Genomic DNA, 144179 nt, shown 5'->3' on the forward strand with positions numbered 1-144179 from the left:
TTAGAAAATGATTGGTCTGAAACTGTAGAGATCAGGGTCTCTGGGCTTTTCCCATGAACTGCTAATATCTTGGGACAATCAGCTCCCCTTTTCTCCTCTGTTCAAAAGCACAGGGTTAAACGAGGTGATCTCAGAAACGTCTCAAGCTCTTGGTACCATGACTACTTTAGTCTATATTAATTTCGTGTTAATGAAACCAGCCTGTAAGGGAATTTGTGTAAACTATTTTCAGCGGGACCACCCACCGAATACTCTGTGCTGTAGTGCTGTTACCCGCAACAACATTCTAGGTGCCATTCTGAATTAAAGCAGAGCCCTTCATCTGACGTTTAACATTTTCAAAGAATGGTTTATAAACCTGCGGGGAAAATTAGCTGCGGGATTTGTGGAAAAGCCTAACGGTGGGACCCCCCCAACCCCTTTGTTGTTTGCTTAATCCGAAGGCTGAATGGAGCCTAGTCAGAGAATCCAGCCAGAGTCGGCAGGTGGGAACACGTCTAAACCAAACACAGTGAAGATGACGGACAGTATTTGGTGCCACCTCTCCTGAGGGAGAGCACCAGTATCTCTTTCTCTTTGGCGTGTGACTGTGTTCAAAAGGGCAAGTTAAACAGCAGGAAAGGGGTGGAAATCTAAACGAGAAAAAGAAAAAATTAAAATAAAAAGAACGAAAGGTTGGACAGGTAACACTGGTCTCTCGGACAGGTCTCACTCAATTTCTCAATAAGGAATAAAAATCTTTATTTAATAAACCCAGAGCCTAGTCTAAAGCAGACATCAGCAGACTTTCTTGTCTAAAGGCCATACCGTAAGGTAAGCTGTCCAGCCCTCTCTGTCTTAGCTGTTCCACGGTCCTCACGGCATCAAAATGGCCACAGATAAACGATACTCCACGAACAACTGAAGGGTGACTAGATGCCAATAAAACTCTGCCTATAAACACAGACACTCGCCTACCTTTGTTGGAAAGCATGTTTTCTGTTCCTATTGCGTCCGTTTTTCGTTGGAGATGAGACAAGAAAGATAAGAGCCAGTGGGGAGAGTGGAGTGGGAAAGGAGGGAGGTGTGGGGGAGAGAGAGAGAGAGAACTATTTGCACCGGGTTCCCCAGTTAGTTCTTGATTTGACAGTAAAGAAGGCTGAGGGGCCAATTGCTGGGCAGAAGGTAGAGAGTGGACTTCCGGGTCCCAGGAGGGAAAGGAGACGCAGGGGAGAAAGCAGTGTCTTCCTGCCATGCTATGGAGGAAGAAGAATGTAGCAACCATGTGCGGTCTCCAAGGGAGCTGCTACAGGCGGGTGGCCAAAGATGTTTAGCAGGGGCGAGGCGGGAGTAACCACTCAAGTTTAGGGCAAGTGCAGAGAGGGAAATAGTACATCGATAAGGGCGAGCTGTTCCAGGCTGGAGACAGTTTGACTATCAGCCTTTCATCTCTCTCTATTTTTTTTTTTTAAGACAATTAAAAAAAATTAAGGTAAGGGAAACAGACTGAAGGAGGAAGAGGAAAATTAAGGATGGATAGGGAAAGGTGAGGCAGAGACAGAGGCTCTAGGGAAGGTAGGCGGGGCCAAGTAACAACCAAGAGCCTCAAGTATCGATAAGACCGGAAGACACAGGAGAAGTTCCACTTCTCCTAGAACCTAGCCTTGCAGTCCTTCGGTTTTGCGGAAAACTTTGTAGTCAAACAAGTTAGCTAAGATGAGACCTGCAGGGACACAGAAGGCGTTTCCAGTGCCCCTCCCCCATTTATGCTTTGTTCTTTAATGACAATGGCAGAAACCTAACCACCAGGCAGAGCCTTCATCTGGCAGTCAAACCTTTGCGCCTTTCAGCGAATTCTCACAAAGGATCTCCAGACCGACAGCCCCAAGCTCCTACGTTCTTAGGACAAAGTACCTCTGTTCATTTCTTTAAACGCCTGAACCTGAGATGTGGGTGTTGCTGAAGGAGAAAGGTTCAGAACCCTTGGAGAGAATTACAGCGCATCGCCTTAGCTAACCCAGGACCTCGTTCTCCTTTCCCAACTCTATGTCTTACCCTACAGTCTTAGCTGTCCTTCGGAGATAATCCAGCGGCCTCCTTTCAGTACATACCTGGCTTTCAGTAACACTCACATTGGGAAAGTTGTTGGGTTTTAACTCGGATCCTTTCTGCTAGAGTCAAAACCTGTTTCCTCAGTGGAGATTCAGAGCAGCAGGTACCCACTCTCTTGGTGGTAACTCTTCTTAAGGATTCACAGCCGTGTATAGAACGTTCGCACCCCCCTCACCTAAGGCTCACAGCTTCCTTTTTTTCCCTTTGTTTTTGTTTGTTTGTTTGTTTGTTTGTTTTTTGATGTCTCCCAATAATATTCTCCCTTACATATGTCAACAACCAACTGCCCAGTACCCGGGCATCTGACACACCTCACAGACACCCCCGCACTCCGGAAAGACCCGGCCCTATTTAATAACCCCAGAGGAATGGGCAATGGGGCTAAATGCCTTGTGCCTGAATTATGAACTATCGAAGACGTTGTTAGTTTGAAGTTTGGGGTGGAACAAAAGATAAGACAGTGCTTGGATCTAAATAGGAAGGTTTGAGAATGGCCAGTGTTTGCCCAGCGCCTTACAGCCCCATTACAGTTCTCTGAAAAGACCAAAGGGAGTCGTCTTAGAAATTTGACAAATCGCACCCCATGTCGGACTCTCGGTGAAATTTGTAACTGTCTTTTCCCTGTCACACTTCTCAAACTCTTTCTTCTTGAAAGCATTTTTTTATTTCTCTCTCTCTCTTTTAAAATCTGGAACAATACAAAGGGTCTTCAGCTGACTTTTAGGAGAAAACAACACATGTTCACGAACATCTGCGTCTTTCCTGAGCTATTTTTTCCTCCTTCGCTCTCATTATTGTCAAGAGAAAAGAAGTTTAGTGGAATGTTTCTCCATAGGGGCACAAGGCTGTAATACGCCCTGTTGATTACATATAAAAGACACAAAATATTAGTTTATTAAAAGCAGCTTCAACCACTGCTGTACAAAGCAGTCCTCCGATGGGACAGATTTATGGAGTAACAGCTGAAAGGTATGTAGATCACAAGACCCATGACAAATGCACTTTATTACACGGATCAGAGATTCCATATGTACTCCAAGTTACTGTACAATGACACACAACACCCGACTAAGACCACTTCAAGATTTTGCTGATATTGAAAACTATAAAGGCACGCCACGAGGGCGAGAAAGTGTTTCATAAGATAGCGTGATGCCAAGTCAATCCGATGCTTCAGGAAAGCAAGAACACATAAGCCTGGTATATTAGAAAGCAGTGCCATTCTTTACGTTAAAATTCGAAAGCCTTTTACCCCATCCATTGTTCAAAGCAGATGTTTATAGCATTTTTCCATACGTTAATTTACAGCTTAGTTGAATGAATAGCAGATTTAACATTTACAAAATTAAGGAGCTTTCAGATTTTTGTGATTTCTCACTAAAAAAGACACCAAAGCCCATAATCACAGAGGTCCAAAATACTGGAGAGAGAAACTAAGTATGAAGTGTTTTAAGGGTTACTTTCTACATAGTATTTCTGGGCTCGAAGGTAACCGCTTTCAATCTGGATGTCCAGTGTTCTGATCCTTTGGCCCCGGAGCCTCCGCTGACCCTGCAAGCCCCTGGCATCCTCCATGGAGGCTCCTCTGCAGACAGAATCAGCCTGTCTGAGGTTCTCCATCCTCAATGTGCGCCGTCTCCTGGGGAAAGCATTTGTGCTTAAACTCACACTCGCTTCACTTCCAGCATCTCCTCAAACTGCTCGTTTGCAATGAGGGGCCGAAACAGTCTTAACTTCTCAACGTTGTTTGACCGAGTCAATAACCAATGTGAAGTGGTTAGCAGCATAAGTATTCCTCCAATGTTTTTGTTTCTGTTTTTACTGTAACCACATTTGACTGAGTCTTATTTGACATCACATTGCATTTTCCTCTGTTTTAAAATAGGAGCACACACACACACACAAAAAAAAAAAAAAAAAAAATGTTGGCGATCAACTGCATACAGAACGAGTGTGTGTGTGTCTATGTGCTGTGCACGCATTCTGTGTGTACAGGTGTGCATGCTTCTGGGCATGAGCAGAGTCCAGAGGAGGACACTGGGTGTCTCAACACTACTGGGATTATCACACATAAGACCAGGCCTGGATTTTTAAGTGGGCACAAGGGATTTGAACTCAGGTCCTCATGATTCGTAGCAAACATCCTTACTTGCTAACTCTCCAGAAGAATGTAAATTTTACAGTTCCTCTTATGAAGAGACCCAAACCTGACCTGACCTTTCTGAGACTGATAAGGGCCTGGGAATGCAGGGTGGCTTTTGATGTCAAGTAATCATCTCCCGCCATCCTCAAACACATTCCTCTAAACAGTGGTATGTGTCTGCTGCAATGAAGATTTTTATATGCTGGAAAATACGGGGCAGGGAGATGCTTGTGCCTGGCACAAGTTTGAATTGCTTTTCGAACTGCCCTTCCTGTATAAGTATACTATTAGTCAACAGTTCGCTATCCGAATTACAGCTGTAGAATGACTCTATTTGGCAATCCCTCGAGGTCTTTGGAGTCCCCTTCTGCGCTTGCCTGTGCCTAGTGGGTTCCTCTAACCACATCCTCCTCCACCCTCTCCCCCCACTTTCTCCTTCAGGACATTTCAATCAGTTCAATCAAATCATTTACAAATATTTCCCCGACTCCTAAAACTCACATCCCAGGTACATGGCCATAAAATCTGAAAGCCTTCACTTTCTTCAAAAGCAATATACATCACTGCATTTTACATTCCAGGCATGGTAGCCTATGCCTATAATTCTGGGGCTCGGGAGGCCGAGGCATTACTGTATTATCGAAAGTTCGAGGCCAGCTGGCTCTATGAGTATCGAGCTAGCCAGGATCCTGTCTCAAAAACAAACCAATAAGGGAAAGTCTCCTTGGGTTCTATCTGAGAGGTTCGGCTGACAGTCACAGGGCTTCCACTTAGCTGTCTGGTCACTAATAACCCGGGCCTATACCTGCATTTGGACCAGTTGGCACAGTTCTAATGAAGCATTGCTTCAAGAAACCTAGTCTGGTTTCCAGCCAGAGGTTTGAGAAGGCTTCTGTAAGTCATTTTGTTACTAAGTGAGTTCTTTACCTGACCCTGAGGCTGCTTCAACCCAGTCCTATCACGGACTAAACCAAGTAACAAAAAGTCTACCCCAAGAACACCTTTGTCTTTGAGAAATCTTGTGGGTTCTTGAAAGGCAGCATCACTGTGAAAATGCATGCTTTGAAACAGCTGTCCTGGTTTTGGCTACAGGACTCCTGGGCCTCAGTTTCCCCAACTGTAGATAATATTAGCAGCATAATCACAGATTTATGGATCAATTAGATAAGTTAATAATTTTAAATTTATATTCTTATTGGCCTTATGTATAGTTAATATTTTTTTAAAGTGAACGAAATCAGTTCCATTCTGCTTCTAAAGTGACCTAGTGTGGTTCCAAGTGACTTCCTGCTTGGCTTGAGCGCCCCCTGGTGGTTTTACAGTAATTCTCTGGGAAGCTTTCAAAACAAATTTGGAGTTGTTTACCTAAAAGATTAAAGCGCTTCCTCGTGGTGTATTGGCCTTTAAAAGCAGCAAAGGGCTTATCACACTTCCGCACCAATTCCAAAATTCTACTCTGGATCTTCTGCCAAGCCCCGAGATGGAAAGACACGTCGTGCCCGCAGCCCTGTCCAGGACCTCAGGGCGGAGACCAGCTCACAGCACTCACTGTTCAGAAGCTGTGAGGTGTGACGCACGAGAACGTGACTCAAAACATTTCCCATGGGGATTCTCGTAAACTGGGGCAGGGCAGCGGGGCGGGGAGGTCAGAGGTCTGGCATTTTCCTCAACTGCTCTTTCACATCCCTTCAGGTCTCTGTTCATGTGCATAGACTAGCTGAGCAGGTCACATTCTTTCTCATTAGTCACCTGGTCACTAATGACCTTCACCAATGTATGTGGGTGCTGGGAATCCAAACCTGAGTCTTCGTCATTGCTTAGTGAGCACTTACCAATGATGCCACCTCCCAGTCTAACTTTTAAGTTAAAACTGGAGTGACCAAATGTCAAAAGAAACTGTAAGTGAACAACCTGACATCACAGAGAGGCACTGATTACTGGTATCAAACTGAGGTTGTGAGCTAGAGGAAAAATGATATATCGTGATCCCTAGAAGCAATCTCAATTTCAGAAACCCAGCAATGCTGCTACAACTTAAAGGAAAGCCAAGGGCATAGCATTAGTACAAGGCAGTGCCCAGGACAAAGGACTGTCTGCAGCATCTTATTTAATGCACACCTAGTTGTCTAGTTTCTCCTCAGTGACAACTACAGCCAAAAGCAGACCTCCAACACCATCCACCCTCCAACTCCTCTTCCTCTGTCGGATGCTGGGGTCCAACTCAGAGCCTGCACACACTGGGACTAGTGTTCCATCACCGAGCTACCTGACCTGCTTTCTCTTGCCGCCTTCGGGAAAATGTGTTCTTAAGATATTCACTAAGTTTTCAATGAGCTACTGAGTAAATTGAGGCAGGACAATTGCACTCATTCTAAGCACCTCCTAGTGTGGTTTTGTGCTTCCTTCTACAGCATTTGGCCACATGCATGCCGGGCAGTGTACCTGGCAGCTTATGGGCTCAAGGCCAAGTAACCTGACTCTGATACATTTTTCTTTCCCATGAGGCTAGCTTTTCTGAGCAGATACAGTGCGCAACATTCTGCAAAGCCTCTGGCTTTATTCAGCACAATAAAGTGGTGGATCTGACTAAAATTTCAGATAGAAAGCTAAATTTAAATAATTGAAATTAGCAAAGTATACAGAAGCAGATTCAACCAACACTCCTCTCATATGTAGAGTCAAGGTAGTCAGGTTAATTCCAGGTCTCTTCATGAAACAATACTAACACCAAGTTAGCTAATACCCAATGTTTACATGTGGGCCATTTCCCAAATGGATATTTTCATACGTATTTTATCCAAGCACCCAGGGAAACAGATTCTGGATAATGTACTTTGGGAAATGCTATGCTTTATCATTCTTTTAAGCTACACAATATTGAAAGTGAAGATGACTTTTTAAATTACACACTAATCTGTACACATAATAGTCTACCTGAACTAAAAAGACTGGTCTTCTCAGTAACTACCTTAAAGATACATAAAAGAAAATGTCAAACTCCAAGATCTCCACACAAAATATCATTTATTATGAATTACAAAAAAATAAGCACTTCAAGTAAGAACTACTTGTAGGATCCACTGATGTCCTTTGATAGACTTTTACTTTATTAGTGGGTGGGGAGCTTGTACGTATGAATGCAGGTGCCAGCCAAGGCCACAAGAGGGCGCATCCCTGGGAGCTCCCCTTGATATCCTATTTGTGACTATGACAGCATCATAGCTTTCTGGCTAAACTGTGTTGGTACAAGCACGTTTAACCCGAGGCACCAAGTATAACGGCCACTTTGTAAGATAAGAATTACAGCCACACTGCTGCTCACGAGATTGGGAATGTCTAATCCATCAGCGTCAAATTACAACTTCAGCATAACGTTCTTCCATCACCAAAGATCTTTATTCAAGTTCCCCACACAAATGAGTCATTTGGTTTGAATTACAGAGTTAAGTCCAGACTAAACTATGCAAACAATTAGCTTCTGGTTTCTTGTTTGTTGCTTGTTTTTTCAGTACAGGGTTTCTGTTTGGAGTTACTGTAGACCAGGCTGGCCTCTGAGTGCTGGAATTAAAGGGGCACACCAGCACGCCAGGCTCCCTTTCCAGTCCTTAAGGGTCTACCAGGCCAGGCCCTTCGCGGCCTTTGCTTTGCTTTTCCCCCGTTTCTTTTCTCTCTTGGCCTTTAGTCTTTTTCTTTGCCTCTGGTTCATCCACACTGGGTACTGACCATGCTGGTCTAGAAGAGTCTTTCTGTTTCTCTTAATTTCAGTTTCCATTTTCATGTCATCTAAATTAGAAACAAGAATAAAATGAGAAGCCATTGATATACACATGTGACAACCCTGTGAAAGCGCGAGCACAGGAGCCAGAACCTTGTGGAGCCTGGAATCAAAACAAGGAGAGCACTTTTTATAGTCCTTCACTCCTTACAGCAAAATCAGAAATAAGCAACACATGCTGCTACATGCCCATAAGCCCACTCGTGAGGGCGCCCGTGGAGGAAGACTGGCGTGCCGTCAGGACCCTAGAGCTGACTTCCAGCTGGTGGTGAGCCACCTGACACAGGAACTGGAAAATGAACTCTGCAAGAGCTCCAAGTGTTAAGCCATCACTTCAACCCTGAAAATGAACATCTTAAGCAAGTAAGTAAGTGGTCTGGTTTACATGTTAAAAGAAGCGCCAAGAGGGAAGTAGAAAGGCGGGGATCAAGGGGTGGGCAACAATTTCGGGCCATGCAGTTTGGGTCTAACAAATACTGCTTCGGTGTAGACACAGGGGACAAAGAAAGAAAGGGGATAGCCGAATTTTTTAGCCCAGGAAACTGTGTAGGCAGCGACAACGGGACATGAAGAGGAAGGTCCTTGAGTGGAGGAGAGAACTTTGCTGAACTGACTAAAACACTGCAGGTGAGGGCTCCACTGCACGCTCCAGGTAGTGAGAGACGTCTTCCCTAAGGTGCTGAGGAAAAGGATTCTAAAAGGATCCTAAAGAAAGCCAGAAGTACTCCATTATTCCACACGCCCCCTTATTATCAGCGATGACGCACCGGTATGTGAGAAAGGGGCTAGACAAGAGTGAAGAAAGACAAGGGGGAAAGCAAAGGGGCAGAACTCAGGAGAAAACCAACAGTGCAGAACTATCTGACCAAGTTCCAGAAGCACTGGCTGTCAAACAGCTTGGCACAGAGTCTCTAACGAAAACGTGAACACACCAGGTGTTCTAGGTGTACACAGTGAGTGTGGCTGAAGAGGAGGTGTTTATTGTAGAAATGAGGGAAGGAACAGCTGGAGAAAGTAGAAGACTAAACATGGCCAGGAGACTGAATCAGGCCATGAGAGAGAGAGAGAGAGAGAGAGAGAGAGAGAGAGAGAGAGAGAGAGAGAGAGAGAGAGAGAGGACTTGACCTTAGGGGCAAGTAGAAATGGGTAGAAGACAACTTAAAAAAAAAAAAGACCCTATGAGAAAAGCTGACTGATTATTATTTTTTTAATCATGTAAATAAAGCACCCAAGCTCACCCTTTTCATCATCTGCGTCACACTGCATTTTTGAGTCGCACTGCATTTTCTCCTGGCAATGTTTGGGCACCACCACGGTTGCTATTTCTTCAACGTTTTTCATGATAGCATCGTCCACTCTGAGAATACTTCTGAGCCTGTTGAGCTCCCTCGGCGCATTCTTCTTTCTCTTCTCAGCGCGCATCTTCCTTTTCCACTTACTCCGCAAGCTTTTGGCCATCCTTTGCCTGGCAGGAAACAGATGCACAAACAAACAAAAAAAAAAAAAAATGTTTACTATTTACGCCTTTGACCACCAAGGAAATGGTCAAGCAGCTCTCTCTCGAGTGGAAGAACATCTGTGCGACGCCTTTATGCTTAGCTAGCTTATGTGAGGATCAACGCGGAGCGTGCAACGTACGGAAATGTCAGGCCTCTAAGTCAGTGACAAATCATAATTCAAACCATTCTCAAAGCCGCTTAGTAGATACAGAAAACTACGAGAATTGCCTTAAAATTACCTACTACCCTCTTGCTTTCCTCCCGCCTTTCAGTCCTATACCCTTCACCAAATATTTAGTGTAAACTTTAACAGCTTAAAACATAGCTCTCTGCCTTCTAAAGGCTTCTTTAATGACTTTCCCCCTCGTATATTTAAGGATCAACGCTCATCCCGCCACTCGCAGGCCTCCAACTCTTACTCTAGACCCACAATCAAGCCAGGTACGGCCGCATAATGTCCGCACAACGCCCACTTTAGTACCGTCACATTCACCGTTCTGTCTGGAAATCGCTCTCCTCGAGGTCTGCTCTCTTCCTCAGACTCCTCGGTGAGCTCCTTTCTACTAAGCACTGCTTCAAAACGAAGCTACTGTCACCCTCAGCGGACTGCAGGGCTAAGCAGGTTTTACTCGCCGCTGGATCTCCTGGGGGCCACCGCTTTGCATACAGTTCAGGTTATGTGAATCATGGGGTGGCTAGGTGAGTATTCTCTAAACGTCAGCAGTCCAGTTGTCTAAAACGACTCAAACTCCGAACGGAGGGTTGTGGTAACCCAGCCTGGGGGTCGAAATCCCCCGAGCGACAGTACCGGGGGAGCCTGGCGCCGCCACGAACATCCCGGAACGCGCCCTCCCGAACCCCGCACAGCGAGGATGCGGCCAGGATTCGCCGAAGAGGCAGCTTCCCAGAGAGTCCTCCAGATCTTACTCCAAAGCCCATGCAACTTACCTGAGGAACACGACCAAACACCACGCGTAGGATACCAACCGGAAGCCCCGACACTCTCGGCTTCCGTCCCGGGCCGGCGCACAGCATGCCGGGATTCCTGAGAGGTGTGGCCTTTGGGAGGCGGGGCCGACCAACTCTGGGTCATCCCGATGCTTTGGTGGTTCACTATAGAAGACTTTGTGTTTGGAGAAAGCAGAGGGACTTCCTGTCGGGAGTGACAAATTATAAATCAAGCTATCTCAAAGTCTTGGATGGGCCAAGCCTGGCCGGGGGCTCTGCCTGTGACAGCCTCACCGATAGAAGATACCCAAGAGATTACTCAGCTCTGATCATCCTGGAGCCCTTTCTGAGTTTTTTTAAATTGCGGCCTAGAAATTTTCCCATGTCGGCTGAGGATCCTAGGTGGTACGCGGATGTCAGAATATATCAAATTGTACAACTTAAATATGTCAAATCTACTGCATGCAAATTATATTTCAATGCGTCACCCAACGCAGAAAATAATCTTTTCTTATCCCAGAGAGTTTAAAGGGTAAAATAAGCTATTTCAACCAATGTTCATCTGTCCAAACTATTACCCACGACAAAGCTAACCTAGGGTGACCGAAGTTACCAAAATTGTTTGATTTTGCATGTGCTTCTGATATTGCACAAGCTATGGGGGATCTGCAGGGCTTTTTAACATTCGTGAAAGATATGAGTGACCAGTCTTAGAGCCTAGATAGTACCTTATTCATTGATCCTCAACAGGTGATTAGGCAACAGATGTTAACTATCCAGTCTTATCTGGAAGCAGTGTTTTCTGCAGATCACCACATATGTGTGCCTGGTACCAGCGGAGGCCAGAAGAGGCCATCTTATCCTTTGAACTGGATTTACGGTTGATTGTGAGACACCATGGGGATGCTGGGAACCTGTTTTAGTTAGGGTTTCCATTACTGTTGAGACACCATGACCAAAGCAACTCTTATAAATGACAACGTTTAACTGGGGCTGGTTTACAGCGTCAGAGGTTCCGTACAGTATCACCATGGCAGGAAGCATGGCAGCGTGCAGGCGGATGTGATGCTGGAGAAGCCCAGACCTGAATGAAGGCAGCCAGGAGGAGGCTGGCTTCTGCACTGGGGGGAGCTTTGGGCACTGGACCTCAAAGCCCACATACACAGTGACACACTTCCTCCAACAACGCTACACCTCCCAGTATTGCCACTACCCATGAGCCAAGCATATTCAAACCACCACAGAACTGAAACTAGGTCTTCTGCAAGAGCAACAGGTGCTTTTAACCACTGAACTATGCCCCAGACCCCAGAAGTTATCTTTAATGACGACGTATGAAATTCCTGTTTGATTGCTAGGAGAGTTGTGTCTTCTTGAAGAAACCATGTAAAAGGTACAGCAAGTTCTGAAGTTTTTACCACAGGCAAAACGCACGTGGCATTAAGACCAAAAAAGGAAGCAAGCATGCACTGGGTTTGAAAAAGCAACCTTACAGATGCTCTAAATTGGCAGCTTCTTGTTTCATATACCAAAAGGCTGTAGCTTTTAAACAGAAATTTGAAAAAACAAATCAACCTATTATGGTATTTAAGATATAGTCCACAATTTGGCAATGACAAAACTCTTACAGAAGCTAACCATATGAAATTGTTGCCATTAAATATAAACACCATTCATTTTTATCAAATATATTTATACCAATGGTTTTCCAAATGGCTCAATGATTCTGAGGGGCACTGGCTACTCTTTTAGAGAACTCCAGTGCAGGCTCTGCGTTATATGCCTATGACTGCAGCTTTAGGCGGTACAACAACCCCTTCTGGCCTCTGCAGACACCAGTCATATATACTACACACACACACACACACACACACACACACACATGTGCATGCACAGCACTGGTAAAAAAAATTAATAAATAAGTCAGGCGGGCGATACATGCCTGTATACCCAGAACACAGGAAGCCGACACAGTAAAGTCCTGAGTTAGAGGATCCTGCCTCAGTTTATGAAAAAGGAAAAGACATTTTAATAACTCTTGCCTGAGTCTTTAAGTCAAGGATTTGGAAATGAGAAAAAAAAAAAAACAGAATAGTAAGATCCTAAAGAGTACAACAACACAGAATGCCAACAAAGATCACAAATACTTTTAATATTTAAGTATAATTCAAACTCTTTTTCATAATAAAACTGTCTCAGAATACTGTTCAGTTACTTTTTATTAACTGCTTCCAGAAACTTGAGCAGATGCAGGAAGAGATTGATGACATCTAAGTAGAGACTGATGGCAGCTAACACGTACTCTTCGGGAGAGAGTCTGTGCATCAGCGAGTATGTGTCATAGATGATGAATCCGCAGAAGAGGAGAGCGCCTAGAGAGGCGAAGACCAGTTCCACCGTCTCACTATAAAAGAACACCTGCAGGCAAGGGCGTGAGGAATAGGTCTATACTGAGGAGTCACGTTAGACCTACTTCAGTGACTCTCAGTAACAATCTCCTGCCAATGGCATGTGTGGATAAGCAGTTATCTTCCCAGAGAGTTCACTACTTCACTCTGAATAGTAACATTCTCAACATGAACTGTTTTAAAATGATACCTTTTTAAGAATTAAACTTTTTATGATATTTCCTCATTTCTTGGAGGCGAGGACTACACACACCACAGCAGCATGCATGAATGTAGACATCAGAAGAGGCCTTGTGCTCTGTGGGTCTCAGAGCCGACTTCAGGCACCTCTATTCTCATCAACCCCATCATTTTCCGAGTTAAGTGAGGTACTCGGAGGTTGGCAATTTGTCTTATTCTCTTATTTGTGCATTCATCTTTTTCTCAATTGGTGATAATGATTAATGATTTTCACTGAAATTATTCTATAATCCTACATATAAGTGCTCTAGATAATTACAACTAAGTGTCCTCTATAAATAACACTCAGGGACTTCTAGGCAACTTATGCTGGCACAGGCAGAATTATATTTGAGTTAACTGTTCTAAAACAACTCACCTTCAAGAATCCTGCCAAGCACAAAATCCATAAACAAGCAAACAGCCTGGGCAAAAACAAAAGTTAACAGGTTACAATATTCCTCATTAAAACACTTATTAAAAATTAAAACATTAAAAAAAGTTTATGTATATGAGTGTTTTGTCTGCATGTATATATACCATGTGCCTGCTGATAACTGAAGAGGTCAAAAGTGGACCCCTTTTGGAAATGGAACTGGGGATGATTAAGAGCCATCATGTGGATGCTGGGAACAGAACTCAGGTCCTCTGCAAGAGTAGCAAATGTTTTTAACCAGTGAGCCATCTCTCCAGCCCCCAAAACAGTTTCTAAGCCCATTCTTCATATTATTTTATGAATAAATAACTCCAGACTTTTCCCAAAGAATAACTAAAATATAAGGATTCATAAGTATTTGATTAGAGCAACAGAAATGAAATTAGAACCAAGGCTGAATCATCAGTAAACCCAACCCTGCTCCTAATGCACACAGCCTTAGCTCTCTAAAACACTGATCCTTTGGGGGACACCGAGGATGGCAGACACATTCACTTTCCTTTCACTATATAAAAGAAGTAACTAAAAGCCGCAGCCCCTCTCAGTGACCTCTCCTGGAGAGAAGGGTCTAGTCCCAGCATCAGAAGACAGCTTTGGATTATAACCTCCATGTTAGACACAGACACCAGTAAAACAGCATTTCCTCACTACTTGTAATTGTGTGTGTGTGTGTGTGTGTGTGTGTCCCAAGTCTTACTCACCCTGCTCCAAATTTGCTGAAATCTCTCTTTGATTGTAGCGTATAGGCAGTCAAGCCAAGAAAGACTGTAGTGGTCAGTATAAATGCTTGCAGAACCAGATACACATCATAGAAAGTAACTGCAAAAATAAACCTATTAAAACGTGCATAAACAGCCAAGACAAACAGCCTTGCCTAGGTCAACAGAAAACGCTCTTACATTTTAGTTTTGTTAATGTTTTTGATGTCTGTTTTAATTATACATACATCCATAACAGGTTTCGCCGTACCATTCCCACACATGTTCACACATATTCAATCATTCACCCCACTTCTCTCTGGTCATCCCCTCTTGTTCTCCTCTATTCCACATACCAATGTAAACAATTACAATTCTTCACCCAGCCTTGAATATACTGATACTGCAAAACCACACACATAGTAAAATTTAAACACTCCAAAATAGTTACTTACACAAAATATGTAGGTCACATTATCTTATAGTTAACCCAACTGTTAGAGATGGCCAGGACTGGCTCCATTAGGACTTTATTAGGGTCTTCTTAAGGTCCCTGTGGTTAGCAGGACAGTAACCCGAATCTTCTGGCTATGTGCTCCTAGACTGCTCAATCAGTTGAGCAGCCCAACCCAAGGCAACTGAGCAAGAAGCACATGCAGGATGTTTGAGATGGCCTGCCCTTTCCCCACAGTGCAGAGGACCAAATGGGTAAAAGCAGCAGAACAGGAAGAGATAAATGTATCTCTCATAAGGAGCGACTTGCTGGTACTCAGTTAATTCGGATCTCTGTGACACCCACAGTAGCCCACCTGGGAACACTCTGAGTTTTTATTTTGGTTCACTGAATTTTTCATGTGAGACATTATTAGGGGACATCAAAAAATTGCTAGCAGACACTTGGGCAGGAAACACATGGAGTACAGAAATAGAAATGAACACGCATCCTAGGTGCCGTCTGGGGAAATGGGGATGGAGCAGCTCTGAGGGGGTGAAGTGTGACAGAAGAGACCTTGAAGTAGGGGAGACCAACTCCAGTATGGAGTTTTTGTCAACAGGAAATCATAAATGAAAAGCTGCTCTCTATTCTGTGTCCCCATTTCCTCTCAGCCTGGCTGAACAGCGCAAAGTATAAATATTTGACTTGTGCTTATCGACAATCTCCATAAATGTCATGTTTTTAATATAACATCCCACAAGGTTAAAGTTTAACCCCAAACACCTTGTGACTTAAAAGATTTTATCCACAGTAAAACAACGGTGTAAAGGGACTTACCAACAGTTGCCACGGCCAGGGCTTCCAACAGTGTCTAAGAAAAGAAACCCCCATTGAGGGATGCATGAGAAATGCACTCTCTCCCACACACACATGCTCACGTCTAGCAGTCCAGCACGGTCCCATGGGAATGCTCTCATATTAGCTTCAGAGGAACCTGTGACATGCGTGGGACGGGACAGCTTAATTCCAGGGTAATGAAAATGAGGCCTCAATGCATTGTGAATATTTACATCCTCATGGTGGCTCTTTAGGCTGTAGCCAAATTTTTATACTAGGAGGAAGGCTAACAGTAGAAGGAACATAGAAACGTATATTTTCTCTGGTTGTGTAGGTGTGTGTAACATGACAAGCAACCCCACCCTGCATTAGGTACCCACAGGATACAGGGGGCTGTAAATACTAACACAGACGAGAACAGTGTCACACTGAAACTACTGTGTCACTGTGAAATGGGACTTTTGAAAAAACAAGTATAGACACGTGTGTGCACACCCTGACAGAGCTGGCTAAAGTCCTTTCCTTTCTTACTTTGCTGCAGTGGGACAAAAGAAAAAAACATAAACAAAACCCAACAGTGAAAAAAAAAAGTGTCAGGAGTTCCTGAACTCTGAAAGGAAGGAAGTGTGCCTTACTCACTTCCTTATTTGTTGAACAGCTTTAGCTAGGCACATGATAAACAGGTCACAGAATATCAAGTGGCATCTTGATCATGAAACCTCTGGCTGAGGTTTGTCTTGTCAGAGCTCTTTGCCGGGCAAAGGAGGGATCTATCCTGTGCTACACAGTCTTTCTGAAAAGAGGTTGCAACAGATTTGAAGATCGTGACTTTTTTTAAAAGATTTTTATCTTACATGTACAAGTGTTTGCCTATATGTATCCTGTATGTAGTTATGTTTGTGTGTGCACCATGTGCATATGGAGACCAGAAGAGAATGTCAGATCCCCTAGACCCGAACTAGAGTTCAGTTGTGAGCCAACATGTGGTACTGGGAGCTGGACCCTGGTCCACTGCAGGAGTAGTCAGTGCTCTTAACCTCTGAGTATCACTCCAGAGCTGCTTTAAATTTACTGTTACCATATGTTCAGAGGACATGTGCATGTGAAGGGTCTTCATGCCAGGGCATCCCAGTGGGGGCCAGAGGAAAGAACTCTGTGGGGGTGGTTCATTCCTACTTTTATGTGGGTTCTAAAGACTGTACTCAGGTCATCCGAGTCGTAAACATCTTTCTGACTACGTCATCTTGCTGGCCCATGTGGCCTTGGGTTTTGTTTGTCTCCTCCTCGTCTCCCACAGCACAGATGAGGCAGAGCTGGGATCTGACCAAGGACTGGATATACATATTTGTTAACATCCACGCTGTGACCTGCATGGCCAGATACTTTTTTTCAGGATCTGAAGGAGTGAAGCAGGGTCAGCAGAGCTACAGCAGAAGAAAGAACTGTGTGGGCTGATGACAAGCCATCAGGCTGGAGTACAATGGGAATCGGGACAAGGGTAGGCATGGGACAGAGAGGTGGCACACAGAACACAGAGAACAGCCTACCTCTCAGCTACCCGACAGCATAACCTCCAGAACCTTCCTCCAGTTCTTAAGAGTTAGGAGGTGTGAGCTGCCCTTATACCCTGAAAATGAACTCGTGTTCGAGACAGCTTGGGCTGGGGCTCATATGCTTACACAAATTAAGATTTAGATGAATACATTTTACATGAATAATCTTGGAAGTCATGAGCATCACTTCAATAGGAACCGTTTGCAGAATCACAAACTCCTTTATCTGAAGCATTTGCCACACAACACTGGCTGGCCTCTTTACTCTGATCTGACAGCACATACTAGAAAACTGTCAGGAGACAGTGTTGTAAAAAACATGTCAAGAGAGGAGACAAGATAACGTAAAAAAAAACTACACAGCTTTACCAACCTTACTCAAATTAAGATGAAGTTTTTTTTTTAATAGAAGTCAATTGGAATTTTAATTTTAACAACTGTCTCAGGAAGTAAGTAGAACCTAATGTTAGGTTCTCCCATCTTTACATTTATAACAAGTTGAAAAGAAAAACATGGCCCCTTAAGAGAACCGAGAGAAGACATGACAATAAAATAGAAAAATTTACCATGAGCTGGTATTCTCTAAGTTAAAGGTACAATACAATCTCCTGCTCCAACTTCCAGAGAACTGGAGGCACACGGTGTCACACAGATGACAGATCTTACAGTTTTCATTTTATGTGTGTACACAAAGGCCAAATGTCACATAGGCAGAGGGTTGAGAGGCCAGGCATCCGATTCCAGGTTGCTGTCTTGGCCACTAAATCCTAATAACAGAAGAACCACTAAAGCAGACAATAATTATGAGTGTAATTAATTTCCTAAGGTATTCTGACTAAAACTCCAGGGCTGGGACGACGCCTCTGTGGGTAAAGCGTCTGCTGTGCAGCGTGAGGACCTGAGTTCGGATCCCCAGAGCTCAAGTACAAAGCTTTGTGTGGTGAGGGACTTTTGTAACCCGAGAGCTGGAGGTCAGAGACTGGCAGATACTGTAGCTTAGCACTCAAGTCTAGCTGAGATGGTACATTCAGATCTGCTAAGACCTTGTCTCAAAATCAAGGTGGACAAGCAAAGAGGAAGACACTTAGGGCCAGCCTCTGACCCTACATGCTAATGCACAGACAAGCACATGTACACACAACTCTGGTTTGGAAGCCCAGGCTAAATGCCAACGGCATAGACAAGCATCAGAGTACTCACAAATGCAAAAAGCAGATAGAGGTTCAGAGGATGTGTGTGTCTGTGCAGAGTCAACGCAAAGATCAAGCCCAGAGATCCGAGAGCAAATACCACAATTAAGGCAGGGCTGAAAGACAAAATGTTGAAAAGCATTTCAAGCTTAAAAACAGCTGGGATGATGGTATACAACTTAGTAAAATCTATGTATTCTCTGTGTTCTTAGAACTACAAGAAAAAAATCTAGATCCATACCAAATTAAAAAAAAAAAAAAAGTATTTGCTAACTGGAAAAGTTGCATGGTATGGAATTCAAAGGTGCTATAAAATAGTGGGAGGGGCTGTGGGAGGGGCTGTAAGAGGGTGGGAGGAGCTATCCATCCATCTTTCCTTTACTGATGTCCTTCACAGTGAAGTAATATTTGTAATTAGCATAGTATCTTGTTAAGTAAAATACAATAGGCAAATATATTAAATAAGAAGTGAATTTTACACATGGCTACTCTCTTAGGTTATTTACCACAGGACTGTAATTTAAATAATTTTAAATAAGTTTATCCAGAAGAGCCAAGCAATAGTTTAAGATCTCCTTTGGTAGGAAGAGGAGAGACAAGCTACTTCTTAGAAAATAGTCATTCTTCAGTTTTTTTCTTTCAAATAAAGAATCCATCTTATTTTTAGCCACTTAAATACTTATGCTGAGAGGGAAATCTTTACTAAGTGATAGATCAGGTGAGGCTCCTCTAGAAACTTCTCAGTAAAATCACTCTGTCAACGAAACAAGATTAACATGAGCACACATTTTCCACATAACTTTATTTTGCAAGTATAGTCTTGGGCTTTGGGGATAAGATGGTAACAAGATGGACGGTACAATTAAATACAATAAAATAATTATGATGGATACAGCAAAAATACTTTTCCTTTAATTTTTTTGAAGTTTATTTTGTTTGTATGTTGTGAGGGGTGGGCGTGGGTGTTTGGGTGTCAGTGCACATGTGTGATGGTCAGGAGACAACCTGTGGGAGTCGGTTTTCTCTTTCTACCTCATGGCTTCTGCAGCTCATTACTCCTGGCATAGTCTTCCCAGGCGGAGCTGCCTCAGCTGCCCGCAGTACAAACTCTTAATTAATTATAGATGGTTTAACCCTACAAAACTATACACTATAATGAGGTAGAATAACGTGCTGTGAAGTATTCTCCTTCGTCAAAAATGAGTCAGGTCACAGGGTTAGATGATGGACTTTTGTGGTGGAGAAAACGCACCATCAGATGAGATTCTGGAAACGGTCGACTGTCTCCTCTTACCTTTCATGGACAAATGTACGCAAAGCCTCGAAGTACAGGAACAGGGCAGAGGTCACCGTAGTTAGGAGAACTTGCAGAGAGAGGATGCTGTAGACTTTTCTGAGAAAGGCTAGAAGAGAGGGAAATTGTCACATGACCATTTTTCAAATAATCTGTCCCTCAGACAAGACCAAATTTCTTTGAAAAAATAAGGGGTTTTTCTTTTGTCTGTGTTTTGTGGACGAGAGGGGCATGAGTCATGGTTTGAGTGTGGAGAAAAAAGGACACCGGTGTCGGAGCCTGCTTCCACCATGTGAGCTCCAAGGATCCAACTCAGACTGTTAGGTTTGGCAGCAAGCACTTTTACCTGATGAACTGTCATGGGCAGTTTTTCTTTAACTATAATCTAAATGATAAAACTTGTAACTAAACCTAGAGAGAGAGATAATTACAAAATTTAAAGGGCTACCTAACCCTCCAACAGCCATAAAGCTTAAATAAATTAGTGAATCAGATAGTTCAAATATTTCCAACATAATAAATAGAAACTGTCACATGCCTATATGTACATAAAGCGTTAAACAAGGGAAAGAAAAGGCAGCAGGCTTACAAAATGGTTCCACTTTGGATACGAAAAACAGAAATTAGATATAGCTAGATACAACGGAAATGCTTCTTTATGATGAAACTTCTTTAAAACATGCAGTTCTGGGCTGAAGAGATGGCTCAGTGGATAAGAGCACTGACTGCTCTTCCAGAGGTCCTGAGTTCAAATCCCAGCAACCATGTGGTGGCTCACAACCATCTGTAATGGGATCAATGCCCTCTTCTGGTGTGTCTGAAGACAGCAACAATGTACTCACATACATGAAATAAATAAATCTTAAAAAAAAAAATGAAGTTCTTTGCCATTCCATAAGTGAAGGAGCTGCCACCACGTACGTCTGTGCACCACATGCATGCAACGCCAGAGGCCAGCAAAGGGCATCGGAGCCACTGGGTCTGCACTTACAGAAGGTTATAAGCAGCTGGGCGAACGCTGAGCATTGAACTCAGGTCCTCTGGAAGGACCAGTGTTAACTGCTGAGACATCTCTCCAGCTCCTAACTAGAGTCTTAAGGCCATAACTATGTCTCTTTTGCCCATATCTGTTTCTTCCCTCTGTTTATTAAAGCACATTTACTTAAGGTGTGTATTGCCTGCTTTCCCATTCAAATGACCACTCTTGACGGCTGAGGACTGACAGACATGTCAACTGTATATCCAAACATCTGGTATAGAGCCCACCTCTAAATACAGGAATACGTTCATGTTCTCCCACACAGCTAAAGAAATGCAATCAAAGCCAAGATCACATTCTCTGTCATTCTTTTTTTTACACAAGGTCTCTTTATACTTCAGGCTAGCTTCTAACTCCTGATCTTCCAGCCTCAGCTTCCAAACTGTTGAGATTGTAAGTGCGTAGGACTTAAAATACGTTTTTAACCTACCCCAAGACTGTACAAACTATGGCCGTCTAGCCCATAACTCAGCTATGTGAGGAGGCTTTCTTGGGACTCAGTTACACTCATTCCTTGAGACAGCCTGTACAATTGCTTAGGAACAGCTGGACACCGACTATATATCTCACAGAGCTGAAAATACTTATTTGGCCACTCCCAGATCTCTCAGATTGCCAGTTCAAAAATCTTCATAAAAGGATGGGTGAGGGTACGAAAACGGTGTCTTCCTGTATTGTTTGCTGAACAGTCGATAGGTGATGTCAATCGAATTTAAAACGCATCCCACCTTTATATCTATATGAATGAAGAAAGGTAACCCTCAAGAGATGGTGGTTAAATAAATCACGGTATATATACACTATGTGAGACCACCACATTTTTACAAGGTTGATAAGTCTATAAGTATAACTATTTTCAAATGTAAGATACAGTAAGTGAGCATATAAAAGTATGATACAGGCCTAAATGTAACATGAGTGTGAACTATGAGGGTATTCATGAGTGTACAAAATAGCAGTATCTTAATTTTTCCAAATTACATATGGCATGCTGATAAAACAGACAATTTTAACACACTGACATGTATGTTACAGTGTTATAGACTACTCACTGCTAAGAACATATTTAGGGTGAACTCAGAAATTAATTCTCACATCATTTCTCTATTGTAACTCTAGGGTCTGCTGTTTTCCACCAGAGACTCGTGATTAGAAAAACATTCCAAAAGTTATCTTTCAGAAAATGTGTACCTTATCAATAACTTTGTTTATTTTATTTCATTTTTATATTAAAGGCACAGTTATTGGGAAGCTGCTCTTGGGTGGGCGAGACCACTGGCCCCAAGGACTGAGGCCAGGGAAGTCAGCATGGGGAAATGGGGTTGGGGTGGGAGGAGAAAGGGCAAGGACACAGAGAAGAGAGGGTCTTTGTCTATTTTTAAAGGAAGCATTTTGTGTATTCTTTTAATTACAAAGAAACAGCTGAGACTCACTTAATAAACACAGAAGTGGTCAGCTTAGTTATCAGCCCAGTTTCCTGGTTCCTAATTAAAAAGTCCCTGAATATTTAGCTACATACAAACAAGTTTACTGAGTGCTTGAGATAACAATTCATACTGTTATAGTCATGTGCACTACACAAAAATCATTCAAGAATAAAACTATGTTAAAAAAACGGGGGGGGGGGGAGGGAAGAAGAGAGGGAGGGGGGAGAGATAGGGGAGTGGGAGGTTCTAGGGACTGTGAAACCTTGTTTCGAGTCCCATGCCAAACAACTTCTCCAGATGTGAGAAGTTTCAATGTTTAAATAGTTGTTTTACCCTTACAGCATCCGGAAGTGTTGCAGCAACCGAGTCGAGGTTAAACATTAGGGAACACAGTGGCAGAGCTTGACTCCATAGGACCAGACTTAAGTCAAGGATCTTTCTGCAACACGGTGGTGCTTTCTAACCTCACTTTAAACAGGCACAGTTCCCACAGTGCCATGTCCTGTGCGGCTGCCAGCACTGACTAGCTCAGCAGAAATGTCCTCTCTCCCCAAGAGTTCATCTCCCACGTAAAGTGAAAGCTCCAGGGAAGGCACTCCCTCCTTAGGTTACTTCAGTTTTCAGATGGTTCATGCATCCCAAAAGTCCCTCCAAACTTGGCATTTGGCACTTTAGAATTCAGCTAAGCTGCCACAAAAAAAGTTATTTCAGGTGCTGGCCAAGTCAGTGTTTTAAGAACAGCAATTGTAACCTTCCCCCACCCCCTGCTCAGGAACATCAAAGAAGAGACGGAAAGTCAGAGCTAGGAAGATGGGAAGGTGTGTGAGAAACACTGTCTGCAAGCCATGGCCCAGCTGCTGCACTCATGAGCTGACAGTACCTGTGGTTCCCTGAACACAACCTGCACAAGATCAAGCCAGTCAAAATGGATGTGGATGGGGCTCATGAGCCCAGGGAAGTTTCTAGAGGAAGGGGGATTCCCTGGGAGCCTGCCCTTACTATGCAAGGTGAGCTCACGGGGAGAGAGGAAATTTCTGATGAGCTACTCAGTGCTGGAAATAACATGCCAAATGTCACCCTGGGGAACTTGCCTTTAAAAAGTGATGTTGGAAAACAGTACAGTGTTATAGGAAAAGCCTTGACTCAAGGGTCTGAAAACTAAGGAGCAAGGAGCAGGTGGTGGCTACTGGTGGAAAGCAGGAGGCAGTTTTCTCCCTGCATGGCTGCTAGTAAGTTGCCCTGGCCTAGGTAGATGCCCCATTCTCATACAAATGTGGGAAGCACTAAGTGGATTCAGTGTATTAAAAAACAAGCAAACAAAAGGACCCCAAGGTGAGAAAGAGCTGCCAGAGGGAGCAGGACTAGACAGGATACATTGTATACAAGTATGGAACTGTCAAAGAATATAATTTAAAATATTGGCTAAAATAAATGAAATACTGCAATCCAATAGCCATGACTGAAATGGACTACCAGAGACACTATGAGCAACTGATGACTCCTGGGGGCAGTGTGGTGGCTTGAGTAAGAATGGCCCCTATAGGCTCATTTAAATACTTAGTAACCAGGGACCCATCTATTTGAAAGGATTAGAAGGATTAGAAAGTGTGGCCTAGTTGAAGGAAATGTGTCACTAGGGGTGGGCTTTGAGGTTTCAAAAGACCAGGACAAGCCCAGAGTCTTCCCCCCCCCCCCCTCTCTCTCTCTCTCTCTCTCTCTCTCTCTCTCTCTCTCTCTCTCTCGCCTACAGATCAGGGTGTAGCTCTCAGCCCCAGCTCCTGCCTGCACACTGCCATGCTCCATAATGGACTAAGCCTTTCAAACTGTAAACTTGTTCCCAATGAAATGTTTTCTCTTTTATGAGTCACCAAGGTCATGGTCTCTTCACTGCAATAGAACAGTGACTAAGACAGGGAGAGCTGGCTTCCTTCAGGGATGTGGCTGCCCATACTATAAGTCCAACTGGTCTTAGCGGGTTTTTAAAAAGGAGCACATGGAGAGGGAAAAGCAGGCAGGGCCAAGGAGGAACCAAAGGGGCTGGAATTGGGGTGTGTGTGTGTGTGTGTGTGTGTGTGTGTGTGAGAGAGAGAGAGAGAGAGAGAGAGAAAGAGAGAGAGAGACTAAAACTGCCCAAATCCAAAGTAATTCCAGCACCAAATTCTGTCAAGGATGAAGAACTCATTCTTTGTTGTCTCCAGGAATGCAGAGCCACAGTCTAGTGTTTTTTTTTTAACAGTACAAAATACACTCTTGTGTATGACCCAGCTATCATGCACCTTGGTATTTACCCAAATGAGTTGAAACTACAAAAGTCCTGCACATGGGAGTTTACAAAACAGTTTTATCTAAAACTGCCCAAATGTATAAGCAGTCAAGAGAGCGACCTTAAGCTGAAAAGAGAAAGTATGCAGGCACAAACAGAAAGCGCAAACAGACAGCAGGGTGTGTGTGGGTTCTTCAATAGCAAGGGGAAACGGCCATGGAGGAGAGGGGAGGGCATGGGGAATATTAAGTACACACGGCAGTACCAAGTAAGTCGTGTAAACCTGAAGAGGGAAAAACCACCCATATGATCTCAACTACGTGGCATTCTGGAGCAGGCCTGAGAGACAGGAAGAATGAAAGTCCACATGTATGTTATGACATGGATGCGCTTTGAAGCCATTAATAGAAACATGGATAGTTTCACTTTTGTTTTGAAAGATGAGAAAGTTCTGGGTAGGAAAAAAACTGGGCAACAAAACACTACTGCATTGTACGTCAAAGGTAGCTAGGGTGGCAAATTTTCTGCGATGAGTACTTTCTCGTAAATAATATATTTTAAAAGCTGAGCTCACTTGTCAAAATAATTGCAAAACTCATTCCAGGAATACAAGACTCTTGATGCGTCAGAACCACCTTCTAAATTCCTTTTGGTCCAGAACCGGTTTCAGCTGCCCATACAGGCTGCATCGGGTCAGTTTCGGTAAAGTGACCTGTGGTGGACAGTGAATTCCGCTTCGTGGCCCGACAACAAACAGCTTAAAAGCTCAAAATAATAACTTTGCACTGCCATGACTTTATGCACTGATCTGCGAAACTTCTCAGCCTTTACACACACGTAGGCCAAGTTCTGTACTCCACGGAGAGGCAGTAATGACTGAGATGCTAAGGTCTCGGTTGCCAGGGAACAAGTAAATGAGGGCACAGGCCTGTGATTTCCAACCTTCACAATGCTGTGACCCCTTGATACGGATACTCATGTTGTGCTGACCCCAACCATAAAATAATTTCCATAACTAATTTTGCTACTGTCATGGATCGTAATGTAAACATCTGATATGCAGATGGCCTTAGGCGATCCCTATTTAAGGGTCTGGGTTGCGACCCATAGGTTGAGACCCGCTGTCACAGGCGATCTGGCCCACACCTCCAGAAAGCAACTACGAGGCGCTCAGGTCACTAGGTAAACTTATTTCCTCCCTGGTCCCCCTGGCCACCCGCCACATACCCATGCGGATGTGCACGCTGGCCGACGCCACGCAGCTGCCATAGTTGAAGTCATCCTCGATGGAGGAGCGAGGATAGCGCGGGTCCGTGTCGGCCATGTCGCCAGCGGCATTCGCACCTGCCTGGCCGAGGAGGAAGCCTACACTGACCACAACTACCTTCACCCACTTCCGGGACGGCCGTCAGACAGAACTAGCCGAACTGCCTCGCCAGAGCGAGCGCCGAGCTAGTCGATCGCTCCCATGGACAACTCTCCACTAAGAGAGGAGGTTGCTTTCTAGTAGGAGACAGATTGCTCTCTCCCACGACATCGCAAGGGAAACTTTTCTAGGATTTCCCTCAAAAAGTTCCTCTCGGCTTCTGGAGAACTTCTCCCAGAATGAGTGCTAAACGTGATAGAAAGATTCAATTCAACAACCTTTCATTAATTCACTTCTCCAATACTTGGTCCAGGAATGCACTTTTGAATGCAATTACTTATAAGCAATATTTAGGTCTACATTTATTGACCCCATTTCTTTTAAAAACAGACCCACTTTTTTCTTCTCTCCCTCTCCCTCCTCTCTCTCTCTCTCTCTCTCTCTCTCTCTCTCTCTCTCTCTCTCCCTCCCTCCCTCCCTCCCTCCCCCCCCTTATTGTTGTTGTTAAATAATGCTTCATCTTGAAAGACAAGTAGGAATCCACTCTCGGGGCGTCATATAGGTTTTTTAAAAAATCAACATTTGCCAACATTTGCGAATTGAGTGGGCAAAGTTTTCGTGGCGGTGTAGGGGACAGGTGCTAAGAAAGAGGCTGGACAGATGAACAAAGCCGGACCACTGAATGCTACATATAGAACTCATGACCAAAGCTGCAGGAAGATAGACAGGATGACAGAGAAGGCAGCAGTAATGCAATGCACCCGTCATGACTCTGCTGTGGCTACACTGCGAACATGAGGCATACACTCACCAGAGAAATGTTCCAGGAGTGCTGGGATTAAAGCTGTACCAACTGACCCACTTGTAATTATTTCTGTAAGTTTACCTTGACTCTCCTACACTCTCCAATATTAGGCAAAGGCCCCCAAAGACCCAGCAAGTGGGGTTCAAAATAATTAAGGAGCCATCTATTCTAAAATTTAAAACATAATATCGTCAGGAACCTTTTTTCGGATATGTTCCACAATAGCAAGAATGAAAAATGCTTAGCTTTTATTATTTTCTAAACATGCTGTTACTCACTTCAGTAAAGCTGTACGAATAGAATTTATTATAAAGGGCAAGCTTGAGATGAACTGGCAACCTACCTTTTTGTTACTTAAAGACATCAACAATATCTCATTCAGAAAAAAAAAATCTAGTTAGATTGTGCTCCCTATTCGAAAGAAAAAATATTAAAACCTAAAGTTATGTAAAATAATCTCTTTATAATTTGAAGAAAAGCAAAGAATTTCAATAACCGATAAAATGTTATTTAATCTAAGAAGTTTGGTACACTACATAAAATTGGAGACACCTAGTAAGTAAACATTATGAAAGAGTGAAGAGCAAACCACGGAATGGAAAATATAAAAATATTTATACATTTATAATTTACAATCTATAACTTATAAATAAAATATAAATTTATAAAAATATAAATAAAATTATAAAATATAAGCTTATAAATTAAAATTAAATTTATAAATTATAATTTACACATCTATATCAAGCTCCCATTCCACACCATAAAAAGAATAATTCCAAATCTAGACCCACCCTCTGAAGCAAGCTGCTAATAGAAAAATGAACAAAAGACAGGACCAGGTAATACTGTATGCATAGAATGAAGCCAAATAGGTAATAAACACGAGAAAAGATGCTTACTCTCACTAATAACCAGGGGGAAAACATAGCTAAATACCAAAAGGAAACACATCTAATCGTTCATCAAGTAGCTAAAACTAAGGGACTGAGAATGTCCCGCTCTGAGAAGACCCGGATGTAAAGTAGCTATGACCAGCATGAACGACCAGGCACTGCCTAGGACACTGCAGAGATCACGCACTCAGAAGGACCCTGTGCTTGGTTTGACGCTCAGTTGTTGCCATACGGGAATCCGTAGCAGTGTTGCCTGCCTCAAGCTCCTGTTTAAAAGTGAACCCTGAAAGGACAGTGGAACACGGGAAGGACACATGCAGCAACGGCGTCCGCCTCGGCCACAGCTTGCTTCGCAGTATTCCTGATGTCTAATATTCAGAGGGTTCCCCTACACCTCTAGCGCATAGGAGTCAAACTAGACTCAAATTGCATCTGTTGCTGAGCACCAGGGGGGAAAAGGGAGGAAGGTGGCAGGCCTAGAAGCCAAGCTCCCTCTGCCAGACTGAACCAACTCTGAATGTTCTAAAACCGTGAACCGGCAACAAATCTTTTTGTTTCTCTGGTGCTCCCATTTGGTATTAGCACAGGACTTAGGCTGGAAGGCACGGGAGGAAAGCGGAAGACTGACCAGCTGCAGCTCCTCTTCCTTTCAGCTCCACCAAATCAATCAATCGAGAATGGAGAGACTACATCTACTCAGGCGATAACCCTGACGTGTAACCATCAAGTCTCAGACCTCTAACAGGCAGCTCAAAGGGGCAGGGCAGGGTCATGGCCCACATGAGGTCCTAGCCTACCATAAAGCCCCTGGCTCTCTTCTTCAGAAAAGCACAATATTACCAGGTGAGCATGATGACTCTGGGTAACACCATCTGAAAAACAACAACACTGGCACATTTAAAATAATTTGGACAGTATGTAAAATCTTGACCATACATCCCCCATCTGCCTTAGTGGTCAGACTTGTAACCTCCTGACTGGGTTTAAACTGTTCAAGGTGTAACCGCGGGCCAGGACCTGAGAGAGATTTCAAGATGACAGCCTACGGGGACTGAGTAAGCAAAGTATACATAAGTTAGCACAATCTTCTATTCAAGCCGGCTTCTCTTTGGGCTTTAGCCAGAACCGCACTATATTAAAGAACATGCACTATATTAAAAAAGTATTTCTTTGATTAATCTCTAACATTAGAGAGTGAATTATCAGTGGAAAGACATATTAATTCTAGAACACAACCAAAAACCACATATTGCTTTGACATCTGCATTCCATACTAAAACCAGTACAGACGTTACTTTTTTTTTTTTTAACTTTTGCTTTCTTTATCTTCTTTTATTGTTCCTCCTCCTTGTTGGCATAAGGACAGCTCCTACCCCCAGCGATGGCGCCACCCACAGGTGACAGGAACCTGGCACATCCATCACCATGGAAACAGCCAAAACATTCCCAGGAGATATCAGTTCAAAAACCCACCTTCACCTGTGAGCAAGTGACGTCACTACCCCTCTAAAAGACTGAAACCCCTCCTCCTCTCTCTCTTCTCTTCTTCCCTTGACCCTGACCCCTGTCCCGTCGTCCCTGTTCTTTTAAACCTCTCCATGTGGAACCGTGTTAGTTTGGTGTGGTTTGTCCAGGCATGAGCCGAGAAATCTAATTAACAACACTTCTTCTCTTCCTCTTTTTCCTCCTCTTCCTCTTCCACACTTTCCCACTGTGTACATATCTCTGGTTGACCTGGAACTCACTATGTAAACCATGCTGACCTCAAACTCGAGGCTCTCTGCCTGCCTCTGCCTTTCTAAGTTCCGACCTAAAGGCGAGAGTCATCACACTCAGCTTATATCTCTTTTTAAACTTCAGAAACTTTGTTGACATAGTGGCTTTAATGAGCACAACAGTGGAAGTTTGTAAAATTGGCAGAATATTGGAAAAACGCACCCTTGCTTTATCAGTCCGAAGCCAATTCTCTAGGCGTGAACTTTCTCCAGTGTTTGATAACCATTAGAACACCCACACACACCGGAGTTTCGAGGGTATCGGGTGGGATGTCACAGAAAGCACACGTATGCTAAGGGTGACTTTCCCTCGGCACTGACTGTCACAGGGCAGGCGGATTTGATAACTACCCAGGAATTGGGGAGATCGTCAGAGGGAGGGAGAGAGGTAAAGACGTGTATGAAAAGACAGAGCAGCATAAAGACTCCTGTGACACTCCGTCCTCGGATGGAGAGTCCCCAGGAACTTTAACACGGACACATTTGGAGATAGGAACTCTGAGAAAACTGAGGTGGAAAAGCACCATGGTTTTGCGAGTCATTAGGCTGCAGTACTTGTCTATAAAAAGCAGGTAGCATTGATACTTTTTATGCTGAGGAGTCCTCCCGTGGTTGTGACTGTGTGGCACAATTAGCAATGTATTTCTCCCCCTTTGCTGGAATTTATATGATGGGATTGCCTTTTGTTTTGTACCTCGGTTGAATCTGCTTCCAGAGGTGACATGGGGCGAGCCCTTAGGTAGTTTGAAGAAACGTGTGTGACCCTCGTGCCTGAATGACTAAGGATATGACTAACACATTGGAACTGTCAGCCACACCCTCCTGATATTTAGTCCAATCACATGTTCCAAATCAGAATCCTGGAACTAATCCCTGTCCCAAAAAAAAAAAAAAAAAAAAAAAAAAAAAGTGAGGGATGACCTCACAGACCTCCCCTGGGTCTTGTGATTCATTAGAATGAAGAATGTGATGGTTAGTTAACTATCAAGTTGATAAGATCACCTGGAACCAGAATCCTGAACTGCAGAGCAGGAAACCAGATGAGCAGCGACATGCACCATTAATGATCTCCACCTTTTCTTTTCAAAAATCATTTTATGTGTATGGGTGTTTTGCCTACATAGATGTCTGCGTACCAGGTGCATGCCTGGGGCCTGTAGAAGCCAAAAGAGGCCTTCCAATCTCCTGGAAGTGGAGTTATGGATGTTTCTTTGTCCCCGTGTGGGTGCTAGGAATCAAACCTGGAGCCCCTGGAACAGCAGGCACCCAGTGAGTGCTCTTAACTGCTGAACCATGGCTGCAGCGCTGGTCTCTGCTCATGACTGGAAGGTAATGGAACTGGCTGTTTCAAATACCCACAGCTATTATTTCCCCAAAATGAAGGACTGAGGCCCAGAATCGTGGGCTTAAATAAACTTTCTCTCCCAAACTGCTTCCATCAGGGTGTTTTAATCCAGAAACAGGAAACGGAACTGAGACAGAAGGAGTCCCACATCCACCCAAGCGTACAACTGATACCCTGGTCTTTATGTTTAAAACTGGGCTACTTTAGCATAACGGAGGTTTATAACAGCATCTTGGTGTGAGAAGTTATGTGAGAGCATCAAGCAGCTTGCATGGAAGAGATCGGAAGGCAAGAAAAGAGGCAAGCGAGAAGCCGAGGGAACCAAGCCTGTCTTATTACAGCTGCTCCCTTTGTAGAATTAAGTTCTACTAGCTCATTACAAGACCCTTCTTCCGGCTTCCATTTTCAACTGGCACCTACAGGTAGCATGAAGAGGATGTCAGTGCCCATGCTGTGTGGGACATGGGTGGCGCTGAGGGGAACCGTTTGAGCAGGATAAAGTGGCCCTTTTGAGAGTAAGGTAAGAGAAAGTGATGGTGAGAGTACTCAACTCGATGAGGAAGAAAAAATGCAGAGCCAACGACATTTTGTTTTGAAGGCCGAAGAATCAGTGTCGTATTTATATTTTGATAGAGATGAGCCAGTGGAGTGAAACAAAGTTAGAAATCTCAGAGACAGCAACAGCCGCACACATTCCCTTCAGTGACAGGGAAAGGGTTAGGATTCAGAGAGCTAGTAAAAGATGAGGCTTATCTAGGTGTTGAGATTCTGTAAACCCCACCCCACAGTTATCTGGCGCTATAAAAGGGGCTACTTGCCCCCTCATCACTCTCTTGGTCTCTTGGCCTCTTGTGTTCTTGCTCTTTACCCTTGTCCCTTTTCTCCCCATTCCCTTTCCCCCTCTCTCTCCAAGTGCTCATGGCCGGCCTCTGCTTCTCCTCTCCTCTCCTCTCCTCTCCTCTCCTCTCCTCTCCTCTCCTCTCCTCTCCTCCTCCTCCTCCTCCTTCTCTCTCTCTCTCTCTCTCTCTCTCTCTCTCTCTCTCTCTCTCTCTCTCTCTCTCCATGCCTCTACTACCCCCTTAACTCCCCTCCCCATGCCCTGAATAAACTATTCTGTACTATACCATCATGTGACTGGCTCCTCAGAGGGAAAGGATCCCTAACATGGGTCCCCCAGTAGCACCCTCTTGCCCCCATGTCTTGCCGCACCTCCATGGAGCAGATCCTCCCCCCACTCTCTTCCTCTTTTTCCTAAGATTCTATAAAAACAACACTAGGGGTCTAGACGGTCCCCTCTAGAGACGAGAAACAAGTTTATTATGGCTTGGACAGGAAGCACTAACCCATGCTTGAGAGTGTAGTTCCCAGCTGGTGATAGTGTTCAGAAATGAGCAGCTCACACTGACACTGACTTTAAGGATTAATGATGTCATTGGAGACGTGCCTTTGAAGGGCATGTCTTGTCCCCAATCTCTTTCTCCTTACCTCATGCTACATTAGAAGATCTAGTGATCCAAACATTCTGGGTGTTCCCGGTGCAAGCACAGGTCTCAGATTGCTTTCTCTGCTCTAGAAAGTCCAAGAGTATCCTGTACCAATCTTCCCTTCCCTCTGAAGGAGACTCTTTTAGGTGTGTAGTCTGATAAAACCGTAGCCGTTAGAATGAAGAGACCTCAGAAATGTCGCTCGAACAGTTCTAGCTTTACCAGCTTTTTACAGTGTTTATGGGAATTCACACAGTTAGGTATTGAATGCCCAGGCACCATTGCCGCTGATCGCCAGGGGGCGCTATTCCAAAGAGGACGATCAGCGGCTTGTCTTTCAGTGGATGGTTACGGTGCAGTCTCTCACTTCATTTCCCCACCTCCTTTGAAGAACCTCCTTTGTCGGTAGCATCCGTACCGTTCCTGCGGAGGGTCATTACAGCACAAACGGTAGAATATTTCAGCACGCCAGCCAATGTTTCTTAAACTTCATGTTGCAAGCTCGTTAAAGCACTGTGAGGAAGGAAAAGGAGACTGTCGTAAAACCGAGTGGCGCTCTGGCAGGGGTTGCCTTCTGTGGCAAGGGTGGGCAGGTTTATTTTGTTGTTGTTGTTTCTGTTTTTTGTTTTGTTTTGTTTTTGTGCCCTAGTTTGTCCTGTTGTGGTTTTCTTTTACATCAATGTCCCCCGGTGTGTTCACGTTTTCTTCCGTTTAAATTTATTTGGCAAAAGGTGTTTCTCGATGAGTATTTCTTTTCTGACGGGACAAAGAGAAACTTGAAAAGATGTAATGAAAGCCTCTCAGATCCATTGTGGCCAGGAGTCCGCCCGTCCCAGGGCAGCACAGGGGTGGTGGCTTTCCCGGATTCCAGCCTCTGCCGCTCCGCCCCCCCGCCCCCCAATTTTTTGGCTGATCTCCTGGGTCATGTCCCAAGACCAGGACTGACAGAACGGTTCAGAACAAGAGGACAGGGGGCGGCGCGCAGAGGGGAGGAGCAGGGCAGCGGCTAAGGGGCAGGGGCAGCCCAGGTCTCGCAGGGGCATCCCTGGGGAGCGGCTCCCTGCGTCACGTGGAACCCGCCCCGCGACAGCCAGGGCGCGGCGTGTTGCAAGCTCCGGGCAGCAGTCGTGGAGCTGAATTTCCGCGGTTGTGAAAGGCGGTGGCAGCGGCGGCGTCCCTGCTTCTCCGCGTGGGATCCAGGGCTCGGCGATGGCCGGCCAGTGCGGGGCTGGTGGCGCGCTGTCGCCACACTCGCTGCTCTTCGACCTGCCGCCTGCGCTGCTGGGCGAGCTGTGCGGGATCCTGGACAGCTGCGATGGTCCGCTGGGCTGGCGGGGCCTGGGTGAGTGTGACTCAGAGCGGTCCGTCCTCCCCCCTCGAGGGACTCAGCTAATCCAGAGACCCCGCAACTCACTCCCCTTCCCTCTCTGACACTCGGGTACTGCTGTCTTAAGTTAGGGGATTGGGAAAGTCAGATGTCAAGAAAGCATACGATGCTGGTAAAAGATTCTCGATGCACCCGGTTTACAGCGTGCGCATAAATATGCAAATATTACCGTCTGTGAGGAACGTCTGTTGACTCCACAACACACTCGCAGATTTTTTTTTTTAATATTAAAGCTTTTTCTTTCCTTTCCTTTTCTTTCCTTTCCTTTTCTTTCTTTTCTTTTCTTTTCCTTTCTTGAGAATTAAAGATGCCACTCAGTTGCTAGAGTGCTTACCTGTGGTGGATGTTTGAAGCTGCATGTTCAATTCCCCAGCTTGGAATAAAACAGACCGTAGTGGTGACAGCCACTGAGAGGTAGAAATAGGAGGGTCGGATGTTCAAGGACATCCTCTCCTTGTAGAATGTTCCAGGCTGTCTTGGGCAACATAAGACCCAGTCTCAAAAGCAAACAAAAAGGAAACTGTATTTGTTTGTTTGTTTGTTTGTTTATTTATTTCGGAACTTTAAGATATCTATTTGGTGTGTGGGTGTGTACCCCACACTCCAGTAGCATCTAGAGGGCAACTTCCAGCAATCAGTTCTCTCCTTTCATCACGGGATCCTGGGACAGAACTCAGATTGTCAGGCATGCATAACCTGCTTCCGTGTTTCCAATAAGTCTCCAGTAACCTACAAAGGAAACGTTACTGTGTGTGCCACGAATATGACTCCCTCTTTCCTTAATTAAACATATCTTTCTGACTTGCCAAATCTACTGCAGTGAGATTGTAAAGAAAGACTCTTTATATTAATCTAGTAAATTAGCTTCAAAATTCATTTTATGTTGTAGAGTGGTGATTTATTAATAAAAAAGGCTCAGAGAAAAGTCTGTGCTTTGTAAAACACAGGTGTGCTCTTTGGGAGGAGATGATAACTCGTACTGTCACAGTTCATGTTAACTGAAAATAAACTTGCATACATCTTAAGCAGCTGTATCTGAAATGGTGATTTTTTTCCCTTTGTGGTTGATAAACAATATGCTTACAATTTCTGAAACTGTAATGGTTACGTAACAATGGTTTGGAGACCGGGCTAAGGGTAATTGCTCGGTAGCAGACTGCTCTCTTCAAACCAGGAAAGTCCTGAGTTCCATCCCTGGCTCCTAAACAATTCTTTCAGTGATCCTCTCAGAAAAGGATACTTGGCTGACTTCAGGAAGATGAAGCTGTTTCTAGCCTACCCCTATCAGATTGCTCCCTATTTGAGCAAGATCTGTGGTATAGCAAATATTTGTGTCTGTAGACTTACTGAAATTACTGCCCTTTCAAAGGCAAAATATTTTTGGTCCAATGCTCAAGTGCGGATGGGGCTAGATCATGTTATAGATGGACGAAGCCAGTTGGTGGTGGTCATGATATGGAAGAGCGTGTGTCCTATTTAAAGGGAGCCATCAGCACTCTCAGGAGTGCTGCTTCTCAGGAAGTCCAGCTCTGTTGACTGGCTTCTCTCTCTCCTCCTGTCTTCCTCTATAGCACTAAATTACAAATGGCTATGCCTCCTGACCCCCTCCACTCACTTGTGAGTCAGAGGTTGAAATCACTGCAAGCCATTGTACAGATAAGAACACTGGGTTACAAACTGTTTAACGTGCAAGTCACACGGTTAAAAGTGGCAGAGCCAGGACTTGAACTAAGGAAGTCTGAATCCAAGGCTCATGCCCTTAACCACAAGCCACACTGCACACCTTCCCCAACTGCTTGCTATATGCTTTCCTGGTGCATCTCACAGGCCCCTAAACCTGTAGCATTTCTGGCTTGAAGCGCACACACACACACACACACACACACACACAGGACTCTATTGTGCCCTTAAATGAAGATCCTGTACATAAGTAGAAGCCAGGAATATGTAAGCAGATGAAGGTAGCCTGTACAGCTAGGAACATTTTGCCGAAATTTAAGGTAGGAGAGAGTTTAAGTTGGGAAATAACATTGGAGGCTCTAGGTTCTCTCTGATGGCAGGTTGCTGGCACCAGAAAGGTAGCAGGCAGTGTAACTAAAGTTAAGGGACTTCATGTGATTGTTTAGGCATACATAGTTGACTCCCTACAGTTGGAGTAAAAATCTAGGCAGGTATGAGTTCCCAGTCAAGTTTTGGCAGTATAGGGCAGACGGCCACAGGTTCCCTGGACCCACTGTCACATGTAGTTTTCGGGACACTTCCTGGAGATAGCAGGTTGATTTCTTAGGCTTGAATTGGTGCATGCTGTGGACCAAAATTCTATCTCTGTGGAGCATGGATATTATGCCCTTGTGTATTGATTCTCCAGGGCCAGGCTCCACAAGGTTTGCTCCTGATGTAGCTGTCGCTGCCTCTGCAAGGGTGTGGCACTCTGGGCACCTCATATGCCTCGTCCCCATGCTGTTACGATGAGGAGAGAAAATGAGAAGGTTCTGGAAGGGGAAGTGAGGTCTTTGAGACAACAGGGAAGGAAGATGGAGGACTGAACCGTGAAGCTGTGCTGAGATCCAGAGGAGTCGCTGAGCAAATTCTTATATGGGAAGCTCTGGGTTTGAGTCCCCAATATGTAAATGTGCCTGGGAGAAAGCACACACCCGCACTTACACACACACACACACACACATGGTTGGGCAGTCTTTTTATGCCCAGAGCAAGTGAGGATCTGAGGATATAGAGGGCCCCTGATTGCAAATAACAAACAATTATAATAAGGATGAGGACAATGTCCCAGGCTGACTATGATTTCTGGTGATGGTGACTACATGATTGGGTTACATGAGCAAAGGCAGTCCAGACGCCGGCCGGTCACATGGCTGCCTCTGTGATGGGTTAAGTGTGTGTGGGATCAAGTAGCCTGGTTGCTCACATGTTAGAATCACCCAGGCAAGACTTTGAACACACACATGCTTAGCTCTCTCTCTCTCACTCTCTCCCTCCCCCCCCTCCACAGTGCATAGACCGGATTTTTCAGAGCACCTTGGTTAAGCATTGTGAGTAAAGTTAGTAGACGTTCCAGGTGATAGGTGGTTGATGGTGATGATGAATTGCTTTGCAACATCCTAACGGACACACAGAGCCTCTGGTGAGCATTCATTTATTACATTACCATAGACGGCTAGTTAATGTAAGTGGAGACAAACCACACAGGTAAACCTCTCCACACCTGAGATACACCAGGAAAACGTGTGAGACTGTATCCACTTTTCTTTCTCTTTAAACATGAATAGTACCCATGTTGGGCGGCTCACAACCATCTAGAACGATCTGAAGTCCCCTGCCTCTGTTCTCCCCAAGTACCTGTGCTCGCATGAACACTCCCCCCCGACATGTACTCATAATTAATATTATAAAGGTCGTTTAAAAGTAAATAAATTATGCAGAATAGTCATTTAAAAGTAATAAATAAATAAGTAGCATTTGAATAAACAGACCGTGCACTTGAATATCTAATAAAGGTATCGGATGAGAACAGCGAGGCTAACAGCTATCACTTTAAAGGATTTGTGGTTGCCTGGCCCTGTATCAAGTACATAGACTGTCTCATACCTACTGTAAAATTGTAGACCCCATTCCCATTTTATTGAGAGAAAAATGGATTGCTGGGGAGTTTAAGTGATTTGCCTAGAGGTAATTTAGCAACCGGCAGTGTAAGACTCTGGTGAGATTGTCATACTTCTGAAAGCCTCTTCTCTTCTCCTTTTATTTTCAAAAAATGAAAGATTTTTACCTCCTAAAACAGCTTTATGGGGCTGGAGAGATGGCTCAGTGGTTAAGAGCACTGACTGCTCTTCCAGAGGTCCTGAGTTCAATTCCCAGCAACCACATGGTGGCTCACAACCATCTGTAAAGAAACTGATGCCGTCTTCTGGTGTGTCTGAGGACAGTGACAGTGTGCTCATACTCTGTGGTAAGAGTCCAGATGATAGAGTTCCCACGTATCCTCTGCATAGAAGGTTTACCATGAAACCTGGAGACATAATCTCCTATTAGTAACATTTCACATGAGCGTGGTGAGTGTGTTACAATCCTGACGCGTAATGAATTGACTGACTCCGTACTCTGTTCACACTCCTTTCATTTTCCCCAGACTTTCATCTCTCTTTTGGGTTCCCCTCCAGTGCCCACGCTGAGTTACCGTGTCACACTATGTGCCACAGGCTCTCTGTCTCCTTTGGACTGCTGTGTCTCAGGCTGGTTTGGGATGAACTTGGCCGTTTTGAGGCATGCTTAGTGCTTGTCTCAGTCAGGGTTTCTGTTCCTGCACAAACATGACCAAGAAGCAAGTTGGGGAGGAAAGGGTTTATTCCGCTTACACTTCCACACTGCTGTTCATCACCAAAAGAAGTCAGAACTGGAACCCAAGCAGGTCAGGAATCAGGAACTGAGGCAGAGGCCATGGAGGGATGTTACTTACTGGCTTGCTTCCCCTGGCTTGCTCAGCCTGCTTTCTTATAGAACCCAGGTCTACCAGCCCAGGGATGGCACCACCCACAATGGGCTTGGCCCTCCATCCTTGATCACTAGTTGAGAAAATGCCTTACAGCTGGATCTCATGGAGGCATTTCCTCAAGGGAGGCTCCTTTCTCTGTGATGACTCCAACTTGAGTCAAGTTGACACAAAACCAGCCGGTACAATGTTCCTTGATTGACATTTATCTGATGCCTTGCTCATTATTATAGTGAGGTTATGATTCTGGGGGAGGGGGAATATAAATAACAGAGGCAAAGGACTATCTTCACCACAGCTTCACAAGGGTCCACACTTCTGATGTGAATTATCTGTTGACATTTACCATGATGAAGGCAGTGTCTGTTGGGTACCCACATTATAAAACTCTCCTTCTCCTCTTCTTCCCACATGGCTCTCTTCAGAAGGATGTGTTGTGCGTTTCTTCCTCTTCAGGAGCAGCCAAGCTTCTCCTCCTGAAGATACATTAAAGTCTGACTTTCACCTCAGTGTCATTTCTCCCATCTTACAATGCTTTCATTAGATCTTCTTTTTTATTGGTTATTTTATTTATTTATATTTCAAATGTCTCTATTCCCGGTTTCCCCTCTGCAAACCCCTATCCCACCCCTCCCCCTGCTTCTATGAAGGTGCTCCCCCACCCATCCATTCCTGCCTCAGCACCCTAGCATCCTTCTACTTTGGGACATCAAGCCTCCATAGCTCCAAGGGCCTCCCTTCCCACTGGTGCCAGATAAGGCCATCCTCAGCTACATATGCAGCTGAGGTCTCTCCATGTGTGCTCTTTAGTTGGTGATTTAGTCCCTGGGATCTCGGGGCAGGGGTCTGGTCAGTTGATATTGTTGTTCATCTTATGGGGTTGGAAACCGCTTCAGCTCCTTCAGTCCTTTTTCTAACTCCTCCATTGGAGTCCCTGTGCACAGTCTGATGATTGGCTGCGAGCATCTGCCTCTGTATTGGTCAGGCTCTGGCAGAGTCTCTCAGGGAACAGCCATATTAGGCGCCTGTCAGCAAGCTCCAGGCTACCAGCCCATTTGTCTCTTCTCTCTCAAAAGGTCCACTGCCTTTATCTTCTCTTTAACCTTCTCTGTTTTGGCTTTCATTTCTCACTGGCCCTGTTGACATTCCTCCCTCTTACAGAAGAATGTAGTGTTCTTTTCCCAGGCTTCATGTTTTTTGACACAAAGGATTGTCCTGTCTCCACTCTGTGTTTCTAGAACCGCATGTGGTCTTCTTTCCCTCCCTTTGTTTCAGATGGTTTTCTATCCTTTATGGTGCCTCTGGACTTAATGTATGGCCCACTCTCCACTAAAGGCTATGCAGATGTCACTAACCCCAAACTGTCTCACCTGGGTCTTTATTAAATGTTGGCTCCACCCTTCTGTTCACCTACTTGATAGATGTATTCAAATTGACACTCAAAAAAATGTCTCTCATCCAAGCCCCAAAGCGTTCCCATTTGAATGAATAGCAACCCCATCTTTCATTTATTTAGGCCAAAAGATTGATATTTTGTAACTTCTCAGTTCCCTTCACACACAAACCATATCCAGTCTCTAAGTAACTGATATGTTTGGTGTTAGTGGAAGGATGAAGAGAGTGGGGGGCATATGGCCCATGGAGGTGCGGCGAGGCCTGAGGGCAAGGGAGATGCCTCTGAGGGGTCCATGTTGGGAATCCCTTCCCTGAGGGACCAGCCACACAACAGTATAGTACAGAATAGAGTTTATTCAGGTCATGGGAGAGTTAAGAGGGTGGTAGAGGCAGAGAGAGAGAAGTAGAGGAGTAGAGGCCGGCCATGAGCACGTGGGAGAGAGGGGGGAAGGGAAATGAGAGAGCAAGGCTGCAAGAGCACAAGGGCAGGAGAGGCCAAGAGAGAGAGGAGGGGTCAAGCAGCTCCTTTTATAGTGTCAGGTCACTGGGGCGGAGCATACCTGGCCACTGCTGGGTAATTGAGGGGTGGGGTATACCTGGCTGTTGCTAGGTAACTGAGAGGTGGGGTTTACAGAATCCCAACATTTGGTCTTTGCCTTTTTGATCTATCTAATAATATAACCATTCACCACACTCGCCACAGCCACTGTCACCTAAACTGACATCACAATTTTACCTGGATTAGGTGGCTGTCTTCTAAATCAGATACCTCTGGCCTTTTCAGATCCCTTTTCAAAACAGCAGCCAGTGGGTCTTTTACACATACAACTAACTAATGCTCCTTCATTCATAACACTGTGGGAGTTTTCCATCTCACCTCCAGGAAGCCTGCAGGGCCTGCTGAAACCCTCTCTCTCCTCTTTCTTCTGCGCTTTGTTTCTTGAACACACAAGACCATTCTGTTCTGTAGGCAGCCTTGGGGCATCCCTCTTCCCCTGCTCTGTGCCTCAGCTTACACTGGCTGCTTCTTGGACACCCAGCTGTGTTGTGGTGGTGTATGCCTTTGATCCCAGTGGGAGTCAGAAGCAGGAGGATCTCTTTGAGTTTGAGGCTGACCTGGTCTACAGAACAAGTTCCAGGACAGCCAGGGCTCCCCAGGGAAACCCCCGTAAACTTGTGCCTCCTTTTTCTCTTGTTTTTAACTCTTGTCTCTTCCAAGTCTCACTTCACATCATTCCCATTTGATCTTCTCCATTCTCCATATAGAAATACACTTCATATTAATGGTCACTCTTGACCGTCAACCTGATTGGATTGGGAAGCACCTATGGGACTTGTAGATCCTCTGGACTGTCTGCGAGTGTCTCCAGAGAGCATCAACTATGAGAAGGAACTCGAACTGTGTAAACAGTACCATCCCACAGCCCGGGCCTGAATGGGAAAAAGGCTTTGGGACTAGTGCAGACATTACCTCTCATCCTGCTTTTAGGCAGCCCTAAACTGAGCTGCGGGGCTCCACCTCACCCTACCCCAGTGGTTCTCATCCCACCTAACACTGCGACCCTTTCATAGAGCTCTTCATATAGCAGTGAGACCCAACCATAAAATTATTTTCTTGGCTACTTCATAGCTGTAATTTTACTACTGTTATGAATCATAATGTAAACCTCCATGTTTTTCTATGGTCTCAGGTGCCTGAACTGCAAAAGGGTCATGACTTGAGAAACAAGCGATACCCTGAAACCTCCGACCATGTGAGCCAAAAGAAACCCCTTTTTCTCCTTAAGTTATTTTGCTCAGGTACTTTGTCGTACTATCACAGAGTCTGAGCAGCACCCCAGGCAAAAGCAACTGTTTGGGGTTTTTTGATTGTTTGTTTGTTTCTATTTTTAATTTGTCTTATTTCATTGCTATTGCTGTCTCTCTTAGCATCTCCCACGATAGCTGGATCGGAGCACCTATGTTCTGTGTCAAATAATGAGTCAATGGATCATTTTTTAAACATCTAAAATCTTTGCTAGGTAAAATGTTCAGCAAAGACAGTGCTAGAATGGTACTGCCACCTGCTCTCGAAGACTTTCCAAGTTAGTTTAGAGCAAACTTACTTCAAGGCTGTAGGAAGCCCAGCATGGGAAAGAGGCATGGGGAAGCAGTATTGGCTATTATCAATGAATGACAGAGAGTTTTTACACAGAGTTTGCTGTATGGGACCTTACTCTGTAGACCAGGCTGGCCTCAGACTCAGAGATCCTCCTGCTTCTGCCTGGTGAGTTCTGGGATCAAAGTGCACCACATTGCCTGGCTGATGAAGTTACTGAGACTCTAAATATCAAACTGACAAGCTGATGGCTTCTTCTTCTGTTAGTCCCCAAGGGCTGCTACCTTCAAGTCCTTGTGTGGGTCTAGCAAAACCCACAGATGGAGGGACATTTGTGATAGTGATCGTTATCTCCATCAAAATAAAAAGTACACACGTGCACTTACATTTAGTACTAAGTCCTGTTTCTTAAAAAATAGGTACACTCGTGTTAACACTGTCTGGTATGTCTTGTTAACACTGTATAGGTAACTTACATATTGGAACTTTGTTTTTATTGTTTGGAGGATTTAAAAATACTCTTTCCCGTAAAGGACTTGCTGTTCTTACTGTTGCTAAACCCAAACCTATTTCTTTGGGCGTTTTGTAGGAAACCTGAAAAGAAGCTTCCTTGTTTTCCTGTTCCCTAAAAACAAACAGAAGATCACTATCTTAACCTCCTAGGGTTTTGGCATGTGGTCGCATGCAAATACAGAGATTGCAAACTGGGCTGTGTTGCTCCACCCTGAAAACCCCCTCCGGAGACATATTTGCATATGGAGACATGATTTCTGTAACTGAATTCCCCAGTGGTTAGCACCATCTAGACAATTCTGCCTGCTCAAAACAGCCTGCAGTGACCTCTGAGCATCTAGTAATACTCTTGTAGCAATTGTTTTCTCCAGGTAAAAGGGTTTCTCAGCTTCTCAGGGTGCCTTTTTGAAAAGAATCTGTATTGTGCCCAGATGCCTTTCAATCAGATTTGCCTTCGGTATTAGTCAGGGTTCTCTAGAGACACAGAACGTAAGGAATGTCTTTATAGATGAAGGGAAATTACCAGAATGGTTTACAGTCCTGTAGTCCAGCTAACCCAACAATGGGCAGCTGTGAAGGCCAAGAATCTTGTCACTAACTGCTCAGTCCCACCAAACTAGTTGTTTCCACTGGCCTTCTGTATAAGCTGGAATCCTACAGGAGTAAGTTTCAACAGATGTGCTAGCAAGAAAAAGAAAAAGGAAGCCTTCTTTCCCCAATGCCCTTATGTAGGCCTCCAGCAGAAGGTGTGGCCCAAATTCAAGGTGTGTACCACCACACCGGGACCTAATCTGTTCTTTACTTGGAACTTGCTCTGTCTCAAGCTGGCCTCGAACTCATCGATCTGCTTGTCTCTGTCTCCTTGGGATTAAAGATGTGCCATCTTTGCCTGGGCCTAAGCTTTTTATTGATAATAGCCTTCAAAATCCAAATCAAAAGTCTTCCAGATCCTCAAGATCCAGGTCACAAGTGTGCCTTCTACTTCTGGACTGTTTGTAGTTCATTCCAGATACAGTTAAGTTGACAACTGGGAACAGCCATCACACCTTCTAAAACAATGGTTTTCAACAACTATAGCTCATTTTTCTTCCTTTATATTTTTAATTTAGAACGCTCTTTAACAATACAATTAAGCATTGGGAACTTTCCTCTTTGATTTATGAAGCAATAAAGTCCTGCATTCTGGAAGAGAGAAGGAAGTATGGGAGAAGGTAAGAGAGGGGAATGCAGCTAGCTTAACAAGAATTTGCATTTCTGTTGCAACAAATTTGAGTTATTGTTTCATAGGATTGGATTTAAACGAACTATACATTTTATGGCTGTGAATAATTAGTCTTTCTTTAGTGGTGTTTCTATTAAAAATTCATCATCTTTAGGAAAAAGCTATTAGGGTTGCACAATGAATCACCTGTAAGAGAAAAAGAAAACATACTTAATTTCTAGTCTGGAAGCCACACAGGCATGCTTGCAAGCAGGCAGTATTGGTTCTACCAGTGTTGGCGGTCTCTTACCAAGAACTATTACAGAACAAGCTTCCTGCCTAACCTGCTCTCCTTACACTCTGCCCAGCTCAGTGTTACAGAGTGGAACTGGCCAGCTCATTTTGATGCCTGTTCATTGGCGCCTCAGCTGAGTCTCAGAAACACACCATAAGGGAGGGCTGTTTGGCAGGGGCAGTTTCTCAGGCAAATGGCAGGATGGGAGGGCATGGGGTCATACCCTGCTGCCCTTCTAAAACGGAAATCCAGCAGTTAAAAAAAAAGAAAAGAGGAAGGGAAATGAGGAATGGAACATGGCAAACAGACATCTCTGGGCTTTGGAAAGTTCACCGGTTTCTTTAATTCCTGTAAGATGTTTCTTTGCTGTTGTGAGAACGGTGAGCCATGAGTTGCTGCTCTGTCTGTCTCTGTGTGCAAGCTGAAGCTGCCAACTCTGCTGTTCTCCAGACATTTGAGGTCAGTCTCATGGCTGGCGGGATAAAGTCTCAAATTCTTGTGCCGGCACTCAAGGTCTCTGTCATTTGGCAAATGTGAATTGAACATTGGTACTGGGTATGTGACATACTAAGGTAACCAAAAACTTAACTGGGCTGCTTCTCTCTGAACCCAACACTTCTAACACTTCCTCCTTCGAGTTTTCATCCTGCAGAACTTTTTTTCTTCCCTTTGCCTGAGTGAACCTTGCTCTAGCTGCTCCTGCTTCAAGGCCGGCTGAAGTCTAGCCTTCCCCATCCCTTCCCTGACTGCGGTGGCTCAAGGGAGGGTCTCCCTTCTCTGTGCCCATGAGATTGTGCTCTTATGCCAGATCCCAAAGATGTACAAGGAAACCGATCTTGTGCATTTGAAAACGCAAAGCCTGTCATGAGTTATAGAAATAATATTGTTAATTTGCGTGGTGCATTATGCCCAATAATATTAAAATAGTAATAATTAGAAAATTAACTTTCTAATAGAAGAAAGCTGCTTCCCTGGCCGAAGAGTAGTTCTGTATATTGTGTCAATCCTGAGTCACCCCAAGTTGGCATGAGCTTGTACTGTGCTCTGACTGGAATACGGTCCAGTTGCACCCTGGATCTTTAGCATCTTGCTAGAAGTGGCAACTGGGCATTCATGACCACAGTAGGCAGTGAAGTTCAGTCTTCAACAGTGGCATGGAGAACTGGGAATGTATTGGTACTGACGGCATCTGCAAAGTCCATTTTGTCTCCAAGAACAGGGAGGAGTTGTGGTTTTGTATTATCTCTTTCAGCTTCATGGTTTTACTGAGAATATTAACAAGGCTATAAAGTAAAAACAAAGTGTGTATGCTGGCAAAGTCTCGTTGAAATGGAGATGTGGGGGCAGAGGATACCATATTAAATCAGAAACACCGGTCTTTTTAATATGATTTCAAACACTATAAATGAAAAAGCAACTCCCTAAACATTTAACAGCCTTGAAACTGATTTTAAACAGAAGAACGCTTCATGGGGTTTACTCTTGTTGTCGGTCCCTATTATCCTGGTAAAGAATAGCATCTTTCAGGACTGTTACTGCTAGAAGGTTTATTCCATATTCAAGTGTGGCAGGAGGCAATGTGCTGAGTTCCAGTAACCAGCCACGGTAGTATATCAAGATGATTATTCTCAGGAGGCAGCTGACTTCCATCCACAGACCTATGGACATGACCCTAACTTTTATAGTCTTTCTTGGAGGAAAAGGTATAGCGGGGTTGGTGCCATCCCCAAACACAGCACTTATGTTAGAACTCTGAGGGGATTGAGCTAACCTGGGCTATCACCACAAGACCAAGTAAGTTTTCCCTTCAGTCAGTTGCCTTCTCTCTTCTTTCTTTTCACTTTTCAGTGCACCTAACCTTTTGCGGTTGTGCAGCGAGGCAGCACACATTTTCATTTGGTAAATCTTAACTCCAGTGCCATAAAATCGTACAGAACTTTGGTACGGCTTTTAGGGGATTTATACAGGACCCTACGTGAGTCACATGAATCACTTAGTGCAGTGAAATGCCTGGATTCCCACAGACACATGTCCCTGGTCCTCCCTGGATCTTAGCTTTCAGTTACCCAAATGTTTAACACCAAAATAGCCTTGAACAAATATTTAAGCAACCATTGCATAGATATAAATTTAATGTATTACAAATGAGTAATAACCGCATAGAAGAGGTGGGGGAGAGAAGAGTTAACCTAAGCGGTTGGCAAACAACAGCTTACCAGGATGCTTTTCATCCCAGGGCAGCCAGACCTACTGTGCTTCAGTTAGTTCCGGTGTTTCTCACAAGGGTGTCTCACGTATTTGGAAGGTACGTGATGGTTACAGTAAGGCCCAATAAACAGAAATATTGTCAGTAACAGGAGCAACATTTCTTGCTGTTCAAGAATAAAGTGACAAACAAGGAACCGCCTGTGGCATTATATTCAAACCAGGGGTACCAGAATAGACACTTAGTGTTTAATGCGCATGCGTACAGGCGGAGCATGCACACATTGGATCTTAGTGTTTAATGCGCATGCGTACAGGCGGAGAATGCACACATTGGATGAGTGCACATGAAAGCATTTGCCAGTTATATTTGCTTCTGGAGTCTGTCAGTGACAAAGCTTGAGTCCTATCTAGCAATGAGACCTCAGCTTTGGAACACTATTTCTGGTAAAGAAAGTACAGTTCTTTGAGCAAGTGGCTGACTGCAGCTTTGCAGAAGGGGAAAACAAACAAACGAGAACATTGTGTAGAGCCAGAAAATGAGGAAGTGTTAGAACCGATAAACCTTGCCAGAAGACAGGAGCTCACTTCGATGGATACAGCAAACATAATGCTATGCTAGATTCTGACCCCTTAGAATAAAATGTCCATAAGTCCATATTGATATGCACTAAGAGTTGAGTGAATAAAGAAATAAAACTGGACACTTTGTTACAAAAAATATTGTTAATGATTACCGAAGGAAAAGATCATTAAGCAAATATATCATAGTAGTGATTGTGATAAACAAAATCCATTAAGCAACGCAAAAAAAAAAAAAAAAAAAAAAAAAAAAAAAAAAAAACCCAAAAACCAAAACAAAGAAACAAAACAAAACCCTGAGCAGTGTCTTTTCCATCATAGCTAAAAGGATGACTTGTAATAGAGAGACCTAGCAGGTAACACAGTCAGGCATAAGACACTCTTACCACAGTCCCGGACCTTGTACGCTGAAGATACACTGTCATCTATCCACTGGCCTGAAAGACAAGGCGTCAGGGAGCAGAGCAGACTCAGAGCTGAGAAACTGCAATGCAGAAACTCTAGAATGAGAGAGGAGAGCTCCACCAGTGAGACAGCAGGCAGGGCACCAGAGCCAGACTGAGTTCAGTTGTTACTAAGTCTCACAAGTTTGTCCCGTGGGTATGGGTGGCGGGGCAGGAGTATATAACACATTATCTCCAAACCAAAGGTCACAATTCAAATGACATAAAACAGACAAGGTGACAAATCCCAAGTATTTGGATAAAGGTAATCTATTCTTGTCCTCTTTCTGTTGCAATCTCCACAGCTGAGCGACTTTCAAACAGCTGGCTGGATGTTCGTCATATTGAGAAATACGCACACCAAGCTAAAAGTGGAACAAGAGAACTACTGTGGTCCTGGGCCCAGAAAAACAAGACCATTGGCGACCTTTTACAGGTTCTCCAGGAGATGGGGCATCAAAGGGCTATCCATTTAATCATGAACTATGGTAAGCGTGCTCTCATACTAAGGCTCTCTATCCATCCTACGGGGACATATCTGTAAATAGAAGTAGTGCACTTCCCACAGACACTGGCCTGCCATGCTGTCTGTCAGTACCTGTTGCTTCTGAGTGTGACACTCTTTTCCTTCATTCCCTAACCATATGGTACATTCCTTTCTAAGTTTCCTTTTTGGTTTTGATTTTGAGACTGACCTGGAACTTGCTGTGTAGACCCTGCTGGCCTTGAACTCACAGGTGTCTACCTGCTTCTCCCTTCTGAGGGCTGGGATTAAAGCCACATCTCACTCCCCTGGCTATAGGACTTTAAGATTTTGTTCAGCAACTAAAAGCATCAGCTTCTTGTCTAAAGCTCAAAAGAAAAACCAAAATATTTAAATAAAACACATACAATGTTATTTTTTATTTTATTATAGTATTAAAAGCTAGCAACAACATTGGATCTCCCAGATATAGACAATAAACTAATTAGGTCTTCTATGAATGTAATTGATCCCTCCAGAATAAACTTTCGATTCTCCTTTTTAGGCCATGTCCTTGAATAATGCCTTACTTACATTCACTCAAGTTTGTCCTGTCTGTTCCTTTTTGTTCATGTTGCATTCACTTTGCAGCACAAGTGTGCCGGTCAGGGGATAGTTCCTAGGAGTTGGTTCCTTTGTTTCTGCTGCACTCCATATTCCAGGATAGCTAGTATTTGATCCTATAGGAGGATGAGTCTTATCTCTTTACCTCCCTTTATCCTCATATAATCTTGGGAGGGAGAAGGCTTGGGCATCTGCTCAGTTTCAGGGACTTCCTAAAACATCTAAGTTGTTTACTTCTGGCATCTTCCCTATTATTGTTGTTTTGTTTTGTTCTTTCAAGTTAGGGAGTTATATACATTTTGTTTTTCAAGACACAGTCTCTCTTATTGGTCTGAAGCTCAGCTATGAGGCAAGGTTGAAAGGCTAGTAAACACCAGGGATCTGCCCGTCTACCTCCTTTGTGCAGGGCTTTATCCAGGCCTACGTTGCCTGGTTGTTCGGTTTCTTGATTGTTTGGGCTTTATTTTGATGAAAACCATCATGTGGTAGAGTAGTAAATATTAAGAAAAGTAAAAATGCACCATCCCATTGCTAGTGCAGGTTACTCTCTGGCCCCAGCAGCAGTCTCTGTGCCTCCAGGGATAGCACCATGCAGTGGCTGCCTATCTTGAGGCTCTCTGCTGTAGACTCTGCTCACATTCCCAGCATCTGCCCCCTGTGGTTATAGTCACAATTCCCAGTAACCCTTTAAAATCAAAACTTTAGAAGCTTATAATTTATCAGTCATATTTATATCAGTAAATTCTCACTCCACAAAACTACCCACACAATAAGCTCATAGCCAATTGATATTGATATAAACTGCTCACCTAGATAAGACAAATTACCCCATAATTATCCATCCTATATAAGAAATTCATAGCTACCTGTGGCTATTTAAAGCTACTCAGTCCGGGTCATCCTTCTCTTCCTCCATCTTGGTTTCTTCTCCCGCTCCTTCCTATCTCTCCCGCCTCTCCAAAACTCTACCCCACCTTTCCTATTTCACTGTCCAATCACAGGCCTTGCTTTATTTTGTGCCTGCCCTCACCTGCATATAGACATCAATCCGCAATGTGGGTTCTGGAGATTGACTGTGGATCATTACACTTACATAGACAGCGCCTCACCAGCTGTGTGATCTCCCAAATTTTTCTTGTTTAGCTTTTAAACATCTTGATAATACAATAGGCAACTTTCTACAGTCTTCTCAAAGGAGGCATTTTAAAGCCTTTAATGCTTTGATAGCTCCTAGACTTTAAAAGTTGTATGTGGCTATCCCCGGTTCAGGGTGTGTGTTGGCTCTTTATTTAGTCTGGCTCTGCTGGCTAGAACTTTGAATATAACAATGAGAAGTGGACAGACCAAGCAGCCCTGCCCTGTTCTTGACCTTTAGGGCAAATCATTCTATCTTTTACCATTAAGTATGACCTAACTGTGTGTGTGTGTGTGTGTGTGTGTGTTTCATAGATACCTTATATCAGATTGAGGAAACTCCCTGTTTCTAGAGTACTGGGTACTGGATTTTGACTCACTTTTCATACTCTTGAGCTGAACATGTGCTTTTGTATCTTTGATTCTGTTGGTGTGTTGCGCTGCATTACTTTCAGTTTTAAGCAAACTGTGGGCTTCTAGGATAGACCCCACTCGGTTGTGACATTTGATGCTTTGCTTATTTGTAGATTTGGCTCGTTGGTGTTTTGTTGAGGATTTTTGCCTCTATATCCGAATGGGTTAATGTCTGTACCTTCCTGTGATTGGAACTTGTATCAAAATAATACTGGCCCCACTGAATAATCCAGGAGTTGTTTTGTCCTCTTCTGTATTTGATGAGTCTGTTCAGGGTTTGTGCTAAACTGTCTGACTGGTATAGAATTAAGTAATACAGTCACCTGGGCCAGACCTTTTCTCTGAGGTGTTAAAAAACACTAATTACTTTCTAACTCATTATATGTCCATTCAGATTATCCTTTGAATTAATTTTGGTAGATAGAATGCTAGGAATCTGTTCTTATCATCTGAGTTATCTCATTTTGAGTGTATTATGATTTCTTGATGTCATACTATTCCTTTATAACACTAATGATTCAATAAGACCACAAAATCAGCAGTGGTTGCTCTTTTTGTTTGTTTGTTTTTAATTTTAATAATGTGACTCTCCCTCCTTACTTCCCTTCTTCCTCCTTCCCTCCCTCTCTTCCTCCCTCCTTACTGCCCCTCTCCATTCCCTGTTTTCCCTTCCCCCTCCCTCCCTCCTTCTTCCTTTCTGTTTTCACCCTATTCAAACTCTTGCCAGGTTTGATGATCCTTTCAGAGCCCTCCTTGCTTTCCTATGAGTCTCTCTTGCTGAAAATTCCTGTTTCCCACTCTGACCCAGATTCCTTCCATTTCCATTTGTTTACTTTGTTATTTTGTGAAATACTTTCTTAAAGTGAAAACATGTTACTGGTTTGAGATATTTCTTCCATCTTAAGGTAGAACTCCATAGTTCCAGTTTCCCCTCTCAACCCTGCTCTGTGCTCCCCACCTTAAGTTCTGGCTATTTTTAAAGTTATTGGTTCATCACAAAGTATTTTCTAATTTACTCTGCCATTGTCTTCACTTCATTAGTCGTGATTTTTAGACTCATTAATTTCTAATGTTCCTGTGAGTTTTTCCAAGTTTCTCTTTCCAACTGATTTCTACTTTTAATTTCCCTGGGGTCAGAAAAATGGACATTGTATACGTCAAGCCTTCTAAGTATATTGGGGCTTGTTTTATCATCCAACGTGTGGTTGTCTTGGAAAATATCCCACATCCTTTGGAGAAGGACATGTGAGCTCCTTGTTTGGAAAGAAAGTTCTATAGATGTCAAATAGGTTCTGTTGGCCGATAAGATTTGAACAATATTTGAGGGTTTTGAAAGATTAATTGGTGTTTTGTTGCTAGTTTTGCAAACAAATAATTTCATAAACGCTTGAAAATAAGAGTAACTAGACCATAAAATTGAAAGCATTCTTAAGGTTGAATCAAAATGGCAGCCAGAACAGCACAGACAGAAGCACTGTAATCTGTCGTGAGATGGTGCACAAAGCATCCCAGGTCTGACAGAACTCTACAAAGTAAATATAGCTTATTTTCGGGAAGGATGTGGGTATTGGTGGTTGATTGTGTGCATGCATGTGTGTGTGTGTGTGTGTGTGTGTGTGTGTAGTGCTTGCACACACACAATAATCTCTCCTATTTTATTGTAAAAAGAGTAGAAAAACCAGAAATATAATAAGCCAACCCGGAGAGTGTAATCTCACAACCTGGACGTTGAAATGCTTGTGGAATCTAGTGACAGCGTTCCATTCTGCTCTCTGTGATGTGCTTCATGCCTTACTGTTCCTCATGATACCTAAGAATGCTGGGAAGTAGCTAGTAGCATTAATAAGTGCATCCAGGTGTGACTGGGGACCTCACCATTAGAAAACATTTCACGGGTGTAAATGTATCTATTCCAGTTGAATGAATTTATTCCAGCTGAATGGAGATAAACTTTAGACATGGGCATTACTCCTACAATAATTAATATTGGGTGGCCTCAAGACAAATGAACCTTTGGGACACGGACGTTTCTACACCCAGCCCCCTTTGCTTCTCTTTCAGGAGTAAGCTGGACTCCTTCCGTGCAGACCCATTGCGAGCTTCAATTTCCCAACTTACCACCTAATGTGAAGCATGTGTACAGAGAAAATGACCCTGGACCTCTGGTGCAAATACTCGCATAAAGATTGACATTCTCTGGCGGGAAAGTGCTGGACATACAGGCAGTGTCTGAAAACTAGAAACGCTTTGCCTCTCGCTTCACAGTCTGTAAATACTCAAGGAGTAAGGAAGAAGGGTTTTCTGCGTCCAGAACCCACCAGGGCGGAGACATAGAACTACTAAGCTGCTGGGGTTCCAGCATCTCAAGCCAGCCTGTCATTTCCCTTTTCCAGCTGGTGCCTTTTGGAACTGCTAGCTTTTATCACAGCAAAGCCAGTGCCCGTTGTTTAGAAAGCGTTGCGATCCACTTAAAACCGGCAATGGCGGCCTTGTCACTCTGCTGTTCCCGGTGGGCACGGAAGCCATGTCTGTAAGGAAATGAATGCTACTGAGCAGCCTGAGATAACTTTTCTCCAGCTTTTCCTCTACGCTCCACTCTGCGCGGCTGCACTGCATATGCATAGCCTCACGGGGAGCCAGGGATGTCTGTTGAGGCTCTGCTCGCTCTAGGCTTATAAAACGGAATTACTTAATATATATTTCTTTTTTCAGGAACCTGCCAGTGTCCCAGTGGATAATGTTCTTGTTCCTGGAAATAACGAAAAAGGTAAAAAAAAAAGGGGGGGGGGTGGAATTACACCACAATTAATTAAACCACAATTTCATATACGTGAGTCTCGGGGCGGGGGGGGGGGGCGAATAATGAGTAACTATATGTTTCTATTTCGATTTAATATAATGTTTTCATGGGTATAAAATAATATTTTAAATTTTGATGGACACTTGTAGTTGTGGTAAATGACATTTTGTAATATAAGGTCCACTGGCTGAAGATGTCTTTATAAAATACAACATTTGTTTATTAATTAAAGGAAAATAAAAAATGAGTTTGCCTCAGGAAACCTTTGAAAAAAGAAGAGGAGGAGGAAAAAGAGGAGGAGGAAGGGCGGGGGAGGGGGAGAACACATCACCACCGCAACCACCACCATTGGCCTTTGGCACTAAAGAATACCATAGAGGAACTTCACACACAGGGACTTTTTGTCACAAAGTTTGCAGGTCTTGTATGCCATAAGAATGCATTGAAAAACCTATATTGACTTATACATAGCCTCAAAATTTTTCATAGATGCACAGACCTTTTGAGATGATTATAAGGCAATGCTGAGGGTTACTATGAAAATCCATTTGCATTTTAGATTAGCTTCCATACTTTTATTAGTAGGGAAAGTGATTTTGTTCCACTTGGGAGTCGTTTGGATACAATTTAAAAATTACTTAAGGCCAGTTGCCTAATCATTTGCCTCAAGCCTGCAGGTTCTCTGGTTATGTGAGAGTCAGGACATCAGGCAAGATTTGCAGTCTTTAGCCCTGGTTTCCAAATGGAACCGTAAACGTCTTTAGAGGATGTTTGTAGAGACATAGTTCAACCTAAGCTCTGCTTTACCTGTGGTTTTTATCTTTCATTTCTATTATTTGTAGTTCTGGAGGCAGAACTTCTGGGGCGCTCAGCCAGCTCTCTGCAGACCAGTCCTGGCTCTGGGCCCTCTCACCTTCTCAAAGCTGCATCTGCTTACGTTTAGATATCTTTCCCCAGCCTTCACGCTGGGTGATCTGTCCAAAGGTGAAGTGTCTTCATTTACTCTGAGGAAACCAGCTAGGTAGTCAGAGGCTTTGGCTCCTCAAAGGCTTCTCTATCAGCAGTGCTTGGGGAGCACTGTTAAGTTCCTCTGGGTCAAAAGTAAGGCATTGCTTGACCTAAGGACCAACAGGTTCCTAGAATCACGGCCTCGCTAGGCTTCTTTGGCGAACATCATTGGAGATAAAAATCACGCTGCTGGTCAAGTCTCCAAAAGGCTCATGGTGTATTGAAGGATGAGACCCAGAGCTACGGAAACATGCAGAGGACACATGGTGGGCCTCACCGTGGGCTCCTGGGATTGCTCTGAGGCTGTCTACTCTAACATGCTTTCAGGACACACACCCTTCTTCTAACAGTGAAGCTGACTCTTAGGGGGAGACGAGATGGCTCATTGTCTTTTTTCTCCTCCCAAGGAATATTGCACAAAACCTCTATCAGCTTCCAAAGTATCCTAGAAGGAACCAAACATTTCCACAGAGACTTCCTACTTGGAGAAGGGGAGATATTTGAAGTATACAGAGTGGAGATTCAAAGGCAAACATATGCGGTTAAATTATTTAAACAGGTATGGAAAGAATCATGATCAGAAACATCTGTTCCTCTTTGTTACTGCTACTTTATACCAAAAGGTGTCACTTTTTAAAAACCAACAGTGATAAGAGAAATATTTAAAGGTTGAATTTCACAAATGAAAATGAATTACAGGGCCTTGGCACTATGCCAAGATGTGACCAAGATGTGACCGCCTGGCATAAAGGGATGGTGTGTGTAAGATCGAAAGCTCTCCTATCCTTGGATGTATTGCATGAGAAAGACTTTTCTAAAAGTCATTCATGGCCCCAGGCATGTTAATGGAGCTCAGATAGATCGGTGGTGATACATACACTTAATCTCCACACTAGGGAGGCAGAGTGAGGCAGATCTCTGTGAGTTCAAAGACAGCCTGGCCTACAAAGAAATGTCTAGGCAAGCTAAGACTGCAGTGCGACCATTTCAAACAAAACAGAACATCAAGAAGATCAGAATGTGCATACGTGCTTAGTACTAGTATTGTATTCTTTCAGCATAGAGTCATAGTCCTGCTATGGGTGAGGCTCACAGCCATGTTACAGGTGAGATCTTACAGCCATGTTACAGGTGAGGCTCACAGCCATGTTACAGGTGAGATCTCACAGCGATGCTCCGGCTCCTGCAATATTTTCACCTCCTCTTCCACCATGCTCCATGAGCATTAACTGTTTTGTCGATGTGTTGGAACTGGGCTCTGCATTTTGATGACTTGTGTTTTTCTGTAATGGTCTCCATCTGTTGGAAAAAGAAGTGTCCTTATGGAGAGTGGAGGATCACACTGACCTATGACTGTAAGGACAAACATTTAGAATGTGGCCGGGGATCATACTGGTTTGGGAAAATGGTGGTTGTAGGTTCTCCTATAAAATCCACGACTTTACTAGTTCTGAGTATTTGGCTGGGTTTCTAATACCAGCCATGATCTCCTGTTCAACGGGTCTTAAGTTCAATGAGAGAGCTGTTGGTTACCACAGAGGTATGGGTGCCACTGGTACACCCTTGAGGTTGTTATGGGGTGCTAGTCATGGCTGAGAACTGTTACTTAAGCTAAGGCAAAGTCACCAGGAAAGATGAGATAGAAACAGTGGAATGGACCAAACCTATGGGTGGACAGGATTGGTAAATACAGAAAGGGTGGAGTCTAAAGTGATTCCTGCTTGTAGGTTAGGTCACAGAGACCTTTAAGTAATTAAGTGAGCTCTTCATGTCCTTAAATTGATTTTTGTGTCAGTAATCTCATACAGACACACTGAGATTGCTGAGATCAACTATCTACCAAAGAAACTTGAACTGTAAAACATCCATTGTAAAACAAGACCTTAGCATATTGATCCTTGGGCTGGAGAGATGGCTCAGAGGTTAAGAGCACTGACTGCTCTTTCAGAGGTCCTGAGTTCAAATCCCAGCAACCACATGGTGGCTCACAACCATCTGTAATGAGATCTGATGCCCCCTTCTGGTGTGTCTGAAGACAGTGACAGTGTACGCATATATGTAAAGTAAATAAACATAAAAAGAAAAAGAATATTGGTCCTTGGGACCCAATTGAAGCCAGTTGGCTTTTTTTTCCTTGATTTATTTTTTTATTAGTTTTTAAACTGTCAGTGGGTCACTGGCCCCATTGGGATACTCTTTCAATGGTTGAACAGTAAAGCCACCTCTCCCAAGGGTCTCTCTTACAGCTGCTACCACACGGGCAGCCTTTGGGGAGTTTTCACAGATGACTCTGGAGTGGCATGCTTTTGCCTCCAGGTCTCCTTCTCTTCTTTCATTGACCTCATTGTCCCCTCTAAGCCTGGCTTCGGGGACCCGACTCAGTTACAGCATCTTTGTCTTCCTTCACTGTACTGGTTTCCTCGTCTGCTTTTCCCACCGAGATAACTGAGGTTCTCTTGAGAGCTTTTATTTCTTTGTACATCCTGGAGACTTATTACAGGGCTGCTTGGAGAGGCTGTGTTGAGTGGCTTAGAGGAAGACTCTCCAGGTCCTTTTGAAGAATTGATCTGTACCTGGTCCTACCCTACAGTATAGCTCCCTCTTAAGGTAACAAGTGGAAGTGCAGGATTTTTGCCTTTGCTTTTTTTCTCTCCTTTCTCCTCTCCTCCTCTACCCTCCCAATTCTTTCTCTTTTTTCTTCCTTTTTTTTTTTCTTTTCTATTTCTCCCCCCAACTCACAATCATGCAAATTTAGGAAATCCCCTTAGTGAAGAAATCGTGGACTTTTCTAAAGGAATGCCATTTGAAACACTGGGCCAATGCCTTTAATCCCATTTCCCAAAGAACAGAAAGTGGAGAACACCATTGTATCTCCCTGACCTGGACAACATCTTATAGCTGCAGGTTTCGTTGGGCAGGTCTGGGCAGTAGCCCAGCAGGAGGGTCGGCGTGCCTCAGTGCTCCTCAGCAGCCTGCAACCGCGATGAAGTCTTCCACTCACAAACCACATTCAAGGGCAGGGTTTGCAGAGGCACAGACAGGAGCCTCTTTCTTCACCAGATTTAAAACCAAATAAAACACCGGCCAATCTGAGACTGACAAAGGGTGAGAAACAGCTAGTGCTAGGGAGGGAGGGGCCTTTTCTTCACAAAGCGAGACTGGCAAGATATAGAAGCTGCAGAGAAGTAGTTCTGGGAAATGAGTGAGCTAGGCTTTTTATTCTTAATTCAACTCGGACAATGGTGCCCAGAATTCCCCTTGGGTTTCGATGACGATAAAGCGCTAAACATTTAATTTGCTAACATGTCACAAATGAGGACCTTATGTCTAGAACCTGATAGCATCTTAATTTAACAGTTCAATGCTAAGAGCAAGGAACTTGAGATTCAAGATCATGCAGTGATACAGCATTGAACGCACCTAGGATGTGAAGTGCTAAGTATGACCTGTCCAGTTACCAGTTATTCATTTATTCATTATTCATTTACATGTGTGCCTAGACCTTAGCTAGATTTATTATTATTATTATTATTATTATTATTATTATTATTATCATCATCATCATCATCATCATCATCATCATCATCATTAATGACAGGGTCTTACTATGTAGACCCAGGCTGGTCTCAACACTCATAGAAACACAGGTGAGATTAAAGCCCTGAGCCATTTGTCTAGATTTGAATCTTTACAGTAAGAAGTTACAACTTCCTTTGCATGGTAGGCACATATCTTTTCAGAACTAATGCAAGAACAAATTTGAATGAATGTATGCAAAGGAACCGACTCCTGAATGCTCAAACAGCAGAAGTTTGCAAAGAACAGAGGCAGCATAACATTTCTTTCCTGTGAGATCAGTGAGTAGTATCAGATTGCTATGGAATTTTCTGTGAATGCATAATGGTTTTGAATTTCTGTAAATGTAAAACAGGTGAGTTTGAATATGGCATTTGAGACACTGGCAGACGGTAGGAAGGCATTCAACTCAAGAGTAGTGGTTTTAAGTCTTGTTTGGGAATTTAAGACATTTTTGAAAATCTGACCGATGCCAAGGATTCCTGGGGGGTGGGATGGGATTACAGGGGTGGGGCTTAACTCTACATCAAAAAGAGAAACTGGTCCTAGACAAAAGATTCCCAGCAGTAGGGAGCCATCTCTTACATTGTTTCTTTTTTTCTTTCTTGTGTGGCCTTTAGGAGAAAAGAATGCAGCTTAAGAAGCACTGGAAGAGATTTCTATCAGAACTGGAAGTTTTACTCCTGTGAGTACTTGGTTCATCCTGGGTCTTTCAGCACGGGATTTGGCGTGGCTAGCATTTAATTAGTGCGGGCTGTCTGTTAGAACACCGGATACAGTTTTGACGTCTGCTTTAACATACTCCTTTAAATGCATTTAAAAAATGTAATTTTGGAATGGAACAGTAATCACAGGAGCCCTTCCGTGATTCACTTGGGTGTATTGATACAAGAAATTGTCACAAGAAGTTAGGTGAAAGCCTGTGTGACTTACATGGTGGAACGGTAATTCTTAGCATCACAACACTTCCTCTTCCGGTAATTCTTAGCATCACAACACTTCCTCTTCCGGTTGCTCTTCCTCAGCGGAGTCTCAGTAGAGACAATGTTTCATCAGGGTGGTTCTCTTCAGAAAGAGAGTTCGAAGCTATTCATACACCCATACACTGGAAGCTGCTCATATTGACTGAATACCCGTGCTCCCTCACTCCGGGATCTTTGACGCAGAGCGGGGCAGAGGAAGGGACACCCACTTCGCCAGCCAGCTGGATTAACCCTGGCAACTAATGGAGTGACAGATGTCCCAGCTAGATCACCCCCTACCCACATTTTCATTGAGAGGCTTGACTCAAGAATGCAGTAACTCCCGAGCTATCTTTAAAAAAAAACAAAACAAAAGAAAACAAAAGACCATTGCCAAGTCCAGTGTTGAAGATAACTTTTTCTAGGACCTGTATGGAGTCAGACCTTTTACTTAAGAGTGTGATGTTCTATCAAGAAAGAACAAATCCAGGCTCCTTATTTCCTGTCTCTGTAGTTCAGTCAGTGAAGAGATGTTTCTCTCTGTGTGTGTCTTTCTCACCTTGGAGTCAGGGTTTTAGTTGAGGATGTACTTAGGGACTCGCTTGTTTTGGGATGTTCTGTTCTGTGGCCCTGGCCAGTGGGACTGCTTTCTGCCAATGCACATAGATTTAATGACCACAGCCTTGCGGTGTTGCTTTGAGTCAGGGCTCTGCTTTCTTACATTGGCTTTATCTGGCTTTGAGGATTTCTGTTGTAATAGAAATATATCGTTGCAGTATTAGTAGGGAAAATGATGAATCTGTAGCTTACTTTGAGCAGTTTGAACAATTTGGAGGTACCTACTCACCATCTGCGGGGCTCCTCCAAGGGCTTGGGTCACTTCTCCAGCTCGTCCCTTTGTAGCACACACCTTGTCTTCTAGGCTTCCGATGCCTGTTTTCCACTGCCGCTGCTGTTCTTGGTGGTCATCTCATGGTACTGGCATCTCCAAAACACTACTGTCAGTCCTGGGGCACTAAATGCAACTGAGGCTGCACCCTCACCAATGGCCTTCCCTGGCCTATCACAGTGCCAAGCCTCAGCTACTCTTTATGACCCCTTCATGCCTTCAAAACCAGTACCATCTGGGTGACTCTTACACATTACCAAGTTCAGCCACAGCACGAGGTATAACATTGGCTATCTCTAAAACACAGCCTTTTGTGCTCTCAGAAAACACTTCCCAGAAGATTTCATCTCAATGATTCTGTTCTCTTCTTAATCACCACTAATTTCTTAGCTTCAGCTGACCAGCATCAATAGTCCCAGTAATGCAAAGGTTTTGCTTTAGTAGTTCTGATATCTTGTTAATCACAGCCGATTCTTCAGCCCCACCTAACCAAAACCACATAATCTTCACAATCAAAATGGCAACAGCCCTGATAAGAGTCTTTAATCTTCCCTCTGAAATTTCATATGTCAAGCCTCCATCTTGTGCACTGTTCTCAACATCATCTTCCAAGACATACAGAACATCCCACAGAACTCTGAACACCCAATGGTTCTTCTAGCTCAAAGCTCCAAAGTTCTTCCACAGTCCTTCTGAAAATGTGGTCAGGTTGTCACAGGAATACCCCCACTATGCTGGTACCAATTTGTCTTAGTCAGGGTTTCTATTCCTGCACAAAACATCATGACCAAGAAGCAAGTTGGGGAGGAAAGGGTTTATTCAGCTTACACTTCCACATTGATGTTCATCACCAAAGGAAGTCAGGACTGGAACTCAAGCAGGTCAGGAAGCAGGAGCTGATGCAGAGGTTATGGAGGGATGTTACTTATTGGCTTGTTTTCACTGCCTTGCTCAGCCTGCTTTCTTATAGAACCCAGGTCTACCAGCCCAGGGATGGCACCACCCACAATGGGCTGGGCCCTCCCTCCTTGATCATTAGTTGAGAAAATGCCTTACAGCTGGATCTCATGGAGGCATTTCTTCAACTGAGGCTCCTTTCTCTGTGATAACTCCAGCTTGTGTGAAGTTGACACACCAGCCAGTACACTAGAATTTGTAGTAAGTATGGGCCCCACATTTAGTTCCCACTCCTTAAGGAAAATGTTTCTGGTATGAAGAGTTATGACATTAGCTACTAGTTTACTGTGTCTAGCATTCATTACATTGGTCATTTTTTTTGCATGTTGCACCAGTTTTTAATTCCAATAATAATTCTATTTTATCAGGATATATGACCTTATAAAAATAACATTTTACCTCTTTGAGATTTTGCTCACTGTTTTTTGGTTGTATTTCCTTTTCTTTCTCCCTTTCTTCCAGGTCCACCTTCTCTCTACCTTTAACTCCCAACCCACCCAGCTTAGAATACTTTTTTTCTCCCTTCCTCCCTCCCTCCCTCCCTTCCTCCCTTTCTTTCTTTTCTGTCTGTCTGTCTTCCTTTCTTCTTTCTCTCTTTCTTTCTTTTATCCATTAGACTTCTTAGTTTGGTTGGTTTGTTTGTTTTTCAGGACAGGGTTTCTCTGTACAGCACTGGCTGTCTTAGAACTCGATCTGTAGCCCAGAGAGATCCACCTGGCTCTGCCTCTGGATGGCTGGGCTTAGAAGTGTGTGCCACCACCACCCAGCTAGAACTGTGTGTGTGTGTGTGTGTGTGTGTGTGTGTGTGTGTGTGTGTGTGTGTGTGTCTTTCAGAAAGCTTCTATAGTAGATTTCCACGTGGCATTTTTGGAAACGCCTTCCAGGTTAGGTATCCAAATTCCCCTCCATCCAGCCCTCCTATGCTTCACCAAGATTTAACCCTTCCTTTTCCATTACACTTCAGTCTTTTATACCACTGGATTATTTATTTATTTATTTATTTATTTATTCATTCATTCATTCATTCATTCATTCATCATATAAGTACATGTTTCGCTGTCTTCAGACACACCAGAAGAGGGCATCAGATCCCATTGCAGATGGTTGTGAGCCACTATGTGGTTGCTGAGAATTGAACTTAGGACCTTTGGAAGAGTAGTCAAGGTGCCCTTAACCACTGAGCCATCTCTCCAGCCCCATACCACTGGATTCTATCTGCTCTTCCTGGCCCCCACCTCCATAACATTTTGCTAAATTTCTGACTTCTTTGGGTATTCCAAATGGAATACGCATATCTGAAGATTCAAAGCTAACATCCAGAGATGGGGGAAAACATGTGACATTTGTCTTTCTGTGTCATTCTTACTGCACTGAGCATGGCTGTTTTGAACTCCATCTATTGACCTGAAAAGTTTAGTTTCGTCTTTCTTATTTAAATAATATTCTGTTGTGTTAGTGCTCTGTCTTTTTATTATTCATCCATCAGATAATGGACATCTAGGTTGATTCACTTTCCTAGGCATTGTGAATAGAAGTGTAGTGAGCATGGATCTGAACATGGGCAGATGTCTCTGTAGAATTCCCTTTGGGTATGTCAAGAAAGATAAGCTGTGTCAGTGGTGCTTCTAGTCTCAGTTTGTTGGAGGGACCTCAGGCTGAGTCCCGCATAGATGTACTAGTTTATATGCTTCCCAGCAACGTGATGATGGACAACAGGAATGATGGACGATGGATGACTAGAAAGAGATGTTCTTGTTGTTTTTAATTTTTTACTTATTTAATGTATGTGAGCACACTGCCTCTTGTCTTCAGACACACCAGAATGCCATCAGATCCCATTACAGATGGTTGTGAGCCACCATGTGGTTGCTGGGAATTGAACTCAGGAACCTCTGGAAGAGCAGCCAGTGCTCTTAACTACTGAGCCATCTCTCCAGCCTGTGAGATGTAATCTCAAAGTCATTTTAGCTTGCATTTCTCTGATGGCTGGGGATGTTGAACAATCTTGAGGTACTTCTGAGCTATTTGTATTCCTTAACATTTTTAAACTGTGTGATCTGTTTTCTTAGAGTTTATTTATTTTTTTTTTTAGTTCCTTATGCATTCTAGATACTAACATCTTGTCAAGCGTATAGCTGGCAAATATTTTCCCTCATTCTGTAGGATCATGCAAACTTTTCTTATATGAACCAGAGCAAAGCCTTGCCTACTTTTTTTCAGAAATGTGTGTCAATATTCTTACTGAGATTGTATCAACTGCATATGTGTGCATAAGAGAATATGTTTGTGTCTGTAGGAAGTTTGTTGTTAAAGAAGCAAATAGTAGAACTTTATAAATAGAACATTTTTTTTACAGCTTCATTGATTTTAATGTTCTCAAACATGCCCAAAACATAGTATGCACTCAGAATATTAAACTGAGCTTGAAAGGACAACATAAGCCCCATTTGTCTCCATTTAAGGACCAGGCCTGATTTTGAAAAGGCACCAGCTCCAGGGACAGACCATAAACAAGGTCATACCTTAGCTCAGAATGGCCCATCTGCGCTGGACAGCCCTATCCCATCCTACATCAAGCACTCATGACTGACCACCGGAGACCCCTTAGCACCCAGCAATGAAGTTTTAGATTACCCAATCCTTCTAGAGAGTTCCCTTGGTTCCCTACAGGAAGGTCCGTGCACCTTTATCTGGGGTCCCCATTTCAAAGAATGGTTCCCCCCCTCCATGCTGGATGTTTCTGCAGAGTCAACGCTCTTTGTCTTTGCACACTATCTGAGTCTGGGGTCTTCCTTCAGAGATTTTTGGACCCTTAAAAACTCACAGCATTGGCAAATTTCACTTTTTATGGTTACCTGTGGTGTCAGTACTTTAGCGCCTGCTGTGACAAGACTAATTAATGATGGAAAAACTTCAGGGGTCGGAGGTCACTGCCTTAGGACTGCAAGGTAACTGGCCTCATTGAGTCCCACCTTGTGCTCAGCTTTCCTTGTCTTTTTGATTCATTTCTAGACCCTTGTCCAGCAGACAGCGACACCCGCATGCTTTACCAAAGCTAGCTAGACAATAAAGAGCAACACGTCAGGGACTCAACACCTCCCCCCCCCAAGACAAATACCCCTTCCTCCTCTTCCTGCTCCCTTCCCCTTCACCCCCATCCTCTGTCTCCCGTCTTTGTCTCTTATTTCCTGCCATTTGTTCCTCTGTGCTGAGAACTTGGTCTTGGGGTTTCTTGAGGCAATAGTGGCCTCTTCCACTACCACATCTGGACTATACTGATCTTCATACAACAATGGCATCTAAGGAATAGAGTTTCTTTGGGCTGGTTGGTTAATAAATGGTTGGGACAGGAGCCTAAAAAATAGATTTAGTACACTAAGGTAGAAATCTGAAATTTAAAATCAGTCTAGATGAAGGTACTGTTGTGTGGATTGTAGATATGACTGTCTTGGTAAAAATATGACTATCCCCTGCCTGCCTGTACCTGGGGCTCAACCCAGGACCTGTTGTAGTAATGCCCCACTGATGGGTAGATTAAGATAGTCTTCTCTAGTCCTGTGTGTTCGTGATTTCCCTTGCACTGCAGACCTAGTCAGATGTGTTTCTCTTGCATAACCATTATTTGCTTAACAAATAAAGATATGACATTTTTTTATATCAGTGAAAATAAGTGAATATTGAATTACGGTTTTTGGATGATTTTTTTGTATGACATTCTCAGCATCCCAAGGCTTAAGAAATCAATGCTTCCTTAAATTTTCTGCCTTGTATTTTAATATATTATATTGATTTACATGCTGACAGTTGATTAAAACAGGTGGAACTAGTACTTGTCGGAACTCCCGAGGAAATGACTTGACTCTTGGCCAAACTTAGTTAAGAACTGTTCCCCACTCCACCTCCTGATAGACTCTCTCGTTCATTTTCTATTTGAGTGGAGAATCTGATGGTTTAAAAAATTCTGTTTCAAGATTCCGTCACCCTCACATACTAGAGCTGGCTGCATATTTCACGGAGACTGAGAAACTTTGTCTGGTTTATCCCTATATGAGCAACGGGACACTTTTTGACAGAATACAGTGCACAGTAAGTGGCGGCTACCAGTCCTTCGAGTCCTTTAGCCCATGAAAGCCCAGGATGAAGGGGGTCTGTGGACACCATAGGGAACTGAAGGGCAAGATCTGAGCATGCACATGGGGGTATTCAGGAATGGTTCCCAGGGAAGCAAAGAGCCTCCCAGGAGATTCATCTTTTACCCTTAGAAGGCTACCTGAACACATGCGTTCCTGGGTTCTGTGTAATATTAACAAATATGTGCATTGAGTTTATATTAACTACTCTCAGCTTCCTTGGCGTGTGGTATCATGTGGGCACAGGGTTGAAGAATGAAACCCAGTGTCTTATGCATGCTAAGCAAGGATTCTACTGCTGAGCTGTACTTTCAGGCCACTGCACACAGTTTGATTAAACCAAAGTTAAAAATTGTTGGGTATTTCCTTAGAGCAGTGGTCTTCAACCTTCCTTCTTAATGCTGTGATCCTGAGTCTTCTCCCAACCATAAAATTATTTTCGTTGCTTCTTCATAACTGTAATTTTGCTATTGTTATGAATTATGATGCAAATATCTGATATATGTTATATTTGATATGGGAACCCTATGGGGTCTGCAAGTTGCAGGATGAGAACCACCGCCCTAGAGGAATTGAGGAAAACCCATTTGGAATTAAAAATAGGGTGCAGCAAACTGGAAAGTTGATTCCCCTCTAGTTCCACTGTGCCTTATACAGCTGTGGCCATGGTAGTATGTGCCACTCCACCCTGCCGTCTACAGAGATAGAGAACAGAAGCCAGGGATATGTTTGTTGGAGGTGAGGTATGGTGTGGGTGCAGGAGTGCCCCAGTGGGAGCATCCCTTCTCCCTGAGGGACCAGCCACAAATGGTATAGTATGGAGTACAGTTTATTTAGGGCATGGAGAGGGGAGTTGAGGGAATAGTAGTGACAGAGAAAGGGAGGGGGAGGGAGAGAGAGAGGAGGGGGAGTAGAGGCTGACCATAAGCACGTAGAGGGGGGGGGGGAAGAGGAACGGGGAGAGAAGGGGAAGAGGGTAAGGGGCAAGAGCAAGAGGAGAAGAGAACAAGAGACTGAAGAGGGGGCAAGCAGCCCCTTTTTTATAGTGAGTCAGGCACGCCAGGCTGTTGCCAGGTAACGGTGGGGCGGAGCCTAGACTAAATACAGGAAGTGGCTATGGAATGTAGTGCCTGCATAGTGAGTATATAGGCAATCTACACTAAGAAAATACAACTAAGCCAACCTGTCTTGTTGTTCAGAATGGTACAAGCCCACTCTCCTGGCACGTTCGAATCAGCGTATTGATAGGAATAGCCCAAGCCATCCAGTGCCTGCACAATGCCCGGCCGTGCGCTGTCATCTGTGGTAACATTTCCAGGTAAGTGATCTGAAAGCCTTAGGTTCTACCCAAATCCCTGTCAGCACCACAGGTGAGTGCGCTTTCAGCCAGTCCTCTTCCTAGAGTTCTTAAGAGTGTAATACACCCACTCACCTAAGTGCTACAATTCTTACATTCACCGATTTCTAATCTCCAAGGGGAGACGGGTATTACCTTTATGACTACTAATTAAGAGTTTTGCGTATTGCATTAATCATACTGGATATGCCAGATGTGCAGTTGAACCTATGTTGATCTTAAGTGAGTTTTAAAGATTTATTTACTTACTTTATGTATATGAGTACACTGTTGCTGTCTTCAGACACACCAGAAGAAGACATCAGATCAGTTGTGAGCCACCATGTGGTTGCTGGGAATTGAACTTGGGACCTCTGGAAGAGCAGTCAGTGCTCTTAACCTTCGAACCATCTCTTAAGCTTGTTTAACAAAAGGATACACAACTTCTATAAGGATTCCCTGGAGGGCAACAGACGTGAATCAAAGTTTTTGGCTCTCGACTCACTAGAATCTTACTTGTTACAAAGAGGCTGCCTCCTCACACCCTCTGGGTCTAACTCCTGTCTGTCTGTGAGAAGCCAAAATGGATCCAACATTGTTACATCTGAGGCATGAGAAAATTGGAAGCAGTATTTTCTATCTTTTGTCTCTAATTAAACATGCGAGTGTGCACATATGTAAGCACGTGGGCATGTGTGTGCTCGCTCGAGCTTGCACACACACACACACACACACACACACACACACACACACACACACACTCAGAGTGGACTCCTGAGGATTTTCTCCTTGTGTCCTTATGTTGAACTCATCCAGAAGGCCCAGGCCTCGCCTTTATTGAATGCCAGGGGCAGCTGCTGTGGCTGCTGCCTCTTCCAGACCATTTCTTAGTGCCGTGAAGGTTTTCAGTGCGCCTTTAACAAGAGCCAAAAAGGAATGGACGCTCACTTTTTCTGGAGAAATAAACATGAAAAAAAAAAAAAAAAAAAAAAAAGGACCGTAGATTCTTCCTTGGTCCTGGGGCAGCTGGGGGAACAGCCCAGAGCCTCCAGTTCTCCTTGTATGTGGAACTACTGCGGTTGTCAGAGGCTTCTCAGAATCAAAGGACCTTCACAAAACCTCGATACAGAGGACAGTGACGGTCCCAGGAGTCAGGAGGATCACCAGTGGGGTCCATTCCGTATGGCTGAGAAGCCATCCCCACCTAAAAAAAATCATCTCTCTTCCATCCAGATTATAAGCACTAATGAATACAGTAACTATTTTACTTGATTTGCTTTATTGAGGGAGAACAGTGTTGGATTCTTGCCTGTGCCTTCTTCCTCTGGCTTAAAGTGAACACTAGTTTATTATAAATATATACTGGGCTCTTTTTTTAATGATTTATTTATTTATGTATATGCATGCACTCCGGCTGTCTTCAGACACACCAGAAGAGGGCATGTGATCCCATAACAGATGGTTGCTGGAAATTGAACTCAGGGCCTCTGGAAGAGCAGTCAGTGCTCTTAACCACCGAGCCATCTCTCCAGACACTAGTTTATTTTAAATCTGACATGGTAAAACGTTAATACTTGGTTCCCTTTGTGTGGTTCAGTTCATCAGTTCCCTTTCTTGAAAGCAGCATTTTGCAGAACAGACAGGAGAGAAATTCTCTCGACAGGAGAGAGAAAAACAAGTGCATCTGTAAACTGGAGCAAAGGCAGCATCAGGCTGGAGAGGGCCACAGACACAGGCCCGCCCACTTCCTGAGGCTTCCTCCTGGTAGCATTTGGTGAGGTGACTAGGAAGTGCCTGTGAGACAGTCCGGATGCCTTAATGAGACTCTGTCGGGATAAAGTAAAAAGAAGGCTAGAGATACAATTTAGGCATGGGATACTTTCCTGGCATGTGTGAGGCTGTAGGCTGCACACTCGATTTCTAGTACAGACAAAAATAAAAGGAACCAAATGCGCATTTAAAGAAAGAGAGGAAGAGGTTATCGGGATACAAGGTGCTACCAGGGCTCTAACGGATGTCATGGGAAAGCTTCTGAAGTGGTGGCTTTTCAAGGACACCGAATAAAAATGGGGCAGGGTATGCCGGCAGTGTGCTGTGGCCCGTCCTGGACCAGGGCTGTGACCTGAGTGCTGCACCTCTTTCCTTCTGTGTTCAGTTCCTGATGGGGACTCAGTTGTGTTGGTGTGGGGCATCCCCAGCTAACCCCACCACCACGCAAGAGCCAGCAAGAGCAGGGTAGCAACGATAGGAACGCAAAGCCCAGCTACAGAGGAAGAATCAGCCCGAGGGAGTTCTGAAAGAGGATAGCTTCTGAGAGAGAGCTGGGCGAGTTCCTTTGAAGCCATTTTCCTGTGTTCTCCCACCTCCTAGTTCAAGAGGAACCACAGCTTTCTTTTCAACTGCGACCTAGGGGGATCTCACAGCCTCTCTAAGCCTCAGTTTTTGTTACTTAAAAAGGCTAAATAATAGACCAATAACTTCATTTCTTGAGGTTAAATGACATAAGGTGTCTCTACGCTGAGGAGAGCACAGACTCGGCAAATGCTACCTCCTGTGGCACTTGGTCCCGAAGTGTTGGCTGTGGCAGAGGCTGGGATGCTAGGGACAGTGGGTATTCTTGCTCATCACTCCTCCACACACTTCCTCGGTCAGCTCACACGTCAAAAATGATCCTGCAAACAAGCTCCGCCTTTAAAAGAGTCGCTCCTGTCTTAAGAGTGTGCTGTGCTGGTGGAACAGTTTGGGAGTCGAGTTTTTTTTTTTTTTTTTTTGTTTGTTTTGTATTTTTTTGTTTGTTTTGATCAAAATCTGCTGTGTGCAAAGTTTAATAGAGAACACAGTGGACCAAACACAAAAAAGATGAGTCTTAGGGTTTTATTGCTGTGAACCGACACCATGACCAAAGCAAGTCTTATAAGAACAACATTTGATTGGGGCTGGCTTACAGGTTCAGAGGTTCAGTCTATTATCATCAAGGTGGGAAACATGGCAGTATCTGGACAGGCATGGTGCAGGAGAAGCCAAGAGTTCTTCTACTTCATCCAAAGGAAGCCAGGAACATACTGGGCATTCTCAGGCAGCTAGGAGGAAGATCCACCCCCACAGTGATACACTTCCTCCAACAAGGCCACAAACTTCTAATAGTGCCATTCCCTGGAATGAGCATATGCAAACCCTCACAATATGTCACATGGCTGGGCTGAGTTAGAGTTGGAGCTGGAGAAGCCCTAGAGCAAGTAGGTTTTCTTTGTTTTTTTTTTGTTTTTTTTTTTTTTGTGGTAGTTATTGTTCGTTTGTTTGTTTTGACACAGACTGATTGAAAGTAGCAGGGAGAACACTCCTCTCTGGTAGACATAGTAAATTTGCTCAAGGGGCCAAAGCAAAGAACTGTCACACACATAGAGGAAGCAAGGGAAGGGAGGAAAGAAAAAAAGAAAGTCGGCTTATTGGCTGGAAAACGGATGGAGTTTGGAAATAAGGAAAACTGAGGTGACGTGATGATAAAGAGGCTGGTGGGGCTTGAGAGGTTACTAGGTTTGATAAGTAAACTCGAGCTTGTCTTGAGGACAGTTGGGAATATAAAGATCTCCGTGTTTCCAAGGCAACAGCCCAAGTGCTTACCTCGCTACGCTAAACTTAAAGTTGCGTAATAGTCCAGCTAGACCGTACCCCCGTGATAGACATGAAGAAGCCGATAAGAAACCAGTCAGAGAGCAGAGTGTGAAGAAGGTACCACTTGAGCTGGAAATACGGTGGATCGCTTATTCGCTTTATAGTTGAGGGAAGGGCTCATGATCGTTCCCTGGCTGGCTGGTATGGTTTGGAGCTTATGTGTATTGGAGGAACCTAGCGTGGTGGTCGAGAGCCTAGGCAGGAACATTGTCGTGAGTTTGAGGCCAGTATGTATTGCCAGACTGTCTCGACCAGCCAGCTTCTGAATAATGACTCTATTTATTTATTTATTTATTTATTTATTTATGACTCCTAGGCCTTATAGAGTAGGCGCGTTCCCAGCTAGCACCTATAACTTAATAACCATTTATTCTAATGTATGTCTGCTGAGTGGCCCGTTACCTCTCCATCAGTCCCTGCGCCTGTTCCTTCCTCTGTGTCTGGCTGGCAAATTGCCCGTGCCTGATTCTTTCTCAAAGTTCCGATCTCCACCCGGAAGTCCTGCCTTTCCTCTCCTGCTCTGTGATAGGTCATTAGTTCTTTATTGAACCAATCAGGAGGTGATGGAGAAGAGTGTTTATGAAACACAGAGACTGGCGATTCTTCATAAAAACAACGGTACCAAGGTCCAGAAATCAACATTTAAATAACGCGAAGACAACCTTTATACAGCAAACAGGAAGATTATCCCAATAGGTATGAGATGTAGAATGAGATCTTCCTCCCCCCCTCTACCCCGGAAAGAAATATCTCTCAAGCTCCTATATTGAAGGCATGATAGTCTCTGTAGTGGTCCTGTTAGTGGTGTTGGGACACTTAGGAAATGGACTCTGGTATAGGAACTCAGGTCATTAGGAGCATCTCCTTAAAGGGATATTGGGACCCGGGACCTTGCTGCTGGTCTCTGCTTCTCAGCCAACATGGGAAGGATAAACCTCTTCTGCTTTGACACAGTGATGTATGTTTCTGCCACAGGCCCAGAGTAATGGGACCAACCAACCATGAACTGCAACCGCGAGTCAGAATAAATCTTTCGCTCTTTTTAAATTGTTTCTCTTGGGTATTTTGTGAGTGGGCAAAAGCTGACTACCGTGACGGGTTTTCCAGGATCTGAGGATTCTAATGCAGCCCGACCATAGACTGTACCTGCCAGGGTCTCCGTCACCTCCACAGCCCACAGAATAATGATCTGCAGGAGGCAAGAAGGCTGCTCAGTTCTACATGACTGGGCAGCCGGGGTTGGCTCAAGCTTCAGGAGTCTGACCGCGAGTAGTTTATTTTAGGCATCTTTAAGCAAGGCACAGTTTGATGAAAATGTTCCTGGTGATAATTAACTTGATCTTGTGTGTGCAATAAAACATACATAAATCTCCTTGAGGCACAATGTAGGCTAACTAAAGATCAGGCATGACTACATTGAAACACTTTGCAAAGTACATGTCCTATGCATTAAGATGAGTTCTATAGACAGACTGAAAAGAATAAAGGTCTGCTGGGAGGGTCTGGTGTGGTCTCTGGCCACACAGAGAGTACATAGGTCACCAGGTTATTAACCACAACAGCTCCCAGCCTTCTAGGTGGATAAGAGGTTATGCATCCCTTCCTTCAAAGGAACAACCCTGTGTGTTTAACATTCCAGGTTTCCCTAGTTCTGATCTGTGAACATAAGGATCTCCATGCCTCCTACATGCACAAACACACAAACACATAAGTACACATATATGCATATACATGCACATGTATGAATATATACACATACATATAAATACACACATATCCACACATACCCATATAAATACACACACATATATACATACATATATATACACAGAACACGCACATACAAATGCACATGCATACATACACACACACACACACACACACACACACACGTGTAAACAGAAGTCACAGGGCTGTGAACATTTACTTAGAAATCATGCTTTCACGTGGTTTCAATCACTGTCCCTGGCTGCTCCAGCACAAACCAAGCCCCTTCAGAGCCTCAGCCTTTCTGTTGAGCTGCCAGCAAAAATATTCTTTAGGGCCAACTTCAGCCACAGGCATCTCCCTCTTACTTAGTGATATGCACGCCTGTTATCTAGAAGCTGAAATAAGATCTCCAAACATCTGTCAGATGGAGTCCCAGTCAAATGTGAGTTGGCTGACCGAGGTTGCCTTTCATCCCTGAAGAGACCCCTTCCCTTCACTCAAAATTAGACACCACCCTCTGTGACTCTTAGACTATTGCTCTTAGGAGGGTCCTGAGTCACCGACTCTTCTGTGTTTGCTATGCAGTTTGAAAAGTCACAGGAAAGACAGCTCCTAGCAAGGGAGCCATATGTCAGCTCAAAGATCTGTGATGAACAGTATCATTTTCCTTGAGAAAAATCAACTGCATTTTTGCCAGAAAAGTGAAAAATGGACAATCTTTTTTTGTTTGCTTTTCTGTACTGAACTGCAGATTAATGGACCACAGACTTCATCAGAGATTAGTGGACAGAAATCAATACTGGTGGCATGAAGCAACCTGGCACAAAAGTGCGATTAGTTTTTAAAAAAAAGTTAAACCTGAGTACTATGTAGCACAAAATTATAAAATTGTAGAGCTGTAAAATTTTTTTTTTAATGTTAAAAGTGAAGCTCACCAGAAGGCCGCCAAGGTGTCACCGCCGTGGTTTGGTTTTGTAATGGGTATAAAATTGCTTCCATTTTATCTTTAAACAACATGCTTTAATACTAAGAAGGATAAATATGTTATGTTCTCTGTCATATGTTAAATCTGTACTTTAAAAAGACCTGGCCATGGAAGGAAGACTTTTAGGAAGAGGAAGTAAACTTGGAAAATGGAGGGGCTGGTAACTGCGGAGGTTGAAGTAGCTCATGCACACAGAGGAAAAGTTTCTAATGAAATCCGATCTTTCGTACACGTAAAACATTCTAATAAAAAAACAAATAACCTAACTTCAGAAATGTTCCAGAGTTATGTTATACTCTAAAAGTAAAAATGAGATTTATGCTGGGTGTGATGGCTGTGCCTTTAATCTTAGGAACCAGGAGGCAGGAAGATCCCTGTGAGTTCAATCTCAGGCTGGTCTTACCTTGTACTAGACCAGCTAGGGCTACATGGTGAGAACTAGTCTCAACTACAGATAGATAGATAAATAAATAAATAAACAAACAAATATTTAGGACAAAACCCCCAATAGTCTGTTACCATCTTTTCTCTCTCAAGCCAACTAATACAAAGAAATTTCATTGTCTCTGATTAGTTCTATTATTAAAAGGCTCAATATGTTATATCTTTATGACTTTTAAAGATAAAGACAGAACTGGGAAGTCTAGACAAGTCATAAAGGTCTGAGTAAATTATACATGTATGTCAAGATAATATGATTATATGTTGCAGTAAATATTTAAAAAGAAGTAGCTTATCTCTTTATCGGCCCTGAGGTCTTACTCTGAGGGCACCGCTTCTAGTATGGAGTCAGCGCACAGACTCTGTGCCACCCCTGAGGTCTCATTCTGTCCACATCATTGCCTCCGTCCTGGGTGTAATTGCCACCCTGCCTAGTACAAACATGACTCTAAGGCCCGATAGCTTTTCATACAGGTTTACATATTCAGTGCTCATTCCACAAATCCTCTACATGATAAGATTACATCATGATAAGATTACATAGGCAAAGATACAGACTGCCCTTCCATATGAGACGAAAGACCTATAAAATCCTTAAAATATTCATAGCTACCTAACGCCAATTAAGTCCACCTGGATCCAGCTCATCCTTCTTGAGCTCCATCTTGATCCTCCTCTCTCTCTCTCCCTTCTCCAGCCTTCTCTCCACCTTCCCTTCCCCTGCCCAATCACAGGCTCTTGCCTTTATTTTACTAATTAAAATGAAAAGATGCTTCTAATGAAGTCACCTGAGTATGTGACTAGGCAGCACTTCTCAGGGAAATGGGATTAACATCAAAATACAAAAGGCTGCAGGACAATCCACAACAATTATTATATATTATCAATACCATTCTATGTGTTCATATATGTTGTATATATAATCTACATTATAATATATATGATTAATATATTCACTAACATTATATTATACACTTTAATATATATGATTACACATATTTAGAGATTATATACCGACTTTAAATTTCTAAGGTCAGGGTTCAGTACAGTGCTATCAAACCTCTTCTTAGATCTACAGCATTCTCTTATGTTACTTCTCTGCCCTTGGTAAAAGTTAAATTTTTTAAAATTTAAAGGAACAAATGTATACATCTAACCAGAATTTGTTTAAGAGCATTTGTTTTTTGCCCCTGCTTTATATAAATATTACACAGAAATTAAAAGTACCAGACTGGTGTAATCGACCTCCGGGTGTTCAATACCTACTCTTGGAGGCCTATAATGCAGGTAGGGGGATTAAAAGAGAAAACATTTTGCCCTTTAAGGTCAATGAAGTCCCAGGAGACTGCAGACCGTCTCTCAGAATGCTGTGGCTCCCGCCTCTGAGTCGCTTGTACTCCAGTTCATGTGGTTCATAGAGACATAGGTCCTTTCTAAATGAAAACAGCATCCAACATGAGAATAGGAGGTTAAACTTTAGTCCCGACTCTACTATTTAACTATTTTTCAAAGAATAAGTCCAAGAAGCAGTGTGCTATAGCAACCATAACACAGTGTGCTATAGCAACCATGGCTCCTGATAGCTAACGGGATGTTTTAATCTCACGCTCTGTCTTGATTAGTAATGACTTCCCAAGTACAGAGGGTGGAAAGAGAATCTTGTCTGAGTGCTTTTGGAACTCAATTAATGATGTCTGTAGGTAGTATGGGAGGATGCTGAGCAACATTCCGGCCATATATTTACCATTCCCATGCTCAGTAATCTAAAACTACTTGAAGGTTTCAAATCCCCTTGAGGAAATGATTATATTGATAGGTAGATATTCAGCATCTGCTATAGGTTCACCATTGTGCTTGTGTAAACAGCACAAGCTGGGATCTAGTAAGCACCAAATGACAAATTGTAGGTGTCCAGTAGTAACTTAAAAGCAGGACGCATGGGCTGGAGAGATGGCTCAACAGTTAAGAGCACTGGCTGCTCTTCTAGATGACTCTAGTTCAATTCTCAGCAACCACATGGTGGCTCACAGCCATCTGTAATGAGATCCCACATCCTCTTCTGGTGTGTCTGAAGACAGCTGCAATATACTCATATACATAAAATAAATAAATGAATCTTTTAAAAGGGGAGGAGGCACAGTGAGCTTCAGGGAGGCTCAGCAGAGAACTTCATGGCAGTGGCTATTCTTCTGGCACATAGAGAATTTGTGTAAAAATAAGAGGAGGAAGAGCAGGAGGAGGAGGAGGAAGAGGAGGAAGAGAAGGAGGAGGAGAAGGAGGAGGAAGAGGGGGGCCTTCGGAGTGGAACAGCACAAAGGTCACAGAGACAGCCATGTGCAGCTTGTCCTATGGCATTAGTAAATACTTATCCGTGAAGGACGGTGGTTAACCTGCAGGTGGATTGTGGAGTTCAGTCTAAGCCGAGGACTTCAGATCTCATACAAACTTCATCAGAAACACTCGCTGGTCCTCCATTAACCCTGAGGGTAGGTGTGATCATTCTCATTTGTAGTTGAAACGAGTTTCTAGGAGAAGCTATGGTTTAGAAAAGCCAGCCACTTGCCTGTCGCATGACTACAAATGGGAACGGAAAGGTACCCTTTCATGTATTCTTAACAACCATGCTTATTAGGAAGTTTAAAGGCCTGGGATTACCAGGGTGAGTTGGCTTCATCAACAGATACAGGAATTGAGAGAGAGAAAAGTGCCATGCGTACACATTGAGATGTTGGCATCAGATTCTTGTGGGCAGTGAGATTAGGTCTGGAGATCCGCGCCGTCAGTCTGGTTTGTCCCAGCAGAGAGAGGTTTCTCTTTCTAAGAGGGAAAATGTCTGGTTTGCAGTGGAGGGACACCCACAGGAGGAAGCAAAGCCCATACTCCAGAGGTGTTTTCAGCAAGTCTGGCGGTTCATTCAGCCCGAAAATATCTTAGTGATTTGAACTCTTTAAGAGGCTGTTATAAAAACAAAACTCACTACCAGATGGTGGGAGTTGAGAAGGAGAGGATCCAAAGAGAGAATCCAGAGTTTAGTCTGTAGTCTTGGCAGAAGACATACAATTTTTTCTTTAGGAAATGAAGATATTTTCCAATTATAGGATCTCATTAAAGCATCTGATATTGCTAGACCTTGTGTGTTCACATTTATAGATACGTTTAAGTTCAAAGGCGTTTTACCCACAGCCTTTCTCATCCCAGACATCCATTCCTGCTACTGGCTCCAAATTGGGAAGTTAACCTCAGTGTTTCTGACAGGCCCTATGTACACAGGTCCTAGGCTGGCATTGTCCTTGGTGAAACAGGCGTCTGTGTTAGAGGAGGGAAGCAGGGAGCTTCAACAGGGATATCTGAAGAACGGAAACTGGTCAGAGACACAGATTAAAGTGAGGGAGGGAGCACACACAGCTTTTCTTATGTTCCGGTCTGTAAGTATGGATGGAGGCTGGTAGGGTGGAGAGACGGCCACAGGCTGGTCCATCGGCCCCCAGGACACTCTTGCTTGAGGACTCAGCCTCTTTCTCCTGGGCAAGCTGAGGGCTGAAGCCTGTCAAGGCTGAGAGTCAGTTTAGCGTCTGACAGGACATCTAGGTCGACAGGAGATGAAACATCACCCGTGGGTGGAATGTCTTTTTAATCCTTTAATCCCCTCCCCTTCATCATCTTAACACAGACATATGTTCGCGGAACATCTTAGACATAAATGATTTTCCTCAGACTTTCCTCATGTCTTCCTAGTTCCTTCCTCCTTTATGATATCCACGTATGTTTATCATCTTCCTAAAGGGGAGGAGCTAAAGCAGTTAGAAATCCATGCAAATTGAAATGTCTCTTAATTCTTGTTGCCAGCATCATCTTTATGTACCGTGGTGACCTGAATGAGAAGTGTCCCCTGTCGTTTTTTTTTTTTTTTTTGGGGGGGGGGTGCTTGGTCACTCATTTCCCAGTTAGTGGGGCTGCTTGCAGAGGTTTCTGCTGGAGGAAGTATACGTCACTCACTGGGGGTGGGCTTTGAGACCATATAGCTTCACCGTACTTCCGGTTTACTTTCTCTGCTTTGTGTTTGTGGTTGGGATGTCATGTCTCAGCTCCCTGCTCCTGCCTCCCCCCCCCCCGCCCCCCCGCTAGGCTCTACCATGCCTCTCTCATGATAGCATCTTGTCCCTCTGGAATCCGATGATAGCCTCTTGTCTCTCTGGAATCCGATGATAGCCTCTTGTCCCTCTGGTATCTTGGGCCAAAATAAACCCTTCCTTAAGTTGCTTATGGTCAAGATGTTTTATGAAATTAATTAATACAGGCACCAGCCCTCATTAACTTGTATATACAGATATGGAGATTCAGGTGCAAGAAATAACAGGAGCTTCTTCCTCCCCCTGGTCTGAAATCAGCTAGAAATATCACTTTAGTCAAATTTGTCTCTGAAAATAATTTGGAACACTGATTCCTTGAAACAAATTAACCTCCTTGGGTGTGAGGTTTCCAGGCCTACCCTATAATACTGTTTCATTGTTCTTCAGATACGCTCCTTGTACCCTTCCTGGGACATTCAAATGCATTTCTTGCATGTCTTGCACTTCTTGACATTTTGAGGTAGAGTAATGGATGGAGTAGGCAGTGGCCAGTCTACTTCATTCAAGGTGCATTTTGAGGCCTTCCTTTTAATTCAGCCAGCATCTTCTTATCTCTCGAGCAACATCAGATCTTTTTACCGATGTGGAAACTAGGCCCCAGAGTTCAGTTCAAGCTCTAAAGTTGCACGTTTATCAGAAGAGTTCTGGGCCCTGGTACAGGATCCTGAGATCCACACGCCTGTAAAGTACAAACCAGCTTTCATTCTTTTTCTAAGACCTGGACATATTCCGTGGGACACACAAAGCTCCTCAATACAATGGGGAAACAGCTTTGGGCTTGTACCGTTCTTAGGTTGGAAGCCGTGGGTACTCTTGGGCAGAGTTGAGAGAATGGGTAACTCTCCTAGAAACTTGTGAGTCTGGGAAAACTGGATCTTGCCACACCTGAGGCCAGGCAGACCATCTGGAGAGGGGGTCTTGGTACTGTGATTGCCAAGACACGGGCTGTGTGTGTTACTTGTCAAAGGGTTTTCTGAGGAAAGAGTAACTTCGCTTTTGGGGCCAAGGAATGTCATAAAAATCGGGCAACAGACCTCTCAGAGATTATTGGGGATCAGATCTCATTACAGATGCTTGTGAGCCACCATGTGGTTACTGGGAATTGAACTTAGGACCTCTGGAAGTCAGTGCTCTTAACCACTAAGCTATCTCTCCAGCCCCATCATCCTAATTTTTAAGGCCAAACTGTTTTTACTAAACCAGGAAAGTTGGTGATGAGCAGATGTAGGAAGCCGTTGGTGCCAATAGATGGCGCCAGCTTCCCGCCGAGGATTCAGCAAACAGCTGTTGCCCAGCCAAGAGACTTAGAGCAGAAAAACCACATAAGTCATAGCCCACTCTCGGGGGCACACTAATGAGCTACTGGAGGATGCACCAATCAGGTAGCAACACAAGTCTCTTAGGCATATATAAGCAGTGCATTTCTCTCCCACGAGGGAGATCGCCTGTTCAAGAGAAGACCCCTGCTAGAGGGAAGTCCCCACGTGGAGGGAGATCTCACCAGGCAAGCACCAGGAGAAGTCCCACGTAGAGAAGTCCCACGTGGAGAAGTCCCCTGCTCAGGGAGTCCCCTGCTCAGGGAGTCCCCTGCTCAGAGTGCTGTACAATAAAGGTTGTTCACAGAAGGATCCTGTGGTCGCACGCCTTTTCCTGCCAGTGGGAAGTGGGGCACTCGACAAGCAGAGAAAGCTGTTCTTATACAGTAGTATTGCTTGGGGGACCAGGTCCCTCACTACACCTGAGTCAGGGTATAACTTCACCACCTGGTCAGGATCGCCCCGTGTCCTTGGTCAGGGATCTTTCTGTTTAAAGAATTATAAGCCCCGCTAGCCTCTCTGTAATAGCAGAAACCTTTTGAGTCAGGAGTAGAGAATGGAGTAGAAACATGAGATGCCAGTGTGGGCCAAAGCTGCCCACTGTCTGTCCCTGTACCCGTCCTAATCACTAGCACATTGCACTTTGGCTTCCTGTTGTGATTTTAACTGTCTCTTCTTTTGTCAGCCCCTTCTCCCGCCGCAGAACTCTGTTGTCCCAGTGGTAGCCAGAGGCACTTTATAATTGAAGATTCTATTTTAGGTTGAAGCAGGGGACAGGGAAAAGCCTTAGAGTAGAAACCAACAAGTTTTTACAAGTCGAATTTTCTAAAATTGAGCATTTCTCTCGTGAGCACCTCCCTGTAACTTTTATTTAGAACCAAATAAATCAGTGGATTCAAAATGTCCACTCCACACTAACACTAAGGCCTGCTGGTGAGAATGTAAGGCCCCCAGAGTCTCAGCCTAGGTGCACACCCCACAAAATACAACTGGACGACAGACCGCTGCAGTGGCAAGAGGTTTATTTTGATCCGATGCACGTGGGGTTACTCAGCCACACAGGGAGAGTCAACCCCAAAATCAAAAAGCATATATCTTTTACACCTTTTGGGAGGGGGTGAGCTACTATTTTACTATTGGTTGGCAAAGCAGCAGTATAATTTTCAGAAAGAGGAGAGGAAGTGGGGAGTAAAGGGGGAAGAAATTTTTGGCAATGAGGTTGTTGACAATTCTCAGAATTCAGTACAGGGAGGGGCAAGGGGGTTGTTCCGAAAGCAGTTATTTTTGTTTTGTCTTAACCCAGCTTGGTCAGCATAGCCTGGTCATTCTGACTTGTCCATTAAAACTTTGTTTCTACATTTTAAAAATCTTGTTTATACATTCTCAAAAACTTTGAGGGGTTTAGGCTGATGATGATGCATATTTGGACTTTTCCTATGAGACCTTGTGGCTGTCAGCCAGTAAATTCTGACTTCAAAAATGGGTGTTTGGAAAAGTCTCAGAGCCCCTAAAAACTTTGTTTCTACAAGAACTCTTCATCAGATGTCATTATTCAGTGTGTAGGGGCCGTGTCCTCAGATAATCCCGTCTGACCCATGCCCCCTCGCTGACCCCATGACCTCAGTGGGTGTCTTGGGTAACATGTGACTCACCAGTTGCTATCTGCTCCTACTCATTTTGTTACAGGCAAAATGACTGGGATTATGGTTATTCCTTTCCCTGTCCCTCTCCCCATACACCTTCTCTATATTAACAAAACAAAACAAAAAATAAAAAACCTCCCGGGATTCCTATGTGGTGTTTAGAGTCGGCTTTGGCATTTTGGAGTATCTACTATATCAATCAGAATATTATGCCTTCTGGAGAACTGGGGTGAAGGAGGAAGACATTGAAAATATGACAGTCAGCCAGGAGCTGATGGTTCACACCTTTAACCCCAGCACTTGCGAAGCAGAGGCAGGTGAATTTCTGAATTTGAGGCTAACCTGGTCCAGGGCTATACAGATAAACCACAAAACCACCACCAACAGCAACCAAAAGTGGCATTTAGACTTTTGCCATCTTCCTCTCTGGAGAGAGGACACAGGGGTGTGCAGCAGTGCCTCCCAGAGTAGTAAAATCTGGGGTGGGGGGGAGAAACTCATGATGTCACTGGATAGTGGAGTTCGCTGGGCACTTCTGAGAGCTGGACAGAGACTCGCGGACAGCAGTATAAACCGTGTATAAGAAAAAGTTATGTTTCTAAGAGAGCAAGCTGGCTGGGGCCAGGCAAAGGGACAGTAGCTCTATTCAGATGCCATGTGGAGTTGGGATTTTTAAGTCATGTGGGATGGACTTCTTGACTTATTTGCATACAGTGGACTTTCTTGTGCATGGTGTGCTACATGTAGTTCTACATGCAACTTCATGTGTGGCATGCCCCTTCAGCATCTCCCCCCCCCTTATTTTTTACTCTTTCATAACAGATTTTATTGGTCAAGGAGCAGAGTACATACAGTCATTCCAATTCTTATCACACGTACCTGAACTCTGAAGAGTCACACTGTTCATGTACACAAATGAAGAGCTGCACATTGTTTTTCTTTGAACTTATTCCAGTGATGTTCCAGCCTCAAACATGGCAAGTGTCCCTAAGACCTCACATAACAACCAAATGCCCATAATCCTCAGTTCCACCGGCTCACCATTTTATCCCACACACAGAACACACTCAAAATTTCCATCTTTCACAGTGCATTGTCACTATTAGGAAAGTGGACGGACATGACCACAGGCATGGCAGTTCTGACAGGACAAGGACCGAAGACCAGCTTTCTTACAAAAGGGCTCTGCTAGAAACACGGGACTAGACATCACTAAAAATATTCCAGACACGAATACACCACTGAGACCCCCAAACTGCCATTTAATATGCTTTGTACTGTAGGATATAAAACTAGCCTCTTCTACGGAATGTTACGGTGACCCCCGAGACAGTCACAGCCTCTCCTGACTCAGTACCCTGCTATTTAATGGTTGTACCAAAAAAAAAAAAAAAAAAAAAACCAGCAAATGATTTAACCTCTTAAAAAAACCATTTACACTTAAAAAATGGGATGAGGTGGGATTCCCTCACCTTTTAAAAATGTTTCTAGAGCTATTAAAAAACTCGCATTTACAAAATAGTTGATAAAAAATGTTCCTCTGGATTGTACAAGAAGGGAGGCGGGGGCCACTGACAGACGTGATGGGTGCTTAGTTGGACCTGTCTTCTTTCTCTTCAGAGGCTGGACTCTGGCTTTTCGTCTCTCCATTTTCTGCAGGCAGATCTGTAGTTTGCTGGTCAGCCACTTCAGCCTGTTTGCCCTTCGCTCCCCTCTTCCCTTTTATCTGCACTTTTTTTGTCTGATGCTTTATCCTTTCTGGAGGCCTTTTTCCGGCTTCCTGTTCACCTTGGAAGGGGCGAGCTTGGCCTTCGCCGCTCCACCCGCGCTAACCTTCCTCTTGGGCATCATGGCGACGCGGGGTGGGAGACGCTTGCGACTCCGGATCTCTTAAGCATCCTAAATCTCCACTTAGAGGCATGCCATTTAGTATTACAATGAGCCATAGGTCACCTTCAGACACACTGGAGTGTCTGTGTATGTGCCTGTGCCACAGATTAAATTAGCACAGTGTAGGCGATTTCTACCATTCCTTTGCTTCTGGCTTCTTTCCTATCCCAATTTTGCACATTTTCCTAAGGAGTTCTAGACCTCGCCAGACCTCACCCTCAGCTCTTTCCTGCCTTATGTGACTACTGCTGTGAGGGTCAGAGACCCTCTCTGCTGGTTTCATCTCCTGACTCCACTGACAACCCACCATGTTCATACCACCTCCCCCGCCCAAATTTTGAAAGCATCAGGACAGGTCCAGATGCCCCAGATTTGAGCAAGTGAAGTGTGCAGTTACAGATTTAATGGTCTTCCTCCTTGGATGCCTAACGCTTTTCTGACGGACACAATGAAAGGTGGGTGGGGGACAGCATGGGGTCGGGTCACAGGAGACACAAGATGCCTCTGGCGGCTGCTGGGCATTCGAGAAAAGACAGGCAAGGAGAAAGTTAAGGACAGTGACCACTGATACAAACCTTGGGGACACTGCCCCTGGCTGAGAAGATCACACAGAGCAAACAGGGCATAATAAAGTTGACCCTTTACTGTTTCTCTTTTTTCCACTCTGGGGAGGGGAGAGCCAGGGTTTAAAACAGGTTTTTACTCTCAAAGGAACCTAGGACATCAGTTCACTTCATCTGTTGTCAACTTGGTCCTTGGCAAAGTCTGGATTGAAAGACCCTAGTTATGAACATGGAACTAATGTTCCCAAGTCCGTTAGGAATCCTACCACAGTCTCGAAGCCATGCCTTCCTCTGGAGGGCCTCAGTTCAGAACTAGCCCTGCCTGTTCATGTTCCTGTTTTGGGAGAGTGGAGACCTTTGGGACATTTGTAAGAGTTGGTGTTTGTTCAGGCTTACGAACTTCTTACCCAGTAGCTGCCAGGACATTTGCTAACAGCGCACAGTGCTACAAAATCTGTGCCTTGACATTTGGATGAGCAAACTCAGTAGAAACTGTCAGCATTAGGACACACAAGCTCTGAAGAGAGCCCTAAGCAAAACTGAAACTAAAGGTCACTTGCTCACAGCCCCCAACCGCTCTGGCAGCCTCTGCCTGCTCTCTTATGCCCTGCCCGACAGTCTCCCCCCTCCCCCGCTTGCTACCATATATCCAGCAGGCAGCCAATGGACTTTATAGGCCATGAACAGTGTGGCAGATTCTGCTGTTCTCCTGGCCTCAAATGCAAGAACTTTTTGCACTTGATAGAAATGTAGCCTATCTGATAGAAATGTATTTCTATTTGGTAGAATTGTAAATGATAGAAACGAAGTCTCAGAACCTGGGACAGAGACTCTGCTGTGTGCAGTGCATGTTCCTCTGGGTTTTCCCTCCCCTGTCGTCCTATGACAGGCTTTTGAGGCACAAAGTAAACCAATACTTACTCCCATCTAAGATGTGACAAAATTGTTTTTCATGTGACAGTTCCCTAAACAAATTCCATGAACTCTGCCTTTGCTTCTACAGTAGTTCATATCCCAAGTGAGTCTCAAAGCCCCTTTGGCATCACATATCAGATAGCCTACCTGTCAGATACTTACAATTTATAACAGTAGCAAAATTATAGTTACCAAGTTACAATAAAAATAATTTTACGGTTGGGGTTCACACATTCCAAAATCTGAAATACCCACTGTTCATGGGTCAGATTTCTTTTTTCTTTTTAGGCTTCATTTAAATTTATGTTTATGCTCAAAGAAAATTGTTTAGAATGCTCAATCACCCCCTGGGAATTTAAGTTCATCTTACAGTGTTCTGGATCACTCAGCCATGTTGTATCATTCAGCCTCTGTGATGCTTTGCCCTGTCTGTCTTTGACCACACTTTTAGTGCAAACATACTCTTGGATGACCAGTTCCAACCCAAACTAACCGATTTTGCCACGGCGTACTTCCGACCCCACCTCGAGAACCAGAGTTCTACCATAAATATGACCAGCAGCAGGAAACATCTGTGGTACATGCCCGAAGAATACATCAGACAAGGAAGACTCTCCGTTAAGACTGATGTCTACAGCTTAGGAATCGTGAGTGTCACCTACGTTAGCTACGGAAGAGAACTCATGCCACGAGGGTTCTACCCCGCACAGTGGTGCTTCTCAACCTTTCACGGGGAGGGGGCGTTAAGACCATCTACATATTAGATATTTACTCTACAATTCAAGACTGTGGCAAAACTGCAATTATGGAGTAGCAATAAAAATAATTTTAGGGCCAACAGTCACCACAACACGAGGAACTTATTAGAGTGTCAAAGCATCAGGCAAACCGAGGACCACTGGCTTAGAGGAAAAAAAAATTTAAGGGTTTTAACTTTTATACGTATTGATTTTTCGGTTACTCATCATCCGACACGTTCATTTTTGCATAACCCATGACGTAATCATCCTCTGTAGCTGACTTGACGTATGTTCCTGACAGGTTATCATGGAGGTTCTTACGGGCTGCAAAGTCGTCCTGGATGATCCCAAACACGTTCAGCTGGTAAGAACTGTCCTCGTGCTGGCCAGCACCTGTTTACCGGATAGAGTGCCAGGAAACAACTTTGTTCTTTCCCTTTCCTAGCGGGACCTCCTCACGGAACTGATGGAGAAGAGAGGCCTAGACTCCTGCCTCTCATTCTTAGACAGGAAGATTCCGCCCTGTCCTCGGAACTTCTCTGCCAAGCTCTTCTCTCTGGCCGGCCAGTGTGCGGCAACTCGAGCCAAGTTAAGACCCGAGATTGACGAAGTAAGATACGTGAGGTTTTATTGGAAGAAAACAAAGAAACAAAAAACAAACAAAACAAACAAACAACAAAAAAAAAAACAACAAGCCGTGGGAAATCCAAGTCAGATAAATTGTGTGTCCAAGCACAGTCTTAATTAGTGAGACAAATTCAGCTTCCCACAGAGAATTCTAGAATAATAGATAACCTTTCTAGCTTAAAACAAGCAAACACCTTGCACTTTGTAGAAGTCATTACTGGGTAAAATCAAATTGTTATAAAATATCAAATATGGGGCTGGCAAAATAGCTTAGTAGGTAAAGGCATGTTTGCCATTCAAGCCTCCCAACCTGGAACTCATGCAAAGAACATGACCTTCCTGTGAACTCCCCAGAACACTCCCACATTAATAATTTTTTAAAAAAATCTAATGAAAAGTAGTTTTGAAGGGGCATTTTATTTAGTTATCTGACCCCTTAAAAATACATACCTGTTTTCATTGTTTTAAAATGTATTTATTCATCATCATAGATGTAATCTGTTCATTTATAGGCAAACATGGTATTTTGGATGTTGGGGATACATAGCAGTCAAGATATGGCGACCATTCTCAAGGTTGTGATGCAAAGAACTGCATCCAATACATCAATAGATGTGATATTTTGGTCCAGTAGGCAGGCATGATGGCAGTCAGAATCTCAGGATGACTCGGAAGGGTAGAGTCATAATAGAGTTGGGTTCCCAGTCTGTGGCAACTAGAAGATCCTTGCTGAAGGTGACAGTTTAGCTGTGATCTGGGGAACAGGTTGGATGTAGGCAGTGGATGGGAAGGCATCCTCAGAAGAGGCAGTCTAGCATCATGGAGGTGAGATGAGGTCAAAGAAACAGGAACCTACAGGAACTTCCAGGCAAGAGGGGGCCGTTCATTCTCTGCTTGGAGTTGCATTTTATTCCAAGTCAGCTGGAGAGCTGTGGGAGCGTTTGAAACAAGGAGTTGGTGTAACAGTGTCAGACAAAGAAGGAGAGGGAGGGTCTCAGAATGTATGGAGTGTATTCTATAGAATGTAGAATAAGAATGAAAATACGTTACATCATTGGTTTGCTAATCCAGCACATGTCCGAGTATTATGTGAAGCTGTTTAAATCCTCCTCCTCCGTCCTCCTCCTCCTCCGTTCTCCTCTTCCCTCTTCCTCCTCCTTCCTCTTCTTCCTCCTCCCTCCTCCTCCTTCCTTCTCCACTTCCTCCTCTGCTTCCTTCTCCTCCTCCTCCTCTACTTCCTGCTATGCTTCCTCCTCCTCCCCCTTCTACCTCCTCCTTCCTCTTCTTCCTCCTTCCTCTTCTTCCTCCTCCCTCCTCCTCCTTCCTTCTCCACTTCCTCCTCTGCTTCCTTCTCCTCCCTCCTCCTCTGCTTCCTCCTCCTTCCTCCTCCTCTACTTCCTGCTATGCTTCCTCCTCCTCTACTTCCTGCTATGCTTCCTCCTCCTCTACTTCCTGCTATGCTTCCTCCTCCTCTACTTCCTGCTATGCTTCCTCCTCCTCCCCCTTCTACCTCCTCCTTCCTCTTCTTTCTCCTTCCTCTTCTTCCTCCTTCCTCCTCCTCCACTTCCTCCTCTGCTTCCTCCTCTTCCTACCTCCTCCTCTTTTCTCTTCTTCCTCTTCCTTCCTTTATTTTCTCCTTCTTCTTTCTCTTCCTCCTCTTCTATTAAAACGACAGCCTCTTAGTTGAGGAAGAGATTTGTGTTTTTAACAAGCCCCTTCTCTGATCCTGGCATTTTGGCACCCAGAGGCCAGGTCACCCTTGGTGTACTCCATGAGGACCCTCTACTTTCTGTGGTTGAAAGGACACCCAGACCCATCTGACAGCATAGAGAGAGGTGGCCAGTTCATGGGTGAAGTCGGCTATCTCGATAGCCTTTAGTTTCTTTTATACCTTCCTTCAAATCCCTTGATCTGGCCCTCGAAATAAAGGGACTCTTCAAAATCTAATATCCTTTCTACCTCATGATTCTATGATTGCCCTTGTTTTATGTTTTTTAAATTTTACTTCATTTGCTCATTAGGACAATGAGAGACTATTGTCTGTGCAGTAGAGGGGAAAAACATAGACATGACTGTCACTAAACCCTCTCTCCATGTTTATGTGCTTTCGTGCCGACCAGGTTCTGAATGCTCTGGAGAGCACACAGCCCAGCCTGTATTTTGCAGAAGACCCTCCCACTTCCTTGAAGTCTTTCCGGTGTCCTTCTCCTCTGTTCTTGGATAATGTCCCAAGCATTCCAGTAGAAGATGATGAAAACCAGAATAACCATTCAGTACCTCCCAAGGAAGCTTTGAGGAGGGATAGAATGGCTCAGAAAACCCCCTTTGAGTGCAGTCAGTCTGAGGTTACCTTTCTGGGCTTGGACCGAAACAAAGGGAACAAGGGAAGTGAAGCTGCTTGGGACATGCCCAGTTCTTCTTGTGAGGAATGTTGGTCCCCAGAGCTTGCAGCATCCCAGGACTTAAGCCCTACTGAGATCAGTTTGGGCTCCTCTTGGGAAGTACCAGGCCATTCTTATGGGAGCAAGCCAATGGAGAAGAAGTGCTCCTCTGGACTCTTTTGCAGTGAGCACGAACAGTCCAAAAGGCAGTGAAATTGGAAGATAAAGGGGAAAAAAAGCACATGTCATTGAAGGCATCTGAGCAAACTGTCTCCGTGGAAGAACACGGGATCTGAGCTCGTGAGTAAAGCCAAGGGACCAACGGATGGAGAGTTTGAATAGTTGCAGATTAGCAGCATGGAATTCTGTTCCTTCCTCCAAACGGAATAATGTCAAGAGATGCTTTATCTGGGTGACCGCCTCTCAGTCAAACCCAAGCTAAACTGGAGCCAATCAGTTATCCAAGATTCTGGGTTCTGACAATCAAAACCTATCAAAGAGCGGCAGGATCCTTAAGTCTCTCTGTCATCATCTGTGTGAGACGTTGGTATAGGTGAACAGGGAACCACCCACGTTCCAGAACCAGGTTCTCCCCAAGCCAGCCTTCAGCAACTCAATGTCAGCAGCAGGTCGGCACCAGCAGCCTAATGTAATACAACACCGTTCTTCCTCTGCGCATGCGCTATGCCCTTTATAAAAACCCAAGCCTTCAGCCCCACCCCCTTCTTACCCATCCTCGCTCAGAGGCAGCCTTTTGTATAGTATTCCGGACCCCCCCACCAATAACTCTCTCATGTGGGGTCTATTGCATGGTGTGACTTTGTGACACTACTTGGCCCTCAGGTTATTTGTGCAAAAACAAATGAATAAACAACAAAAGCCCGCCATTGTTACCACCAGCACCCAATGCCAGTCTTTCTACTAGGGATATGGACAGCCTATTGGCCTCCCATGGGGATAGGGAACATTGCTCAGATGGAAAGGTTGTAGGAAACGTCTAATTTGTAAATGGTGACAGGCACCTTTTGAAAGAATTGTGTTTTAAGGCGATTGGCATTTGCTTGTCTTGTTTAGCGCTGGCTAACCCATCTGTCTGGAAGTGAGCCAAGCCACCCTGGATGGAGCATGGTCTGTGTAGAGAGGGGAATTCAGTCCAAAGTCTGCACCTCTGTATTTAACTTCTTACAAGAGTTGCCTGAATTATTCCAATTATTATAAAACTATATTAAAAACTTACAGCGCTGTTGTTGTTGTTGTTTTATTAACTCGGAAACCTGCTACACCCTCAGTAGAATGTGTGAGATTTTAATCAAGTCCTTTTGTGCCCTGGGAAAAGAAGTGATCCTAAGAGTCCAGATCACTTTGCCATTGGCTGCCTTCTGAACCTCTGCAGTGAGGAACTCTGCAGAGCGAATAAATTAGCTCCTCAGCAGTTTCTCTGTATTTATTTTGTGCTCATCACTTCCTGAATTATATCAAAATGGCCCCTGTCACCTAACCTACTGGATTGTGAAATGTTAATGTTCATTTCCTCTGTTGTAACAAATGAGCACAAAGTGGTTACATTGCAGCCTAAATAAAAGGCACACCCCTCCTGACCTTCACCCTTTCTTCTCTCTCTTTTCCCCCCTTGTCTCCTGAGGCCCCCTTTTGTCCCCTTCCCCCACAATAAACCTCTCTCATGTGGAACTGCATTGACCTGGTGTAGTCTGGACACAAGCTGAGATTCTATCATAATACTCTCCACCCAAACCTCCTATTCTATTGGGATATAAAATATTCACAGGTTTCTGGTTTGGGGGCATGGGCTTCTTTGGAGGCCATTACTCCATCATACTTCCTGTGTTTTAAGGGTTGCCTCTTCAGGACTTAGCATGATAGCTTCCGCAGAGTTGATGTTTTCTCATGAATTATATTTAATAAAGCCATATCTACAGGTCTACATAATAAAAATCCAATCGTACTAAATATTGCCTAGCAAACTAGCAAAGCTTAATGGTCATGGACAGAAATACCTTTTCCAGTGGGTTTACAGAGTCTGTCCTTGAGAGAAAAGCACCACGCTTGCTTTTTGCCTTGGGAGAGGCAGGATGGTTGGGCTAATCAGAGTTGTTTGGAGAAGAAAGTCATTGGAAATCAGAAAAAAGGACAGGGAAACAAAAAAGTTAAAAGAGCATGGGAGCTCCCATTCTCTAAAGAGGCAGGTGGTGTGGTTCAAACACAGAAGCTTCAGTCTGATTGACAAGCCTAAAGCAAATCTCAGGAAAGCAATTGGAAGAGTTTGTTCCCACAGGCCAATATGAACATATCTGGCTGCCCAGTGTGTGTGTGTGTGTGTGTGTGTGTGTGTGTGTGTGTGTGTGTAAAAACATCAGGGGACTGAGGCAGGAGGATTACAAAGTTCAAGGATAGCCTAGGCTACAGAGCGAAAGCTATAGTTCAGTGGTAGAACACTCACCTAGCATGTACAAGACCCTGTGTTCAGTCCCCCATTACTCTCCACTTCCCTACAAGCAGCATAAAACATCTTCAGCATGTGGCTTGTTTATTACAAGCCATTCTGAGATGGATTTAGCTTACCCCAGAGATACAGCCTAAAGGCAGAACAACTTACAGTTGGTCATTAAGAATTGTTTATGTTTGTGATTGGTGGTGGCACAAACCTTTACTTTCAGTTTGAGGCCAGCCTGGTGTATAAAGTGAGTTCCCCAACATCCAGGGCTACACAGAAAAACCCTATCTTGAAAAAACAAAAACCAATAAAATAATAATAAAATAAGAATTGGCTATGTCATTAAAATGACTCCCAATGACTTATTTCTATGCCCACAGAGTAGTGCGCCCCCCGGTCCTTCTCAAAGAAGTTTCATCTTGCAGTTGGTGGCAGTTAGCAAAGAGACCTACAACTGGTCAACCTGGAGAGCACAGGAGGCTGCAGAATGTTCAACTTTAAATGGGACGTTTATATCTGAGTCCTCCTCCTAAAGCTAAGGAATCACTGGGGATGAGGGGATGGTAAAGGTGTAAGAGCCAGAGGTTGTGATGACTGAGTAAGAGTAGATTCTGCACATGATGGTGTAGTTGCACATATGAACTCACAGCCATGGTGACAGCACACTTAAGACCTTCAAAAGCTCAAGTCAGACAAAATCCCCAGGGGATGACTGAAGAAATGGTGGTAATAAAGAATCTCTGGTAGAGGAAGCATCAGTCTTCTCTAAGGATGGGGCCTACTGGTCAACCGAGCTCTAGGGCAGTTCTCACATCAAGAATATCTGAGCAGCACAAATTGGACTTAAGGGATCAAGAAAGGGAGGTTGTGGGGAGAGAAAGAGGACACATAGTTGTGTGGGTGGGAAAACTGAGGCTGGATCTGAGAGGAGTCGTATGTATACATCATATGAACTGTACAAAAAATAATAAAATAATGTTTTGAGAAAGAACTGACTGTGTCAAGCTGCTTTTAATGTCTTACCTGGCAATGGAGTTCATGACTAGACTCATGGCCTATCTCCTGAGTATTTTCACAGACTAAAGTTAACAACTTGAACTATGGGAGAAGTGGGCAGCTGATCACAGGGCACAACCAAGCATTTTCGTGACTAAGTGGCGGTCAGTTGATGTAGATGGAATCTTTTACAGATCTCTGCCTGCAGGTCTAAACTTCAAAGGGTTACTTAACAGATAAGTGAGAAGATCTTTGGAGAGATCCATTTCCCAACACAGAATACCCACTCCTCAGACTTGTTCTCCACTATGCATTCTTACTCAACATATGAATTTTAACCGCAGAATTTAGTAGACTCTGGGCTGCAGTTATCAATTAGGGGCAAGGGGGAAGCTTGCAACAGTGAAGAGAAGCTAGAAGGGAATACCGTGCTTGTGTGCAGCAGGTAGAGATGGGACTTGGAACTGTGCTGATGGAACCACAGTGGTACATTAATTATAACGGGAAAATGCAAGTTCAACTCTAGAGGAAGGTAACCAGGTCTAAGAAGCCCTGTCTAGAGGGGCAGTTTTGTGCACATAAATAGGTTACATAGTTTGTCTATATGATAGAAACAGCTGCTAGCTAAAGATTAACTGCTTCTAGTTGTAAACAGTATAACAGCCCCAAACTATGCTGTTTCTGTAGCAAATTAATGTATCAAAGTTACTTTGTATGTTCTGGGAGTGAAAAACCCATGATACCAACTGCATCATCAAGGCAAATGTCCTCAAGAGAGGAGTTAGGGAAATGTAATTCATAAACGCCATGTAAATGGAACCAGTTCCAAATGGTGCCCTGAAGCATGGAATAACTAAACAGTCTCTGGTTCTCTCACTAGTGATGATAATTTCATGTCATTCCAAAAGTGGACAGCTAGTTATCTAGTAAGACCGCCAGGCAGTAAGATGCTGGATCTTGTTTTATTTCTGTTTTATAAGTTTTAACTTAAGATCGAAAAGACAGACAGACAGACACACACACACACACACACACACACACACACACACACACACACAGAGAGAGAGAGAGAGAGAGAGAGAGAGAGAGAGAGAGAGAGAGAGAGAGTTGTATTAATTTCAGCCTAGGGTAAATATTAATTGCTTACCTTTTACTGTTTCTATTCTATATAGCCATCAGAAAAATGCAGCAGGATATGGGTATGAAGCCAATAGCCTGTTTATATTAATTCCCCACTGACAGTGAGCACTAAGGCTTTGATGGAGACAGGAGGCAGAGAAATTGCTGACATTTTCATCATGCATTTGTCTAGTACTTAGAAGCCAGGAAAACAATTTATGTTTTTCTTACTCACAGCCTATTTAAAATGGTTATTAGAAATGGCTATTTACCTAATGAAAAAAAAAAAAAGTGCTGAGTTTTAGAAGACCTCGTGGTCACTACTCCATCCTTCTCTCTACCTTATATCCTGAAGCCATGACATCACTTGTGTGTCAGCAACCATTGGAATGAACTTAGCAGTGCCATTCATCGTTTCCCAGGAAAAAGGTCTCACTGAGTACCCACAATCCCTTTTGATTCCCTCCTATTCCAAGTTTCCCTTTGCCTGAATTGAGGTTTGCATTTGTCTGGATTAGTGGTTGGCCTTTCAAGAAAACAGTGTACACCTGCTTGGTATTTCAAACAGGAAATCAAGATTAGGAATTAGTTACTAAAGTGGTAAAATAGCTAGAATGGGGAGAAAAATGAGGATATGGGGCTGGAGAAATGGCTCAGTGGTTAAAAGCACTGACTGCTCTTACAGAGGTCCTGAGTTCAAGTCCCAGCAACCACATGGTGGCTCACAACCATCTGTAATGAGATCTGATGCTGTCTTCTGGTGTGTCTGAAGACAGCTATTGTGTTACTTATATGTAATGGATAAATGAATCTTTTTTTAATGAGGAGGATATGAAACTACCTGAAGATTATTGGCACCTAGAGCCATTTCCACTTTTAGGGATAAAAGGAAACAGGCAGACCTAAGAGCTGGGGGCTTCTGTGTTGCTGAGGGCCAACTGCTGGTGCTTCCGGACATTTCTGCTGAGGAGAAAGCAAGAACAGATCGCTCCTTATGCCCCTACCATCACTGTTAGGGCTCATTTAGAATCAGAAAAAGAAAAGACATCTCAATCCCTTCCATGTCCTTAAGGAGAAACCAGCTATCAAGTTCATGAAGGAAATACAATTCTTCGCTAAAGTACAAAAGTAAATAGAAACAGGAAATAATCAGAGTCATGGTGTCATGTCCTGACCCCTGGGAAGAGACCATAGACTCAATTCAATTATAATTAAGGGACTTGTTGATTAGCTGCTACAAGGATGACAGGCTTAAAGCTAAATCTCAGACACATTGTGAAGGAGGGAGTGGGGAAGGATTTTTTAAAAGGCAAAACCCACAAGAAGACCTTCAATGTCTATGAAAGCAAGTAAAAACTGGTCTGTCTCATCATGTTAGTGGTCAAGGAGACCCCAGATAACCCTTGGGTGTCTGTATAAGCAAGTTACAGGGGCCAAAAAAAGCAGTTAGTCATATTGTAGCAAGTATATGGTTAGGGCTGTACACTTCTGGGAAGGGATCACTAAGTCAGGTTACTAGGAACTTATCTTCCAGGGACTGGGGTTAGAGACAAATGGCTGTTGGGTACCAAGATGGCTGACTAGCATAAAATGGAGTTCCTTTAGCCATCACATTCCCTACCGGCTCTATATCATATGAGTCAAATATTGATAACATTTATGTGTATAGACTGTGTCTTAGGGCTTTATTGTTGTGAAGAGACACCATGACCATGACAACTCATAAAGGAAAACATCTAATTGCGTCTGGTTTACAGTTCAGAGGTTTAGTCCTTTATTGTCATGGTGGGAAGCGTGGCAGCATGCAGGTAGACATGGTGCTGGAGAAGGAGGTGAGAGTTCTACATCTTGATCCACAGGTAGCAGGAAGTGAACTGAGACACACTTTCCCCAACAATGCCACACCTCGTAATGGTCCCTCTCCCTCTGAGCCTGGGGTAGCCAATTACATTCAAACCACTGCAGGCTGAAAGCCAGAAGTAATTCTAATGCCAGCAAAGGAAGGAACGTGCTGGCAAACATGTAGGCAAGTGGGAAAAGATCAAGAGCCTCTTCTTCCATTTCCTTTGCATGAGCTGTCAGCAGAAGGTGTGAGGTATGAGGGGGGAATATGGATTTAGGGCAGGTCTTCCCTCTTAGAGTGAACCAATCAAGAAAATCCCTCAGAGGTGTCCCCAGTAGCTTGATGTAGCAAAGCTGACGACTAAGAACAGCCATCACATGACCCAACAGACAACTCTGACCCTTTAACTATTAAGGATTCATTCGTGCTTAGGCACCGGATATTTACATTTCCAGGGGTGGTAATAACAGTATGCGAATATTCTTTGAATGAGGAAGAGGCGAGAATTCTCTTAGGGGGCCGGAGAGATGGCTCAGTGGACAAAACCTTTGCAAGCCTGAAGACTGGAGTGTTGGTAGGTACCCATAAACATGCTCGAAAACCTCTCAATAGTCCAACTGGAAGGCAAAGACAGGAGGACTCTGGACAAGCACATCAAATCAAGGACATTGGGGTTCAGCAAAAGAACTGCATTAGTAAATGAAGTAGAGAGTATCAAAAGAGATAACTCATATCAAACTCTGATCATATACATGTGCAATGTACATACCCCCATGTATGGGAACATGCACATGTTCTCTCTCTCTCTCTGTGTGTGTGTGTGTGTGTGTGTGTGTGTGACACACATGTGCAATGTAATATACCCATGTATCTATATCTATATTTATATCTATATATATATAACACAAATTCTCATTAGTCATAAATTCTACCTCTAGACGGCATTAATTTTTTTTTAAGTTACATCTTCCTGATTAATTTATGCAAGCAAGTACAAGGAAAATCAGAAGGAAGCATGTCCGGCTGGCTGCTATAGAACATCAGTACACTGTAATCGGCTGGAATCTCTGTTTTCAGCCTGCTTTCTTTCATCGGCCCTCCATGCTCCCTTTCACGCTCAGCTTCCGCCGAATCAATATCGTATTAGTCCGTGCCCTCCAGAGGAGCAGAACCAATGAAGTGTCTACAGATAAGTTAGAGGAAAGGCATTTAGGAACTGGCATCCATGATTAGGAAAGCTAAGAAACCCCATCATTTGCCATCTGCAAAGTGAGAAATGGGCAAGCCAGTGGAGTAACTCTGTGCTCCGAGAATAGGTAAGACACTGGTCCCGGACTCAGAGGACTGAGAAGTAGACATACTCCACCTGAAGGCCGGAGAGATGGTTGGCTGCCCCGCTGCTGAGCAGCTTGCTCCTCTTCTTTCTTTACTTCCGTTCTATCTGGCTGCCAACATGATAACCATCTATATTTGTGAGGGGAGGGGAACTGTCTTTTCTCAGTGTCCGAGTTCAACTTTGGTGTCTTCTAGAAACTTCCTCACAAGCATGGCTGGAGGGCTTACCAGGCATTGCTGTGCAGCCCTAACCTTCACACTCATGTCCTTCCCCTGCTGAAGGGCACCAAGCTTTCATTCTGGAAGATCCAAGCCCTTTGTGGGGGTGCCACAATATTTTATTACTTTAAGTCTTAGTTACTTTTCTATTGCTATGATAATGTTTCTTGGAGGAGGTGTGGCCTCATTGGAGGGGATATGTGAGTAAGGAGTAGGCTTGGAGGTTTCAGAAGCACAAACCGGTTCACTTCCTGCTGCCTGTGGATCAAGATGGAGAACTCTCAGCTCCTTCTCCAGCACCATGTCTGCCTGCAGACTGCCATGCTTCCTTCCATGACAGTAATGGACTGAACCTCTGAACCTGTACGCCAGCCCCAATTAAACATTTTTCTTTATAAAAGTTCCATGGTCATACTTAGTAATAGAAACCCCAAGTAGGACATCAAACAACATCCCCTGACCCAAAAATGATCAGGGGAAATTTTACTAGACATTTCCTTAGTATATTATATTCATACTTAAATTCTTGCTGTTCTCGTTTATCTGTGCAAGGATGTTCCATTGCTATCTCTTGCTCACAGGTATTACGCATAGATTTAACTACAACTCCAAAGACTAGTATATTTTCACTTCATTGTTCAAACCCATTTAATAACAAGAGCTTGAAAGGGGCTGAGTGACCCGTCAACCCCTCCCTCCTGCTCCTCCTCTTCTTCTTTATGTGTTTGTGTGTGCACATGTGAATGCATGACATACACCAAAGTGGTAAACAGCGTGAAAGAGGCCAGAAGGTATCATCTGGATGCCACCCTCACTTTTGAAACAGGATCTCTCGTGAATCTGGAGCCCGCCATTCTAGGCTGTGGGGCAGCGGGCCCCCAAGATCCACCTTGCTCTGTTCTCTGGCACTAGACTCCCTGACAGGCGCTGTCTTGTTGAGCTCTCAGAGAACTAACTCAAGGTCTCCCCTTTTCCCAGCCAACATTGTCTAACTTGGTCTTACTTCATCATGCTTCCCAAGTTGGATCTACCTAATAATTATTCAACCAGACTAGGTTTTAGCTGCTTCTGTCTACTGACCAGTATCCCCACCACCACCACAGGATTAAAAGCGTGCATATGTCTCAGTATGCCATTAACATTTCTGTGAGTCGATTCCATAAGAATTATGATAGCAGGATAATAGCTTGAGAGAAAAATCAGGGCTGCATTGTTTATATTAGCAAATAGTTAAAGAGAAGCTACATTTTTAGCAACAAGAAATTAGTTGAATATGTTAGAATTAAATGTAGCCATTAATACAGTATAAAAGATTGTTTAACCCTCATTGCTAAATGTTAAAAGGGAAACTATCAGTGTCTGTTTTTGCAAAAAAAAAAATTATATGAATATATAACAGTAGAGGAAGACTAGAAGAAAATGCAAATATCAAAGAAAGTGGGTTTAGAGATAATGACCCCCCAAGCAAGTATTCAGGACATTAGGCCTAATTTGTGACAGCACATGCTAACCATCACGCCTGGTGCACTGTGGGAGAGCAGGCTGTGTGCTAGCGTTAGAGGACGCACCTCAAATAGCCACCTGCCACAACACAGTGAATCCACCATAAACACAGTCTGCCAGACCCAAGTGGCACCTTGATTAGGACACAGGGCACAGGAAAAGGGAGGAGAAGCCTCTAGGATGGAAGGGGCTCTGGTTTCTGGGTGACCTCCTTTCTGGATCTGTCCACTCTGTTAGCAGAATGCTCAGGCAAAGGCATTACTCTGAGCCTGCACCCTGCCACAGCTATGACAAAGTCCGGCCTTCCCTCAGGGACATCTACCTGGCTTCTGTTTAAAGTCTGTCCAGGGTGAAGCTGCCTTCTCTCGTTGTACTGACCTTCAGAGGTCTGGGAGGAGGCTACAGAGCCCTCTGCCTCTATACAATTGATCTCCTGCCCAGTCTGACATCATCCCTCCAAGCACACGGGATCTGGTGTATAGATGTCACGTGTTTGTAGTTTGCTACCCTGCAGCTGCCATCTTGAAATGCTGAACAGTTCTTATGGGTCAAAGGTCACCCCAGACCTCAGCGCACACATTCACAAAGCCCAGCACGTCTTTACTACTTCAGCGCCCTGTGACTACATTAACAGACATTATGTTTAAGGGGGTGGTTATGGTTTAGTGTTTTTTGGGTGGAGGATAGACTCTAATCGTAAAGGAAGGCATCTAGAATATTCTGATCCACAGTCAGACGATGCAGGATATGTTCTTGTAGCTGGGTTGTCTCAGTGGGAGAGAATGTGCCTAGTCCTAGAGATCCGATGTCCGCGGGGGGTGGGGGGGATACCCAGGGGGGACCTCCACCATCTCAGAGGAGAAGGGGAGAAGAGAATAGGAGAAGAAATTGTAAAGTGAATTTAAAAAAGAAGTCTAGACACACAGCTAGCCAAAGGGAAAACGCAGGCACATAGGCACACACACACACACACACACACACACACACACAAACACACACACACATACACACACACGCACACACGTGGAAGGGCCATGGAGAAAGGCCTGAAAAGAGGGCAATTTTGCCAATACTTGACCCTGGACTCCTGTTCTGGAGAACTTTAATTGGTTTCTACTATTCTCGCCTTCTGACCTGTGTCACGGCAGCCTTGCGGGAAAATATAGCAATTTTACCTTTTAAAAGATATGTATGTCTTTATTATTTATTTACATGTGTAGATATTTGCCTGCATGTATGTCTGTGTACTGTTTCTGAGGACGATGGAAGACCACACTAGGTACCCTAAAACTGGACTTACAGATACTTGTGAGCCCTTGTGTGGGTATTAGGAACTGAATTTGGGTCCCTTGAAAGAGAAAGTGCTCTTAACTGCTGAGCCCTTTAAGGCGCGTTTTGTACAAGTCTGACGAGATGATGGAGCATGCGCAAGCATACGCTGGAATCATGGGACTCCATGGGGCTTGGAACCTCAGGTCTCACTGTCCCACCTTTACACCGCCATCCTGGGTGGGCCTCTCTCTCTGTCCTTCTCTCCCCCTCCCTCCCTCCCCTCTCCTTCCCTCACCCCCTTCTCAGCGGGTGTGTGTCCTTCCTGTCCACTTCCTGTGCAAAGCTCACAGCTTGGGTGAGGAAGAGGAGAGGAGTAATCGAATTTAGGCTCACTGTAGTCCTCTGCACCTCGGAGAGGTCGGCCTGCAAGCGTAGGTAGGCAGGCCTGGGATCCGAAGTCTTGGAAGCCTTTTTCAGGGTAGGGACATGGCAGGCAGGCAGGGGATCCGAAGGTTCGGAAGCGTTCTTTGGGGGTAGGGACATGGTAGCGCCACTCTGTTTCCAAGGCTGGCAGTGCCTCACTTGCGAGGCAGTACTGTGCTGACTCACGCTGCCAAACATCCGTTTCCCTCCCCCCAGATCCTCCTCCAGCTGCTTCTCAGCGCTTGGATAGCCTGCACTCCTCACTCACCGGCGCAGCAGTTAGAGGCTTCTTCAGCCTCTTCGGCTTCCTTCTTGGCTCCTCACGCTCAGCAGAGCCTGCTTTCAACCCTCTTTTGCAGTCCAGAAAGTCTGCAAGGGCCGGGTTCTCCTTCACTTTTCTTCCTTATACAGAGGCACAGTGGCGTGTCATCTGTCTGTCTAATCTGTCCATCTTTCTATCTAAACCTCTCTCCGCTCAGTTCTGCAGTGACCTCCTGGGATAAGCCTAAGTGTCAGCATTCAGGTTACCCAGCTTCGCCCCATCAGATGTTTCTCTCTCTCTCTCTCTCTCTCTCTCTCTCTCTCTCTCTCTCTCTCTCTCTCTCTCTCTCTCTCTCTCTCTCTCTCTCTCTCTCTCTCTCTCTCTCCTCCAGAATGTGCCCCTCTATTTGTTATAACGACAGCACTTTGCTATCTTCTTCACTGAGTGTGCATGCATGCATTTGCGTGAGCGTGTGTGTGAGTGAACGTGTGTGGTGTGTGGGTCAGAGGACAAACTCAGCTGACGTTCCTGAATGTACTATCCACTGCTTTTTCTTTTAAAGGGGTGGTTAGTTTCTCACTGGCCTGGAACTCACAAAGCAGGTTGGGTTAGCTAGCCAGTGAGCCTAGGACCTGTCTATCTTTGTCCCCTACCCTAATCCCTCAGTATCAAGGCACAGCCCCATGCCAGTGTTAGGGTGCGGCTCTATGCCACCACACCAGCTCTTATATAGCTTCTGGAGATCGGAACTCCTGTCTCCATGCTTTCAAAGTACTGTTCCTGTTGAGCCCCACTATCCCCCAGCTTTTTATTAAGGGGATTCTGCTCATAACTTCCTGTCTGCAAGAAAAACCCTTTCCTGACCACGCCCCTTTCTAGCCTTATGCCTTCCTATGCTGCCCTGAGGTTCTCACTCCCCAGGCATCCCCCCCCACCCCCCCAGTCTATCTGCTCCCTTTTCTCTCGGGCCCATCTTCCTTTTATGAATTCATTTTGTCTTGTGACTCTAATCGCCCTGTTTTCAGGTGCATCCTCTCGTGCTGGGCTTCTGGCCCACAGAGTCCAGGAGCAATGTGGGCTCAGCTACCCACCAAGCTCCCATGAAATGGACTTGGGAAACTCAGCGTCTGTCTATTGTACTGTGAGACCAAACGTTATGGGATGGTTTTGGTTTAGCCAGCTTCTCAGTTCAATGGTTGTTCTCTACGACATAGCCTTTCAAATAGCTAGAGGAAAGGAGTCATGCAATCCGGATGGGATTCTGTGCAGTGATTGTGTACTCACTAACAACCAAAGTTCCTGTTCCGGAGGACATTGTTTGATGTGATAGGGGGCAAACCAAAGGGCCCGCAGATGAATGCCAACCCCCCTTTTTACCTGTTTCTCGAGCCTTCTCCGCTGTTCTAAGTATCCCGCCTCACCAAATCTCACCAAATGAAGCTGTTGGTGATGCTGAAGGCACCAGACTTTCTCCATCTACTTCTCTCGGGGATCTCCTCAGCCCACAGTCAAATTAGTTCCCTATTCTGTCCGTCTCCGCTGCATCTCTGACGAGGCTTTCCATCAATGATCTTTGCGCCTATCACAGTTTCTCTGTTCATTTCATGGGATCTCTGTTCCCACAGCCCGTGGCAGTACCTGGCTGCCACAGGTACCCACTCCACTCGGGCTGGAGAAACGCTTTGTGAAGATTCCACTAGGGGGCGCCTTGTCTACAGTTTAGGAAGACCACACAGACGCTGGATCAACTACATGAAAAATTCAGCCTCGTGTTTAAATTTTAAAGTCGTTTGTTGTTTATTTAATGGAAACCGAAGTTCTGCCATGTCGTACAAGCCTGGAAGTGTTGTATGATTGTCAGCGCTGTCTGATTTTATGGATAATGTCAATACTCATGCTTGTGGAAAAGATGAGACTGAATTTAGTTTTGGACGTTAAGAAATCAGATCACTGTACGTGTTGAAAGGGGTCTCCCTTATTTTTAGGTGACCGTTCTTAGATAAGTTAATATTTAATTAGTTTATCTCAAATATGTTTGTGAGTTATCTCAAAGATCTGGTATTTCAAATTTCTGCTTTCAGCACTGACTCTAGTTTAAACCCAGTAGCAAAAATCAATGATGTATCGGGACCACTCATGTAGCTCTGCTTAATACCGCAGAGATTTTAACAGGGCGAGTAGAACAGTGAGGTGTTGGTTTTAGCAGTAATTAATAGCCACTTCAATGCAGTACAAATATAGTTAGCACAGATGTAATCTTTAAATATTCCATTATTTCTGCAGATGCAATATTGTTTGCCTGGTTCCCAAAGTAGCCAGGTGTCTTAGGGTTTCCAGTGTTGTAATGAAACGCCATGACCAAAATGCAAGTTAAGGCCCAAGGGTTCATTCAGCTTACACTTCCTCATCACTGTTCATCACCAAACGAAGTCTGGACAGGAATCCAAGCAGGGCAGGATCCTGGATGCAAGAGCTGATGCAGAGGCCGTGGAGGGGTGCTGCTTTCTGACTTGCTCCCCATGGCTTGCTCAGCCTGTTTTCTTATAGAACCCAGGATCAGCAGCCAGGATGTTCCCACCCACAATGGGCTGGGCCCTCCCCCTCCCCCATCAATCACCAATTAAGAAGATGCCTTAAAGCTGGATCATATGGAGTTTTTTTTTTTTTTTTTTTTTTTTTTTTTTTTTTTTTAATTCAGCCTCCTTCCTCTTTGATGACTCTTAGCTTGTGTCAAGTTGACAGAAAACCAGCCTGTACAGCATGACAGCAAGACTTTTAAGGGAAGCCACAGTTCTTTGTGACATTAGTCTTGGAAAGGCACAGCACTGGGGCTCTCACACCGGTCAGTGGTTAAGCACTTAGGGTAAGAACCCAGGAGTGACTACTTAAGAGAAAGATTGGGGAAGGGTGTTTCCCATGGTTTGAGGACAACCAGGGCAGGTGTCAGTCCTTCCCAGAAGCCTCCTTCACAACAGACTATCTGATGTGCATCTAATTCCTTCATAGTGCCTCACAGAGACGATATCCTTAAATAAAGGTTGTGTGTGAGAGTGATTTGCACAGGGATCTTTATATTAGGGATGTTCTCAGTGGGAAAGAAAAAGAGCTCTCAGAAAACCAGAAAACCTCTGCCTCTTGTCTCAGAATCCTCAGTTTTGGAAAGGATTGTTGGAACAATTGTGGACTGCACAAACCCTATTGTGAATCAAAGGCATGAGTTGCCACACACAACGGGAAACCCTCTGTGTGTCCTCTGCCCGGACTGCTCCAGCTCTGCTTGATGGAGTGAGCATCCTCTTCCTTTGAACAGAAGGGGAAGTGTGTCTTTTCACTCCATCTTTTCCCTCGAGCAGAGCCTTCCCATACATCTTGGATTGGGAGGATTTATCGCAAATGCTCCTTCAGAGCTGAATATTTTCCACCTGTTCTTGTTTAGTTAACTCTCCTCATAATTATAATCAGTGGACTAACTATGCTCCTCAGACCCCAGCAAACTGTCCCAGAGTTCCAGGTGCCATGAAACCCTCCAGGAGAGCTCCAGGCAGCTCGCCTTTGCCCAGCAGAGCATCTGGGAAGAGACAAGCATTTAATAAATATTTGCTGAATAATGCAAGTGCCTGCATGCATGTCCCAAAGAATGAATAAAAAATGTTTAAGTTTCAACACTAATGAGTTCTTATGCAAAATAAGATAATAAGTGTTTGCTTTTCACAGCAGGATGCAAGGAGGGCTGAGGTCTCTGAGACTTTGAACTCTGCTTAGAGAAAGCTCACTCTTTTGCTGACAGTGCTCCCTCCTTCTTCTTCTTCCTCCTCTTCCTCTAGATTTTTTTTTTTTTTTTTTGAGACAGGGTCTCAAGTAGGCCAGATAAGTCCAAACTTATTATGTTTCCAAAAATGATCATGATCCTCTGATCTTCCTGCCTCTACCTCCCAAGTGTTAGGATTGTAGGCACACATCAAGTGTAGGTACATGCCAAGTGTAGGCACACATCACCAGAATCAAAGGAAGGATGTATGCGTGCTAGGCAAGCACTCTACTAATCAAGTCACATCTTCAGCTTGGGTTTAAGGTTCTTTTTTTAAGATAAAGATTTTTTAAATTTGTGTTTGTGTGTATCAGTCTGTGTTAGTGTATGTGTGTGTGTATGTGTGTATTGTGTGAATGTTTGTGTGTGTCCTGTGCAAGTCCTTGTGTGTGTGTGTGTAGTATATATATATGGTGTGTGTGGTATGCCTGTGTGTATGTATGTGCATGTGGTATGTATGTGTATATGTTTGTGTGTGTGGTGTGTGTGTGTGTGTGTTTGTGTGGTGTATGTGTATGCGCTCTGTGTGTATGTGTGTGTGGTGTGTATATTGTGCATGTGTGTGCTGTGTATACATATGTTTGTGTATGTGATGTGTGTGGCATGTGTTTGTGTAATATGTGCATATGTGGTGTGTGTGGTGTGTGTGCATGCTTGTACATGTGATGTGTGCTGCGTGTATGTGTGTGTGCTGTGTGTACGTATGTTTGTCTGGTGAATGAGTATGTACTCTGTGTGTGTGTGTGTGTGTGTGTGTAGCCTGATGCCTGAAGGCAGAACTCACTCCCTAGCAGCCTCTTCTTTTCCGACATGGGTCCCTCAGAGAACCTAGAGCTCCCCCTTCAGGGTCAGACAGCCTCTACTCCTGTGGGTAGGTTACAGACGGTGCTGCTGTGTCCTGCATTTACGGGGTGCTGGGAGTGCAACCTCAGGTCCCCACGCTTCCACAACACAAACTTCAATCACTGAGCTCTTCCCCCAGCTCCAAGGACACTTTAGAAATATTGTTGTGCCATCAAGCCTATGGAAAGCTCCATAGATCAGTCACGTGAAACCTCACCCACAGAACTAACCATCATACCCCAAAGTACTGCACAGCTAAGATCCAGAAGGTTCCCCACCCCAAAGGAAAGAACGCTGCGGTTTCACAGTAACCAACTGCTAATTTTAGCATCTTTATTGACACTCAACCCAGACATGAGACAGCTCATCAGTTGACAGTCCGTAGTTGGGGACTTTTAGTTTAGATGTGTGCAACCATCACCGTGTATCAGTCAGTGTTCAGTTGCTGTGATGAGACACCTTGACTACAGTGTCTCTTGAGCACCTCCCTTAGTGGAACCACGCAGCAAGTGATCTTTTGTGATGATTTTTTTTTTCACTTTGCTTATTTCTCGGTCTGTCTAGACTGTAGCACAAAGGGGGTGTTTTCTTCTTCTTATTGCCAAGTAGTATTTCCATGCACAAATATACCATTTATCAGCTGATGGGCGGTTGAGTTGTTTTATCCATCTCAGCAGCCTAGGCAACTGATTATCATTTATGTGTAGGGCTTTCGTGTGGATATGTTTTCTATTTTCGTGGGCATGTGTCGCACGCCCCATGTCCCGCCAGCAGGAAAAGGCGTGCAACAACAGGATTCTTCTGCGAACAACCTTTATTGTTCAATACTCTGAGCAGGGGATCCCCACGTGGGAGAGAAATGCACTGCTTATATATGCCCAGGAGACTCGTGTCACTCCCTGATTGGTGCACTCTCCAGTAGCTCATTAGTATGCCCCGAGAGCGGGCTGTGACGTATGTGGCGCATGCGCTCTAAGTCTCTTGGCTGGGCAACAGCTCTGTTTGCTGAGTCCTTGGCGGGAAGCCGGCGCCATGTTTGGGTGCGGCACAAACGGCTCTCTACAGGCTGGCTGATTGTGTCATGTGCAAACCTGTCTCCTGGGCTTGAGCGTTCAGCTTCTTCCAGCAGTGATACTGTGTCAGTTCAAACCGACAGCCTTATCAAGTACGAAGTGAGCTTTGACTGCAGTTTTGATTGATATTTTCCTGACAAACTACGTGAGCATCTCTTGAAATACGCACCACCTACCTGTATGTCCTTTAGAGAAATGTTTACGGAACTGCTGGTTCTTAAATTAGGTTACAAATTTCTATCGTTGAGTTATAAAAATCTTTTATTTAAAAACACTTCCTTCTTGATGGCTTGCCAAAGGTTTTTTTTTTTTTTTTTTTTTTTTTTCTCACCTGGATTTCTTTTCCATTTTCTTTTTCTTTTTTTTTCATATTTTAAAGGTTATTCTATTTATTCACATTTCAAATGTATCCCCTTTTCAGGTTTCCCCTCCACAAACCCCCTAACCCATCCTCCCTCCCCCTGCCTCTATGAGGGTGCTCCCTCTCCCACCCACCCACTCTGGCCTCACTGCCTTAGCATTCCCCTACACTGGGCATTGAGCCTCCACAAGACCAAGGGGCTCCCCTCCCATTGATGTCTGACAAGGCCATCCTTTGCTATATATGCAGCTGGAACCATGGGTCCCCCATGTGTACTCTTTGGTTGGTGGTTTAGTCCCTGGGAGCTCTGGGGGGGGGGTCTGTTGGTTGATATTGGTCTTCCTATGGGGTTGCAAACCCCTTCAGCTCCTTCAGTCCTTCCCCCAACTCCTCCATTAGGGTCCCCATGCTCAGTCTGATGGTTGGCTGTGAGCAGAGCATCTCAGGGGACAGCCATACCAGGCTCCTGTCAGCAAGTGCTTTTTGGCACCCGCAGTAGTGTCTTAGTTTGGTGTCTGAAGATGGGATGAATTGGGGCAGTCTCCAGGGGCCTTTCCTTCAGTCTCTACTCCACTCTTTGTCCCTGTATTTCCTTTAGACAGAAGCAGTTCTGGGTTAATATTTTTGAGATGGGTGAGTGTGCCATTTCTCAACTGGGGGCTGTGCCTAACCTCTGGATATGGTCTCTACAGGTTCCCTCCCCTTTGTTGGGTATCTCAGCTAATGTCATCTGTGTTGAGTCCTGAGGACCTCTTGGGTCCCTGGCATCTGGGACTTTCTAGTGGCTATCCTCAGTTACCCTTCTCCCAATTGCTACAGACCACTGTTCAAATTCCTGACCTTCCTTCCACACCTGATCCTGGCTCCCCTTTCTCCTCTCCCCCTCCTCCGAGATTGTTTTTTTCTCCCTTCTGAGTAGGACTGAAGCACCCACACTTTTGTCTTCCTTTTTCTTGGGCTTCATATGGTCTGTGAGTTTTTCTTCATTTTCTTACACCCCAACCTGAAATGTGGATAAAGTTCCATTTTGCTCTTCCTTCCTTCGTTTATTTATTTATTTATCGGTGTTATAAACAAATGCCTTGTCCAAAGTCAGAAAGCTTCACTTCCAATTTTCTTCTAGTGAACTTTTTATAATCTCTCGTTTTCTGGGTCTGGCCTTCCCGTAGTCAAGGGGCTCCCCAAAGCGGCAGCTCATTAGGATTTGGAACAGCATTTTACTTCCTTCCATCGATGCTCTGCATTTCTTCTGGCGAGAAGACCGGAAGTTCTCAGCCTAGGGACTACAAAGGTGCCGAGCTCGTTGGTGACAGATTTTATTTAGAAGATCCATTTTCCACTAAGACATTCAGTCCAATAATCTTTAGGCCCATGTTTCCCCCTCCTTCCAGACTAAAATCTACTTGGAAACATGTAATGGCTCGTCTTTGCAGGGACTGCAGCTCCATTAAAATGATGCCCCACAGATGTTTGCAAAGTGGGAGTGATTCTCACCCTTTCCTACAGAATTATTTTAGAATAAAAAAAGAAATCAGGCCTTTCCCCTAGAGCGCCAGTTACCAACTATGACCAGGAGAGGGCAGCAGAGGCGTGAAAGCATTGGCCTAGTTTAAGAAGTCAGGCCAGTCAAAGCCCAAAATTCCCTGGGATAAAAACTGCTGGGCGTTCAGATAAGCAAATACAAATTCTGGAAAACCTAGGACATAGTTCGCGGAACAAAACAAAACAGAAGAAAACCATTGCTAATGTGATGGTCTGAATAGGAATGGCCAATACAGACTCGTGCGTTTGAATGCTGGGAGTGTTACATCTTAACCTGCAGGCAGCAGAAACTCACACGGGTTGTAGCTTAAGAACACATGCGACTTCAAAGTGCGCCCCCACGGTGACGCACTTCCTCCAACAAGACCACGCCCACTCTAAAAGGCTACGCCTCCAAACAGTGCCACTCCATACGGGCCATGCCCTCAAACACTCTAGTTTATGGGGGCCGGTTCTATTCAAACCACTAGAGAAAATCCGTGGAAGAAGACATGTTTACGACGATGGCCTGGCATGTCTTTTATCCACGCGATGGCAGCGATCATGCTATCCTCTTTCCTTAATCTTGGGGTCCTACAATGTGCATAACAGTTCATTTCCTTTATTCCAGAATCTTCCACTTTTCATATCGAATAATTCTCTACAATAGCTCTACTTCTCTCATTTTATCAGAGACATCCCACAATTCTACTTTTAAAAACATTCCTTCTGATTGCAGTTGGTAAGCACAAACGGGACGGCTTGAGGTACGAATTCCTTTGAACGCACAATTACTAAATATTTCCCATGTAGAAGAAAGGTTTTACCACAAAGACTGTTGTTAATAAAACGAGACATCAGAAGCCGGTTCAGGGTCTGGGGGCGGTGGGTTCTTGCCCTTAGTCCCAGCACTTGGGAGGCAGATGTCAGTGGATAGTCTACATAGTGAGTTCCAGGTCAGCCAAAGCTGCAAAATGAAACACCTCCTTTCAAAAAAATGAAAGAAGGAAAAAGAAAAGCAGAGGAGGCATCTCTGGTCTAGGAAACATTAATCCAGGTTGCCAGTTGCTTTATTAATCATTCTCTAAGACTTTCTCTTTGGAAGCAGCCTCAGGTTGAGCGATGTCATGAATGTGTAACAATCCAACCCTTGAAACAGGAAAGTGTACCCAGGGGTAGTCGTGCTCACCTTTAATCCTAGCACCCAAGAGGCAGAGGCAAATGAGTCTCTGAGTTTGACAACAGCCTGACCTACATAGGGAGCAAGGCTGTGGCCAGTCAGAGCCAGCAGGCTTCATTTAATGAAGACACATAGTGCTTAGATTAAGCAACCTCTTCCCATGAGGGAGTACCAGCCCCACATTGTCAGGTATTCTAAATGTAAGAGGAGCCTATGCTTTGCATGTGAAATCTTCTGATGGTTAATGTGACATGTAAGTACCTTTAAAATAAACAGTGAGCTGCACTGAGTGGGAAGCAAGCAGGCCTGCCTGGCTTCCAGCTCTAGCGCACTGCAGATCACCCATCGTACCTGAGCTGTCTTTTCTGTCCACCTTTGCAGTTTCTGCACAGACTCTAATCATCCCTTGAAGGGGCTATGGCAGACTGTGCTGGCTGGTTTTGTGTCAACTTGACACAGCTGGAATTATCACAGAGAAAGGAGCCTCCCTTGAGGAAATGCCTCCATGAGATCCAGCTGTAAGGCATTTTCTCAACTAGTGATCAAGGGGGGGGGGGGACAGGTTCAGCCCATTGTGGGTGGAGCCATCCCTAGGCTGGTAGACCTGGGTTCTATAAGAAAGCAGTTCCTTCAGTTCTTTCTCTAACTCCTCCATTGGGGACCCAGTTCTCAGTTCAAGGCTTGGTTACGAGCATCTGCCTCTGTATTTGTCATGATCTGGCAGAGCCTCTCACGATACATCTATATCAGGCTCCTGTCAGCATGAACTTCTTGGCATCATCAATATTGTCTATGGGCTGGATTCCCAGGTGGGCTAGTCTCTGGATGGCCTTTACTTCAGTCTGTTCCAAACTTTGTCTCTGTATTTCCTCCTGTGAATATTTTTTGTTCCCCCTTCTAAGAAGGACTGAAACAGCTGCACTTTGGTCTTCCTTTTTCTTGAGCTTCATGTGGTCTGTAAATTGTATCTTGGGTGTTCCAAGCTTTTGGGTGAATATCCACTTATCAGTTTGCACAAACCATGTGTGTTCTTTTGTAACTGGGTTACCTCACTCAGGACACTATTTTCTAGTTCCATCCGCTTACCTGAGAATTATAAGAAGTCATTGTTGTTAATATCTGAGTAGTACTCCATCTTAAACTCAAACCATCTTTTTTCTTTAGATGGACCCCATAATCTTTCTCAAAGTGGGAGTATAAGAAAAAAAATTTCAAACTGTAACCATCTAGGGAGCAACTTTAAGATGTAAATCAAAATGAAACTGGTAGCCCTTTAGTATAGTTCCCCATGTTGTCAGTATAAAATTATTTCTGCTTTTACTTTGTAACTGTAACATAATTTTGAGAAACAGAAATTTGGCCCGGGGGTCGCGACCCACAGGTTGAGAACACATCTGGTACCACCTCAGGGTTCTCTTTCCCCGTCCCAGTGCCTCCAGGTTAATACAGTAACAAAGAGTCAGTTGATAGGAAAATTTCAGATAAAGAAGAACAACATCACTTAAAGGTTAGTCAGGTCTCTTAACACCTGCACTGTCATGTTTCAGGTGAAGTCACTGACTGCAGAAACATCCCTGACACAGCCGTTTTCTTGATTATGTTACCACTTAAGGAAAGAGATGGCAGGTGGAGGTTTTTGTAGAGCAGTGGAGAAGCATAATCAGTCAGGTTTGAAATAGGGAGTCGTGGTCAAATATTCCAGGAAATGGGTCAGTCAACAATCTATGTTCAACATAGAGCCAAACAGGAAAGGGGGTTTAAAATGATTTCTTCTACACGTCTTGATCCTCAAACCCTCAGTGCAGACTACTTACAACCTGATCCAATAACTGTAAAGAAACAAGCAGGTCCCTTGCAACAGGAGTTGCTTCTCGCTTATTGATAACATGATATTGTGGCATCTTCATAACTGATTTACATCTCCCTGAAGAGCCCACAGAACGAATTCGTTTGATAAAGCTCAAACGAGCAAAAATGAAGCGACAGATTAGGAATAATTTATATGATGCTGGAGTCGGTGCCTCCTTGCAGCCCCCGGCGTGCTCGTGAGGCATATAGCAACTCAGCAGCCTGCCTTCTGGGTTTGATTCCTGGCTCTGCTCATCCCAATTGTGCACTAATTTCGTACTCAGCAGTTTTCTCATGTATTCGACGGACACTTTTTAATGCGTGCGTCTGTGGCGCACGCATGCACACGGAGGTGTGGGTTGGGGGCTCACAATCGCCGGCGGAGACTTAGATGGATAACCTCCATCTTTGCTAGTTCTTCCCATAGTTTTCTCGTCTTTATGAATTATACAGGCTGAGATAAATATTCTCACTGAACCTATACAAAATCCTACGTGGCCGCCTGAGGACTGCTGTCCAGCACCGTCTCTCTGTGGAAGCAAGGCCAACAGTTTACACTCTACTGCTTATTTTTGCTTACTTCAAAAATAGCATATTTGGTAGTAAAGGAGACTCTAGACAGGATGTTTGAGGAGGGGGTGATTTTTTTCATCACCACACTCTCTGTTATGTTATAAACAGAAGTGCAATGACATGGAGTAAGCCTGTCAAATATTTTAGCATGAAGAAATACTTCTGTGATCAAAGCAAAGCTAGACAGAGGCGAATGTGGTCACTGCTTTGGTTGAACCATTCAGAGACAAAGGCTTAACACGAGATCAGTTAATTAGATTCACTCCATCGAAGCACCCGCGGTGGCCAAGAGGAAGGCACAAGCATTCCACGGGGGCTTGGGGAATGTCCTACAGTGTCTGCTCAAGGATAAATTATTTTTGAGTTTCAGCATCTCCTAAGTAGTTGTGCCAACTACTTAAGAAATAAATCTTCAGTTAAATATAAAAACGGTGCACTATCATAATAATAGAAAGTGGGGTGCTCCAGAAAGCCTTTTATTTCGTGTTATTTTCCCTTCCTGTTACATCTCCAGTTATTTGCAAGTCTTGGTCCAAAGGAATGGATTAGAGACATAGACATCAGCTCTTTGAGAGTGGGGTGCACACCCCCTTGTGTGCCTCTGGTACTGACTCACTAGTTTAGTTCTCCACATCTTTGTTCTACTAGTTGTCAATATATACATCTTAGTTAATGCTCAGGAATTTTTGGGCAAGTGCTGTCATTTTTTTTTTTTTAACCGACTCATGTTGTATTCCTTAAAAACAAGTCGTTACTTCAAAACCCGAATATCCTATCAGGAAAGACAGGCTAGGACCAGTTGAAAGGAGAAACAGCCTCACACTCTGAGTTGATTAATATTCCAAGGCGATTCCTGCACTGTGTATCATATAATTCCACACGATCCTACCTCACAGTGCTGGAATCACCAGCAAAGGGCCCTGGGGAGAAGCCTCCCATAGCCTGATGCGTCTGCTCTGAGAAGGCTTCTTCCATTGGCCAAATAAGTCAACTGCACATGAGAATGCAGATTAAGTACAGTTTCCCCATGTGCCTAGAAACAGAAGGGAGCCAGATACCAGTGAGCAGTCAAACCACCAAACATGAGTACGTGTTTGTTGACTGAAACCTAACATGCTCTCATTTAGATTTTTATTCTGCACATAACTGTTGGTCTGTATGATAACGCTATTGTTGACTCATTTCCTGCCTCAACCCTACCATTCTCCTTGGACCCCAGCTTCACAGGCAGACAGCACATTATTTTAAACATTTGTCAAGATAAATTAGGTTGAATGCTTTCAGCCACGGGGCTGCTGTTATCAGGGCTACATCTTAATTGCATCCTTACCGTATCACATTAATTAAACAGGTCACTAAACTTTATTTCCTTTCTCCTCGCCCCATACAATGTTTAAGTTTTACTAATCACACCTTGACAGTATTATGGGAGTTGATGCCATTCAGATATACTGCAACAAATGTATTTAAAATGTTACCACAAAAGACATTATCTAACACAAAAAGAGATTTTGGTTCTTGCATTCAGATGAGTTGGCTTATTTAATATACATTTCCCGGGATAGACTTTAATGGAACAATGACACGAGGACATGGTTTATAGGAGAATAGGCGCCATGTTCTCAGAAAAGAATGGTAAAGCTTTTGGAAAAATCATTTAGTAGCTACTTAGTGATCTTACAGCCTTCTGACCAGCAAATTCTGTATTCAGCCTGCTTCCCTTGAGCCTCATCTTCATGGCCTGCCCACAGGTGACCTGGGAGTCACTGTACCAACCTATGCATGACATTGACTTCTAGCATGATCTGAGTCAATTCTTTAAACAAAGTGTTCCATCTTCTGCATTCGATACTGACAAAATATAGGCTGCTTTTATGCAGCCTCTGAGAGTGGAAAAATAGGAATGTCTTAGGAATGGCATTAAAAATGAAGTGGAAGAAAAAAAATGAAGAAAGAAGGAAGCAGATGTGAAGGAGAATTAGCTAATGCAGTCTATATGTGGCCTGCAATTCCTAACGTGTCTAGTCTCTGGCTGTTCTAGCCCTTACTGTCTCTTTTAGCTCTGTTTTAGTTAGTGTCTCTGCTCCTTGGATTTGAGGCAAGTGTACTGCCCAACATCGTCTTCATCAGCCACTTAAATGTGACTGGTTCAAATTGAGGTGTGTTGTGATAGTATTATCACAATGATTTCCAAGTCCAAGAAGGAAGGAAAGCTCTAAATATTCAACTGCCATTTTTGTGTCGATGTCTTACTTTTCTACCGCCATGACAAAACACTGTGATTAAGGTGACTTACAAACAAACCAATGAACTGGGGTTTCTTATGGTTCCAAAGGGGTAAAGTATATAACCATCATGGTGGGGAAGATGGCAGCAGGCAGGAAGGCTTGGTATGGGAGCAGTAACTGAGAGCTCACATCTTGATTCAGAATACAAGTCAGAGACACCTAAGTAGGAATGGAGTGGGCTTCTGAAGCCTCAAAACCCAACTCCAATGACACACCTCCTCCAACAAGGCCACACCTCCTAATTCTTACCAAACAGTTCCATCAACTTGGGACCAAGCATCCAAAGGGATGATCTTATGGGGGCCTGTTGCAGTAAATATTAGATGGATGGCTTATTACTTTGTCAGCCCCAGTGGTCTCACTCCATGGACGCCGCTCTAGTATGGAGCTGAGTTAACTGAACTCTGTCACTCAGTCCACGAGCTACATTCTCTATGAAATTCCGTTCCCAGGCAGTTCACTCCACCTGCCCTGGTGCTTCTGGATTGGGTGGATATGACCCCCAGGAATGTTTCTTTACCCCACTTCCCAACACAAGCATTACTCCAAAGCCCGATAGCTTTTCATGTAGGTTTATATATTAAATTCTTAATTCACAAACCCTCTACACAATAAGATTATATCCAATGGACAAAGATACAAACTGTCCTTCTATAGGATATAAAAAGACTTATAGAGGCCCTTAAGAATATTCATATCTACCTATCACCATCGCCAATTACAGCCACCAGGATCCAGGTCGGCTTTCTCTAGCTCCATCTTGATCTCCTTTCTCTCCACACCCAATTCTGTTTTTCTACCTTTTTTTTCTGCCTACCTCTTCACGGTCTAATCACATATCACCTTAACATTTATCTACAGGGGACATTTGCTGAGTCCAGCTTGACCCTGTAGGGACATCAAGACATGGAACTGGAGCAGGGTGTCGGCCTCTATAAGTGTTGCTGTTCCTGTGGGTGTAAAGCTTGTTTGTATGATGTACTTGCTGGTTTTGTGTCAGCTTGACACAGGCTGAAGTTATCACAGAAAAAGGAGTCTCAGTTGAGGAAATGCCTCCATGAGATCCAGCTGTAAGGCATTTTCTCAACTAGTGATCAAGTGGGGGTTGGGGGAAAGTTCATTGTGGGTAGGGCCATCCCTGGGCTGGTAGACCTGGGTTCTATAAGAAAGCAAACTGACCAAGCCAGGGGAAAGCAAGCCAGTAAGTGACATCCCTCCAGGACCTCTGCATCAGCTCCTGCTTCCTGACCTGCTTGAGTTCCAGTCCTGACTTCCTTTGGTGATGAGCAGCAATGTGGAAGTGTAAGCTGAATAAACCCTTTCCTCCCCAACTTGCTTCTTGATCATGATGTTTTGTGCAGGAATAGAAATCCTGACTAAGAATATGATAATGTACATATTTTCATGCTCCTTCTTCAAGGGATGTCCTTTTTTTCCAAGTTAATGACTGATAATCAGAGCCAACGTGAGTCCAGGAGGCAAGGGTGTGACTAATGTCTCAGCAAAATGGTAAATGCTGTGATCTTTAAGTCAGCCCTGAAAGAAAGGGGGAAAGAACTTTGAAAACACGACTTCAAAAATATATTATTTCCCAACTATGCAAAATATAAGTACGAAATATGAATTGTATAAGGAACTTCACAGGTCTAAAGGACCAGAGGCAGCTACACTATGAGCCATCCTGGCAGGAAGATATCGAGGAGAGAGATAAAGAGATGTAGAAAGTGGTAATCTCATGGCCAGATTCTACTAAGCTAATTTTGTTGTTGTTGTTGCTTATGCCTACAAAGGCAGACATATTCCTGAGTTCAAGGTCAGCTTGGGACAGAGGTGGTTTAGGGTCAGGCCTAGGCATTGTAGGAATGGAGATTTCAAGGCAGGGTCCCACCCACATCCTGATTTTTAGTGTTTCTTGTGCTTGATGTCTCTTTCTGAGAATCAAGGGTTGGGGTCCTAGGCTGCTTATTCATGGGATAATCAAAGGGAACTTGGGGTGATGATTGAGCTGATACGTAAATAAATGACTGGGCTTTTGATCTGCAAGAGATGAGCTATCCAGAGAGTTTTTTAGAATTGGAGACAAACAGAAACCCAAAAAGGCTGTCTGGAGCAGAGAGCTGTCTGGAGTATCCCTTGGTACTCCTTGCTTGATCGGTTGTTTCATCAAGAATTGCAAAATTATGTTTCTTGCCTTCCGAACTTCTTTCTCACCTCTCCCTTCTATTGCCATAAGGTTTAGTGTGCCCTTGTTACTCAGGTGTCACTGCCAAGATAGCAGGTATGCTGGGAGAACCTGGTTGTAGTATGTTAACATTGATATGTTAAATAGGCAACTAAGTAAGACAATTGTCTCCAGTCTGATACCTAACTGGTAACAGTTCAAACTGTGTGGAGCCTCGGAAACTTTGGGCTGGCAACAAAGTTTTCTTCCCAGGAATATTTACCAATATACCTCAAGGGAAGATTGGTTCAGTTTTTCTCCAAGGTTGCTTATGCCACAACCCCTCTGCATCTGTGGGGGGTTTATTTCTCACCTCAAATACTAGGGAAAATGTTGTAGAAATAGTTTTTGGCATTGTTCAGAGAATGGCAAGAAAAATGTCTGAGGGATGGAGTGACAGCTCGAACTGCTCTTCCAGAGGCCGAGGTTCTATTCCCAGCACTCACGTGGCAACTAATGGAGTTACTGTCCATAACTCCAGCTGCAGGGGAAGTTTTGCACAGACACACATGCAAGCAAAAGACTCACACATATTAAAAAAAAAAAAGTAAATGAAATCTAAAAGAAAGAAAGATGCCTGTTTGAATTCATAACAAATGAAATTTCAGTTAAAAGTGTAGTTGACCTGCAGGTGGCTGATCCTATGCAGGTGACATTTGGGTAGACAAGTGCCTTTATTAGAAACCACCATCACAGTTTTGGGGGTTAGTAAAACGGTACAGTTTTTAGGATTAACATTAGGGTAATTACATAATAAACAACAACCATCAAGTAAAACAGTATTTTCTAGCGCCCCTTAAAGGGCACCGTGACTTTTAAATTCCATCCCTGACTCTAGTGAAGAACAAGACCATAGTACTCAGTTTCTGCACCATTCTTTTGCTCTTTATTTCCTATCTCAATTCCGAATATTCTCTGGGCTACAAGTCCCCACCTCTAGCTTTACTGAAAACAGGAACCAGGTCAGCTTTAAGAAGTTAAGGAGAGTAAGTAGTATACTAACTGGAAAGGACGAAGGGGCTTCGAAAGCTGTCAAAGCCAGTGGTTCCAAATCGGGCAAAGCATTAAAAATGGACAGCCTAGGCCATGCGTTAAAATAAGAAAGTGCACCACAACTTTACCTCCCAATGCAGAGGGTATAGAAAGGGACCTAGATATCTACCTGGATAAATGCCCTAGCTGATGTAAATTCAACTTCTCCGCAGCGGCGCTATGACGGATGCCCTACTATCCCGGGGTTCTCTGCGCCCAAGAGACTTGCACGACCTTTCACCGTGTTCCCCTCCCCGCAGGAAACGCCCAGCACTTCTAAAACGAGCAGTTCTGAAGCTGTCAGCAGCCAGTGCGCAGTGGCACCTCCAGGAGGGCACCCACCCAGTCTGCAGGTCTCGCCACTGTCACTAGCCCTCCCCTTGGGGCGGAGCGTCGCTTAGACCACGCCCCCAGCACCGCCCGCCTTTAGGAGGTCCCGGAAGCTGGCCCGCTTACCCTGGCAGACTCGATTGGCGGCAGTTTTGGACGCGGCGCGGGGTTTTGCGGAGTTATTTTGTGCTGAGTTTGCAGAGAAGATAATGGCAGGGCAGGGTCTTCTGCGCGAGATCCTGGGCCCTCTGAACCCATATAAGAGCGACGACGAGGAGGAGGAGGATGGTGCGCAGGAGGAGGAGGGGGAGCAGGACTCGGAGTTTGTGGATGCCGAGGAGCTCTGCAGCGGGGGCATCAAGGCGGGCAGCCTCCCTGGGCGCACGCGAGGTGAGCGAGCGTCCGCTGGGCGGGGTTGGCAGGGTTCAGAGAAGTAGTTTCGATCCTCACTGCCCGGCGCCCGGCGTCCATTGCTGTTGACAGACAGACCTGCGGTGTGGCTGGCGGTTCACCATTTTAGATGTAGTTGTGACAGTGGTAATGGCAGTGACTTGGAGTGCATACTGTGTTAAGCTTGATTTTTAGAGATATGATCTCATTTAAAGTTAACAGTTGGAGGTAGTTTTACAGTCGAGGAAATAGATTTGTGCCCTTATTCCCACCCAGAATCAGAATTTTTTAATTATTACAATACACTGGCTGAATCAAAGACGGAGTTGTTTCTAAGAAACTTTGAGAAAACGAGCGTGGGTGTGGATGCACACGGACACACACACACAATTACACATATACATACACACAGCAATACACACATACATAAACACATTCATACACATGCACACATACACTCTTACATTACCCATACATATTACACATGTCTACACATTCACACATGCATGTGCATACACATACACGTACACACATGTAGTATGTGTCTAGTACAGTGATAGCTGCTGACCATGTGTGGCAACTGACTGTTGGCAACCTAAACATAGGTATGGCTGTTTGTATTTAAACACAAAGGATTACATGTCGACAGAAATGTAACTGACTACTCTGGCCAAGCATTTGGTACTGGGACAGGCCTGGGAAAGAAAATGGCGGAAGTTGTCATCTCATTCAGTGGAAATACCACTTGTGAACTAAGCAGCCATTTTAAAAAAAGATTTATTTGTTTTATGTATGAGTGCTCTGTCTGCATGTACACCTCACACCAGAAGAGGGCATCAGATTACATTAGAGATGGTTATGAACCACCCCTATAACACCCAGGCAGCCATTCTTTAATCAGAGAAGTACCACAACTTAGTACTTGGAAGGGATATCAGACCACACTCGGAGAAGTGATACTCATGAGATCTCGTAGAAGTTAGCTGAGCTGAGCTCTGTGGTAACGAACCAGCCAGGAGAAGCAAGTACCTCTGAACAGCTTTATGCAAAGGGAGGCACCATGGAAAATTCTTTAAGACCTACATAAAGGCTGATCTTGGCTAAGGCGATGGTGGAAGGCAGACTGGATTTGGAAGAACGGATCCAGGGCTTGCCTTGCACTTCCAGAATCCACAGATGGAACAGCGTCCTGCTGTAGACGGGGAGTCAGCCAGAGATACGGGCAAGCGGAGTGATCAGTGCTACAGAGAGATGTCTGTGTGTGAGTGCTGACTGTGTGCCTGTGTGAGGGGATAGGAAAGGGGTGAATGTTGGAGGAAACCTTTGCAAACTTCTTGTTATCCCTCTCCTCATTCAGTGTCTATTCCTGATGAAAATACTAAAGAGAAATGTACCGTGTATGGACGCTTCCCACTCAAAGGACCGTGGTGGCGCGTGAAGGTCCAGGTGGCGAAACCTGTGCGGTCCCGCAAGAGCTATCAAGCCCAGGGATTTCCTGCATACTTTCTACAGACTGATATGTCGCCACCAAGGCAAAAGCACATCTGCTCACTTTTTCTTAAAGAGTGCAACTTTACCCCTGAGCGCATACAGGATTTTTTTAAGTGGGTAGATAAAGTGTCAGGCTCTGAGAATCTAAACTTTGAAAACCTTCGGGAAATGTTAAGAAATTTTGACAGAGAAACCGGAAAGAAAGATAAAAGGCAGTCTACACAAAATGGCCAGGAGGAGGAGGAGCCGAAATGGGAAAAATCATGTGAGTAGGATTTTCATTGGGGAGTTTTGGGTCGTCCAGACACTGGGGGACTGGGGTGCTGCTGTCAGTATTGCTGTATCTTCAACAGGATGACCTGAGCGTCTCTAGTCAGACATTCTGAGGTGCTCCGTGGTGCAAAACTTTCTGCGCTTTAGGCATGTCACCTCAGGGGACATTTTCTGATTCATATGCATTAACTCTGTCTCATCGGCAAAATTATTAAAATCTCTTACAGTATTGTTTTCAGCCTCTGTGTTTAAGGTGCATATGAAAAATAAATGGGGTGTATATTTAGGCTTGGGTCTCGTCCCCATACCTTCTTACATCATTATCTTAGGTTATGGAAAAAAAAAAAAAAGACCTAACTATTTATCACTGTCTGCAGTCCACCTGTGGACAGGATACCTACGTACACGGCTCAAGGGAAAATAATTTTATTTAAGATGGGATATTAAGCCGGGCAGTGATGGCACGCACCTTTAATCCCAGCACTTGGGAGACAGAGGCAGAGTAATTAGTGAGCTCTAGGCCAGTCTGGCCTATAGAGTGAGTCCCAGAACAACCAGGGCTACACAGAGAAACTGTCTTGAAAAACCAAAAAAAAAAAAAAAAAAAAAAAAAAAAAAAAAAAGATGTGAGATATATTTATTTCTTTGTGACTCAGTTGTTTGGTTTTAAGCCATAAACTTCTTATGTGACGGCATGTTTCCGTTTCACAGGGTTGGGCATGCCTGAGCCCTCTTGGAAGTCAGTTTGATGACAAGGTTTGTGTTGCATTTGCTGTTCCTCCCCTGCAACACGGGAGGATTCTATGGTGATCTTTAAGATCTAGGGGTTTCCACCTTGAAATTGTGATTCTGTTTCTTGACTTTTGGGTTTGTGGCGAGTACCTCGAGTCACTAAAACAGAAATTGGTTCCTGTCTTTAAGAAGACTAAAGAGAAAGGAAAGCTTTGGAATTTTAGAAATATTTCAATTCCAAATGACTTAAAATGGCTTTAAAATGTGGTTTTCTATCCATATACAGAAAGAATTTCCTTTCTTTAGGAAAGCAGATGAATTTTGCATCACAACAAACAACTTCTGGGTCAAAAGAGTCATAGTTACAACTGCGAAAATAATTGTAAAGGTTAATATGTATGTGGTTGTTTTTCCATGCTTGGTTTAGTTTTATGGTTATATTGCAAACAAAACAAAAGGCTAATGCGTTAAGTGTATAAGAGAATGTTTGCTGTTTATAACAAAGGAAGAAGCGATCTTGGTAGAAATTGTTTTATTAACGTTCTTAGCGCTTCTGGTGAGTTGGATAGTCCTTCTGATGTGCTGAGAGAGAAAGCTCCCCCAGTCCATCTGTCTGAACTCACCTGTTTTGATTTGTTCTTTCCCGATCTCCCACAGTCCCGTTTATCAGTGCAATGACTGCTCTGCAGTTCCCCAAAGTCATGGAATTCCTCCCAACGCTCTTTCCTCGACACTTCAAAAGACTCCTTAGCTCGTGTTCCGAAAGGGTGCTGGGAAACATAGAAGTGACTCTGGGTACGCAGCCGTGGAAGCTTGGCTTCAGGAAGGTAAGTGAAACCCTCCCTGGTGGGCATTTCGTGATCTTGTTTAAGGCAGAGTTCTTCAGGTTTGGCGATGTTGGAATTTTCTCTCCATGGAGGATACATAGAGACTCAGTGTTGGATTGTCACAGACAGACGGAAATGTCTTAGGTCTGTAATTCTGACACAAGTGTAAAGTCAGTAAATAATGAAGGCAGTTGGATAATCAGCAGAAAGAAGCGTGGCGAGGTGTTTGCCCATCAGATCCCTGCTGCTAATTTGGTCACTTAATGCCACGTAGAATGAAGTTTTTCTCTGCCACTCAGCTGCCATTTGCCAGCCTTGTTGAGAACAAGACCTCTTAGGACTCTGTCGAGTCCTTTCTGCTCTGCAGCACGCTCCCCCCCCTTTCCCAGACCAAACCCCTGGAGACAGATGTTCCCAGGATACATCACGATGCTATTTGCTCCTTAGTTGGCACAGTAACCCCATTTACATGGAAGTCCGAATTTGTTCTTTTTGACAGAGATCAGGAGTTGAAAGTGGATGATGCTAGGAGTCAGTGTCTCCCTTAAATCTTGGTGGTAGCTATCAAGTGGTTTCCAGATGAAAAAGCAGTTGGTTTAAGTTTGGTGAGCTTTAGTATGAGAATTAAGGGGTTACTGCCTTCTATCCTAGCAAAGAAATAGAGGTACCTCTTGATGACCTTCTCCAGAGGGGTTCTAGGGTTAGGGATAGCAGTGGAAGCTAAGGCTGGAATGACCCATGGAAATGTGATGGACCATTCATCAGGAGACAGGTCTCTCCTTACCTCCATGTTAGTATCGAGAAGTCTTGTTTGTGTCTGGTCCCTTTACTGCAGTCTGTGAAAGAGACGGAGTCCCCAAGAAGGTCATCTCCGTGAAGATAATGGAGGTGAAGGATAATGTGGTGAGATGCCTCCTTTGTAGTGGTTGGGAAGAATTATCGATAGATACACGGCAAACTAAGCAAGCCAAGAGAGGAAGGCAGCCGTACACTTCCCAGTGTGTGCTAAGGCCCCTTGCAAATGCAGTATGAATGCAGGTGCCTCCCCACTGGGAATCTTACGTATCGCATGTTAAACTCTGATTTCACTGATTAATTAAGTGTGTGCTACAGTTCTTTGCCCAGACAAGAACGGAGGCCTGTATCTAGGTGAGGGCACAGGCTCTTACCCGTAGTAGAGCTTAGGAATTGTTATCTTCGGGGTTCCTAAAGAGTCTGGGAAAGGGATGAGTGTTCCAAGGTGGGAGTCGGTTCTGGAGGAAGAACTGTTCGTGGTGTCGCCTATAGGAGACCTGGCAAAGAATAAATCGGGGTTCCTGCATGTGTATACATATGCACATTAAGCCTTGTAGCATTGTTTGACATTGAAAACTGACTTGTAAATTGCAAGAACTGCCCAACTGTAAGGTAAAGACCAAACCAAACCAAAACAAAACAAAAACCACCTCCCAAATCATCAATGATGTGTTTGCTCTATAACCTTTTTTTTTCTTCTTCAAGTTTTGTGGAAATATGTATCTTTTAGAGCTTGAAAATGTTTAAGATAACATCATTTCACCTGTAGCTGTAAAACCCATTATGTGTATCCTTTGAATGAGGCATCCTGAACTCTCTTCTCCTGCAGATAACCTACACGGAGCTGAAGCTGCTGCGCTGCGAGGCCAGTTTGGCATCATTCAATCAGTGCCCTTCGCTGCTCCGGCTGATGACTGCGCTGCAGAGGAATGCTTTGGTCATATATTCTAAACTGAGGCAGACATGCAGAGAAGATGGACACACGTACGTTGAAGTAAAAGACTTGACCTCGGGCCTGTCAGAGCACATGTCATTCGAGGAAGCGTGCCAGTCTCTGGAGTTCCTGAGGGAGATTGACGTGGTGACCTATGAGAAGGACTGCGTCTTTCTTTCCGAACTGTACCAGGCCGAGCAAGATATCGCCTTCTACATAGGCGAGCTGATGAACAGACCCCCGTGGCGTTTAAAAGTGGATGTGAAGAGCGTCCTGGCGTCAGTTAGCTGCACACAGCTCTGCGATCCAGGAAGCACCGAGGCAGTGGAAGGGAGCAAGCCAGACGGGATGGGGTCAGAGCAGGGTGACGGTGTTTTAGATGCAGGAGATGTCGGTGACAGCGCTGGAAGCAATGGCGAACGCGTCGAGAATGCAGAAATAAACGATGTCCCGCTGGATCGAGATCAGGTGGTCGCCCTGGAAACCATCTGTGACAATGCGGTGACTGTGCTCAGCGGGAAAGGTGGCTGCGGGAAGACCACCATTGTTAGCCGTCTTTTTAAGCACGTGGAGCAGCTGGAGGACAGGGAAGTGCAGCGAGCCTGTGAAGACTTTGAACAGGACCTGGACGCGTCAGAAGAGTGGCTCGCCTTTCCCAAGCAGTGTTCAGCCGGGGTGGACAAGGCTATAGAAGTTTTGCTCACCGCACCGACAGGGAAGGCAGCTGGGCTACTGAGGCAGAAGACCCATCTTCCGGCTTACACGCTGTATCAGGTAAAACCTCCGACGGTTTTGTCTGCAGGTAAAACGTTTTCTGAAAAGACATCTTTGCTCCTTGTTCAGAAGTAATCAGCTTGTCAGGTTTTCCTTCGTTTCTTTATCACGTGGGAGAAAAGGCGGGGTCTTTTTCATGCCAGACAAGGACTTTACTGCTGACTTACACTCGCAGACTGGAGGGTTTGTGAGTCCTCTCCAGGGACGGTTATGCTACGGTACCCACACCGACCTCCAACCCCTGCCATACACCCCTCCCACCATGTCAGACCTTCCCAGGAACCCTGCCTCGGCCGCCTGGCTCCTCTAGGCTTCTACAGCTGAGGGAAGGCTCCCTTCCCGCTGCTCTGACCCTGTCCCAACACTGGGACCCACAGCATCTAATTTCAGCTGTGATGGGGTCCAGCATCTTATCTAAGCTCCTGATCCATGAGTACAGGGCCCGGACATTTAAACCCCACGTTGGATCCATCCAGCAAGGCTGCTGCCTCCCAGCGTGGACTGACTCAGTCCTTCTGCTGGCCTTCCAGCTCGCTCTGCAGTGTCCTTTGGATCGGCTCAGCCATGATAGAGGGGAAATCCTGCTGAGAAGGAGTTACATGTGTAGTGTGTAGTTTAAAAAACAATCCACACACTAAACCGGCTAAGCACCAGCCACATCGGTCTCCCCCTTCCCCATGGTTCCCATGGCCAGCTACTGCCAAGCCACTCCCATCTTTCCAGACCGTCCACCCCCATGGGGCTGGCTTGCAGAAAGCCAGCTACCACTGGCTCAGATCCCCTTAGCCCCGTAAAATGTAACACTGGAGACTTGTAATATACCATCCAGATTTACAACAGTAAATCGCCAACCCCAAAATATCCACTCAAAGAACGCCAAACTCAACGGGAAATGGAGTAATATGGGGTACACTTGCCCTATCCGGGTGTGCAACTTGAAGTCATATCAGTTGTGCCTGACAGTGTAGTTTAGCTCTGTGTGGGGTACATATCTTATGAGGACTGGTTAGGAAGAATGTCCCTGTTGCCTGGAGCACCGGGGGTGGAGGAAGACATTTCTCGATGGTAGAATGCAAAACTATGTGGAACTGAGCTGGTTCTCCGTTGATCTTCATCTCTTGCATCTGGCCAATAGTCACGTAGCAACGGTTTGAGATGATTCAATATGGCCGCAAGAATGAGCACCTTACGGGTGATAGTTGTATAAGGGCTTGAGGGGTACAATCTTGAGCCCCCCCTGTTCTCATGTTCGGACAAACTCTAATGCTCTAGGGGGCTCTGGTGAGGAGGCGGGCATTTTAGTTAGGAGAAAGCTTTCAGGAGGCGTGGGGAGAGGGTTTGTTTGTGGAGTGTTGAGGGTTCGGGTACTTACTGTTGGGAAAGAAGCCTGTGTGTTGTAGAACACTGGAAATAAACTTAAGGCGTAAGTCTGAGCTTCAACAGTCGTATTTTGACATGTCCTTGAGTCATCTATTTCGAAAGTAGTCATATTGCAAACCCTGTTGTTAGCGGGATTGTTTTTCTTAGTGGTTGTGGTTTTACAGGGTGGTGGTCAGAAGTTTGGAATACTTGAAAGACAACTTAGTAAGGAGAGAAAGGATTGGAAGAGCTCAGAAAGCCAAGAGGTTTATTGGGAAGGAAAAAAAATAGATCTTTTTTTTTTCAAGAGAAACTTTAATTGAAGCTTATTTTTGAGTTAAACTCAAGGCTCACTGGGAAATTTTTTTTAACTATTTGAGCCTTTTACAGTTTGAAATTTTTTAAATTCATTTTTTTTGTGTGTGTGTCTGTGCGTTTGTTCCTGTAAATGCAGTGTTCTGCACCGTGTTTGCCTGTTCTTTCCATTTTTTTTTTATGCCCACCCACCCATCGGGTAAGCATTATTTTTAAAACTACATGTTTGTTGCTTCCAACCTGATTCTTTTTCTTTAATATGCCCGCGTTGTAGGTCAATTATAGCTTCTATGTGTGGAAGAAAAATAACCTGGGCCAGCCGTGGAAATTCTCTACCGTTCGAGTTCTGGTTGTGGACGAAGGGAGTTTGGTGTCTGTATCGATCTTCAAATCAGTTTTAAAGTTACTTTGCGAACACTCCAAACTGTCTAAGCTAATAATCCTTGGTAAGTTAAACTGCCAAGAGTCTGCACACCCGGGTAAGGCTCTGCAGGTGCTGCTGTGGATGTCGCCCCAGGCTTTGCTTGGGGAAGCTTTTCTCACAGCCCGGGAGCAAAGCTATCGAGTTAAGCCTGCCTGCTGTTCTTACCAGCGCGAAGGCTGTCCGGCCAGTACATCGGCAAACAAGGATTAACGCGACGGCGTGTGCTACATTACTGCTTATTGCTTGAGTGATGGTTATTAAAATAGTAAAAATGTTGGAGTCAGAGTAAGTCAGGATGTAGATTATTCGGAAATAATAAAACGTCTGAATTATAGACCACTTTACGGTAATCTTATGACTCTTAAGCTGATAATTCAAATTAGGCCTCACCAGCCGCTTAATCTGGTGAGATTTAGATTCTGTAGAGTTTTAGTGAGCAGTTCTATGATTTAATTGTCATGAGATTGTATATCAATACCATTTATTTTAGGCATTTGGGGTTATTTGAAAGCAGCTGATGCTGTTAACATCGTAAGCCCTCACCCAGTTGTCACCCAGCAGATATTTTTCTTTTCCCCAGTTTGTTTTCCTGGGTCACATGCTGCCACTGGATGTCTGGAATTTGTTTTTGCACAGATTCAGCTTGTTCATTTGCTGTATAGTAGGCTTGTTTTATGCAGACGGGGGTCACAGCTCCCTCACGTTCTGTAACACAAGGAGACAGAATGAACAGGGAACAGAGTGGCCACATACAAGAAAGCTGAGGTCTGATCTTTAAACCTGTTCTGAAGTACATGTGCCAAGTGGCTTTCCTGGGCCCCAGTTACAAAAGGAGATCAGTCAAAAAATTGCCATCTTATGTTTTCACACACATTTTTTACATCGTATTGCAACTTAGTTTGATTTAGAAAACATTTAGTAGTTTTTTTAATGTAATCTTTGTTTTGAGAATTCATTCTTATTGAGAATTTCATATATCATTGTTCAATCAGGTTCATGCCCCCATTCCTTCTCCTAACTTCTTCTAGAACAGTTAACATTCCTAAATAGTTTTGAATAAAGATTTCACAGAGTTTTTCTAAGCTACAAAAAGTCTACAATTATACCGCATGTCAACCAGCAGAATAAAATGAATGCGCACACTTTAGAATCTGAGGTAAGTAAAATCTCTCTTTTTTTTAATGTCCCATCTCTCTAGGTGATATTAGACAGTTGCCCAGTATTGACCCTGGAAACATGCTGCAGGATGTTTTTGAGACTCTCAAGTCAAGACAGTGTGCCATTGAACTAAAGACAAACCACAGGACAGAGTCTCAGCTGATTGTGGACAATGCTACAAGGTATCACACCCTGCAGTGCCTGTACTTTTGTCTCGGTTGTATTGGGAACAACGTGTTTGCTTTTTCCTTAACACCTTTAATGAGGATGATTTAGTGTAATGCCTTTATCTTTAGCAGCCCCTTTCTGTTCTTTTAGTGTATGCCTATTACCACAGTTAGAAAACCAAGATTAGTTATCTTTCATTACTGGCCCAGCATAAACTATCATTAAAATGTAAGAATGGATTTATTTCTTGTCTTTAAAAATATGTACATCTGGTTCTCTTGGTTGTCTGTGTCTGTGGGTTCCCTAAATATGCATATAACCAACCAGAAACTAAAGATTACGTGTGCATTGAACTTACAGGTTCTGTCCTTTGTTGTCTCCTAAATGACACCCCGTACTGTGTGTTTACACAGCTATTACACTGTGCTAGGTACCATCCATACTCTAGAGATGACTTAAGATAAACAAGAAGGGCTTATGTAGGTTATATGAAGCTACCCGTGCTATTTTATATAAGGGCTTGAGCATCCACTTATGGGGAGATTCTGAAACCACCCCTGCAGGTTGTGCCCAGGGATAATTAAAGTGTGTAAAGTACAGAAATTAAAGTGTGTTAAGCCACTCCCACCTGACACCTCTGTTAAGTCTGCTCATAGACTCAGTCCTGATGGCCTCTGTTATCACGAGGCACATGAAGCATGCTGTGCTCTCTCACATGATTGGCTGGAGAAGACAGAAGGCAAGATGGAGAGGCAGAGCAAGCAGACATGGGTGCCTGGCTCAGCTGGGGAAACTCAAGTGCACACATACAGAACACAAAACATATAATGTATGTAAAGGATCCGTTTAGTGCACGGTAACTTACAGAGAAGGGGAGTTGGAGCTACTGGGCCCAGATTTGCATCCCAGGCCCCCCGAGTTCTGTGTTTGTGGCCTTGGGAACCCAGTAAACTTGATTGCATCTTGTATTGCTTACCTGTAGTGAGAAGACCAGCTTCCTTGCTATTTAGTAGACTGGTTCTCAGCCTGGTGCACAGTATGTTGTATGATCATTTCCGGTTCCTTCGGTTGGCTTGTGGAGGAAAGTCATAGCTAGATCTGACACTGAAACCTCATAGTATTTCTCGCCTATTATAAAATGGATTGACCACCATATATACCTGTAAAGCCCTTTTCATATCGTCCACTAAAAGGTGTGAATTATTCCAAAAATGTTAGGCTACATGGATAGTAATTATAAAATATATATAAATATACACACAGACACAAACAGACACACACATACACACATATATAATACGCATACACACACATATATAATACACACACACACACACACATACACACATATCTCATGGGCCAGCTAACCTAGCCTATATTTGGCAAGTTCTAGGTGAGTAATCGACCCTGCTCAGGATCCTTATGGTGGGATGGCTTCTGTAAAACAACTGAAGTTGACTTCTAGTCCCCACGATTGCCTGCATGCAAATGCACACGCACACATAAGCACACACACACCCTAACCATTTATGCATGTCACACATGTCTATGGTTTTTTTTTTTTTTTTTTTTTGTCTTTAAGAATCTCCAGACGTCAGTTTCCAGAATTTGACGCAGAACTAACTATCTCTGATAACCCTACATTACCCATCTCCATTCAAGATAAGACATTTATTTTTGTGAGACTCCCTGAAGAGGACGGCAGTTCTCAGCCGTCTAAAGGAGAACACCGGTCTAGTAAGTGTTTTTGTTGGTTTGCATGGATGCATTTCAGCTTTGTAATATCGCCATCCAATGGCTAGCTGTGTATTATTCGAGGTGAAAGATAGGTCTTGCCCGTAGAAAATGGAGTGCTGGAGATAAAGCAACTTAAGGATTCTCAAAAGCAGAAGACTCTGGAGTGGTGGTTCTCAACCTTCCTAACACTGCGACCCTTTAGTACAGTTCCTCATGTTGTGCTGACCCCCAACCATAACATTATTTCCGTTGCTACTTCATAATTGTAACTGTAATCTTGCCACTGTTATGAACTGTAATGTAAATGTCTGTTTTCCGTGGTCTTAGGAGACCCCTATGAAAGGGTTGTTTGGCCTCCCCAAAGGGATTGTGATCCACAGGTTGAGAACCACTGTCCGAGTAGTTTGTGAAGAAGTTCTTGACTTTCATTAAATACTTGAAGAGTCGGTAAGTAGCCGGAGATGATTTTGGTTACAGAGCCCTGACAATCCAAGTCTCTTCCGGAGAAAGTTAAGTCTTATTTAATGAAAATTTCCTGTTCTTTTCTTTGAGTACATTTGTGAAACTGTGGTTACTGTTAACACCACATGTTATTTTGGGTATCACAATGTTAGCTTTTCAGGGTTGAGAAGCAGCATGGGATAGGTCTCTTAAGCACGCGACTCGAGGCACTTCACGAGGCGTAAAATAAAAGTCAGGATTTTGGTGCCTGTGAGCTGGGGGCATCCATGTTACGAACCTGTATAAGTACTAATAAGTGTCATTAAATTGCTTATAAGAATAATTATATTTGAATATATTTGTCCTGGTTGACACAGCCTAGAGTCTCTGAGAAGGAAATTTTCAATTGAGGGATTGCCCACATCAGTCGGCATGTCTGTCATGATGGTTTGTCTTGATGACTCGTGGATGTCCACTGAGGCCACTATGGGTGGCACAATCCCTATGTAGGTGTTCTCGGGCTGTGTAAGAAAGCCAACTGAGCCAATAGGCAGGAGTGCTTCATGGTGTCTGCTTTAAGATCCTTCTTGGATTCCGGCTCTGACTTCCTTCCGTGATGGCCTATGTCCTACAAGCCAGATTCATTCATTCCTTCTTCCCCTACATTGTCTCTGGTTTTATTACAGCAGTGAGGAAGGGAACAGAACAGTCGTGGGGTTCTCTTGGTCTCGATTTAGATTTAAAAATGGACTTAGCAAACTTAACTAGTTTAAGGGTTTAGTAATGATTAGTAATTAGTAATTAGTTCTTCTGAGGGTCTATTGCAGTTGCTACAGTTCCTCACTATGCATGGGAAACCAAGTTGGCGTGAAGGTTTGAAACTATCCATATCTGCCTTCCACTGTGCGCATGTCTGATCTCACCGCTCAGTTTAGTTTTATGTAGATCGGATAAGAACATGCACATCTTGTGAGCTGGTTTTAATTACATGTGATAGCTGATGTTTATTCTCAAACAGCCTAGTTAACATAGTATTATTAGAGATGAGAAAAGCAGATACAGGCTTTTCACAGCTTGCTTTCTGTGCGACTCTGTGCAGTACATCTCAAGCATTGTTGTCTTGGAACCTGTTCTGTATATTAAAGAGAATGTGCTTTCTGTTTGACTGAGCCAGAGTCTTCTCAAGCTGACTTTGAGCTCCCAATTCTTCTGTCTCCACCTCCCTAGTCCACGGGGATAGCCCGGGCTCTCATGACCAGCTCATCAAAATGTACTTTAGAAAGAAAAAGAAGTTTGGTTCAGAGTGTTAGTGACGCTGACTTTTTGTTTTAAATAAAAAAAAAATTTTTTTTTGCTGGCAAATCAGCTTCTTCCTTAAGAAAATTGGGTCCTTACAGAGGCAAATAGCAGGTTTTCCTTAATAGGTTATTGAGTAAGTTGTACCTGTGGTTAGAAAGTGCAGAGACCCAAGGCAGGATCCATAACGGGGCCAAAATCTCAGAGATGGTAAGATGTGTATCCTAGAACAAATAAATACCTAGTGCACACAGAGACAGAGAGGAAGACGAGGCGCAGAATGGGAGACCTTTGGACGCCTCTGCTCTGGTTGACCGGGTTCAGAGATCTGAGGTCAGCTGTTTTCTGGAGAGCATCTTCACTGAAGAAATGAAGTACCTCGTGAGCAGCTGACTCTGTCTTCTAGATCAGAGCACCACAGTTCTCCATGATTCACCGGCTACCAAACTATATGCAAAACCCTGCAGTGTTCCTATCCCCCTGCTCCCCCTTTATTTTTTTCTTGAGATAGGACCTCATGTTGCGGGGCTGCCATTGAATTTGCTATTTAGCCGAGGCTGACCTTAAATTCCTTATCCCCCAGCCTCTCTCATATAGACCAGGTTAGACCTTATCTATCAAACAACTATGAAAAACAGCCAGACCTGGGGTACTGAACTGGGCATAATGGCGCATGCCTGTTATGATAAAAGTGTATTAGTGGCTGAATTGTGGGAGGTCGGGGCAGGGGAGAAAGGAGAAAGCTGAGGTGAAGGAGGCAGTGTGGTGATAGGTCCGTGGGCACTTTGGAGCCAATGTAGCAGTATCTCTGTATTGTAGGCTGCTGTGCACCAGCTCTGTGTATGGTAATACTTCATGGATATATGCTGATGGACTTCCAACTCTAACCGACTATGACCAGTCCCCCGTCACAGCCCATGTGAACTATGATGTAGGTGTTCCCATGGTGACCTTGTATTCCATGTGGTGAGATGTTTTATCTGCACTGCTTAGTAGGACTTGCTAGCTAATTTTCCCATAGAAATAGCATTACAATTTGGCGATTTTTTTTTTCTGTATTGACCTTTTTCTCTTTGCCAGATTTATATTCTGCAGTTAAAACTTTGCTTCAAGGAGAGGACTTCTGCTCTTTAGAAAGTGCAAAAACATCACAATTTATTGCATTTAGAAGGTAAAACATTTATAACGTGTTAATGTACTTGATCCAACTTTTAAACTTTGTAAGTTATTAATGTACATTGTATTTAGGGGGAGATACATGTAATTTCTCATTATTCCTTCCCCATCCTTCAAAGTATCTTTTCATTAGACACATCAGAAGGCTGTTTTCTGTTAAGTGTGCTTCTTTTTTCACTGGAAGTATGAGTAAAACAAAATTTTATCTGAAGGTTAAAAATTATAAAATACTTTTTCTCCAGCTGGGTGTGGTGGTGCCAGCCTTTAATTCTAGCACTTAGGAGGCAGGCAGATCTCTGAGTTCCGAGCCAGCCTAGTCAGCTGCAGGGTGGACTTGGACTACACAGAAAAACCCTGTGTTGATTTACAAAAAAAAAAAAAAAAAAAGAAGCAACAGCAAAAGATACTTTTTCCTATAGAAAGTTCTAGAAACTCCTTATGGTATCTACTTTTATCGGCAGGGTCATGAGTGCCAGCATGCTTGCCTAACAAGCACAGAGCCCTCAGTTCAGTTCCCAGTACCACAACAGCAACAAGTAAAAAAAAAAAAAACCCAGTGGCCCCATATATGTAAACATAAGCCAGTGCACGGAGTGTGCTTCTGAAGTGACTGATTTTCGTGTGTTTCAGGCAAGACTGTGACCTCATCAATGACTGCTGCGCCAAGCATTACACGGACCACTTCATCAAGTGAGCATCTTCCCGACTGATACTGTAGGGGGTGGTTGTGCCTTGATTTGCGGTTCTTTCGTTTCTATGGATATTTGTCACATAGGGCCACACATTCGAAAGTCATACGCTTTCCCCCAGTTTGTGAAGCGTAATGATCTCTTCCATTACATGGACCATACGTCTTTAGGGATCGACAGGGAACCTTAAGTAGAGCAAGGTGAACAAATGAGGAATGATTATTCTTTCCGAGGTGTTTCCAGGTTGGCAACCTCCAGCCTCATCAAGGTCAACATGGAGATTAAGGAGGATTTCTAGTACCATGCGTGTGGTGTTTCCAGGAGCCTGAGCCGCAGGCTGTGTGCAGAGAACAGTTTTGTATTCCTTGTCTTTGACTGCACATGCTCATCACTGGGGTTGTGTAAAATAATGGAGCTCCTGCCACAAGCCACCATGTTAGGCAGCCTGATGGGGCAGGAGAAGTGCTTGGGTGGGCCTATGGAAGAGTGGTCCTACTAACTGCTCTTGTAGGGAATCTTTCTATTGGTGTAAATGAAGCTATGGGCACGGAAGTTTCCCAAAGGGTTGGGTAAGAGCCAAATGAAAAATAAAACCAGAGTGCTTTTGCAATGACTGGTACCAGCTGCCATTCTAGGGTGCTGTTTCCACAGAACAGAGTCTTAATTATTATAATGGAAATATAAGGTAGCTCTGAGATCCCAAGCTGAGGACAGATTTGCATGAAAAAGAAAACGAGGCTTTTGGTTTAGAAAGTGGGTGGATCAGAGGATTCACGTCAGCATCTCTAACTTGTGTGAGTTCAACTGGGCCTTGTCAAAAGGGCTTGAGGTGACATGGTGAATGCTGAGGTGGTAAATATTATTTTGGGGATTTGTTACACCCCCTTGTTGCCTTCAAATATCCCCAGTAAGTGACACAGAGACCTTTGGGTTTGCAATGAGACTTCAAGCACCAGAGCTGGGCAGATATAAACCCTCGGTTAGTTTGTCTACTTCACTGTGAAAACCCCTGAGAGATGACTTGCTGTGATCCTGTGAGCCAGTTCCTGCTGCAGCACACTGGCTCTCATGGCTCTGGGTTCAGAATCCGTACTTCCCCATGGTGATCTCCTTCCTTCTTCCTCTTGCCCCTGCCTCAGACCCCAAGCTTGGGAACCTTTGCTCCGTCCTCTCTTTTGTCCAGGCTGTAGGCATTTTTATTAACTAATAAAGGACAGCCTAGGGGCAGGATTTACACAGCAAAAGCTGGTATATGTAATATGTAAGGATCGCCTCATCTCTCCCGGTGGGGGGAGTAATGAGGTTTGGGGGGTGCAGTATATATCGTCTGAATACATAGTGGCACCAGACCAACCCTCTACAGAATGTGGGCTAAACAGGTGACAGTTAGGATTCCTTGAGCTTTGGAAAATAAAATAAAATGATACAAAGATGCATAGATATTGTTTCACTTCCGCTCTGAGAGGAGTTGCTATTAAATAAAACGAAGTGGGTCTGATGGTGTGTGGTCACTTTCTAACCCAGAGACCACAAGAAGAAACTCATCTTTACCGTGGGCGATAAGATCTGCTGTACCCGGAATGCGTACCTCTCAGAGCTACTCCCTGATGATGACCAGAAAGCCAACGGGAAAGGCTCCGGAGATGGCCCAGACGATGATGCTAAAATCAAACAGGATTTTGAAAGTAGCATTCGGCTGTGCAATGGGGAGATATTTTTCATAACACAGGTAAGTCTTAGGAAGTAATAGGTTTGCCAGTTAGAGACTGTTCCCCCCTCCCCCAACAAAGCCCTAGATTTCATCTGGGAAATCAGAGATGCTCTTCTTGCCCAATGGTTCTTTATCAGGAATTTTTATACACCCTCATTCAGATGAACACTGGTTTGTAGTTTTTAGTAATGTCTTGTCTGGTTTAATACCAGAATGTGATGGGATGGTCGGGAATAGCTCTGCTGGAAAGCATTACTGTTACTGTTTCTGACATCCCTCCCCCCGAAAGATGTAGAAAGCAAACTTCTTTGTTGTAAGTCGGAAGCCTGAACAGCAAAGGACAACACAAGGCTGTCCTTAGTTGTAACTTCAACGTAGAAGCCTAGTAATTCTCCTTCCTGGGGTTGTTCTCACTGCGTAGACACCTTCTCAAACTTAAGACTCTGAAGGGGCTTGGAGGGAAAGAGTGTGTGGGGGGACTCAAGGACCAAAAGTTTCTGTTTCTGTTCATTGACATATTTAACCGTGAAGGCACTCAACCAAGTGTGCCTTTTAAGCCTTTCTAGGTTTTAGTTGTTCCATTCTGGGGATGGGACCCGGAGCCTCACAAGTACGGCTCACAGGTTGACATGCTCCACAACTAGTCTCAACTTTAAGTACCTAGAGATTCTTCATCAGATGGACAATGTTTGCACTGACTATTGCACGGGAGACAGAATGTCCTTACCATGTACATATTGGAATAGATGCAAAGTTTCCTTTGTCTTGGCCCCAGGATGTAACCGATGTCACTTCCAGAAGAAAACGACTTTTGACCATCAGTAATGACGCTGGCTTGGAAGTGACCGTGGACTTCAACAAACTAATGACAAACTGTCAGATAAAGCATGCCTGGGCACGGACCATTCATACTTTCCAGGTAAGAGCTCACAGTAGTTTGACTGTTAATTCTGAATGTATTGGTACATTTTCTCATCGGCCTAAGCAAGTGCCCTTGAAGGAAGAGGTAGTTTGGGCTTACAGTCTGAGGGTACAGGCCCTCATGGTGGGGAAGACAGAGGGGCAGGAGTATGAGGCACTTGGTCACACTGCCCTAGAGCCCTGGAGCCCTAGAGAGGGTCTTTTCTCTGCCTTAGCCGCAGCACTGGGGTTACTGAAGTGAACTGCCTATCTCTCTCTCTCTAGTATATATACATATATATGTATATATAATATTTATTTAAATGGAAATATATTATATTTATTTACTTAATATATATGTTTGTATGTGTGTGTATATGTATACATACATATATGTGTGTGTGTGTGTGTGTGTGTGTTTCCCCCCCATACATGGGTTCTAGGGGTGCGAACCAGGTCTTTATGCTTGGGTGACAGGTGTTTTACCAATAGAGCTGTTTACCTAGCTGATCTTTGTGTGCATGGGCCTGTGTGTGTTTAATGATCCTTTGATGCACGCATACATGTTATGTCTATAAATATTTCCATAGTCTCCCATTACTGGCTATTTCATTTGCCATCATCGGTAGCTTTAGTGTAACACATTTAGTCGTAGGTTTGTACCATTATTTCAGAGTCTTTGGCTAGGGAAAATGTAGCACTCCTTTTGGTCCCCAGAGTTTGTTGTGATCACCACAAGCTAGTTGTGGCCTTATGGGACCTAATGTTGGTGACAAACTTGGCAAACATGAGTTCTGAGATAGTAAATAAAATGGGTTCTGGGGGATGGGGTAGATGCCGACACACCAGCATGGTGGAAGGACATGAACGCACTATTAACACATCTTTTAGTTTTGTCTAAGTGTGTTTGTGTGCGTGTGCATGTGTGAATATGGGTGTGCTGCTCCTGTTGTGTGTGTGTGGAGGTCAGATCAGCCTTGAGTCCTTGGTTTCCATTTGTTCAGGACAAGGTCTCCTTTCTCCGCAGTGTCTGCCAGCCACCTTCCCAGCCTTGTGCCAGAGTTGCTCCTCCGCTGAGCTGCTGTACTGTGTTCACGTTGTTTTTGTCTCTCAGGGGTCCGAGGAGAACACAGTCGTCTATGTAGTGGGGAAGGCAGGCCGGCAGCACTGGCAACACGTTTACACTGCAGTGTCCAGGGGCCGCTCCAGAGTGTACATCATCGCCCAAGAGTCTGAACTCAGGAGTGCCATCAGGAAGCGCAGTTTCCCCAGGCAGACACGCTTGAAACACTTCTTGCAGAAGAAGCTCTCCAGCAGCTCTGCGTCCTCAACAGGTTTCTCATCTCAGCCTTCCAGTCCTAGAGTTGGAGCAAGACAGCCTCCAGCATCACCCCTCTGCAGAACCCCAGACAACAAAGCCAGGGGCGAAGCGTCTTCAGCCACAGAGGAGAGGTTCGCCTTTGCCGAACGATGGCTGTCAACTTCTTTTAACGATATGGATACAGATGAAGAGTCAGCACAGCTTAGAGGCACCAAAAGAACCGGTGATGGCTTCCCATTTGATGAAGAAAGCCCCAGTAAATTCTGCATGGTAGGCGCTGTGTTCCCTTGTATTCCTATTTTCCTCAACTCTGGCCAACTGCAGCGTGCCCGGCTTGGACCGTGTACTTTGGTTAGTGTATCACTGTTTTGTCTGCACCTCAGGACAGCTGATGTCTCACATGTCACCAAGTGGCCCCCCGTGCCCACTTGGAGCTAGCTCGTTTTCCCATCCCTCCTGAGGCTGGCTCTCTAGACAGCTTCCACTGACTGACAGATGGCAGTCATGTTCCATGAGAAAGCTTTCCACTCGGCCTGCCCTGTCTTCTTCCTTGTCAGTTACTCCTGGCTTTCCAGGCCACAGTCCCTCCATGTTTCCACAGCTCCCTAGCACTGGTTGGTTATAGTCTTCTTGAAAGCTTCTGGAGCCTTTCCTTAGGTCTCGCTCTTGGCTCTCTCTTGGTCTCTAGTTTAAATGTTGCTAAAGGTCTAGTCCTCTTTCTCTTGGTTCATGTGACCTTATCTAATCTGGTGGAGAAGTGCCTTCACAGTTCTCCTCCATTTCTCCCTCCTTCTCTCCCACACATCCCCTGATTGAGACATCTCCCCAAGGCCTTGAGAACATACTGCATTCTCACGATTTCACCCAGCCCCTAGGCCTGAGTGTTTTGGTGGCTGTCATGATGCAGGTGCTGGGAACTCTGGGTAAGTGACTCTTCCTCATTCTTGTGATTACTTGCAAGCACAGGAGTAATTGGACGACTCACTGAAGAGTGTTCAGGAACCAGCTACTTCATGTATCTTTGACCTTTGTTCCTAGAGATAACCATTCTGGAAGCACAACCTAACACCTTTCTCTCGGTTCCCCATCTCAGTCCCCTTTCTCCCAGGTTGACAGCTTGAAGTCTCACACTCACATTATTCTGACCTAGTCTCCACTCTCTACCTCTAGGGATGTAGCATCATTGAGAAGTGATTTTTTTTTCCCTCCACTCGGCCTCGGCTGTCCTGGCTTAGGTTTTTATCTTACCGGAGGATCAGTTAACTGCCCTCGAATGCATTCCTGCCACACTCCTCATATACTCTGATCCCTTGGGTATTCAACTCAGTCCCTCTGTCTAAAGGCTCCTCGTGCTTTAAGTGCACACTGGGGGCTTTTCAGTCTACATCTGACTCTCCCAGAACCATGTGATGTCTCACTGTTACCTTTTGATGGCCAGTCGATCTACTGTTTTGGTTCCCTAATTCAATAAAGGAATCAATGTTTTGTTCCTGTCTCTTCCCTTTGGCTTTTATAGTTTGGAGATGTAACTGTTCACTGGGTGACTAGAGGGGAGAAGGCAAAAGGGAGCAGTCCCAAATGATTCCCTGCTTTCTGGCTGAAACAGTTAGGGAAACAACAGAGCCATTTGCTGAGATGAAAAAGACACAAAAAGACCTTGTTTGAGGGAATATAGTCTTTCTCCAGCAGGCAGGAATGGGTGCTGCACTTAGGGATGAGGGGTTATAAATTACACCCGAATGTGGTTTCACAGTAAGAGTACTGATTGACTAATAATGTACCCGCCACAGATTCACTAAGTGGGGTTCAGTGGGAGACCAGTTCAGAGGAGCATGGGCTAATGATTCTGCCCAGCTATCAACGTATGACACTAATGTCCATTGCCCAAAGAAGGTATGAGATACATAACAGGTTCTCTAAACATCTTCCTGACAAACAGTTCGGTTCAACCATACTGTGATGGCAGTTGAAGCCACTGGAAGGACATGGGATACAAAAGAGACTTAGGACTGTGGATAGGTAGTCAGGACTGATGGACAAAGTTTTCCAAAGAGACTATCCTTTCTTTTGCCAACAGGGAAGGGAAAGAGATGCTGAAAGGCCAGAGGGCAGAGCTGATGGGTCTTACAGATGAGTTAGTCCAGCTGAGGTTGGGTTGCCTGTGATGCACAGGTGTTTGACCTGGGCATAGGGTGGATCTAGGTATCAGTAATTAGAGTTAGTAAGAAGGCTAAGTGATAAGTTTTGTGGGAAAACTGCCCTTTTCTTCCACGGCAATGGAAGAATCTTTGGTGATAGCCTCATCCTCCAGCCCAGTGCAGACGATAATGACATTTAATATAGCATTTCTCTCCCCCCCCCCCCAACTGTAAGCTTACAAAGGCCCTGGGGCTAGGCTTTTGGTTGGAGCTGTAAAGGGACAATTATAAAGAAAGAGCCTTCCAAACAAGTTTCTTCAGTTGTATTTCTTCTCACCAACATTAGGTGTGTGTGGGGGGGAGGGGAGGGATGCTATGTCTTCACATGGATACAAAGAGAAAACAGCAGAGTTGCTCAGCCTCAGGCCCTTGTCTGCTGGAGCCTTCCCCCTTGGACCAGGGCCAGCATTGTAGATCTGTGAACGTAAGAGCCAGATTGGGGACTCCTTGCATGATGACATCAGCCCAGAGTTTGTTCATGGAAGGGGATGATGTTCTTTCTTAGAGGCTTTGCCAAAAGTATACAGTATCTCCAGGAATCCCTGCAAACAAGGAAACAGAAATCAGAACTCTAGGACTGGTAAAATAGAGACTTACTTCCATAACTCTAGGTGAATACATCACTCCTGAAAGAGAAACCCAGTGACGAGGGCTGTCCGTATGCGCTTTCTTCAAATGGCATTGCTGCCTACAGCCCACACCAGAGTTTAAATACTACATGTGAGGACATACAGCCACAGCTGAACCGTGAGAATAAGGTTTGAGAAACACCCCCTTAGCCAGCTGTCCCATGGTTGTGCAAATGTTGTCATTGTGTGTTCACACCAACCTAGATGGTTATGGTGGCTTTTTGGTGCAAAGACACAGTGTCACTGAGTGCTGTCAGGCTGCAGCATAGGCTGTTTTACGGTGAAAACTATGTCTGTAAGTGGCTCACACTCTACATCAGTGCTTCTCAGCCTTCCTAGGACTTCGGCCCTTTAGTACACTTCCCCAAGCTGTCCTGACTCCCAGCCATACAATTATTTTTGTTGCTGTTTCCATGACTGTCTTTTTGCTATAACTATAACATCAATATGGACTTTCTGACCACCTTGGCTGAAACCCGCAAATGGGTTGTTTGACCTCCAAAGGGGTCCCAACCCACAGGTTGAGAACCATTGCTTTAAATTAATGATAAAAATCATAATGAATGCACAACTAGAAGTGTAGTTACTGACCCGTGTTACGAACTTTCCACACTAGCAGCTTAACCAACTGTTCCAAATCTATGGATCTTGCACTGCTCTAGACAAAGGGAAAATTTTAGCTTCATTTTGATCTTAGGGGACTAGCATTATATTCTGTATCTTCCGTCATTTGGTCCAAATGCCAATGTGGTCTCCATGACAGTAGCGATGACTGACTGAACACTTCTTGGTTTCACTGCTTTACCCTCGGAGCTCTGGGTTTTGAAAAGCAAATCCTAGAGGAAAACATTGACCTGACATACTGCCTGCAAAAGTAGCATTGTACTCTCCAATGCACATAACCAAGTGAACACTGCCAAGTGTATCAGATAAATTACTTTCCACCAAAAATATTTATACAAAATTCACATTGTAATACAAAAAAGCCAGATAGATAAGACAGTCACAACAACTGAGAAAGGCTAGCCCCTGAGTTAGTTGAAGTTCTCCGGGAGACAGAGCCATCTGCTTGGTCTGTTTGTCCATCTGTGTGTCTGTCAGAGAAGACTTCATTGGGAGGAATCTGTTCAAGCTGTTGTAGAGAGCTTCATGTTTGAAGTTCGTAGAATCAAGTGTAGATGCTGGTGCGGGGTGCATCTGAAAGCAGGCAGCCTGTAGGTCTTCCTCGGGAAGGAGGGGGCTTATTCCTGTTAAGGCTTTCAAAGGAAAATCCTCATTCAAGAGTTCACCGACTTAAATATTTCACTCAAGTCATGCCTTCATGGGAACACTTGGCCTGACGTGTGACGAAGTCCAGGTTCCAGAGGTCCAGGCATGTTGATACAAATGGTTGCTTAACCATAGTCCGACTTCTAAAATGCAGATAGAGCATTGTGGAAAATGTGTTGTTTTTCTTTTCCCTTTTCCTGGGACAACTGAGGATTACACCAGCCCGTCGCCTGCGGCTTGGGTGTCACCAGAAGCATGAAGAACGTGGTCTCAGCATCCCCATGTTTCATGTGCCACACAAGAGCAGTCTTTAAGGGTGTGCAGCCTGGGGACTTAGGTCCATCTTGAAATTCTTAATGTTCGCACAGTGAATCTTCCTTGAGTTCTGTGCCTTGCTCCCAATTATATAGTGAGCGCCGTGGCTCCTTTTAGAGGTTAGATGCTGGTATTTAGACAATGCACAGCTGCTTCTTCCTGTCAGGGCCTTGGCTTGGTACAGGGGATGCCACCGTGGGCAGAAGCAGACATGATCCACCAAGGAGCAGACAGCCCATCAGTGGGTTTGCTCACACTTTCAAGGATTGTGATGCATCATTTCTTCTTCAGAAGAGGTCGTGGGGAGCAGGCGTGTGGATGGTAGACAAGGTATGTGTTGATAAAAGTAACCTTATTTTTATTTTCAAACAGGTGGAAGAACCATCTCCACAAGTGTCTTCTAGATTTCAGCATCTGAGGTTGAATAACCTAACCCCCAGACAACTCTTTAAACCCACTGGCAATCAAGAAACAGCTAAGTCAGGTGTGGTGGATCACACCAATGACGCCAGCAATCGGGAGATTGAGACATGAGGATGGAGAGTTCGTGGCCAGCCTGAGCAACATCACAAGACCCTGCTCAGACCACACCACTACCACCACCAAAACCCTCAAGACAGGGGAAAAAAAATGTTTATTTCATATTGCTCAAGAATTATCAGGCTGGAGAGATGGCTCAGTGGTTAAGAGCACTGACTGCTCTTCCAGAGGTCCTGAGTTCAATTCCCAGCAACCACATGGTGGCTCACAACCATCTGTAATGGGATCTGATGCCCTCTTCTGGCGTGTCTGAAGACAGCTACGGTGTCATGCATAAAATAAGTAAATAAATCTTTAAAAAAAAAAAGAATTATATTTTTTTTTTTCCTGTCAAGACAAGATGAACATTTTAGCTTCAAAGTTTCAAGCTATGAGAAGGCAGCCGTCACTGGGCATTTTCATTTTGGCTATTTGTATTTTGGGCACATGGCCCAAAATAAACATTTTTATTTTGTTTTAAAATCTGAATTTAAAAGCCCTGATCCAAACAAACCGTGATGATTTCAGCCTCTGGTCTCATGAGAACAGTTAACAGTGAACCACAGATTAGGGGAGGAAAATGTCGAATGCTTCTAGATTTCAGCATCTGAGGCTGAATAACCTAACTCCCAGCCAACTTTTTAAACCCAATCCAGAAACAGCTAAGTGGGGTGTGGTGGCTTTTAGGGGCTGCCAGACATTTGGGGATAACGCCACATGATCATTGTGGACCTCTGAACCAGCAAAGGTGGACTGATTGTATCTGTTGATAGTAACACATCCTTGCTGTGAAGCTGTGGTTGTCACTCTGTCCCCGTGGACTTGGCATACTTGAGATTTGGATTTCTGAGTTGGGAGTGAGTTTTGCATATATCCCATTGTAGGGAGACGTTCTCTTAAAGCAAATTGTTTTTTAAAAATATTTATTGCCAAGTGGTGCTATGGCTTGAATACATCTTCCCAGTCCTGCGTGGGTTTTGCTGTGGCAGTGGATGCCTGGTCAGAGTAGCTTTTTGCTGTCTTGAGTTCTCTTGGCCGTTTGTTGCTGTAGGGGTCCTCACTAGATGTGTGGACCTGGATACTTTGTCCTTCCCTCTTATCACAATTCTCAGTTAGTAGACTTATAAAGTACCCTCTCCCACAGCTCAGGTCCTGGAAAACTCTGGTGAGTGGATGCCGATTGCTGTTTTTATGTACTCCGTTGTTTACTCTTGGACTGCCAAAAGAGTACATGGAGAGTTTTTTCCTCTTTCCCCCTTCTATTTTGTACTGGGACTGAAGCCAGTGCCTTCTAAGAAAGCACTTGACTGCTGAATTTCATTCCTGGTCCTAAACACAACTTTTATATGTACGGGAAGTAAACAAACAAAACCAATCATGTGACTCATCTGATTGTAACATTTTTTTTTAATTGCTATGCTCTGCTCTGCGTCTGATCTGCAGTATTTCTGAGATATGCCTTTGTGAGAAATAAATTCATTATTCTTCTACTAAATTTCCCAGCCTGGGTGTTTTTTTTTTTTTTTTTTTTTTATAACACAAGGAATTAAGACCGATGGTAAAATAAAATGTACTCATTGACTTGACCTTAACAGGGTTGAGATAGAATTCTATACAATTCACTCAAAGAGCACAATTTGGTAGCTTTTAGTATGGTCAAATTGTGAAGTGGTCGTCACCATCAATATTAGGGCATTTTTGTAACCCCCAAGTCTGCACCCCATTAAGTATGATCTACACCTTATTAGGCATATTCATCCACTCCAGCTAATGGGTTTTTCTCTGTAGATTTGCCTATAATGTATATTTCCTATAAGTCAAGCCATACATCATGAGGTCCTTTGGAACTTATTTCCCTAACAATATTATTTAGATTTCACCCACATTATATCATTAATATATTGGTAGCTCAGATCACTCATTGCTAAATAATACTCCTTTGCATGAATATATTGCATGTTGAGTTTATCCCTCCTGTAGACTGACATCAGGGCAGTTTCTCCTCTGGCCATTGTAACTAACACTGCTCTGAACACTCCAGCAAACATTTCTGTGGGTAGACACAATATTTTCATTTCTTGGGGCTATGTTACCCAGTGGAATTGCTGGATCATGGAGTGAGTCTGCCTTAGACTCTTAAGCAGTTAGCATTTTGCATTCTCACTGGTAGTTATGAGAATTCCAATTTCTCCAAATAGTGTGCATGTGTACATGTATGTGAATATGGTGTGTGTGGTATATTTATACTTATCTGTATGTGTGTGCATATATGTATGTTACCTGTATAAATACGGTGTATATAGATGGCATACATGTATTTGTATGTTTCTGATGTATTCATGTATATATGAGTGCATGTGCATATGGTGTCTTTGTGTGAATACAATGTATGTGTATGGTATATATGTACCTGTGTGTGTACCTGGTACGTGTGTGTGTATGTACATGTATGTCGTATCTATGTGTGAATATGGTATATGTGTATAGTATACATGTATGTATGTGTATATCTGGTATATGTATATAGTATATGTGTGTATGTTCACATGTGTAGTGTGTGTGTGAGTATGGTATATGTATATGGTACATGTGTAGTTGTGTGTGTGTTGTGGAGGTGTATGCATCTGAGCATGAAGGAACATGTTGAGTGTTGTTCTCTGTCCCTAGGCTTTGATCCCGAGTCAGGTTCTGTCAGTGACTTGGGAACTAGGCTGATGTCCAGCGATCTCCAGTGGGCCTTCTGTTCTGTGTCCTCACACTGGAGTTGGGTGTGCGTTACTATATCTGGCTTTTTTCATAGGCTCTGGGGATTCGTCCTCAGCTCATCTGGCTTGTGCAGCAAAGGATCTTACTCAGCTTTCTCCTCAGTCCTTTTTCCCTCATCCCCCACCTCTCCTCCTCTCTTACTGACTTATTACTCTATCCTAGGAGTAATATGTGGTATTTCATCCTGATTTTGATTTGTATTTTCTTTATGGATAAAGATGGGGATTAGCTTTCATATATTTACTGGTCTTTTATATGTCTTTGGAGGAATATCTATTCCTATCTTTGAGCTTTTATATTAGGTTAATATCAAAATCTGATTTTCTTATATATTCTACATAGAGACCTTTATAAAATAATACAGCCTGCATTCTTCTCTCATTCCGTGAAGTTTTACATCGAAGGGCATATTTTTAATTCCAATGATGTCTATTGTCGGTTATTGTTGCTTGTGATTTTTGGGTTATGGCTGACAAATCATAGCCTGTCCAAAGCCATGAAGATTTACTTCTGTTTTTCTAAGCACTTAATAGTTTTTTTTTAACTGATGTCTAGATTTTAGATAAACTTTCAGTTAGCCCTTGTGTAAACTGAGGGATCCTGTGTCTTCTTTTGCACACAGCTATCCAACTGTTTGACCTTCGTCTCTTGGAGATTGTTCTTTCCCCCACTGAGTTGTCTCCAAACCTATAACACAACTCACTGGCAAGTGTCAGGGTGTGTTTGTGGCTTCTCAGTTGTATCCCACGAGTTGGCAGTGTGGCATCGGGTTGACTCCATTACTGTAGGCTGTGGTGCTATACGATCTGAAATCAACGCCAAGCCCTCTAACTTTGCTGACCTTTTTGAAGATTGTTTTCGTTGTCCTGAGTCCCTTGTGTTTTGTTGTAGTTTCCTTTTGAGACATAGCCTCACTCTCTAGCCCTGGTTGGCCTGGATCTTGCTATGTAGACCAGGCTGGCCTCCATGTCAAGATAGATCCTCTTGCCTCTGCCTCAGAGGTGCTAGCATTAAAGTCATAACCTGGATTCTCTGCATTTCTGTATGAAGTTTAGCTTCCAGGGTTGTTGTTGTTTCAAGAAGCCAGCTGGAAATTTGATAAAGCTTGCACTGTGGAAACACTTTTAGGGCTGTGGGTTGCCCTCATTTTAATACTGACTCTTAGGGTCTACAAGGACGTCCTTCCATTTCTGTCAGCACCCTCTTTGTAGTTTCACAGCATTATGTCTTTAAGTTCCACGTGTCGTTCTTTTAAACTAGGTTTATTTTTAAAGTTAAATGCTTCTTGATATTATTAAATTGAAATTATCTTTGTGTTTGCTTTGTCTCTGACCAGGTGGGCATACACATGGGTATGTGGATGAGGCCCGTCGTCAACCTCGGGTGTTCCTCAGGTGCCATGCTCCTTGCTTTTATGTTTGTTTTCCTTATTTGTTTGTTTTTGAGAAAGTTTCTTTGTTACCTGAAGATCACTGGTTTGGCCTGTCTGGGTGTCCAGGGAGCTTCAGGAATTGGCTCGTCTGCCTCTCCAGCAGTGGTATTCCAAGCATACAACTCTATGCTGGGCTTTAAAACAAACATCCAGTTCATGCTTGCAGGAAAAGCATTTAACCATGTTGTCTCCTCAGCCCTTAATTTTTGGTTGGCACCCTTCCTACTCCAAAGAATCCAATGGCCTTTGGAGACTTATCTTGCTGAGCTGGTTGATGTTGGTAGGTTTTTGGTGGCTTGCTCTGGATTTTCTGTATAAGACTGCCTCATCTACAAGCAGACATGGTTTTAATTCTTCCTTTCCAATCCAATGCATGGTATGCTGTTCTCTTGCCTTACTGTCCTGGCTAGACTTCTGAGTACATTGTTGTAGAGAAGGTGTGGGAATGTGTATTCGTCCTTGCTGGGTTCTGGATATTAAGACATATTAGTTGGTTTTCTAGTGCAACATGAAGCAATGACCTTATGAAGAGAAAGTTCATTTTGATTCCTGGTTCTCTAACTCTGGTGAGGGTAGTTCATCATGGTGGAAGTGTACAGAAATGCAGACTGCTCACCTCATGAACAACTGGGGCATGGCCCCACAGTCCTCTGTAAAGGCGTGAGTCTGCAGCTAGTCACCGAAAGACATCCCGGAAAGCCTTGCATCCTAAACGTCCATGGCACTTCCCAGGAGGACCACCCTGGAGACCAAGTCTTTAATACACAGGGGAGAGAGTATTCACATCCAAATAGCGTCGGAGGAGGAATTAAGTCTTTCCCCAATGTGTTGATGGCAATGGGCTCTCTGTTTTCATGCTTTTTAACCTAAGACCTCTTGTTGCCAGTTTGTTGCATGTGTTTTACCGCGAAGAGAATGTCATTTTTTTCCCCCATTTCTATTGTAGTGTCGGTGTAGTTTCAGCCTCGTTATGCTGATATGGTAGATGATGCTGACTTTAGTTTTATACTGATTTTTGCTTTTTGGATGTTATGCCAACTGTGCATCCCTGAAATAGTCCGCTAGGTCATAGCCATCTGCACGCTACTGGTGTAGTTGGTGCTGCCTCCATTTGCAGGGTTCTGCTGCAGGTGTGGTGCTACCATCATAGGAAATGGAGGTCTGTATGCAGTTTCCTTTGTCTGGCTTTGACATCAGGGTATACTGGTCATGTAGGACAAGTTCACTGGTATTCCACGATCTTCTAGTTTGTGAAGGGTTGATGCTTATTCTTCTTGAAATGTTTGCTGCACGTGCTGGCCCCTGTGGATGGCCACAATCACTGTATGACACAGAAGCTGATCCCTGTATTTGAAAACTATTACCGGAGATGTTCGGACTCTATTTTCATTGTGTTTTCAACAGCCATTTTGTATCAATTGCATCTGCCTAATCTTTAGACTTTTCTATCGATGGCTTTTCCTAATCTTAGTCTTTCACATATGAGATCACTTCTCATTTGTCTGAACTCACGTGATTGGCTCTAACTGCACTTCCTTCCCTTGATTTTCACCTCGAAGAACTTAGTGCAATCAAAATTTATAAAGGGGGTCCCTTCAGTTGGGGGTCACGTGACTGCCAGGTGTTTATAATGTGCACACTGGATGTAACTATAGAAATGACTGTGAGTTTACAAAGCCTTGCTGAGACTATTGATGCTGCTTTTAAGAGGTAACAGTTAAAGTTGACATCTTAATAATTAATGTAAGTGTACCTCAAAGAATGCATGCCATATTTCCT

General features: G+C 44.2%; 4 protein-coding genes and 1 pseudogene across 6 annotated transcripts; 2 read left to right on the forward strand and 3 right to left on the reverse strand.

Annotated features, from left to right (window-relative positions):
• Positions 1-7241: 7241 nt before the first annotated feature.
• On the reverse strand, positions 7242-10521 carry LLPH (LLP homolog, long-term synaptic facilitation factor). The gene is made up of 3 exons (XM_080935247.1): positions 10457-10521; positions 9248-9474; positions 7242-8017 (listed from the first exon to the last, which is right to left on the reverse strand). The coding sequence occupies exons 2-3, from the start codon at positions 9465-9467 to the stop codon at positions 7848-7850; spliced, it is 390 nt and encodes a 129-aa protein (XP_080791373.1). The 5' UTR covers positions 9468-9474; positions 10457-10521; the 3' UTR covers positions 7242-7847.
• A 2062-nt stretch (positions 10522-12583) lies between these two features.
• TMBIM4 (transmembrane BAX inhibitor motif containing 4) lies at positions 12584-25636 on the reverse strand. The gene is made up of 7 exons (XM_080935266.1): positions 25484-25636; positions 19528-19636; positions 18244-18349; positions 15491-15524; positions 14221-14338; positions 13463-13508; positions 12584-12874 (listed from the first exon to the last, which is right to left on the reverse strand). The coding sequence occupies exons 1-7, from the start codon at positions 25578-25580 to the stop codon at positions 12668-12670; spliced, it is 717 nt and encodes a 238-aa protein (XP_080791392.1). The 5' UTR covers positions 25581-25636; the 3' UTR covers positions 12584-12667.
• A 7443-nt stretch (positions 25637-33079) lies between these two features.
• On the forward strand, positions 33080-88081 carry IRAK3 (interleukin 1 receptor associated kinase 3). 2 transcript variants are annotated; one of them, XM_080935183.1, is made up of 12 exons: positions 33080-33269; positions 46859-47041; positions 51250-51353; positions 51901-51955; positions 53404-53555; positions 57193-57257; positions 63352-63466; positions 64710-64828; positions 82563-82758; positions 83153-83215; positions 83297-83461; positions 85599-88081. In XM_080935183.1, exons 1-12 carry the CDS (start codon positions 33137-33139, stop codon positions 86070-86072), a joined length of 1824 nt encoding a protein of 607 aa, XP_080791309.1. In that variant the 5' UTR covers positions 33080-33136; the 3' UTR covers positions 86073-88081. The 2 variants fall into 2 exon arrangements, with proteins under 2 accessions (XP_080791309.1, XP_080791310.1); XM_080935184.1 differs by lacking the exon at positions 33080-33269 and adding an exon at positions 42962-43038.
• On the reverse strand, positions 80335-80591 carry LOC308435233 (non-histone chromosomal protein HMG-14-like; annotated as a pseudogene). Its single transcript has one exon. The product of its transcript is annotated as a non-histone chromosomal protein HMG-14-like (transcript).
• A 26489-nt stretch (positions 88082-114570) lies between the features above and the next one.
• On the forward strand, positions 114571-138217 carry HELB (DNA helicase B; the record flags this gene model as incomplete). The annotated part of the gene is made up of 13 exons (XM_080935368.1): positions 114571-114751; positions 116109-116507; positions 117905-118074; positions 119699-120577; positions 122526-122697; positions 123874-124015; positions 125584-125738; positions 128556-128646; positions 129282-129341; positions 130865-131069; positions 131827-131970; positions 133066-133542; positions 138056-138217. 13 exons carry the CDS (start codon positions 114571-114573, stop codon positions 138215-138217), a joined length of 3237 nt encoding a protein of 1078 aa, XP_080791494.1.
• Positions 138218-144179: the final 5962 nt, after the last annotated feature.

This window comes from Micromys minutus (genome assembly GCF_963924665.1).
Source record: "Micromys minutus genome assembly, chromosome: 22".
In the NCBI taxonomy this organism is placed as follows: Eukaryota; Metazoa; Chordata; class Mammalia; order Rodentia; family Muridae; genus Micromys; species Micromys minutus.

Excerpts from the sequence above, each read along its gene's own strand:
- LLPH (XM_080935247.1), bottom strand. The coding sequence starts at position 9,467 with ATGGCCAAAAGCTTGCGGAGTAAGTGGAAAAGGAAGATGCGCGCTGAG. Across the intron at positions 8,018-9,247 it reads TGACGCAGATGATGAAAAGG|ATGACATGAAAATGGAAACT; the intron begins GTGAGCTTGGGT and ends TTTCTAATTTAG.
- IRAK3 (XM_080935183.1), top strand. The coding sequence starts at position 33,137 with ATGGCCGGCCAGTGCGGGGCTGGTGGCGCGCTGTCGCCACACTCGCTG. Across the intron at positions 51,354-51,900 it reads AAAATGACCCTGGACCTCTG|GAACCTGCCAGTGTCCCAGT; the intron begins GTGCAAATACTC and ends TTCTTTTTTCAG. Across the intron at positions 64,829-82,562 it reads ATCTGTGGTAACATTTCCAG|TGCAAACATACTCTTGGATG; the intron begins GTAAGTGATCTG and ends CCACACTTTTAG.
- TMBIM4 (XM_080935266.1), bottom strand. The coding sequence starts at position 25,580 with ATGGCCGACACGGACCCGCGCTATCCTCGCTCCTCCATCGAGGATGAC. Across the intron at positions 18,350-19,527 it reads CGTACATTTGTCCATGAAAG|CCCTGCCTTAATTGTGGTAT; the intron begins GTAAGAGGAGAC and ends TTTGTCTTTCAG. Across the intron at positions 14,339-15,490 it reads CCTGGCCGTGGCAACTGTTG|TTACTTTCTATGATGTGTAT; the intron begins GTAAGTCCCTTT and ends TTATTTTTGCAG.